The sequence below is a fragment of the Bidens hawaiensis genome, unplaced genomic scaffold (assembly GCF_021521415.1).
Source record: "Bidens hawaiensis isolate Kalapana, Puna unplaced genomic scaffold, B.hawaiensis_p1.1 tig00022885_1, whole genome shotgun sequence".
Lineage (NCBI taxonomy): Eukaryota > Viridiplantae > Streptophyta > Magnoliopsida > Asterales > Asteraceae > Bidens > Bidens hawaiensis.
In genome coordinates, this window is record NW_027493575.1 from 1,021 (window position 1) to 145,199 (window position 144,179).

Consider the following 144,179-nt stretch of genomic DNA (forward strand, 5'->3'; position numbering starts at 1 on the left):
CTAATAATTCACACGTATATTTTTATTAAAATCTAACACTTTCTTTCAACTGCTTTTATTCATAGTCATTTGATCAGCATTCAAAATCCAAACAACATTTGCTATACATAATTTTCAAATAAAAGGTATAAGATACAAATAGCAATAATTTACAGCAAAGAAAATTACATCATTAAAACAAATCACAAAGAAAACTAATTCATAATTAGCACCTCACCAACAGAGATTTTCGTTTATATGATTCCTAAATGTGGGTTGGGTATGAAACTTCAAATAAGCATTAAGCCAAATTCATAAGAAATGTCTCCAAACGAATTAAATACCAATAAAATGACGCAAAATCAGTTCCACGTTACCTGGAACGGAACGGAAAAAAATTAAGCAGATAACCGACCAAAGTTCAGGCCACCACAAAGTACTGCAAGAAACAGAATATAATTTGTTTAGTCATATATTCTTAAAAGCTTAAATATTATATAATACATACCCAATTCTTTTTACTGCAAAGCAATTACAGTTTTGAGTTTCAAAACCGAAACACTCCCCGCACACTACCCTGACCCATAAAAAGTCAAACTTGGCCCAAGTTTCAAAATTGACCACAGGGTTTCTCTGATCCATATTTTCAAAATGACCATTTTGCCCCTGATATCAACAATCTTCCTTTTCAGCTTTTTCTTAACCCATTTCCGCATGAGTAACTCAAAAAAGACGCGATTAAAAGCAAGAAAATGTTAAAAAAAATTATAGAATTTAGGGACATAAAAATCTATTAACATTATGCAACGGCAACATAAATGTTAGTTATAATCTTTAAAGAGATGAAATCCGACAATGGTGAATCTTCAATGCTGTCAAGGATCTCAAGCCTGCTTTAATAACCAGGTCTTCGGTTTGACCTGTTTAAAAACAGGTTGACCCGTTTATCCGTTTTTATTATAGTGTTTTAAAATAAATTTTGATTTTCCCTTTTATTCGTGTGTTTTAAAATAAGGCTACTAACTTAACCAAAATGAAGTTGTGTTAATAGGATTCATTTTATTTTAGGTAAAACAAATAATATCAAAACAGGTTCACCCATCTTTTAGCAGGGCTATGAATCCAGTCAGCCATCTTGTTTTGACCTGAACAGAAAATTGCTCAGTCAGAAAAATCTCTAAGCCTCGGATGAAACCACACCTTGCTAACCTCCTTTAAGCCATTCATTATTCAAGAAAATAAAAAATAGGACTTTTAAAATGAAAGGAAACATACATTTTCATTGAACTGATTTCAACTACGGTCACTTCTTGATGAGCAGGCCCGTCTTTTAACCCAAACTAGTAGGGCTGCATATTCTTTGTTTCAGCACGTACCAATACAGCTCCAGTCTGCAAACATAGACAATTCGTAAAATTATAATCATATTGCAACTATGAGCAAATGAATCCATGTTGTGTATACAATATCATCAAAACAAACGAATAACAAAGAATCATGTTGAAGCAAATACTCAAGCAAGTATCAGTTACAACTTACAAATCTATAACCTACAATACAAGCAACCTCACAATCCATGTGTCTAACTACAAATTAAAAGCCCAAAGTCATGATTACACCTTAAAAAACATAACTATAGATCAATGTTAGTGAATTATCATCATTACTAAACATAATCAAACCTAAAAACATACCTTTAAAGTATGTTGGAACCCTAGACCGACGGTTCTTCACCCTCTCCCAAATCTAACAAGAACCAGCTGAAAAAAGGGTTAAAATACACCCATGAGTCTAAATCCTAAGTTGGCATTTCAACAAACACCTTATATGCACCACATCTTCTACATAATTCAACATATGAAAGGGTGAATAATTTCATGCCCTGCTGAACTTCCCATAAAAATCACAACCAGATTCTTGTTTACGATATCTAAATAAATTATTAGCCTAATTAAAATTAAAACAGGCTTCAATTGACGGATATGGAGAGTATCATCTTATCTTAAATACACAGGGATGTGGACACAGAACCGACAACGGGTAAGACTCTTGACTATCCATTCAATCAATCCATTACCGTTCCCCCTGCCGAATTGATTGAAAATAAATCAAAGAAATTGAAGGTGGTAGATGGTTAAGAGAAAAGTAATAATTGATTGCAAAGTATTAATTGCCACTGAAGACGTTAATTGATTGCAAAGTATTGATTACCATTGAAGGTCAGTAAACAGACAATGAGGAAACTGATAACTGATAATTGATTGCACATAATTATTATTGAACGCCGATGAACACCGATAATGAATGAAGGGAAGACATGGCCGGAAGGTTAGAAAGCATTTAATTTAATATAGAGGCGTCTAACAGGAAAAATGCTAATTACCATTTTGTCCTCCTAATATATATATATAGATAATAATAATTTTTAAATATTTTGTATTTAAGTCCCTAAGGTTTGGGTTGGGTTTAAGATGTTGTTAGAAGTAAGTGTAAAGGGATAAATTGCTCCAGTTTGATAGTTATAACTTTAATTTAACAAACAATTTAAATTCGAGTAAACATGCAACAAAGTGAACGCATAAATGACCAAACAAATAATAATTCATTAAATACAAGGATCCGAAACAATAATTGTAAATAGAAATTTAAATGGGTCGGGTTTTCGGGTCTGAAAATTTACGAAGGTTACAAATACTTCAACAACAAAGCAAGATATAATCTTTTAATTCTCAAATCCGTGAGTGTTTTTCCACCTTTAGCCTTATACATGTGATATTCAACAAGATATGATAGCATTCAAGGGGTTAAGTCTATAAAAAAAATGTGATCCATTCATCCATATAATTAGAAGATTGGTTACTGAGATCTGGATTTATATTTGATATTGTTTTTTGTGGTAGGAGGGACAAGTATTTTACATGGATATTGATATGATTTTTTGAAGGATTTTATATTTTATTTTTGTTAATTACTTTAACAAATGTTCACAAACCGGGTTCGGGTCAAAATGAGTCGATTGTCACACTCCAACTTACGGCGGAATATGCCTTACATCATAGCTCAAAGACACTAAAATAATAATAATAATAATAATAATAATAATAATAATAAGTGTCGATATCTAAATTTATTTATTCACAATAATCGTACACAAATAATTAAAATGAAATAGAAATTAATACAACAATTAAACTTTATAATTTTTAGCCTAAAGTCCAAATCTATGTTCTTCACTTCGATTCACTTTATATAACCTGCTTTATGCGAAAAATAATTTGTCCAAAACACATGTTGAGCGAGTAACTACAGTTTAGCAGTAACAGTAGCAGTAGTAGCAGCAGCAGCAGTAGTAATAGTAAACAATTCCTTGCGTAGGTAAATAGCATCGACTAACAAAAACAAATATATATGTCTTTTCAATCATGCCACTAGATTTCGGACATGTCTACTTGGACTCGCAACCAATAACAAACATAAAATAAAAGTGTCATTTCCCCTCGAACCAAATGGTGTCGAGCTACTCCGGCGGCGTATGATCAGTAAATACATAATTCACATAGCAATTAATCGAGCAATGTTACAGCCACACAAATAATGGAATTGTGTTTGAATATAATAGTATAAGATTAGTTTAATACGCATAATGCCCCCAAAAAATAGAGAAAAAAGGGGATGTGAATACTTACCTTAAAATAAATAAAGGCAATAGAGATGACGGTAATGGTTATGGTGAAGATAGCTTAGTTAGTTCCACGCGGAGTCTCGATGATAAGTCCTAATTATAAGGGTACAACTACAATTAATAATCTAAAGACATAAACGAACAGAACATGACTTGATGGGTTTATAACAGATTTGGGGATCGATAGCGCGTTAAATATAATTTACATTAATTTTATAAAGTTGAGTTAAAAGCATAAACAATTAATTATTTTTAAACAATAAATTGCGAAAATAATATTATTATGTATGATTTCTATGTTAAACGAAAACTTGTTTTGAAAGTTTTTTTTTTTTTTTTTGCGATGACCGGTTCGTTTAGAGGAGTAAAAACCTATTATTTCTTTTAAAAATATATTAGGTTTTTAATCAAAATCATATAAATTTAAAGCAATACACACACACACAAAAAGACGTTAGATGAGAATTTATTTTGAGGGTTTTAATATGTTTGGCCCATTAAACGATTGAAAATGTGACATTCGTCAATTTCGGGTCTTGTTTGTATTCGTTTTTGTATTTGTTTATTATGTAAACCGACCCGATTTGTAAACCGAAGCTTATGTTATAATCAAAATGATGGATTTATGTTACAATATTGTTTCACACTTGTTGGGTCTTGAAAACATCCTATCTTTATTTTTATTTATTTATTTATTTATTATTTATTTATTTATTTATTTTTGTTGTTTTGTGTTTTTGTCTTGATCCATTTTGCATGAAAACTCTTGTGTCTCACACCCATATTTGACCACCAACATTACCATATATATACACCACCTTTCCTCTTCATTTTCCCTTGCTACAACTCCCAAAAAAAAAACTCTCTCAAACATCAAAGATTCAAGGTTATCTTCTTAAGTGTTCTTGAAGGTTTTTAGTCTTTTATCTTAATTAGTTTATGTAGCCTTATTAATACTTGTTTATGGTTGTGCAACATATATAAAATATACACCCCTTGTTTACCTTTGGTAGTTACTTCTCCGATTCCGGTCGGTGAGGTTTCGGACCTCGTTAGGCAAGGCTTCATGGAGGACTTCGTGTCCTTGATATATATACGTCTATATAACTTGTTCATGCATATTAATCTTGCTTATTTTAGTTTGTTGGTCATGTTTACAAGTTCCATGGTTATGGGTTTTTAAAGAGTCTATGCTTCGGTTTAACCGTAAATAGCTCTAAACCGTAAACCGAACTTTGTTACTAGTTTTGTTAAATAATTGTTTAAACATGCTTATTGTTAGATCTAAGTTTCTAAAATCATTTTTACAAATTCTGTGGTTATTGGTTTGTAGAATCTTACCTCGGTCTTAACCCAAAACACGATCCGAACCGAAAACTGAACTTTTGTTTAAAGACTTTATTGTTAACTTTTGGTATTTTTTTTATTTGTACATTATTATACAAGTTCTTTAGTGTTTGGACATGTGGAAACCATCTATGAACTTGTTGTGAGATGGAAACCGAACCAAACCGATTCTTACTCGCTTAAGACACACAATTGTGTTTTTTTAACCATCAAGACTTGTATATTTCTTTAAAAATAGTTACAAATTGATTTTTAAATATTTTCTTAAGTACTTGGAAATGTTGGATCCAACTTGATCTCATAACAAAGTTTGGACCGACAAAACCGAACACTCGCTTAGCGTGCGTTGTTAGTTCTAAAACAATGGAACTACATACTTGGTTAAGTCTTATTAAATTTTATTGAGTTATCTCATAACATTCAATATTTTGGAAAGTTGACTTTGGATTTGACCAATTATCAAGACCCGAACCGACAACCCGAACACTCAATAAAAAAAACCCATTTTAGTATCTTTATTCCAAAGGGATTTGCATTCTTGCATTTATCCACCTTATTACTTAACATAGGTTGAGTAAATATTAAGGTTAGATACTTTAACCCGGTTTCGAGCAAACTTACATTTTTAAAGGGTTATTATTATAAATTCTTAAATAGTTACATTTTAAAACCTTGAACTTTAATTATTTACATTTCTCAACATTTATTTTGTTTAAAGACCTTCAAGACAACCTTTCTAAATTCAAGACTTCTTTTCTTTTTAGGCATCTTGCGTTAAACTCGTCGTTCCGACAAATCTCCAAATTATCATCTTTCAAGTTTACTACTTGAAGGTGAGTACTTCATACCCCGTTTTTCATCTTTTATTTTGGGGGTGACATTTCATACTTATTCAACAAAATGCTTTATATTTGAATCTTAAACCACAAACGTAGTTGTATACTTTACCTAAATAATTGCTCGATTTGGTGTTCTATGCTTATATGCCTATGTGTTGATCGCTTTTGGTTGGTGGAACTATAAAATCCTAGACTATTTGGCATCCCCTTATAGCAAGGTGTCGTTAACGTAATGCAATTAACGATAACTATAAAATCCTAGACTATTTGGCATCCCCTTATAGCTAGGTGTCGCTAATGTGTTTAGCGATATCTATTTATCCAAATTACCACTTGTATTTATCGTTTCGTATGCAAGTTTTGTGGCTATCTTTATTATATACTAATATGATTAAACTTATGAATTGCTCACCAACCTTTGTGTTGACAAACTTTATTTTATGAAATGTTGCAGGTTTGCATCTTGGTTGATTTATGATTGTGAAGAAAACGACATCAAAGACCTTAGGATATTAGTAAAAATGAACAATATCAAATTTGCCATATTTTGTGATATCTTGTTTATGGTTATTTTATGGATAATTGTTATGTGACATTTTCGATGTTGTGAAATGAAATGAGTTTATTAAATATTGTCACTTTAATTAGTGTCATTTGCTTATGGACAATCGTTACACCTCGGCATGTTCCGCCGCCTTTGGTCGGGGTGTGACAGAAAATAATACTAGTTTCAATATATATTATAGTTTAAATAATTTATTAATAAAAAACAAAAGAGATAAATAATGAAAATAACAAAAACCACTCTTAAGGGGCTCGAACTCGCGCCACACATCAGAACTTTAACGGGTATTGCACCAACCAATTGGGCTGGTGTATAACACGTTTAGAGAATAGAACAGTAAATATTTGTGCATTCCTACAATTCAACCCCAATTCTAATTATAAACCCTAAGCAATAAACTCAACGATTTGCCATCTTTTAATCAAAATTGACAGAGGGCTTTTGGTCTACTATGCATTCCGATCAAGAAACCCTATTTTATTACCTGCTTTGGTCACGAGTAGATAGGGATCAAGAACTTAGGGTTTGCGGCCTTGAACCCAACTCAAATTGATATGAAAGAAAAGGGATTTAGTTTTGTGATGTAGAGACGAGTATAAGGTATCGTTTAATTAAATTATAGTAGGGTTTTTATAGTGATTCAAGGTCAATTTATCCGCTGTTCATTAACGAATAAGTTTGGTGTCAATTAACTATTAATTACGTGATTAAGATGATGATTGAGAACGTGATTGACCAATTAACGAGTATATATGACCAATTGCGTGATTCACGGCACGATTTGTGGATCAAAAATCAAGAGAGGTGGGGGGGGGTTACGTCGACGGGAGGGAAGATAAAAAAATTAATTAAATTTTTGAATAATTTGCAACTTGGCCCCTGGTTGTTAATCCAAAAAACATAATTAAGGGGTTAAAATGCACTAGTTTAATAGTTTTAATATTAGTTTAACGAATAATTAAAATTAGCAACACGATAAATCATTGATTTTAATAAATAACAAAGATCCGAATATATAATAAAAATAAGCGGGTCGAGCTTACGGGTTTGATATTTGACGAATGTTAAAGTATACATAACTTTTGGGAATTTCGTCCCGAAATTAGAATACAAGAAAAATTACCATAAGAATAAACCATAATACGATTTATTATTCTTTTTTTTTTTGTAATAAAAGGAACAACACAGAGTTTTGAGTGACCCGAAAAGCGTTACAATTGGGTAATATGATAAGTCCACTTATATATAGGATGCATTTGCAGCGTATCCATCATGATCTTGCCATAGTATATATCATTTGTACCGTTATCATATAGTCCCTCGGTTCTGAGTTGTTCGCACACCAACGTACCCACCATGACTTCCATGCGAGGATTTTAGTAATTACGCGTGCATTCATAATTACCTATTTCGTTTCACAGCTCGTTCCGTTGGGTGGGTTAAAATCATACAAACATGTATAAGAAAATCATTTGAACATCAAGATAAAGAGTGCAACACAAAGGTAACAATAACCAACGAAACAATTGAACGAACTCAAATATCAAAATTCTTAGAATTAGCGTATATCGAGATAAAACGTAAAATGCGCAATAAATTGTTGAGAACTAAAACCAAAAGAAAACCCATAGTAGACGAAGATAATTATCAAAATAGTTAAGTCAAATATTCGAAATATAGGGGTCATGATGAAAGACTAAAATTCGTGTGGACTTATGATAACCATAAGAAACTATCGAAGTCGGTGAAATAATGACGCGAAGTCGTTAGTAAAGTTATTCTCAAGGGTTTAGACGTTACAGGGAGGGTTTAACTTGGAGACGCTCGCTTTGAGATATCGAATAATCGCAAATGAAATATATAATCAATAAATATATAGGGTTCTTATTAGATAGCTATGCCTTAACCAAGCACACAGCCCTGCTCAAAGAAACCGTCATAGGCAGCCTAGATTATGGTTCCTATTAGATAACCGCGTGCATAGCCATGTACATGGTCTCGGTTTCCACTAACGATAACATTTGAGGTCACGCTCATAGGCCGTTATATTGAGCTGAGCATGAGTAAAAAATATAATTCTACAAATAGTATAAGCAATGCGTGCCGTGTTTTGGTGAGAATTATAAATCAAGATAGATATATCAAATGCAAACATGATTTCATTAATAATATTGAAAATTTGATAGTATATTGAGACATTATTTAAACAAAAAGATCAAGGAAAAAAAACATAAAATGCAAGAAAAACGTTGTCTGCGGCACTTGTTTATTGAAATTGGCCAACTTCATGTATATTGGTGTATCGTTTATTGAAATTAGCCCTCGTATTACCTGTCGCAACCTCAAGCTTTAAAAGATGATTTTCAGCATTGATGTATGTGAGGTCCGATTTGTGTAATCGGATGTGTGATGATTGTCACACCCCAACCTAAGGCGGAAATGCCTGGACGTGATCCGATTGCTCACAGCTCGAAGATACTATCATATATAAAATGTGACAATATCTAATTAATTATTTTATTCAAATAATACACACATTATCCAAATATAACAAACAATTTAAAAATATGGATATAAGCTCAAATAATGTTTATCTTGATTATATCCTAAGGTCTTGTCTATGTGTCCTAACTTTAATCTTCAATGCAAGCAACCTGCATTTGCGTATAAAATGGAGTTTGTCAACATAAAGTTGAGTGAGAATATCACCAGTTTTGACACAACAATATAAATAAGCATAACGTGATACGTGCGGTAAATATAATCAAACCATAAACTAAATTTTGCAAGTGATGACTCGAGGACGAGTCGGGATTTAAAATAATGTGTATAAGTTTGAATCATTTAAGTAAATGAACAGTGTTTATAAAATTTTCCAAGAATAAAATAACCAAACATATTAAACGAGTTGACCTCCCATGAGCTTTCCATGGCAATTTGAATGGCCCAACTAAATAAATCAACATAAAGTTTGTGAATTGGCCTCCCATGAACGTTCCATGGCAATTTGTTGTCCCAATTCAAATAACGAATAACAAACAATTGAGTTGGTCAGCCCATGAGCGTGTACATGGCATTTAACTTACCCAACTAATTAAAGAATTATCTAACAATGGAGTTGTTCAGACCATGAGCGTTACATGACATTTAACCGACCCGACTAAATATCGAATCAAAGAATCAATTATAAGTAGTTGGTGTATCTCGAGAACCACCCCGGACGATACGTTCCAACCCAAAAATCAAATCGAAAATGGTTTAAGAAATGGATAGTTGAAGTGCCCATGGATTTTTCACCCAACTAAGCATTTAAAATAATTTAAAAACACAATTTGGAAGTATAACCGTTTAGCCGGTTATGTTTACCACGCAACCTTTTAGCCGATTACGAGTACCACTTAAAGTTAGGGTTGTACAAAATTTGCCACACCCCCATGCTTCAAGGTGAGAGAGCAAAAACAAAACACGGGAATTTTTAAGGAATTTCCCACAATAAAAGACAATCTACGAAAAATAAGAGGATTTAAAAATATTTTGAAATGGAGGCATAACCTCGGAATCCGTGTGTGCGTGCAATAAATAAATAAGATACAATACAATAAAATAATTAATCTAATTAAGCTATAAACAATTAAATAGCACATAAGGCAGTTTAGATAAGCACGTATAGGGTTCCTAACATATGTTTAGGACCATTTCTAACAACCTATCTTATAAGCTTCGGCTCTGATACCAATCTGTCACACCCCAACCTAAGGCGGAAATGCCTGTGCGTGATCCGATTACTCACAGCTCGAATATACTATCATATATAAAATGTAACAATATCTAATTAATTATTTTATTCAAATAATACACACATTATCCAAATATAACAAACAATTTACAAATATGGATATAAGCTCAAATAATGTTTATCTTGATTATATCCTAAAGTCTTGTCTACATGTCCTAACTTCAATCTTCAATACAAGCAACCTGCATATGCGTATAAAATGGAGTTTGTCAACATAAAGTTGAGTGAGAATATCACCAGTTTTGACACAACAATATAAATAAGCATAACGTGATACGTGCGGCAAATATAATCAAACCATAAAGAAGTATGTAGACCGTTGCCAAGCGAATCGGGCGTTGGTCACCAGCAGGAACACCCGCTATATGATTGATTGAATAGTAATCCCAAAATACGATTGATTGAATGGTAATACAAGTAAGCTAGTAGCACGGATGTTTGATTAAATCACTCATAATAACACGTATGCATTTGTTTGAATATATATATACAGTATGAAATACGAATAAGCGAGCTAACGAATAAGCGAGTCGGCCAGTACATGTCAAACGATATAACCAATTCAGAATCAGAGACTTTAGGATATGGTAATATAAGTAAAAACGAACTTTTTTCCACTGGAATCTATCCAAACGGACGTTTAGAATTTAAGTTGTGTTTGTTTTAAGATTTAAGCGAGCTGGTACTGACCAGAATCCAAACAGCGAGTCGGAAGTCGGGTTTTGGTCAGTAGCCTTAAAATGTTGTTACGAGAATAAAAGTCTTCTGGACCGAACGTTGAATCCGACCAGAAGTATGAGAAAATGTTAAGTCAAACTAGTTGACTATTATGCCCTTAAATGGGTTTGAGTCAAATTGACCACCGAGACTCCCTCAATCGGCAAATTTATTGAGGTCTTGTGTTCTACAGATAAAAATCTACAATATTGAAGAAGACAACTTACCCTAACGATGAATGGAACAAGAGATAATCGAGGTCAAAGGGTCTTGAAGCTTGAAAGTTAAACCGGAAGATGAAAGTTCTTGAAGAAATTGAAGAAACCGACAATGGTGAAAGAGAAATTTCATGGATTTTAGTTATGGTGGCTGGTATTGAAATAATAATTTAGGGTTTTATGATATGTCTTGTTTAAATATTAAGGGTTAAGGCTTGTTTATTAGGAAATAACTATTTTAGGAAACCGAATAATCAATTAATGACAGAATTTGGTATAATAACATATAGATTTCGACTTGGACAACAAGAAACGTATTGGGATCTGTAATAACATTTATTGAAGTTTAAGTTTCATTAATTTAATCGAAAATAGGAAAGAATTGGCAAAATTAGTCCCTGTAGTTTCCGAAAATGCGATTTTTAGCCGTTTTAAGCAATTTTAAATGTTTCTAAGGGCTATTTGACATAATTGAAAGTTATGAATTATAAAATAAGTTAAAATAAGTTAAATACCAATAAATACAAGTTTTAAATAGTTCGAAAGATCCGAATTACGTTCCCGAGTCGGTTTAAACAAAGACAAAAAATCCGAGATGTTACAGTCTCCCCTACTTTAGGGAATTTCGTCCCGAAATTAAGGAGAACTAAAACATAAACGTTTTGAAAATAATTAAAGTTTTAAGAAAATTATCATAACATAGAACTTCTAATAATCGAAACAACGCTTCAAATGACAATCCGATAAGGGCATTTATATATAGGATGTACCAGCGACGTATCCACCATGTCCTTATCATCTCATCATTTGTACCGTTACCCAAGCTATCTTAGGTTCTTAATCATGACACACAATTGTACGTATTATGATTCCCATGCGAGGACTTGAATAATTATGTTCCAGACCATGCGATTTTTAGCCGTTTTAAGTGATTTTAAAGGTTTCTAAGGGCTATTTGGCATAATTGAAAGTTATGAAATTATAAAATAAGTTAAACCAAGTTAAATACCAATAAATACAAGTTTTAAATAGTTCAAAAGATCCGAATTACGTTCCCGATTCGGTTTAAACAAATATGAAAAATCCGAGATGTTACAATGATAATTTAAATGACGGTTAAATTTATTTCGTTGAGAAAGACTTTCTTTATGAATAAACTAGATGATGTTTTGTTTAGATTTAAAAAAATTGGACCCCGTAAAGAGCAACTTTAGATATGTTATATTTTAATTATGCATTTCAAATAAAGTTTTACGTACTTTTTTTTGGTTATATATATATATATAGGATTATGTTCACTTCAGAAGTATTTCTTATTGCGAGAAGTGCGAGAAGAGATTCTGACCAATCACATGATTTTTTTTTTATATTCTGATTATTTATATGCAAGGTTATATTAGTAAAATATAAATTGTTTTTTTTTTTGTAACTCATGCTCATTAATGGTTTAATGATTAATGATAAGTTACTAGCAAATGGTAAGTTAAAATTATTATTATTTTTTATTTCATCTAAAATTTGAACTAATAGAATCTATTTAATCTAAAATCATTTTATTCTAAAACATGGTTAATTATATTATTATTATTATCATCATCATCTGAACTCAAAGTGTTTTTTTTTCCTTTGATTTTAATCAGCTAATGTAGTGTAAGCTTATCTAATGTAATGCAGATATAGCTATGTAATGTGGTGTAAACACACTTTAAAACGTTGTGTAGTCATAATTAATGAAGTGTAGACATATCTAATTTAGTGTAGGTAAAACTAATTTAGTGTAGTGTATACATACTTTCAAATGTTGTGTAGGCATAACTAATGTAGTGTAGATATACTTTCAAATGTTGTGTAGTCAAAACTAATGTAGTGTAGTGTAAGTACACTTTCAAATGGTGTGTAGCCAAAGCATATGTAGTGTAGATATGTCTAATGTAGTATAAGCAAAACTAATGTAGTGTAGACATACTTTCAAATGATGTGTTGTCATAACAAACGTAGTTTTAGACATATTTAATTTTGTATGAGCATAACTAAAGTTGTGTAATCACTCAAGACATGGTGTATGTTTTTAAGTACCATGTGTATGTATTAAACCAATATATGAACAAATCAATAGTTCTCAAATGATGAAGATCATGGAAGTCAAAAGTTAGTTATTGAAAGTTTCTAGTTAAGGAAATATTAAGATAAAATTTGAAGTAAAATAGGATATGGTTATTAATGAATAAACGTTTCGTATTAAATGACTAACATTGAAGACCATATTACCCTTTTTATTAAAATTCTTTGAATTTATCTTTCATATTAATTACAAGTTTGCCACTTGTATTATAAACCATTGATTAATATATTGAATGACCAAGATCTAATTCTTGCACTTCTCGCTATAATATCACTTCTCTCATGATTCATGCCCTATATATATATATATATATATATATAAAGGGGTTCAAATAAGAATAAAGAGTTTCTTAGGAATTGTAAAAACTAATAGATATTTGACATTTGGCATTAAAACCTATGGTAAGAGAATAATTCTAGGAAACTATGTCGGTTTTTGGTAATTTTAAATCTCATTGATTAACATGATCCAATGGCTATGATTTATTCCTAATCTTTCTAGAAAACTACTTCTTTTTAGTATAACCGTTCCCTATATATATATATATATATATATATATATATATGGAGAAGTATAGTTTAAAAACCCTCTTGAGTTGAGAAAACCCGCGAAAACCCTATGTAACATCGTTTTTTTTTGTTACATGTAATATATGTTGTTAAATTTAATACAAAACATCGAAAACATAAAAAAAAATGTTTTGCTATTTTTTTTACATTTTTTTAGTAATTTATATATATGTTTTCAGGAGAGAGAAAATGTAAATAAATTTTTACATTTTTATTAACTTTAATTGTGGACCATAAGATTTAATCTTTAATTAAAAACATGTGGTTGAGAATATATATATATATATATATATAAGCTAAGTATAAAATGAAAACCCAATCGAGTTGTGAAAACTCTAGAAACCCATTCTCAACCACATGTTTTTAATTAATGTTTAAATCTTGTGGTTCACAATTAAAATGAATAAAAAATATAAATATAGATATAACTTTTTCTCTCTCCTGAAAACATATATAAAAATTAGTAAAAAAATGTTAAAAAATAGCAAAACATTTTTTTTTGATGTTTCGATGTTTTGTATTAAATGTTACAACATATATTACACGTAACAAAAAAAAACGATGTTACATAGGGTTTTCGCGGGTTTTCACAACTCAGGTGGGTTTTCATTTTAACCTTACCCTATATATATATATAATTCTCTTTTTTTCTATATGACTTGACCTAACCAGAATTGAATGGCCGAATCAAAACAAGAAAAATTATATACAGATTACCTGACCCGAATGACCGAATTAGACGAAAGAATTTATATAGTGATAGTCAACTTAGTATGTACCGATCAAAAAAAATCTGACTCTTAAATAAATGAAAGAAGTCGCTTGGAGGGACAATGGTGGAATAATGCCCCTTGCATTTGACACTCATAAAATACACGTCTCGTCCCTGATTTGCATGTGACACTCATAAAATACACGTCTCGTCCTTGATTTGCATGGTTGATAAATAATGTATGTCCGGGATCATTAGTTTATTGAAGATAATTAAGTTGGATATTGGAAAACGTTATATTTGTTTTAAAAAAAGATTTGGATTCGGAATGACAAAAATAAGAAACAGAATATAACTAGAATTCTGACCCGCACACGTTGCGGCGCAAAGACGTGAAAGCATCAACATTAACGCATTGTATATACATAGCCTTTGTATTAATTAAGGTACAAAGTAGTTCACATTAGTTACAAATTGTGTTTTTACGCCTTTGTACTATCATTGGATCTTCATCCAACTATTTATCCAAATCTCTTCACTGCAATAAAATTAACCTAAAATATAGCTAACATAAAATATTATATTTTCCTTTTATATGAACATTAATTTACCTCTTTGCCCCGCAACTCGATGAAGAAATAACCTTTGTTTGGCCTCGTGAAATTGACAATATACGACAGATCTTGGACAAGGAGTCTTAAAAGTTCCAACAACTATGTGGACATAGGATAAAACATTTGGCCCTATATTTTAAAAAAGAAATTAGAGTTTTAACATGTTTCTAACATTATAAGTATACTCAATGATACATAACATACCGAGATGAAGATAAGACGATAAGCACCTGTGAACTAATTGTAAAGTACCAATTTTGCTTTCAATCCTTATTTGGTTGAATGCTTCACATGCTGAAATTGTTTCAACTCCTATACATAAATTACAACCAAAAGTGAAACAAAATTAATAGTCAACATTTTTGTAAAAAAAAAAAAACATAAAATTATGATCATTAGCTAAACTAAATAGATGAAAAGAAAAAAAAATGATACTTTTGGGCACCTTCATGTTAAATAACTAAGTGGGAAATTATGTTCTTCCCAAGATTAGTAGTAGCAAAAAGAGTGCACACCCGGCCCCTACCCGCTAAAATTTTTAAATCCTAATTCCATACCTCGCCCGTACTCATCGGGTTTCGGGTGTACCCATCCCATTTGTTTTGGGTTTCGGGTATACCCGTTGGGCTCGGGCTATTTTTGTCATCCCTACATTTGAAGTTTTCATAAGAAACATAACTTTCTCAAGAAGCAAAAGATTCTATCAGCAAACTGGTCTGTAATGTCAACCCACAGGCTCGATTCCAAATATGCAGATGAAATAAAGGTGCGTCTTATACTAATTGGATACTCAAAAGTTTTGAGAAATTTGAAGAGGTATTGTTGTTTTATTGTTTCTTACCATCTAATTTGTTCGCAGTATTAATGACAGCCAACACTAACAAAATTACAACATCAGGGTTTTTCGAATCAGATAGAATTAGGCAAATAGGACGATAAAGACGCAAAGACAACCCCTAATGACAAAGTATTACTCCACTAACGCCAATTGTAGCAAATCTAGAACACCAACCAAATTCCCAACCCGGGTTTTCCAAGTAATATTTATTTACCAAAATCAAACATGGTAACAAAAGAAGATAAACCCTAAAATTCAGAAGAAAACACACCTCAGAAGAAGAGAAACTCAGTGCAACATACAAATCCCAAATTTTCTTTCAGCAGCAGAGCATGAAATTGGTGATGGTGATGAGTGTGGGCGACAATTTGAAGAAAAAAGAGCGGGAAAGGAAGTTGTGGATAATTCAAGAACCACGTGTGATAGAAGAATCTAGCAACAAATACAAATCACATACTTGAAGTTACAATTAGAGCAACACAGGGTACAATAGGGTGATGCAATAAAAGTTGCAAATTGTATATATACTAGTAAATTATCTAGACGACGATTAACAAAAGTAATGAACTTTAGATCTTGAAACAATCAACAACCTAAACTCCTTTCCATTGTCAAACTTTACAAAAGATGTATGCTACTTATGTTAGCTGTTTAGTGATATTTGCAACACCTTTATTGTTCGCCTATCCCTGCCAATTTTACAAACGATTGAACTGCCAACTTTACAAAACCTTGAGTTCATTTGTCTGACATTTTAATGTCAATTTTGACCTTTGACTTGAGCTGTGTTGACCAAATGAAATGTCCTCAAAAGTGACCTATTTTGGCTTATTATTGCCTCATATGGTAGCTTTTAGGCTGATGACTTCTTCTACATCATCCCTAATTTCCATGACCTGGAAAAACAATGTATAATCAGTTACTATGTTTGAGAAAATTGTAAATTAATTATAGGTTTATTGTAATACATGTAAAAAAATATAACCCACAATGAGAAAATAGTAAAGGCTCAGAGTAAGAGTGTTGATCAATTTCACACACTAAGTGTAAGGTTAAAACTAAAAAACATATATTACCTCGCCCAACAACTCCGGCTCTGATCCAGTTTGTTCTTTGCGTACTTCAATGCCTTCAAGCCTCATTTGAGATGGTAGAAACGCAACTCATAAGTACAAAAAATAGTTTTAAAATTGTATATAAATAGCAGTATTGCGGTGGGTGGAGACCTCATTGATTCTTGCTATACATGTGAAGCTTTTTCTTTGAGTCTGGCAAATGTAGTTTTTGTTATAGTTCAAGGTATTAATTATTTGAAGGTACAATGAAATATGTTACCGGGTTGTGGTGTGATGTGAGGGTTGTTAGTTCTTTCAACCACTAATGTTAGTTTTAGATAAAAGTGTATCTTGCGTTTGAGGATAGGAGTTCTTGGAGACGTAGAATTAAGGTTAAAGACCTTTAGAATGACGGGCTATTATTATTACTATCCCTTTTGCTATTGCTATTGCTATTGTGGTGGGTGTTGTGGTTGTTAGTATTACTATCGTTCTTACTATTAATTCTACTTTTAGAATTATTATTTTCTACTTATTATTATTTACTAAATTCTACCGTGTGTTGTGTTTTTAGTTTACCTATAGTGAAATGTTGAATTAAACAGACTAATATCATAGTACTATAGTTGATTGTATATATATATATAAATATTATCTGTATATCTATTTACTTTCGAGTTGGGGGTCTCGCCGGAAGCAACCTCTCTATCTTTAGGGATAGAGGTAAGGTGTGCCTACATCCCACCCTCCCCGGACCCTACTTATGATAGCCTAGGCTATTTGTGGTGGGAAATACTGGGTATGTTTGATTTGATTTGATTTGTATCTTGCGTTTGACTTGTTATTTGACACGGAATGAAGAGGCATTAGCAAAAATTCATTGTTATCAACCTATCACGACTACCCAATTGAAGGCTAAGGTATTGATTTGTGTCGGTTCATGCATGTTTTGACCTGTATAATTGGCTGATCCAGTTTTTATAATCAAAATATAAAAAAGTGAAATGTTATATGGTCGACAGGGAATAGCCGGCTAATCATAGCATTCATTTTTAAAATTCTTAAAAGAATGAGGTGTTTTGTTATATTAATTAAAGCAAACACATGTCCCTTTTGGAACGACTTGGTACATGCTGTATTTTTCTAATTAGCACGCTTCATTAAGCATATAACAATTAACCTTTTTACATTTTGATTCGGCCTAGTTTACTATTTTTCGACCCATGCACACCTCTACTGAGAGGGAAGAGGGATGCACTGGTCCTAAAAAATTGCATTATGAGTTATTCAAATTAATAAGTTAAGCCCGTTGGGCCTGGTCCAACACAATAGGTTCAAAATAATAACTTAAGCCCGTTTGTCACGGGTCGTTTTTGGTCATGGAAGCCTGCTAGATGGCCAGGTTCAAGTCAGGATTTGTAGAGAATTGGGTTTGGGCAGTTTCAATATATGTGTAAGTGTACTTTTTCTTTTTTGTGAATCCTTGTTAGATCTAGCCTAGGACCAAACGCTCAGACCCGTTACAGAGCTGAATGTAGCAGTATAGTTAGTCGTATACGTTTTGTGTTTTCAATAGTACTCCCTACAAACAACTTATTCTAAACCACAAACTTCATTTCAATATTAGATCATATATAAAGTTGTCTAATTAACAATATAATTCAACGTTAGCTAAATTTTGAGACATCTAGATATGTTTTAATGGAAAGTCACATACTTAGAATCATTCTTATTTAGGAGCATACCTGCCTATGTATTTCTTGATGTTTGTTGAGGTTGGGCTGACGGTTATTGTTGTCAAATAGTTTGATTGCAGCAGTTTCACACCTGCTGAGGTGTATGTTTTTTTATTTGTTAGTAATAATACTAATAACAACATCAATAATAGCAAACACAAAAATAAGGCACTTAAAGTCCTATCTAGTATTGAATCTAACCAAAAGATGTTTTCCCAATTGCTGATATATACGGACAAAAATTTGCAAACATGACTTTAACTTCTGCAAATAGGCAGCTATAATCAAACATAGGTTCAAAAAAATCAAAAGGTAAAGTGAATCATGATGCCAAACTTAACCGTGTTATTCACCTTCTTCACAATCTGTGTTTTGTGCGACACCACCAACAAACACCACAATTAGCTCAGCAACCTTAAAATTGTGAATGCTTGGGGAACCGTGATAATAAACACAACGTTAGGTTAAAACAAAGATGATTTCCCTGGATTAAAAGAAAATTCCTAAATCATGATACATAAGTCAAATTCAAAATTACCTGGATCAGAGCAAAAGTTTTGACGAAAGCTCTAAGAGCAAATCACAATCGTATGATTAGTATGAGAGTAGGAGGTTTTCAGCAGATCAAACCCCATCCATGGTGTTCGCAAGAGAGAGAGAGAGATCAGGACGTTTTTTTGAACGCCATGAGATCATATCCCCTCCTCCCTTTATGCACGGAATCAAATGGAATTCGTAAGCCCTCACCTCCTATTGAGTTGAACCTAGGATAAAAGCTCTAATTCGTTTTTTTACACCTATAGAAATGGTCCAAATAGGAATAGAAACTACATCTCCACTGGAGGAGTTTTTTATTAAAATGGGTGGGGAGGAAAAACGTTTACCAAAATAGATGATTTTGAAAATATTTACCAAAATGGGTATTTTTCAATTTCTTTCTCTTTAATACTCTCTCTCTTATTAAATCCAACTATTATTTTTCTTCCACCAAAATAGGTCTTCAAATGATTTATTCTTTTATATGGTTGTTGGTTATTCTAATTTAATGCCATGATTTGCATAATCAAATTCAACGTATAATCGGATTACTCTTTATTTGCAGAACCAACATTTTGATTTAATCTTTTTGCGTTGTAATCGGTTTAGTCAGGTGAATTCGATCTGTATCTATTCGATTGGTTTACGCATGTCGGGTTCAGTTATTGTTGTCAGTCGGGTTCTGTAATTCAGACTTCTTTACTCCTTTCGACTACCGATGGGCATTTGACCTGCAATTGAATCTATTGAATCCATATATGTTGGACGAAAAACCTGCAAGCGACTCGATTGAACCTGAGCCCACAATTGAATCAATTGAACCAGCACCTGCAACCGAATCGATGAACATGTGCCTGCAACCGCGATTGAACATGCCCCTGCAATTGCATCAACTAAACATGCGCCTGCAATAGAACTGATTAAACATGCCTCTGAAATCATGTATGAAAAAAAAGGTTGAAATTGAAATCTTTCATGAAAATCTATTGATACCAATCGATTGAAAAACCCAACGTGAAAGCTGTGACTGAAGAACCAATTAATGGAGACTGAAGTGAAGTTGGGATAGAAGATGATTTGAACAAAGTTTGGAATGATGATTTGTTTGAAAGGGCCGAACTTGATTTTCTTAATTTAAATTTAAGGGGGGTGGGGAAGGAATAAATAAAAAACCTATTTTTTTTTTGAACGACCAACTAAGTAACACCGAGTACTTCGTACGCGGTCCCCATTGGCTAAAGGTAGCCCGAGCCAACCATGAGTCCGGACGGACGGAGCCCCTAGCGGTCCACCTATTGAGGGATTCCCCGGATAAAACCCGACCCCCACGCCGGCCAAACGGCACGACAGCAAGGAGCCGGTAAAACCGGGTGAGATCAGGACTCGAACCCTGGCAAGCCAGGGTCATCCTCCCATATAAATTGGTGGTAGTGAGGTTTGATCCCCCTACCTCTCATTTGTAAAGTGAGTGCTCTATCATTGAGCCACATCCAATTTATATAAAAAATCTATTTTGGTAAATATTTTAAAATCCCCTATTTTGATAAATAATTTTTTCTCTCAACCCATTTTGGTAAAAAACTCTCCACTGGAGAGGGCATGCCAACTAATACTTTTAATGCTTTAAAGATACAAATATTGTAATAATATGGTTAGTTATTAAAACCAGTGGCGATCTTAGAAAAAAATTGCAAAGGTTAGAAAGGGGTCGGTGTCAAAATTTCATAGGGGTCAGTAGACATTTATATATATATATATATATATATATATATATATATATGTGTGTGTGTGTGTGTGTGGGTGTGTATATATATGTATATATATATAGGGTAAGGATCCTAAGAGAACCATTGGCAAATTGAGAACTTTGAGAACCATTTTCAACCACTAAAAAAACCTCTAAAAAAATATTTAAAAAATTATAAAACAAAAAAAAATCGAAAATTTTTAAGAAAGTAAAAAAACCAAAATACTTATATTTCATTCCGGTTTCATAAAAAAAAACGAATTATTTTTTCTTTTTAGTTCGTATAATACCTATACACATTTGTATAATTTCATTTAATCTCTAGTTACGTAATATACACATATGTACATTATTATTTACCTTAAATTATACATATGTGTATAGGAAAAAACATGTGTGTACATATTATACATATATGTATAATAAAAAAAACCATTTTTTTCTTTTTAATTCGTATTATACATATACACATTTGTATACTTTCATTTAATCTCTAGTTACGTAATGTACACATATGTACATTATCATTTACATTAAAATATACATATGTGTATAGGAAAAAAATATGTGTATACATATATGTACATATTATACATATATGTATAATTTAGCTAAATCTTATTTTTTTTTAAAAAAACCGGGATGATAAATAAGAACTTTGGTTTTTTACTTTTTTTATTTTTGTGTTTTTTTTTTGTTTTATGATTTTTTTTATTTTTGGGTTTTTTTGTGGTTCAAAATGGTTCTCATAGTTCTCAATTCCCAAAAAGTTCTCACATAATCCTGATTCCTTTATATATATATATATATATATATATATATAATATACACACCTCTAAAAGTTTTTTTTTTTTCGTAGTGTTCGGCCGACCCCTACAACTTTAGTATAGGTCCACCAATAATCAAAACATTTAACAAATGGATACCCATTTTCGATAAGCGTGAAAACATGATTAGTTGTACCTAGCGATGCAAACGAGCCGAGCTGAGGCTAGAGCTCCGTTCGTTTAACTTACTTAAAGCTCAAGCCCAGCTCGTTTCGAGTTCTGTTTTCAAAGCCCGAGCTTGGCTCGTGAGTAGATTTTCAAGATCGAGTTTGGCTCGGGCTCGGCTCGTTTACTATTTATTAATTATTTTTATATAACTATAATTATTTTATATATTTTTTTTCTATTATAATTTTATATATAAAATAATATATATTATTTAGTTATTTTTATTTAGTTTTTTCTTAACATTATATATGTTAACTAATGATTATTAAATATATAAAAATAATATAAATGGCATGCTCGTTTAGGCTCGCTAGTCGGCTCGAGCTTGATAAATGAAGCTCGGGTTCGGACCTGTTTAGGCTTACAACATAGCATGCAGAATGTACAAAGTAATACACTTGGGAAGCCACTTCTTACGACTAACTGAGTGCCCTACAAATACCCTTACACTACTCAGGAGTTTCGACATCCAAACAGCTTCAATCAAACCACATTTTGAGGCTAACTTCGTCAAGAAATGGCAGCAGTTGGAGTCAGTGCTATAGCCAAAGCAAACACCAAGAACAATGCCGAGCCGGTGCGTCCTTTGGCCAACTTTCCTCCTTCTAAATGGGGTGATATGTTCCTGTCATTCTGTCTTGACAACTCGGTAAGATTCTCACCAAAAGAATCCGATAAATAATACTTGACTGAGAGATTGCAATGAAAAACATAATGATGAAACCTCAATAACCGTAGTGATAGATCAATCACTAATAATGAAACTTAAAGATAAATGATCGATACATATATAAAATAATAACTATAACAGATAACAAATTCTGTTAGCACCCACTAACTGCACATTGCATGATGTTTGTTGTTTTTGACAATAACCGTGTTTTCTTTCTTTTGTAGATAATGGAAGAATATGCTAAATCCATGGAAGAGCCAAAAGAACAAGTGAGAAGACTGATCATGGATCCAACAATGGACTCAAATAAGAAACTTAGTTTGATTTACACCATTCACCGTCTCGGTCTGACATATATGTTCTTGAAAGAGATCGAAGGCCAGCTTGATAGACTTTTCAAAGACTCCAACTTGGAAGACTATGCTGAACTTGATCTACACACAATTTCGATTAGCTTTCAAGCTTTCCGACACCTTGGTTACAAACTGCCTTGTGGTTACAAATAATAAGATTTATTTTATTATTTTTTTTGTAATGAAAGGAACAACACAGAGTTTTAAGTGACCCGAAAGCGCTACAATTGGGTAATATGATAAGTCCACTTATATATAGAATGCAGTAGCAGCGTATCCATCATGATCTTGCCATATTATATATCATTTGTACCGTTATCATATAGTCCCTCGGTTCTAAGTTGTTCGCACACCAACGTACCCACCATGACTTCCATGCGAGGATTTTAGTAATTACGCGTGCATTCATAATTACCTATTTCGTCGCACGGCTCGTTCCGTTGGGTTGGTTAAAATCATACAAAAATGTATAAGAAAATCATTTGAACATCAAGATAAAGAGTGCAACACAAAGGTAACAATAGCCGACGAAACATTGAACGAACTCAAATATCAAAATTCTTAGAATTAGCGTATATCGAGATAAAACGTAAAATGCGCAATAAGTTGTTGAGTATTAAAACCAAAAGAAAACCCGTAGTAGACGAAGAAAATTATCAAAATAGTTAAGTCAAATATTCGAAATATAGGGGTCATGATGAAAGAATAAAATTCGTGTGGACTTATGATAACCATAAGAAACTATCGAAGTCAGTGAAATAATGACGCAAAGTCGTTAGTAAAGTTATTCTCAAGGGTTTAGACGTTACAGGGAGGGTTTAAGTCGGAGACGCTCGCTTTGAGATATCGAATAATCGCAAATGAAATATATAATCAATAAATATATAGGGTTCTTATTAGATAGCTATGCCTTAACCAAGCACACAAGGCAGCCTAGATTACGGTTCCTATTAGATAACCGTGTGCATAGCCATGCACATGGTCTCGGTTTCCACTAACGGTTACATTTGAGGTCACACCCATAGGCCGTTAGATTGAGTTGAGCATGAGTAACAAATATAATTCTACAGATAGTATAAGCAATGCGTGCCGTGTTTTGGTGAGAATTATAAATCAAGATAGATATATCAAATGCAAACATGATTTCATTAATAGTATTGAAAATTTGATAGTATATTGAGACATTATTTAAACAGAAAGATCAAGGAAAGAAAACATAAAATGCGAGAAAAATGTTGTCTGCGGCACTTGTTTATTGAAATTGGCCAATTTCATTTATATTGGTGTATCGTTTATTGAAATTAGCCCTTGTATTACCCGTCGCAACCTCAAGCTTTGAAAGATGATTTTCAGCATTGATGTATGTGAGGTCCTATTTGTGTAATCGGATGTGTGATGATAATTTAAATGATGGTTAAATTTATTTCATTGAGAAAGACTTTCTTTATGAATAAACTAGATGATGTTTTGGTTAGATTTAAAAAAATTGAACCCCGTAGAGAGCAACTTTAGATATGTTATATTTTAATTATGCATTTCAAATAAAGTTTTACGTACTTTTTTTGGTTATATATATATATAAAGGGGTTCAAATAAGAATAAAGAGTTTCTTAGGAATTGTAAAAACTAATAAATTTTTGACATTTAGCATTAAAACCTATGGTAAAAGAATAATTCAAGGAAACTTTGTCGGTTATAATGGTAAAAGAGTAATTTTAGGAAATTATGTCGGCTTTGGTTATTTTAAATCCCATTGATTAACATGATCCAATGGCTATGATTTATTACTAGTCTTTCTAGAAAACTACTTCTTTTTAGTATAACCGTCCCCTATATATATATATATATATATATATATATAATTATCTTTTTTTCTATATGACTTGACCCAACCGGAATTGAATGGCCGAATCAGAACAATAAAAATTATATACAGATTACCTGACCTGAATGGCCGAATTAGACAAAAGAATTTATATAGTGATAGTCAACTTAGCACGTACCGACCAAAAAAAATCTGACTCTTAAATAAATGAAAGTTAGAAGTCTCTTGGAGGCAGGGGCGAAGGTTAGAAGGGCCCCCGGTCACTGCCGTTTTCTCTGTTAATAGGGTAAATTTCTTGATTTTTCTCGAAAATTTTTATAGGTTTTAAGCGCGGTCACTGCTAATTTGTTTTTCCAAAAAGCTACCGGTCACCACCAATTTTTTTTAAATATAATACCATATCGTTTGATTTTTTTTTATAAAACCTCGCGGTTTTTATAAACAAAAGTAATAAAAATTATAAAAAAATTAGTTTTTAATAACACTCAATTTTGGAGGGGCTAGTTGTAAATTTTTACATAAAATAACTTAAAAAAAAGAACAAACGGGAATTCTTTCAAAACAATCGCCCTACCTGCTGCTTCCCTTCTACCTTGCCTTCTGAGTTCTGAGTTCGCCACTGCCCACCGCCCCACCGCCCCACCGCCGGTCATCCGCCGCCGCTCATCCCCGCTCATCCACCTCCGCAAGGTAATAGTCTATTGCCTCTACCTTTGTGTTGTTAAATCAAGGATTATAAAATTAGGGTTTGTAATTGTGAATTGGGGATTTGAAGAAATTAGTCAATTAAGCTTGTAATTGGTATTGTATGGTGAAATTTTACTCTAACTTACCTTATTGATTCTTCTTAATTAGGTAAATCATGAAAAAGCAAGACACATTTTTTTCTTTTTTCAAAAAAAAAAAGGAGTACCCCTCCTCTCGACTCTCGTATTATTATCATATTACGGATATTTTAGGTCTTGTTTTTTTTTTAATTGTAAGAACAATCATTTTGAATGAGTTAAAAAAAATAGATATATAGATGTCATATTGTTTGATCCGACCCGACCCGAACCACCAACACGACCCGAACCGAATCGCCGACCCGAAAATTTTTGGGTCCGTGACTTCGGTCACCGCCAGGACAAAGCCCAAGCTTCGCCACTGCAAGAATGGACAACGGTGGAATATGCCCCTTGCATTTGACACTCATAAAATACACGTCTCGTCCCTGATTTGCATGGTTGATAAATAATGTATGTCCAGGATCATTAGTTTATTGAAGATAATTCAGTTGGATATGGAAAACGTTATATTTGTCTTAAAAAAAGATTTGGATTCGGAATGACAAAAATAAGAAACAGAATATAATTTAATCCAAGTTGTTTTTTCTAATAATTTTGTTAGACTACAAATGTTGACTATGAAAAAATAAATGGCATATTTATTTATCAACGAGTGAAGATGAGATACCACGTGTATGCTTAGCTGATTAAAATATAAATCAAAGTATAATAATAATAGTAATAATAATGATAATAATAAAAGTAATGATAAAGCAATAAGTAACAAAACAAAAGAAGAATAAAACTACACGGAAAGAGAAGAAACAATTTTTGTTTTATATATATACTAGCTTTTTGCTCACGTGTTACGCGGGTTATTTTTAAGTGTTTTTTTATTGATTTAGTCCGGTTTGACTTGTTACCTTATACTATGCTTGTTAGTATACATCATGAATTCATAAAATTCTATTAAATCCATAAATCATTGCTGTTATGATGTTATTTTGTTGTTGTACATCATGAATTTATAAAATTGTTCTAAATTCAGAAATCATAAAATTGTAAGTGATAACAATAAATTTTATTGTCGTTTTGTTAGCCTGTTTGCCATTTTTGTATAGAATCAGTATCTTCAAATCCTTTTTGCTCGTGACTCTTGATAATGCGACATACAGCTGTTCGTGGGAGAAGACATCGCTCTTTAAGTATAAACCCACCCTACCTAATGACTGTCCTTGACTTTTGTTTATTGTCATAGCGAAGCAAACTGATAAGGGATATAAGTTGTCTTTTAAACGTGAATGTTATGTTCTTATCAGAAGGTATCGGTTTCCACTAACGGTTACATTTGAGGTCACACCCATAGGCCGCTAGATTGAGTTGAGCATGAGTAACAAATATAATTCTACAGATAGTATAAGCAATGGGTGCCGTGTTTTGGTGAGAATTATAAATCAAGATAGATATATCAAATGCAAACATGATTTCATTAATAGTATTGAAAATTTGATAGTATATTGAGACATTATTTAAACAGAAAGATCAAGGAAAGAAAACATAAAATGCGAGAAAAATGTTGTCTGCGGCACTTGTTTATTGAAATTGGCCAATTTCATTTATATTGGTGTATCGTTTATTGAAATTAGCCCTTGTATTACCCGTCGCAACCTCAAGCTTTGAAAGAAGATTTTCAGCATTGATGTATGTGAGGTCCGATTTGTGTAATCGGATGTGTGATGATAATTTAAATGATGGTTAAATTTATTTCATTGAGAAAGACTTTCTTTATGAATAAACTAGATGATGTTTTGGTTAGATTTAAAAAAATTGAACCCCGTAGAGAGCAACTTTAGATATGTTATATTTTAATTATCCATTTCAAATAAAGTTTTACGTACTTTTTTTGGTTATATATATATATAAAGGGGTTCAAATAAGAATAAAGAGTTTCTTAGGAATTGTAAAAACTAATAAATTTTTGACATTTAGCATTAAAACCTATGGTAAAAGAATAATTCTAGGAAACTTTGTCGGTTATAATGGTAAAAGAGTAATTTTAGGAAATTATGTCGGCTTTGGTTATTTTAAATCTCATTGATTAACATGATCCAATGGCTATGATTTATTACTAGTCTTTCTAGAAAACTACTTCTTTTTAGTATAACCGTCCCCTATATATATATATATATATAATTATCTTTTTTTCTATATGACTTGACCCAACCGGAATTGAATGGCCGAATCAGAACAATAAAAATTATATACAGATTACCTGACCCGAATGGCCGAATTAGACAAAAGAATTTATATAGTGATAGTCAACTTAGCACGTACCGACCAAAAAAAATCTGACTCTTAAATAAATGAAAGTTAGAAGTCTCTTGGAGGCAGGGGCGAAGGTTAGAAGGGCCCCCGGTTACTGCCGTTTTCTCTGTTAATAGGGTAAATTTCTTGATTTTTCTCGAAAATTTTTATAGGTTTTAAGCGCGGTCACTGCCAATTTGTTTTTCCAAAAAGCTACCGGTCACCACCAATTTTTTTTAAATATAATACCATATCGTTTGATTTTTTTTTATAAAACCTCGCGGTTTTTATAAACAAAAGTTATAAAAATTATAAAAAATTTAGTTTTTAATAACACTCAATTTTGGAGGGGCTTGTTGTAAATTTTTACATAACATAATTTAAAAAAAAAGAACAAACGGGAATTCTTTCAAAACAATCGCCCTACCTGCTGCTTCCCTTCTACCTTGCCTTCTGAGTTCTGAGTTCGCCACTGCCCACCGCCCCACCGCCGTCCGCCGGTCATCCACCGCCGCCGCTCATCCCCGCTCATCCACCTCCGCAAGGTAATAGTCTATTGCCTCTACCTTTGTGTTGTTAAATCAAGGATTATAAAATTAGGGTTTGTAATTGTGAATTGGGGATTTGAAGAAATTAGTCAATTAAGCTTGTAATTGTTATTGTATGGTGAAATTTTACTCTAACTTACCTTATTGATTCTTCTTAATTAGGTAAATCATGAAAAAGCAAGACACATTTTTTTCCTTTTTCAAAAAAAAAAAAAGGATGATGAACAAAGGTACTCACCCTCCTCTCGACTCTCGTATTATTATCATATTACGGATATTTTAGGTCTTGTTTTTTTTTTAATTGTAAGAACAATCATTTTGAATGAGTTAAAAAAAATAGATATATAGATGTCATATTGTTTGATCCGACCCGACCCGAACCACCAACACGACCCGAACCAAATCGCCGACCCGAAAATTTTTGGGTCCGTGACTTCGGTCACCGCCATGACAAAACCCAAGCTTCGCCACTGCAAGGATGGACAACGGTGGAATATGCCCCTTGCATTTGACACTCATAAAATACACGTCTCGTCCCTGATTTGCATGGTTGATAAATAATGTATGTCCAGGATCATTAGTTTATTGAAGATAATTCAGTTGGATATGGAAAACGTTATATTTGTCTTAAAAAAAGATTTGGATTCGGAATGACAAAAATAAGAAACAGAATATAATTTAATCCAAGTTGTTTTTTCTAATAATTTTGTTAGACTACAAATGTTGACTATCAAAAAATAAATGGCATATTTATTTATCAACGAGTGAAGATGAGATACCACGTGTATGCTTAGCTGATTAATATATAAATCAAAGTATAATAATAATAGTAATAATAATGATAATAATAAAAGTAATGATAAAGCAATAAGCAACAAAACAAAAGAAGAATAAAACTACACGGAAAGAGAAGAAACAATTTTTGTTTTACATATATACTAGCTTTTTGCTCACGTGTTACGCGGGTTATTTTTAAGTGTTTTTTTTATTGATTTAGTCTGGTTTGACTCGTTACCTTATACTATGCTTGTTAGTATACATCATGAATTCATAAAATTCTATTAAATCCATAAATCATTGCTGTTATGATGTTATTTTGTTGTTGTACATCATGAATTTATAAAATTGTTCTAAATTCAGAAATCATAAAATTGTAAGTGATAACAATAAATTTTATTGTCGTTTTGTTAGCCTGTTTGCCATTTTTGTCTAGAATCAGTATCTTCAAATCCTTTTTGCTCGTGACTCTTGATAATGTGACATACAGCTGTTCGTGGGAGAAGACATCGCTCTTTAAGTATAAACCCACCCTACCTAATGACTGTTCTTGACTTTTGTTTATTGTCATAGCGAAGCAAACTGATAAGGGATATAAGTCGTCTTGTAAACGTGAATGTTATGTTCTTATCAGAAGGTATCAGGGCGTTCTTGGAATAGAGATCCTCTCACCAGTATTAGTCCCTAAAAAAATTTTCACTTCGATTACATGCGTACTCAAAGAAACAACGTGAAGCCTAGTGTTATTGCGTAAGCCCTTTTTTGATTGAAATTTCTTAGAAGCATCACGGGTACGCTGACTTTTAGTATAAGCTTGTGGTTTGGCAGCCCAGATATTTTAAGACCGTTAAGTATTTCAGTAGAGTATAAAGTTGGATCAGCATTTCCATCTGTATAGTCGGACTTAGCTGCAGGTGCTGAGCTTAAGTACTTGACCGGGTCACCTGGAATGAATTCAAGCAGATGATCATTAATCTCATGAATAACCTCATTTGTTGATGCAAGCAACCCCCTCTGTTGAAAGTATGTAGGGTCTTGGCTGCTGTTTAGAATGTCTGGATAGACAAACTGAATTATCTTTATGATAGTGTCGTCACATTGTTCAATAAGTAAATCATCTGATAGCTCTATTTTTGTTGTACCCTCATTAGGTCCACCGACTTTTCTTTCTCCTATGCCTATTGGCCATTTAGAGAATTTTTTGGTCTCTTCTATGTCAGCCGATGGCTGACCAATTGTTAATCTTAGGTTTCTTATTAATCTAAGAACACGACAATGATACCAAATATAGGACGGGCACAGAGAGGCGTTTACTATTTGCTGCCTGCTTCCTTTCCGTATTACCGGCAGAATTTGTCTGAAATCGCCTCCAAAGATAACAACCTTTCCTCCAAATATCGATTTTGACTTTAAGACGTCTTTGCAAGATTTGTTCGGAGCCTAAAATGCGTGTTTATGGGTCATTGGGGCTTCATCCCAAATTATTAGCTTTGTTTTTGCTAATAATTCTACCTCATCCGAACCTCGTTCCATTACGCAAGATGAGTCCTCGTTTAGGCTAATCGGAATATGAAATCTAGAATGTGTTGTTCTACCTCCGGATAACAATAATGGAGTGATTCCGCTTGATGAAGACAATGTTTTCCATAAATATGTTCTCCCTGACCGACCGTGCCATAAACAAAAAAGACACCACCTTTGTTCTGCGGTACGACTTTCATTATTATGTCAAAAATAGTTTTCTGCTCTAAGGCTATCGATCTAAATACTTTTCAAATTTTGTTCTCTCAGTTTGTTGATCGCATGATTGCTCGTCTAGAATAAGGCAATTATTGATAACATATAAGGGCTCTTCATCAGGGAAATGCATTGTCTCATACCTTGTTAAACTTGAGTTGTTTTGTTGTAGGATTATCTGGATTTCGAGTAATGTAAGTTCTTGGTTTGGTCTTCTGTCAGCTGTAAATCTGTAAAAGGTTGTTGGTTGTTTTTAGAGTGTAACGCTTAAAAATAATTAAAACCTAACATATATTGATCAAACAAAAATGATTATCGAGTATAAATCTTTAAGATTTGTGAAATATATTAAATAATAGAGTAAATAATATTATGTACAATATTTGTATTAATATTATCAGAGTCTAAACTTTTTATTAATACTTATTTAAAATAATGTATTGTTTGTTTCAAAATTTAAATTTAATTAATATGTCTCCGAATTAAATACTTATGGATTATGCATGCCAACTAATACTTTTAATGCTTTAAAGATACAAATATTGTAATAATATGGTTAGTTATTAAAACAAGCGGCGGTCTTAGAAAAAATTTGCAAAGGTTAGAAGGGGGTTGTTGTCAAAATTTCACAGGGGTCAGTAGACATTTTAATATATATATATATATATATATATATATAGGGGAGGGAACTAATGATTATTAAATATATAAAAATAATATAAATGGCATGCTCGTTTAGGCTCGCTAGTCGGCTCGAGCTTGATAAATGAAGCTCGGGTTCGGACCTGTTTAGGCTTACAACATAACATGCAGAATGTACAAAGTAATACACTTGGGAAGCCACTTCTTACGACTAACTGAGTGCCCTACAAATACCCTTACACTACTCAGGAGTTTCGACATCCAAACAGCTTCAATCAAACCACATTTTGAGGCCAACTTCGTCAAGAAATGGCAGCAGTTGGAGTCAGTGCTATAGCCAAAGCAAACACCAAGAACAATGCCGAGCCGGTGCGTCCTTTGGCCAACTTTCCTCCTTCTAAATGGGGTGATATGTTCCTGTCATTCTCTCTTGACAACTCGGTAAGATTCTCACCAAAAGAATCCGATAAATAATACTTGACTGAGAGATTGCAATGAAAAACATAATGATGAAACCTCAATAACCGTAGTGATAGATCAATCACTAATAATGAAACTTAAAGATAAATGATCGATACATATATAAAATAATAACTATAACAGATAACAAATTCTGTTAGCACCCACTAACTGCACATTGCATGATGTTTGTTGTTTTTGACAATAACCGTGTTTTCTTTCTTTTGTAGATAATGGAAGAATATGCTAAATCCATGGAAGAGCCAAAAGAACAAGTGAGAAGACTGATCATGGATCCAACAATGGACTCAAATAAGAAACTTAGTTTGATTTACACCATTCACCGTCTCGGTCTGACATATATGTTCTTGAAAGAGATCGAAGGCCAGCTTGATAGACTTTTCAAAGACTCCAACTTGGAAGACTATGCTGAACTTGATCTACACACAATTTCGATTAGCTTTCAAGCTTTCCGACACCTTGGTTACAAACTGCCTTGTGGTATAATTATTGGAATTGCAATAAAAAGAGAAGAAAAAAAAAAGTCCCTGAGCTACTAAACTATTTGTATATGCATGCATTAATTGGTTAGAGTATCTTACAATCTATTATATATTATTAACCGACTATATATAACACTACCCAAAAACAAAACTTAGTCAAATCGCATCCCCTAGTATATTCCTGTTCATGCATTCTTTTATAATTTGTTACCAAATTTGTGACCATGTAGATGTTTTTAACAAGTTCAAGGACGTTGACACGAATACATTCAAGGAATACATTACCAGTGATATGAAGGGTATGTTAGGCTTATATGAAGCTGCACAACTGAGATTAAAAGGAGAGAAGATTCTAGATGATGCTTCGGCGTTCACTGAAACAAAACTGAAAAGTTTAGTAAATACCCTCGAAGGCGATCTTGCACAACAGGTTAAACAGTCGTTGGAAAGACCAGTTCATCATGGGATGCCAATGGTAGAAGCAAGGTTATATTTCTCCAACTATCGAGAAGAATGCTCCACACACAACTCATTACTAAAACTTGCAAAACTTCACTTCAACTATTTGCAGCTACAACAAAAGGAAGAACTTAGGATTGTTTCAAAGTGAGTCACATATCATCATCCTATAAATTAAAATACAAGCAGCATTTTACTGCACCCATGATTAAAGTAAATAAAAAACAAAATGCATACTCTTATAAATAATACTCCCTTCCTTCCCAGGCATAGAGATAAGAATTAATGAAAGATACAACAATTATAAAAGCAAAATATTTATCAAATTTCTTATACTTCGCTTTCAGATGGTGGAAGGATATGAAGTTTCAAGAGACTACTCCTTATATAAGGGATAGGGTACCGGAGATTTATTTTTGGATATTAGGATTGTACTTTGAACCTAGTTACTCATTGGCACGTATCATTGCCACAAAAATTACTCTGTTTCTCGTTGTGCTAGACGACACATATGACGCGTATGCTACCATTGAAGAGCTCCGCCTTCTAACTGATGCAATAAATAGGTAACAAATTATACATAGTATTGCTTTAACCATCATGTACTTCAAAATAAAATTACTATTGCAGTGCTTAATGATATTTAGTTGTATATTAACATTCAATTTACTTTTAGATGGGACATTAGCGCTATAAGCCAACTTCCGGAGTACATTAGACCATTCTACAAAATTCTCCTAAATGAGTATGCTGAACTTGAGAAGCAGCTAGCTACAGAAGGACGTGTGAATAGTGTTATTGCTTCAAAAGAAGCGGTATGATTTACACAACCAATAATATGTTGAGAATTAAAAGAGTTATATAATTAACTTGTATATGGTGCATGAAATATAATCAGAAATAGTGGGCGAGAGATAAACAATGATGGTTACATATATCGTCGGCTTGTGTATAACATTCAAAGCAACACAATGACACATACAATTGAATTATGTGGTTTCCACGGTTCTATATATTGGTTCTGAAATAATTGGGACTTGTTCTCTATATGTATGTGTATGTTTATTGAAAACCTTATCTTAATGTTGATTTTTATTTTTTTTATACACGGACTCCAGATCCAAGACATAGCTAGAGGGTACCTTGAAGAGGCTGAGTGGACAAACAGTGGATATGTTCCATCATTTCCGGAGTATACAAAGAACGGATTAATCACTTCTGCCTACAATGTTATTTCGAAGTCTGCTTTAGTGGGAATGGGTGAGATAGTGAGTGAAGATGCTTTGGCTTGGTATGAAAGCCATCCAAAGATTCTGCAAGCTTCAGAGTTAATTTCAAGATTCCAAGATGATGTTATGACTTACAAGGTACTAACTAAATTCTCTATAAGCCATAAAAGAAAATTTTGAACTAACTACTATGAAGATTATGTGTGTGTGTATATTCGTTCTAACAATATGATTGCTTTCTTTAATTATCTCTAAGTTCGAGCGTGAAAGAGGACAATCAGCCACTGGTGTTGATGCATACATCAAGACCTATGGTGTGTCGGAAAAGCAAGCCATCAAGGAGCTCAAGAAAATGATTGAAAATGCATGGAAAGATATAAACGAGGGTTGTCTCAAGCCAAGAGAAGTTTCAATGGATTTGCTTGCCCCAATTCTTAATCTTGCACGAATGATAGATGTCGTTTATAGATACGACGACGGGTTCACTTTTCCAGGAAAGACCCTCAAAGAGTACATTACTCTCTTGTTTGTCGACTCTTTACCCATGTAATGACAGAAAATGGCAGTTGTGTATCTTTATTACAATTTCCCAATTTTATTGTTGTGTAATAATATATGGTCATATAATTGGCAATGTCTTTGTATGAATATGTATGTGTCAATGTTTTAAAAGCAGGTACGTTTCGGCCTGTTGAACCAGTTATACTGGATTTTGGTAAGGCAACAAGTATTTAAAGCCCGATACTTTTAGCCTGTTTGCTAGAATATCGTACCACTGGTTATTTTAAAAATACATGTTTAAACTGGCAAATAGGGTTTTAAAACCAAGAAATTTTGATACATTTTGTGGCCCGTATTTTTTAAAAATGAGTTTAACCTAGCGGATAAAACTAAAACGAATAAACAAAGTAAACTACGATTCATTAATCAACCAATTTTGTATCCTTCAAATACAAGGTTGGTTTCTTTACATCTTTTGTAATTGATTAATTTTATATACAAAGTACAAACTTTCTATTTGACTCGATCTTTGTTCATGTATGATATTTGCTTCATATGTGATGCTTATTAATACACATTAGCGTTATTTTTTGAGTTGAAGTCGCATTTATTTGAAATTAAAGGGTAAACAATTCAACCCGAAACCTCCTGGTACAACCCGGTTCAACCGGTTGTACCATTTGTAAAGCAAATCCGGTACGAGTAAAATACTGGTTTTTAAAACATTGCTGTATGGTTGTGTTGAATTAAACAATACGTTGCTAGGAATTTGTGTATGGTTTTAGTAAAATCTTATTTTATTTATATTGTCAAAATTGAGCGTCAATGAAACTCCTTGAACCTAGGTAGTCTCACAAGCGGGGTTTACGTACACATGCAAACTATTTTTAAACTTCGAATTTAAACGTTCACACCGGAGAAGTACAAAAGTGGCATAGTTAAAACTTGTTAGATGTTAAAACATAGCAATTAATTAACTAAGGATGTCTCAACTACTTGAATAACCCTCTTTGCATAAAAATCCTTATTCGAATCAACTATAGCATGCTAACATAACGTGCATATAATAGTCAGCTATATGTAGAGTGAGTGCTAGCTTAACACCACCTAACAATTATTATAAACAAATATAATAACAGCTGACATAACCAGGGCCGGCTCTAAGGGAAAGCCAGGTGGTCGATGGACCTGGCCCGACATCCCACTAGGCCCGAGTTTTTTTTTAAAAATTATATATATATTTATGAAAAACAATATGTATATTTAATATTTAAACTTAATTACACAACCATTAGCTTGATTTAGTGGTAAAGGGGTATGAATTTCAAACAAAAGATTATTGTATCTAGCCTCACTTGGGACATTTTAACCTTGCTTTTATACAAAAAGTTTTTTACACAACATAAATCATAACCAGATAAGCCTATTTAAAAATTAAATTATCTAAACCCAACAAAATACCCCTTTTACTTAAGGCCAAAAATCTTTTTCACGTTCGGCCCAAAAATTTTTAACAATTCTCAAAAACAACCCTGACACAAACCACAATGTTACTAAACATATATAAAGGATGACACTCAATCTGTTAACCTTTCTCTCCTGAACATGTGCAATTGCAATTACAACAGTGTTTTTCATTTTATACCTTGAGCATATTTGGGTTTGAAATTTAATTAAGCGTTTTTACATTTTACATATTCAGCATATTTAGGTTTTGGATATCAGTTGAGCGTAATTAGTTTTTAACCTTCAGCGTTTCTCGTATACCTAATGTGTGTTAAGCAATTATTGTACAATAACATTCCCCCCTCTCTCTCTATATATATATATATCGCTTTTATCCCCATGGGTCGCCTTACATTTTTCGTTTCTAGCATTTATATATGTTTTTGGATTTTAATCTAATTTATTGTAAAGAAGTTAATAATTTATTTAGGGTTTTATGATAGAAGGGACTCACAAATAAATGAGATGTTATAACCCGTTTAAAAAGCTATCTAGGTTTGGGTTTGGTGAGATCCATGGCCTGCGTATTTTTTTACCATAAAATTGTTTCTTAATTATAAATAATATATTTAAAAAAAATTGGATATTAATTTTTAGTATGTCCTTATGTTATAAGATTTTCATATCAAATATCTGGTGAGATTAATTTTTAATATAATGAAATGTTATAACCCGTTTAAAGGCTATCTGGATTTGGCAAGACCGTACTTTGAATGCAGGTCAAAATAATCAAACGCATGATCCTCCATTTACAAAGAAATCAATATGTTGCCGGGTTCCATTTAGGAGCCCTAGGCGATGGCACTCGACAGTGGTCATCCCAAACCACTGCAAACGCCGCCGCCCTATCGCCGGCTGTGTCAGTGGTGCCGTAGGATCTGATTCATCTGCCGGGTTTTATTTTGAAACTCTAGGTGGCAGTTGCGGTGGTATGTTGGGATGCTGCGGCGGTTTCAGAATCGAAAGTTTTCGTGGACAAATTAACCCGTGCATGTTTAGATATTCTTGAAATCTAAGATGCAAGAAGCTATAGGTATGAATTCTAAAACTCTAATTTTGATTGATTGAATGGATCAAATAGAGTTACTGAAATTAGTACAAAAAAACGATAGGTATGAATTCTGTTTGTCTGCGACCTAAAGGCACATGTTTTTGATGCATTTAGTACTCACCTGAAAACAATCCCAATTGATTTGTCATCCAAATTCATATAATCGTGTTTGTGCTCAGTGAATGCTTTCTATATCTAAATACTTATTAATGCATTTGTTGGTAATTAGAAACTAGCTTGTTTGTGAACATAATGTGCTTTATGTATTGATACTAGTTTATTAGAATTCTTATTTCTGCATGTGTTGGTTGCTATTATTTAGACGTTTACTTGTTAGCAATAGTTTGTCACTGTTCACAGTTTGGTTTAAAACCGTGAAATCGTCTAAACCACGCAGGGCACGGTTTAATGATCTGCTATTTTTAATGTTCGGTTGGTCGACTGGTCGGTTTTAAAATTTCAACCCGCACCTAACGATTTAGTTTATGGTTATGCCAAAAGTCAGCCGTATAAAACCGAACCGGACTGTAAGGTTTGACAGTTTTATATAAATTTTTTGATGAATATATAATTATTTAATTAATGCAATGGCCCAATGAAATCTTCCTTTCTTAATCTGTGCATATTGTTCATCGAATCTTCATTTTTGTTTTAGCAATTCTTTGTTACTTAGATAAATGTTGCATGTTTCTATCAGTCCACTGAGTATTTTGGTTTATGGGTTTTTAGATTTATTGTTAAGTTACTGTTAATTGTGAATTCATTAAACATCCAACAGTTTGTAAAATAAACGAATCTATAATCATCTTTGAAGTTCTTTGAAGGACCCTTGACTACTTGGGTAGCCTAAGGCAGCTATACGGCCTTTCCAAATCAGCGAACAAGGTCGTTTTGGTGGTAGACGCGTACAAGGCTCTTTGTGATCGAGCCTGGTATCCTATGAACTAGCTTCTGGGTGATTTTTTTCTGGAAAAATTGTCCTTTGTTTATCTTTGTTGACACGTCAACATTCACTTTATTTAACCTAACTTTTACTCTTAGTTATTATGTTTTTATGAGATGAGTTTAAGTTTTATAATTTGTTTACTATTTTATGGCCACAGCAACTCTTGATTTTCCATCATGGTACTTCAACTTATGCAGCTATGATGACTTGGCAGCACACACTCACATGATCAACTACCAACAGGTACTTGAACTTATTGCAAGATAATCAGTACGTTGGATTGTCACAACTCACAACACTAACTTGGTATTCCTAAGAGATTATGCTGCAAGGTTGGACCGAACAATGAATTCAACCAGTTTTTATCTGTTGTGCGGGTATTTAAATTCATCGCTGTCGCTTTTTTGTGATGATTAGGTCGCTTGAGGTCTGCTCTATTTAATTTATTTCGTACACATAACTAGGACTACACACTAGGTAGTTTACATTCTGTTATGTTGTATTAATTTGTTATAATTAGTTTAGTTTTAGTCCACATATTTAAGAGTATTCTCTGTTCCTTCGTGTTTGCTTTTGTTGTTTGATGGACCATGTGGATTATGTGATAACAATGGAATATGCTACATAATGTGGGAACTAGAACCTTCAAAGAACTTCATTGACTGTTTGTTTTCAGGCTCTTACAGTAGGTAATCTCCAAAAATCATTTTTTTTTATATTTAAGTTTTCTATTGAATCGAGAATTGGATTAGTTACTAACAAGTGTCAAATGTACATGAACTCAGGACAATGTTGCTTCATGGTGTTATCATGCTCAAATTCAGTGAGAACAAGGGGAGTATAATCAATCAAAGCCTTAAGCGAACACATTCTACAACAAGAGAAAATATGGTAAATTTAGCATGTCTTCGAATTTATTTATTCCATTGTAATATTACTATATTAGTGTATGAAATAAATGTTTTGTTTTCCCATAGTATAGGCACTACTTTATACATACCCTTTTGGTGTTGGAAGCATAAAAGAGGTTTGAAGAGGCGTGTGTTGTTTTTGGCGACACTCTCGATTAGATGCTTACTGGTCACCTTATTGTGTTTTTATTTTAAACTGTCATGTGTAACATTCTGAGCATTTAAATGTGTAATGCATTGAATACTATGTTCGCGTTGTTTTTGCATTGGATATTAACAATGACCTCGGCGCCAACTTGGCCCGCAGCAACGCGCAGATAGGATTACTAGTTTATATTAACGTGCATCTAGAAGCGTTGTTTGTGGGCTAAGGAAATACGCATCTCTAAAAAATATGCACACAGCTGGCCCAAAAAGTTTTGCTAGAATTCATGACGATATGGTAATGTGTATTTTTTTGCTCGTTATTTGTGTATTTTACTGTCCTATCTAACATGTTTATTTTTCTAGTAGACTTATGCTATCATGAATACAGAGAAATGAAGGCCCAAACAAGGAATCACGTGGTTCAACCAAATTATTTGAGATCACACGTAAAAGGACCGAAGGTCTTGGGTATCGTGATATGTATGCTGACACTGCAGAAATTGTAAGTTCTTTCTAGTTTTTCATTTAATGAATTTTGTATGAAGTATCCCGCATGTGTGAGTAAGGATGAGATTTTTTTCCCTAATACGGGTATTGTACTTGTACTAAACCAACACATAAAGTATGGTATTCAAAGTTAATTTATTAACGGGTAAAAATTTTGAAGTATTAAAGGATTATTTACGGGTCAAAACTGACCCTTTAACATGTTAATTTGGTGCATTTTTTAATCAGTATTAACGTGGTCATCTGTAAGGGGCTAGCTTTCTATTCTTATTTAATTTGAACTACCAATTGGTTATTATGGGTGAAAATAACCCGATAAAGGGGGTTAAGTTTGTGTAGTTTTATATCAAAATTTACCCTGGTAACTAGCAACGGGTCCAACATTCCGTCATTGTCTAATATGAACTTTAGTTGATAAACCTTTTAACTATTATATAGTTATTTAGGGGTCTTGGTAACAGGTTTAGGGGGTGTTTGTTTACCTCTAAATGAAACCATTCAGAGGTTCAGATCTTATTTGGTCAGATGTTGTTGTGTTTGGTTCGTCAACATAAAACCTCTTGATGGTTCAGACAACCTCTGAGCGATTTAGCTTCAAAATCTCACTGGACCATTCAGACGCATATACCCCTTGTACCCTTCTTCACCACAGGTCTCCAATTCCTCTTCACATACACGCTCTTCACCTCCTCACGTCTCCCCTTCCCTTCTTCACTTTGGCACCGTCGACCACCACCGCTGCCGAACCTTAACACCACTTCTATTTCTGCTCCATCGATGCCATGTTTGCTACTATCCAGGTAATATTTCTATTTTTGATTCAATGGATTTCGATTCCATCCTCAATCAAGTCAGATTTAATCGATTTTTGAGTTCTATTTAACCCATTTTTTATTGTTTGGATTGAATCGATTCAGTTTAATCGGGTCAGAATGGGTCGATCTACAGCAGGCTCACTTTGGTATGTGTATAAACGGCTTTTTAGGTTATCTCACATACCATAAATCCATACACTTTTTAATGTTGAATGTGTAAATTTCTTAGTAATGAATGTGTGCATTGAACATATATTTCTCAGGTCGCTTTTGATAAAAATTTCTAGCTATTTTTATGTTTTCAAACCATATTTGGTGTTGTACTGAGACTTGATATGCTTGGGGCTATGGTGCATTGATTGATGGTAAATTAATGCTTATTTGTACATAGAGTTTGTATTCAACAGGATTAGCCTTATGATCATCTTTTCTGGTTATAAAGATGATAAAGCCTTATGATGCGTAAAAAGTGTGTGTATAAATGCCTCAATCAAATAAAACCATGAATTTTAGAGGATTGTTGAATATTTCATTATTAGTTGAAAGAATATGTATATGTATATGTATATGTATGCAAATATATTATTGTTAACAAATAGGTCCTTTTGTGACGTATCTCGAGAAGCGTGAAAAAGCCTATATTAACTCCTTATCATCGTTTCACCCTCATTAATCCATTCGATAAGGTAAGCAATTCACATCCCCCTTTTTACCGTTTTACATTTTGGGGGCGTTATGCGTTAATTATTTTTCACTACAATTCCACTATTGGCGTTATATGATATTACTCAATTAGTTATACGTGTAAATGTGACTATGTGTTTATTTTATGTTTTGGTGGTTGGTATCTCATTCTCACCCTCATCCTCATCCTCATCCTCATCCTCATACGCCATCGGAGTAGCTCGTTATCCATGGGATTCGAGTGAAAAGACAACTTTTATATTATTATTATGTTATTGTTATGCTAGTTGTAGTATTTCATATTTAAGCAAGGAATTGTCATTTTTAATATTATATGTATTCAAAAACCGTGATTACTTGCTCAACTTTATGTTGACAAACTATATATTTTCACGCTTGGCGCAGGTAGCTTTTTGGGATGAAGAAACAAGTTAAGGAATAGTTGACCTTAGGTTGCATGACGAATTAAAGACTTATTCAATTGTTTTTATTTAATTGTAATGTTTATTTCTATGAGACAATGTTGGTGCTTTTGCGTACTTGAATAATATGAAATGAAGAATTTGGATATTGACACGTGTATTTACTTTAGTGTCTTTTGAGCTATGATACAATTTATGTCGCGCCCCGGCATATTCCACCTTGGGTTAGGGTGTGACAGATTGGTATCAAAGCCGAAGGCTATAAGATAGGTGGTTAGACGTAATGGCCTAGTAGCATGATTAGGGTCCCTACACGTGTTCCTATACGTGCACCCAATTTTTAAAATTTTTGTACATAGCTTAATTTATTTAAATTGTTTATCATATACAATTGTACACGAAAGCATACACTTATTCCGAGGCTATGCCTCAAAATCATTTTTTCAAAATTTTAGGACGATTTTAATCGGGAAATTCCTTAAGAATTCCCAAATTTTACTTCCCCTCTCCTTGAGGATGATTCGTGTAACGGATACGTAGTAACTGTAAGGGGGACACACCTGTACACCGATCCCTTGACACCTAGGCTTGCGAGCCTAAGGAAGCGCAATGCGCATACATCTCAATCAGCCGTGAGACCTGGTTGCCTTCCTGGAGGGTGGGGTGTGAGTGTGAAACTTGTTAGGCCAAAGCGTATCACACCAAACGTTCACGAATCTACTACCCTCATTGTATCAATCGTGGTCATGTGACGATCACATCCTTAATTTATAACCGAATTCACGGTGATACGTGGCAAAACTCGGTTTTCCGTATTGTGTTTTAGTTGAATAGTTGGGTGAAGTACACAAATACGGGGTGGTTCCCAAAGTACTTCAACCATCTATCTCAACACCCCTCGCAACTTAATTTTCATCGATTTTATGGCGTCAATACATGAATATTGCAACAACTTTTATTTAGTTTTCGATACTTTCATTTTGTTGGAAGGAACCATGGTGATTCATGAAATCCTAACCAATAAATGAAACCTTATATTTCAATTTATATATTTCAACAACTTTTTTAGTTGGGTTTCAATACTTTCATTTTGTTGGAAGGAACCATGGTGATTCATGAAATCCTAACCAACAAATGAATCCTTATATTTTAATTTTAAGTTATTTTATTATTTTAATATATTTCAACAACTTTTATTTGGTTTTCGATATTTTCATTTTGTTGGAAGGAACCATGGTAATTCATGAAATCCTAACCAACAAATGAAACCTTATATTTCAATTTTAAGTTATGTTATAATTTTATTTATTTTCCTCATAATGTTAACAATGATAAAACTTTGTTTCATAAGTGATGCACTTCTCAACCTCAACCAAAATCCCAACCTCAAACTGTTAAACAAAATTTACAAGTATCAATTTACACAACCCAACATATTTACAATATTTACTCAAGTCTCATAAATTTTACACAATTCCCCCCCCCCCCCCAGCATGTCTTCTCGCCTCATCAACCGTACCCGCTGCGTCGGCAACTCTGGCTGTCGCATGTCGTCTCGCATTACGAAGGAAATCGTGGAGGCCCTCCCAATAGTCATCTCTCAACTCCAAGCCGTGAATGCCGCTAATGTTCCCGCGAACCCTAATGTTTTCTCTATCAAACAATTCACCAACGCTAACCCAACCGATTACTTTGGGACTGAGGGTGCTACAACCCTTCTTCAACGGTTCGAGCACATGAAAAGCGTGTTTCTCCACTGTGCATGTCCGGATGACAAGAAGACCACGTATGCATCAGGTGTTTTCAAATCTAGTGCCTTTACTTGGTGGAATAGCAAAGAGAGACCTTGGGGCTAAGGTTACCATGGCCTTGCCATGGGATGACCTCAAGAAGCTCATGCTAGACCAGTTCTGCCTGAAGTATGAACTTCGAAAATTGGAAGAAGAGTTCTAGAATTTGAAGCAAGAGGGAGGTGATAATACCGCTTACAACGATCGGTTTCACGAATTGAGCATCCTCATCCCACACATGGTCACTCCTTTTGAGTGTGCGATTGACAAGTACATCACGGGTTTGCCGATGTAAATCCAAGATTCTGTCCTAAGTCGTGACCCGAAGGAACTTCATGAGGCCATTACCCTAGCCGGTACCCTCACTGAAAACCACGTTAAGGCCAGGACCTTGACGTTGAAGAGTTCCAAAAGGCCCAATGACAAGCCCGCATCTGAGCCCACCAAAGAATCCGAGCCTGAACCCTCAAAGCCTGAATCATCCAAACACAACCACAACCACAACTCATCTCGTTACCGCAATAACAAACGAAAGCCTAATTCACAAAACTATGTCATAGCCCAATCACAAGCCCAACAAGCCCCTCCAACCAAGAAACCATACACCGGTCCACACTCATATTGCAACACTTGCCAACGTCACCATCCGGCCCAATCCACTTGCCGAGTGTACATCAATTGCCACCGATTCGGCCACCTCACCCAGTATTGCCGAGAGCCTATGAAAACGCAACTCAACTCCCCTATTCCCCAACCCATCACTCAATCATTTCCCCAACCATATGCCCTACCTTATGCACCCACTACACAAGCCTGCTATCATTGCGGTAGCCCAAACCATCTTCGCAACACATGTCTGAAACTCGTTTATCAAATTCAAACCTACCCATGCCCAATCAACCAACCAACTCGAAATATATCAAGCCCAAACTTTCCAACCCCAAGCCGATCAAGCCGACCAAGCCCAACTAATGCAAAGCCAAGCCATCCAAGCTATGCAACCTCAACCAAACCAAGCCGAGCAAACCCAAACGGATCAAGTCAATTAGGGCACGCAAGGACGTGTGTACTACATCAACGCCAATGACTTGCAACTTAGGAATCATGGCACCACTTCACACTAGTCTTTATGCCCAAAGACCTACCTACCCCAAGAAGACAAACGCTGCAAGCAACATTTTTTTTATTCCGTTCGCAGTTATTACTTTTGTTTTTCTTCTCCTCTTTTGAATAATGTCTCTTTGTACTCAAATTTTCAATATTATTAATGAAATCGTGTTTACATTTGGTATATATATCTTCACTTACTCCCCTCACAAAGCACGACACGCATTGCGTATATTTATCTTTAGAATTATAGTTGTTTGCTCATGATCAATCAATTTAACGCCCTATGGCCGGTGATCTCAAACGAAATCGTTAGTGGAAACCGGGACCATGTGCATGGCTATGTACCTGATTATCTAGGCTGCCTATGACCAGTCACTTTCGAACGGGGGCTGTGTACTTGGTTAAGACATAGCTATCTAATAGGAGCTCCATGCATGCATTTTATTTTATTGATTTTATATTGTCATTTACGATTTGTGATTATCTCAATATGAGCGCCACCAATTTAAATCCTCCTCGTAACGGCTAAAACTTCCTCGGGAATATAGCAGGTAACAACTTTGCATCATTATTTCTCTAATTTTGTTAGTTTCTTATGGTTATCATATGTTACACAATTTTTTTTGTTGCCCCTCAGACTCCCAATGTTTTGCAAATTCAACTTAACTATTATGATGATTATTTTATAACAAGAGTTTTTATTTTTTGGTTTTAATACCCGTCAACTTACGTCTTTCAAACATTCTATCTCGATATTCACTAACTCTAAGAATTTTGATATTTAAGCTTGTTCAATCGTTTTGGTGCTACACTAGTTATCTTGATATTTGACTTTAAGGGTCTTCTTTATTTTTTCAATGGTTGTTAACTTTTGTTTAGCCTTTATTCTGAATTTTATCTTGATTTAAAAAAAAAAGATTTTTCTTAAACGTATAGGTATGATTTTAACCCACCCAACGGAACGAAACATGCGGACCATGCGACGAAATAAGTAATTATGAGTGCACGCATAATTACCAAAACCCTCGCATGGAAGTCATGGTTGGTACGTTAGTGTGCGAACAACTTAGAACTGAGGGACTATAGGACAACGATACAAATGATATATAATATGACAAGGTCATGGTGGATACGCCGCTGGTACATCCTATATATAAGTGGACTTGTCATATTACCCATTTGTAGTGTTTTTCGGGTCACTCGAGCATCCGTGTTGTTTCGTTTACTACGGAAATGATTTAGTAAACTGTGTTTATTCTTATTTTTAATTTTATTTTTCGTATATTCTAATTTTGGGATGAAATTTTCAAAAAGTTGTGAATACTGTAACATCCGTTAAATTTCGGATTCTAAAACCCGACACGTTTAAAATTTTAGTTTTCGTTCCATTTTATTAAATCAAATTAATAAATTTATTGATCATTTATTTTATCTCTCGACACCGACTTAGTTTCGGTTATCATTTTTTTATATAAAATATTCTAAGTATCAAAGAATTGCCAAAATCAACCCCTAACTATTATCTTAACCCCTTGTGTACCCAAATCTAAACACCGGGGGCAATCTGCAATTATTTATTCAAAATTATATTAATAAAATATTTTTTTCCTCTTCCCTTACCCGACGCAAGAACAACCCCCCCCCCCCCTCCTTTTTTATGGCATCAAATCAAGACGAAATTTATGAGATTTGATTCTTTTATTCGTTTCTTGTCCATCACGAGATCAAACTATATGGTATGTAGGGTTAATTGACAGCTAATGACACCGATTTCGTTAACCCTTAGAACCGCGGCTTTGTTGACCACCAAAACACTATAAATACTCTATTAAAGTTCAATTAAATGATACCACACCTCCCCCTCATAATCACGACTCATAGTCCTAACTCAATTTTACCATACGAAGTCGTCTTTATCAATTTTAATACCAAGAACAAGCCGCAAACCCTATTACGCCTTTCACCATCAATTCATTAACATACGAGGTATTTTTAATATGCTTACAGTTCATTTTTGCCCAACAATCAAGAACCCTAAATCAATTGTAAGAAACACTAACCAATTTAACGGATTTAAATGCTAGGGTTTTAATTAGGGAAGAACACGATCTGCTCGTTTTGTATATATTTAATATGTTATAGGTGTTTAAACAAACAAGCGCTGGCCTGATGCCAACCTTTGTTTCTTAAAGGCACTGAACCGGCCTGGAGGCGCGGGTTCGAGTCCCTCTAGGCCCGGTTTTTCTTTTTATTTTCTTTTTACCCTTAAAATCATACTTTGTCAATATTATGCGTTTATAACAATAAATAAATATTTTTTTTACAAACCGAACCCTGAGTTATTAGATTCTGGACTTTTTCCGACACCGTTATATTATATACAAATACATAAATTCATATGTATGCATAGATATATTTATATTGTTACATAATTGGAATTTCAATAAACTTGTATTTATATTCGTCACATGAACCGAACTTTGTTCATTGATCAAAACTCATTTTTTGATTAACTTCCCGTTAATAGATTTATATAATACCTATCTTATTTATTTAAATAATAATAATAATGATTATAATAATAATAATTATAATAATAATAATAATAATAATAAACCAAGGTTCAAATAATTTATACCGTTAATAAACCTACATGTGTATAACATATATATTCTCCTCGTATATAATTAAAATAAACCGAATTAGTAAATGTTTGAATAATAAAGTTTATATTTTTTTCCCCGTTATCATAAATCTTGAGTAACATTTATGGTTTTATTTATCAATGCAAAATAATAATAATATTAATACTAATAATAAATGTAATAATAATAATAATAGAAATAGCGTAAATCCATAAAGTCTCCAAATTCCTTTTAAACCGATTAATAATTGTTATATTGTGTTGCATTACTTTTAATTGTTTATACGCTCTAGTTATATTATTTACAAATAGTAAATGTAAATAATTAATAAACAAAATAATCTAGACCCTAAAATGACTTCAAATCCTTCCAACTGATTATCAACCGCAACAATGATGATCAAACTAATAATATCCCATCAAATATCAAATCATTATGTATTATTAATTTTTGTTTGTCTATGAATATTATTGTTAACAAATAGGACTTTATGTGACGTATCTCGAGAAGCATGACAAAGCCTATATTAACTCCTTATCATCGTTTCACCCTCATTAATCCATTCGATAAGATAAGTAATTCACATCCCTCTTTTTACCGTTTTACATGTTGGGGGCGTTATGCGTTAATCATTTTTCACTACAATTCCATTATTTGCGTTATATGATATTACTCAATTAGTTATATGTGTAGATGTGACTATGTGTTTATTTTATGTTTTGGTGGTTGGTATCTCATCCTCATTAGAATGATCATACGCCGTCGGTGTAGCTCGTTATCCATGGGATTCGAGTGAAAAGACAACTTTTATATTATTGTTATGTTATTGTTATGCTAGTTGTAGTATTTCATATTTACGCAAGGAATTGTCATTTTTAATATTATATGTATTCAAAAACCTTGATTACTTGCTCAACTTTATGTTGACAAACTATCTATTTTCACGCATGGCGCAGGTAGCTTTTTGGGATGAAGAAACAAGCTAAGGATTAGTTGACCTTATGTTGCATGACGAATTAAAGACTTATTCATTTGTTTTTATTTAATTGTAATGTTTATTTCTATGAGATAATGTTGGTGTTTTTGCGTACTTGTATAATATAAAATGAATAATTTAGATATTGACACGTGTATTTACTTTAGTGTCTTTTGAGTTATGATACAATTATGTCGCGCTCCGGCATATTCCGCCTTAAGTTGTGGTGTGACAGTTTCTACATTTTAGTTACGAAAACAATACACTAAAACCTTGGTAACATGTCTCGAATGCATTGCAAGTATTATCGAAAGAAAGAGGTGTTGGGATGACCTAAATAAGCACTTCAACGGGAATCCATATGCATATAAGATTGAACTGAACTTATAAAGATGGTTTTATGTGTTAAAAAGGTGAAAATCACGGAATCATATTCTTTAGGTTGAATTATTCCTCTACGGTCTCATGTCAAAAACAATTTGTGCGCGTAACTGTGACTTGCGTGGCTTAAAGAATCGTATCTAATATTACGCGTGTGTATTAACTTTTTCACGTTAAAATTCTTGTATTAAACCTCTATTTAAGGACGGTTCACGATTTCACGTATCATGTTTTGTTCTCATAAGCATTAAAAATCTGAAAGACCAGAAAGAGGTTTAAGTCCTTTTCTTAAACGGGAATTAGTTGGGTTTAAACAATGGCCCAGTTCTCTGTGGGCCAATCACTCACATATGGGATAATTACTAACAGCAACACCGGGCTTGGTTTTAGCCCATTATGGTGGACGGGTGGTTGGTTTTGATGGCCTGTTTAACATCCGCTTCTTGGCCAAGAATCACCAAAAACTAGTTGGTTGTGGACCATATATAGAGAGAGAAATGAGTAGTTAAAATGAGTATTAAAAATAAGAAAATTTGAACAGTGGTGAAGCGGTGGGTGAGGATGTATAAAAATTTTCATAAATAGAGACTAGACTTAGGGGGTGTTTGTTTGCCTCTTAATGAGGCTGTTAAGAGGAGATGTCTGGTTCGCTTAGCTGTGAGGGTGTTTGGTTTGCTTAAATCACTCATTTTAATGATTCTATTTTCCTCTGAATCGCTCAGCTGGAGATTGAAGCTGAACCATTCAGTGGACAATTTTACCCACCCACACCACCATCGCTGCCGGCTTTCATTCTCATTCTCTTCTGGTGACCTAGGCACAACACCACCATACTCGCTCGATTTCAGCTAGATTCCAAGCCTAAATAGATATGATATTTATTTCCTTACTCGATTTCTGCTCTTATGTTTCCCCACCCTCGTCGCGATTTCTGTTTCACGATCTCTAGGGTTCTAATGTCTAGGCCTAAAAGCTAGGGTTTATGGTTCGAACGACTAATTGATGTTCAATTTGGTTGAATCTTGCTTTTATTTTGACAAATAAAATTTACAAAATGAATGTTAATATTGGGCCCTCTTATGAGATTAGCTTTTACTTGCAAAAATCATTCATTGTTCTAATTAAACAAACACAAGTTAAATAAGTTCAAGCAAATTGATACATCGTAATTAGGGGTGTTCACGGTCTGGTTTGAATGGTTTTTACATCAAACCGTAAACCAAACCATTAGTACCGGTTTTTGATTGTCAAAAACTGAAACCAAACCGTTGATAATCTAAATCGATCCAAACCGAACCGTTACTAACGGTTTGGTTGCGGTTTGGTTTCATGGTTTAACTCATTAGGTATTTATAATAAAAACTCACAAAAAATAAAATAAAATAAAATAACAATATCCAAAATGCATTGAACAAGCTTGTTATATAAGCATATTACATTTTTATCCAAAAAAACATTATCCACGAAACCAAACCGATGATCGGTTTGAGTGGTTTCATTGTTTGAAACCGAACCGTGAACACCCCCAACCGTAATATAGAATTTAGAGCTGAAGCTAAAAGTGTATGCCATATCTTTTAGGAGGATATTTACATATGCATACAAGTATGCATGGGCTAACAGCAGCACCTGTTATATGCAATCTGCAACCTTTTTTATGATATGTAATAATATTGCAACTGAAAGTAACTAGTACTGATGATTTCAAGCTGTAAAAGACAGCATATGGCTGTTTGAGCAAGAACAGGCTTTGGGATTCGGTAGTGTTTCCACAAACATTAGGATGACTATCATCAAACTCAAGTCAAGTCATTGTGGGTCCATGCACCAATTGCTCCAACCAAAGAATGCACTCAGGTCCAAAATATTTTCAATTTTGTCTAAATTCAATCTTGAATCTTGATTTTCCCATATGATCATGTTACCATTTGTATTTTTTTATAAAATTTGCAGCTTGTGAAGGAATTAGGGGCTCCATTAGAGTACATTGTCCTGCCTACATTTTCTTATGAGCATAAAATCTTTGTTGGCCCATTTTCTTGAAAGTTCCCACAAGCTCAGTTATATGTGGCACCAAGACAATGGAGCTGGCCTTTGAATTTACCACTCGAATATTTTGGTATTTTTCGAGCGGAAACTTTAGAACACGAAGACCCTATGTTGAGGTGGCATTTTATCATAAGCGGTTAAGAACCGTGCTTGTAACCGACCCTGTAATCTTTGTGCCGAAGTAGCCTCCCGAGTGTATAAGCAATGAATCGTTGTTGGCATCGGCTAAAAATGGATTGGCTGTGAAAATTCTTAGCAAAGGCAAGGATGTCCCTCAAGAACCGGCTGTTGATAACAAGCGTCTGTTCTTTTATTTGTAGGATTCTTGAACATGGAGGGATCTATATTTGTTGAACGAGCTCAAGACCCGTGCTTCACATATCGAGCTTCATTAAGTTTGTGATTTTAGACAAGTCTAAACGAGCTTATTGTTCATATAACTTTGGTAAATATTTACACTTCAAAGTATTATATTGCTTTTAAAAACTGATGTGGTCTGTTATTAATTACAAAAGCATTGCAAATGTCATTGATTTGTTTTGTAAGTGGCATAATGTGCAAAGGGTGAATTGGACGTTGTTAGTATCATTGCTTATTTCAAGTATTTATTTAGGAGTATTGATAAGGTTCTATACTATATTTGTAAGGTGGGGATGGACTTTTAACAATATGCATATGTCGCAAACACAAACAAAAGATTAATATGGATATTTGGATTAGATATGTGAAAGATTTGTGACAGGGATGTGCTATATTGGTGCACACGATTGAAGACCTTGAAGATCCGCTATTTGTTTGTTCATCCTTTAGTTCTTGTTTTGATATTTGGACATGTTTTAGATTTTGTTAGGATGGGATGTTTAGTCTTGGTTGTACTTGGATGGATTGAGCTTGTTGCTAAAAGTTATGGGTGGTTAGGTTTATAGGTTGTAAGTTTTTTTTTTTTTTTTTTTTTTTTTTTTTGGTGTAATTTGGATTTGGTTGGTTGTAATGAAAATTTGTTTTTAAGATGTATTTTTGGTTGGTTGTAATGAAAGTTCGGTCATTCTGTATAGTTATTAAGATCATGACTAAACGAATATATTTCATTCAGCACGAAATAGCTCAGAGGGGTAAAATAGTCATCCTGCGTAGTCATTCAGATGTCAAACCAAACAGAACTTAGTGGTTCAGCACTTACTGGGTCAGAGCCTCTTAATCATTCAGACATCTTAATCATTCAACACTTAATGATTCAGTACTTGCCAAACTGCCTCTTAATACGTATAAAAATTTTCGGACGAAAACATGTAAATTTGTACAACTAAGTGTTTTAGGCCTCCCTACTATGGATGGTCTAATGGGCTTGACTTCCATATTATATTGAGGGTATTATCTGCATACTTAAACTTGCATTATATTAGCTCAAGTCAACCTAAAGCAAGTTTCTTACTCATCTATTGACAAAATTTAATTTTTATTTCACACAGTCTTACAAAAATAATATTACAATAAATATGGGCATCAAATATTCAAACAGTATATGCGGTGATGACGCGAATAAAACAGCGTTAGTAAATAGCATTAATATTCATTTGATATTCAGCGAGTTTTTAATTTATTGCAAGCCCTCCAACTTTAAACCTCATTTGGTCTATTCTGCTTTCAGTTACCCACCCCATCTGCTCCTCAACTCCCCTAAACAAAGAAATAGTAAAACCCCTACGTCACACATTCATCGCCAGCGGGGTTGCCATGAATGATGATCAAATTCCGTTGTTAGACATCCACAAACTAAACGTTTTGTCCCCGTTAGGCCGAGGAGCTAAAGGCGTGGTGTTTTTGGTCCAACACAACGGAGAATTGCTCGCTTTGAAGGCGATTTCAAGAGCTTTGATTAAGAGTAAATCGAAGAAAACCGATAGTGACGACAAACACTACAAGCAAATTATCTTCGAGCAAGACGTATTACGACGGTTTCAGCATCCTTTGCTTCCGAAACTCCGTGGCATATTATCAACCGAAAGTATAGTCGGTTACGCCATTGATTACTGTCCAGGACGTGACCTCAATTACCTCCACAAGAAACAGACTGAGAGAATGTTCTCAGATGATTTCATCAGGTAAAATTCTAGTTTCAATCACACCGACTTTATTTATTTGGAGAAACTTTATTTATTTGGAGAAGGTTAACATAAAAATGAAATTAACGTGCTAATTTTGAGAATTAGGTATAGTAATTATATACACAGATAAAGTAATTATGTATAATTATTCTACTTGTATATATATTTACTCTACTTGATTCTAACAATTAACACGTTAATTTCATTTATACGATCCAACCTTATTTATTTGGTAATAAATCATTATTATAAACATCAACAACAAATTCATGCACAATTTTAGGTTTTATGCTGCGGAATTAATACTCGCATTGGAGTACCTTCACAAATTAGGCATCGTCTACCGCGATCTAAAGCCTGAAAACATTATGATCCAAGATAACGGACACTTAATGCTGGTTGATTTCGATCTTTCAACCGAACTCTCACCAAAGGTTTCATCGTTATCTCCGTCACCGTCACCGTTACCTTTACCAAAAGCTGATCCGTCAAAAAACCGGAAATACAAATTCTCAAACCTGCTGCAATCCTGCTAACTCGGCCAAGGACTCGGTACATCCAGCCGAGTCAGTGAACTCAGAACCGAGTTCCGACAGATCAAACTCGTTCGTCGGAACGGAAGAGTGCGTGGCACCGGAGATGATACAAGGCACCGGCCATGACTTTGCAGTAGACTGTTGGTGCTTAGGTGTCGTTTTGCACGAAATGTTGTACGGAACGACGCCGTTTCGTGGAGCAAACAGGAAAGAAACGTTTTACCGGATATTATCGAAGACGCCGGAGCTCGTCGGAGAACCGTCGGCGTTGAGGGATTTGATTCGGAAGTTATTGGAAAAGGATCCGAAACAGAGAATAACGGTGACGGAAATCAAAGGTCAAGATTTTTTCTAAGGCGTTGACTGGGAAAAAGTCATGGATATCTCGAGGCCACCGTTTATACCTGGACGGTTCGATGAGGAGTGCACGGGTGGGAATAAAAAAATTGATGTAGAGGATTATGTCCGTAAGGTGTTTGAGGTGGGTGATGACGTTGGCGGTGAGGTCATGGAGAAGGTAAATGAACATGGGAAGAATTTTTTGGTTTTTTGAGTTTTTTAGTTTTATGATTATTGGATATTAGGTCACTTATAATAATGTTAATTAGAATGTGTAGAAAATGATTGATGATTAAGTTAGACCATTGGTTTATTTAATAATTAATTTCGTGATTAAAGTTTTTAAAAATTAAAATGTCAAGATTTGTGTGCCGTTTTTATTCATTATAGTTTTATTAACCCTATTTACACATAATAAATATTTACAACTATGTTATATCCTTCGTGTGTTTTATCCTCTGTATTTTTTAGTTGTTTTCATTTTTCGTTTCTAATATTTATATATTTCTTATTTTAATTTTATTTATTGTAAGACGGTTAATAATATACTTACGGCTTGATGATGAAAGGGTTTCATAAATAAATAAGATGTTATAACCCGTTTAAAAGTTATCTGAGTTGGTGATACACATGACCCGCTTATTTTTTTTTACTAGAAAATTGTTTCTTAATTATAAATAATATCTTTGTTTCAAAAAAATTGGATGTAATTTTTAGTATATCCCTATTTTATAGGATTTTCATATCAAATATTTCGTGAGATTAATTTTTAAAATAATGAGATATTATAACTCATTTAAGGGTTATCTTGGTTTAGTGAGACTCATACCTATGAATTCGGGTCAAATGCATGAGAAGCCTCTATTTACAAATAAAACAATCTGGTAGTTTAAGAGGATGTAGGAAGCAACCAATGAGTTTTTAAAAGTTTCGTTTATATATATTTAAGATTAAAATTTGGTAATTTATTTGTTAGTGGTATTGATAAATAATTACAAGAATTATATTAAGTCTTTTTAGTAGAAAGTTTCCCCAAAGAAAATTGTGTTATCACAAGAAGTCTTTATTATTCTTGTTGAATAAAAGGAAGTGTGAAATTAAAGGATGATGACTAGAAATACACTTGTAACACTTGTGCATACATATAGAAAATCTTCACATTGGGCATAAATTATTAATTTATTTACATTGCACGAGTTTGTAGCTGTAATTTAATTGTATAATTTGTTTTATGTCAAATCAAAGTTTCATTTTGTATAAACGATATAATTGAAGCGTTTGTATAATAAACAAATAAAAATACTTATCGATTACAATACTTTATTGTACAATTACAGCTGATATACATTAACATGCAACATATATAATTGGTTTGGCTAAGATTCATGTTCTATAGGTTCTCTAAAACAAATTCGTGTCCCCTGTATAAATTCGTTTGTTTCACACATACAACAAGTAGAAACTTTTTGTCGACTTATTCGTTCAATATTTCAAAAACAACACTATTACCTTTCAATTCAACATCACTGCCATCTTCTAAATTATTTTTATAACCAAATTATTTTCCAAAAGTTTTCAAGGTTCTTTTATATAAACCTTTTTCACTTAAAAAGAGATTAAGGTAGTTTAAAAGTTTACTTTATAAAAGTTTGTTTTCTTAAAGCTTTATTAATTTGTTCTGTAAATAGAAAAATAATAAAATAAAAACATTTTATAGGCGTATATTTTGAAAATGATATAAAGCTGCATAAAAAAATTGGTAGGCCTCGGACGGTCGGACCAGTGTCCCCACAAACAAAAGAAACCCAAGAATACTCATGGACGAGGTCCTATTGCATAAGTCAGTCCACAATCATAATATCTTATTCTTCAATCCGAACCTCGAATTTATATATTACCGTATAATAAAAATATAAATAACAAGTTTCCTTCTGAATGACATAAATGATATGGGGTTTTTGAAGTTTTGGGCCTTTTGGCTGCCAAATTCAGCAAGACAATTTAGCATGTACACATTAAATAGTGATATTTAAGTTTAAGAAAAGACATGCATTTAACATATTAAAATTTTCCATTAAAATGTCTGGCTGCCACAAAGCCCCTTTTGCTTTCATGCCAGCTCTTCATTTGGGCGCTGGGGCCACCTCACTCGATCTCTCATGCATCATGTTTGAGCTAGCTGTTAACCAAATTTATCATAAAAAAACCAATTGGTCCAATGGTAACTCTATGCTATTCTTCATGCACAAGTCACATATTTTACCAAAATAAACTTTCGGATGATGGGTTTCCCTTAAAATTGGCGGCGGACCGAGTCACCAGCGCAGTTTGTACGAACGTGAGTGACCTTTTATCAATAGATGTATTAGGTGACCAGGCTTTATTGTTCATTCAAAAAGAATTTTTGATCATTCGAGATATTTACATAATTTTATTTTATTTTATCACAACCTTTTATTAATAGATGTACTAGGTGACCAGACTTTATCCTTATTTTAACCATTCTCTAAATATATAAACATCTATTTATATTTGCAAGTTTCTATAATTCCTGTTCATGTGATAATATACAGGTTTTCAAAAAAAAAAAAAAAACAAATTGGACCAAAATCAAAACCATTAACTCCTCTCAGAAAGCAAAAAAGTATACGATGGCGGATGGTCATGACATGAATAACCAACATTTAAAGAGTTGAACATTATTTAAATCAAACTCCAGCCATAAATTAAAAATCATTAACTCGCCTCACGAAAGTAAAGAAACCTAGAAAGTTGAAAGTGACTCCTTTCAATATTCATTTGACACGTTGATTATTATTATTATTATTATTATTATTATTATTATGTTGATGGTTAACCACTAAGGCTGAGGGGTGTGGGGGGCGCGAGAGGGGGCGTGAGTGGGGGGGCCAGCCAATAATATTGTGACGTGTGGCAGAGAGAGAAACTTGATAAGATGGGTGTTGGTAGTGGTGATAGCGCCCCGGGCCATGGTGTGGAGGGGCGCGAGAGGGGGCGCGAGCGGTTTATTTTTTTATTTTTTTATAAATGTATTAAAAAAACGTATTATTAAAAAAACAAGAAATTATTTAAAAAAACACACATTAATTAAAAAAACACATTAATATATAAAAAAAAATTAAAGTACTAAAGAAAAACATTATTCTTATTATTCGGCTTCGTTTTTTTCGATCAACCTCTTCCGGATACGTTCCTTTTGTTTTTCCATCAGCATTTGGTCGACCGGATTTAGGTGGCTGAAGTCTCTTGCAAGGAAGTCCAAATCTCTCATTCTTTTTTTTTCCTTTTTGTCAATAGAGACCACCTCCATGGTTTTGTTGAATTTATTGAGGGATTCAACAAGATCGTTGATGTTTACGGCTTCCCCCTCAGCCGGTTTTTTCCCCCTGGCGTCCCTTCCCAATGGCCGCCTCCTCGGCGGTGAAGACGTTTCCTCCCCCGCAACGTTTAGGTCGAATCCAACCCGGCAATCCGACCCGGCGGAAGTGCTGTACGCTCCAGACGAACTAGTTTTAGTCCGTTTCGGCCCTACTTCCGCATCAACGTCCGGCGCCACCAGCTCAACCCACTTAGAACACCTTCTCAACCTCTCCCACACCTTTACATCGTCCCACGTCTTCACCGTCCCATACCTCCGCAGGCACTCCTGCCTCCACTCTTCGACAGTGAAATTATAAACCGCCAAATCGTCACTGCCACTTGGTCTCATACGACCGGCGTTCCTGTTGAACAGATTAGTAAACAAGCCGACAAATTTTCTGATTTCGGTCCACCGACCCGAAATCATATCGGCGGTCCGCTCTGTACTCCCAACGAGCGAATAGAACGTCTCCCTAACCTTTGTCCAAAAGACCTTGCTCTTTTGGTAGTCCGCTGCAAAATGCATAAATAAATTTGTAAGTCATTTAACTTTTTTATTAAAAATCATTTTTAAAAACGTTAAAACAATTACCGCAACGCCGATCCTCAGAAGTGACTATCCAAGCCCGACACAGGGCTTCCTTCTCATCCGATGACCACGGAGTGATTTTCCGTTTCGTCCTTCCGGTCGAAGCCGAACCCGACCCGTCCGTTGCAATTTGTTTTTTCCGGTGGACGCGTCTTCTTTGTCCCGCAGCTTCACCTTCTGGTTCTTGTGTCTCCGGAACTACAAAGTTAGGAGACGGTTGTATGTTGGATGGTTGAAAGCCGGATGGTTGTTGCGACCCCGAATAAAACATCGCTTGGTCCGGTGCCGACCATAAATCCTCGTAACTGTAATCTGAATCTAGGTTTGGGTACCAATTTCCAGCCATGTTTTTAAAAAAAGGTTTGGAAGATGGGGTGATTTTGGGTTTTGGGTGTGGTATGTGATATTGGTATGTGATATTGGTATGTGATATTGGTGTCGGTCTGGGTTTGATATAGGTTGAATATAGTGAAAAAATCGGGTGTTGGTTTGGTTTGATATTGGTTGTAATGTATGTTATTATATAGAGTAAATAATTTTTTTTTTTTTAATAAAAAACGAGCCCAACGGCTCTTTTCACGCATTCCCAGACCTCTTTCACGCTCCCCCAGCCGCTACCCCACCCGCGCCTGCCTCTTTTTCCGCGCTCGCGCCCCTTTCGCGCCCCTCTCGCGCCTCGGTGGTGTGGTCCTCGCGCCCCGGGGCGCGAGCGTCTCGCCTCTTGCGCCCTTTCTCGCGCTCCGCACCCCTCAGCCTAATGACAAGAACAAAACCGAATCATTAAGTCATCTCATGAAAGCAAAGAAATAAGTGATGGTTATGTGACAAGACTAACCGATATTTAAAGAGTTGAATATTAATTCAATCAAAATCCAACCACAAACAAAAATCATTCTCGTCTTTAAAAGAAAAGGATCCTAGAAAGTGACCCTTTCAATATTGGTGTACATTTTTTTTTAAAACCTGTAGATTATCACATGAACAGGAATTATAGAAACTTACAAATATAAATAGATGTTTATATATTTAGAGAATTCATACGTTTTTCAAACGCACACTACGGCGGGTCTAACCTAGTCAACGCATGCAAGAATGTTGGTCGACAACAATACTATAATTAAAAAAGAGCAGTAGATTTGTGTTTGTTACAATATAGAGTACCACAAACAAAAGAGAAGTAGTTGTCATTCTAGCCATATTTTATCTAAAAATTGTGTAGCTTGGATAATATATTTGTCTAGTTGTCCTAATAGCCCCGTATTTGTGCCAAAACAACCTGCTTCATGGGTTCTTCTATTTTTTTTACCACATTTGGTTACAGTCTTTTGTTGGTAGCAACTTTCAACTCTGTTGAAAAAAAGTATAATTAGTTGTTCTTGTATAGTTTCTTACAAAGTGTACACATAGATGACTAATGAAAAGGAGTATATAACAGAAGTAATACTATTATATTTGCACAAATTTTGTCAACTGCCTTCTATTATATGCTAGTAACACCCTAAAAGCAAAAAAAGAAAAAAAAAAACTAAAGCCTCGTGATGGATAAATTAATTACCTTTATATGAACTGTTGCAAGTAGAGCCAAAGATTCAACTCCAAAAGAAACTGATAAAAACACACACAAAAAGAGACATAATTAGTTTGAATAAAAATGAATCGAAGGTGTATTACACAGCACTAGGAAGGAAAAAAAGGGCTATATTAACCAAAAGTCTAAAATGTCAACAACAATGTTATGAGGCCATGGCATATTACCTTTTCGTGACTGCAAAATGATCCATTACCAGCTACTGTGGTTTCATACAGTTTGTGTGATGCATGCCTTGCCATTAGCATGCATCTCCAACATAAGTATAATCACTCCCCATAACTTCTCATTTAGTTCGCAATTAATTCCCTCATTTTCCACTACAATAATCATATTATTATCAAAATAACATTAGAATCCTAGATTAAACGGCCATGATTAGAACGGTATTTAAGTATTCATATTATGTTTGACACAGCAAGCTACTTTTAATAACTCTCGATGAATATTATTAAACCACACATGACACATAAATAAAAGCATATTATCTGTGACAACACATCAAACACCTTAAGAGGCAAAGTCAATAACTAAATTATGGAAGTGAAAAAAGAACTACAAACACATGTTAATTACACAATGAGATATTATTAAAAGCATAACGAAATAACATCAATAAGAAGTAATAGGACATTCGGATAGCAATGGTTCAGCCGTTTTGAATCTAGTATCTATTGCAGCCTTGGACACATTATCATGTGTTGACTCGGTGCATAATGGGTCGATTTGACTCAATAATAATTGTGATGAACACAAAGGAATCGTTGTAGTTGGTGATTTGCATGGATGTTAGAGAGCTCACAAAATGCAAGAAGAGAGTTTTCAATGCTAATTATATATAAGTTTATAAAATGAATAGAATATAATTAAAAAAGAAACCTTTGTGAATCCATACACGATACAGTAGTCGAAATAGAAACCAATAATGAAACTGTGTTTCTAGTAAAATGTGTTCTTAGTTTTTAATTCTTAGTTTTTAAAAAGATGATTACCTTTGATGATTTTAGGACATGAAGTTGGTTGCTGCTGACTTAGCCTATGCATTACTTGGGAAGGTTAAATCTGCATATATGAACATAAATTGACACATAAAGAAGTAAACTATCATGATTTCAAAAAGCCCAAATGGCATCAGAATTTGAAAGCAAGAAAAGAAAATTAACACAAAAAGGTCCTCAATTAAGATGAAGCTTCTGGATTAGGGGTGCTTCTTAATTGGGATCTGAACCATCATTCGTGGATGCTAATAAAATTTTCAATAGAACGAAGCAAAGTAAATAATTGCTTAAGGATCTTTAGCCCCCAATTGAAAAACCCTAATTCTCCGATCCAAAGAACATCAATGATTTAGATGAAGATTTTGACATTTCAGTACTAAATCTAACTCACTCGCCGATCAATTAATCAATCGTCAACTTAATTAAAACCTAACTGATTGACGTATTGTACAAAATACACTGAATGAATATAGGGTAATCACAAATTCTGAAGAAAATCCTCATTGTGCGTGAGTTTCGAAACGGGAGATTGAAACAAACTTACTGTGAGTAGAACGATGAATCAGCGTCAATAAACCTCCCAGTCGAATCAGAGACATCCCGTTAATTTGAAAGGAGCTGTGGCAAAAGCAATCAAAAAAGTGAAGCGGGAGGCGAGGAGTTGTTGTCGGATTGCTTTAGGGTTCTATCAATTTTGGAGATGGCAGATGGGGGATGCAAAGAAGAAAGATGGAGCTGTGGTGGAGGAAAAAGAAAGAAAGAAGAAAGGCGATCTCTGTAACCGTCTATGTTGGAATTCCCAGCTCCTTGCAACGTGTGATAAAATTAATGGTTGCCCTGATGAACAGTATAGTTTGTGAGACGACTACAACTGCAATATAGTATCATAAGTTTCAGTTTCAACTATTAGCAAACTGCAAGTTCTATAAAACAATGCTAGCCTTTATCTTATATACTAACTATTATTTCAAGTATTATAGAAAAATTAATGGCAGATATAATATTGCTTAACATCAAAGAAACCATAAACTCGCATTAGATATTGAAACCACCTAAATTTCAACCCAAAACATGAATTTGCTTCGCTTAATTTTTTTAGGTCAAACGATCAAAAACTGAAGCGGATTTGGTTGTTAATGTATAACCACCAAAAAGAGCACTTATATTCTGGCATTAACAACAAAGAGTTTAAGCCGGAACAGGAATAGATAATTATCATGTATGTAAGTACTTACAGGGGTGTGATGCTGATGAACACGCCTATATCCTGCAATTGTTGAGATGTTTTCCCATTTGCTGAGCTACAGAAACCAAAATGGGACTTTATGTTCTATTAAGATAACACATGCAAATTTGAAGCACTTAAACATCTAAAAGCAAAACCAAAGAGGTATAACTTCATACCTATTGATAAACTAACAACAACATTCAACAAACAGTAGGTTAGGGTTTAGGGTTGCTCGGTAGTTGAGAAATAGAACAGAGCTCCAAAAACAAAACATCCTTAAAAATCCTAAACAGATTCAACCAGCTAGCTATAAATGAAAACTAACTTGGGTGTTCATAGCTTTCTTATTAAAAAGATGAATCAAGAAGCCAATTAGAATCAGATTGCAAAATCAGAAGTCAGAACATAACGATTACAAAAAGATTGATAAAGAACAATATAGCGAATGATTAGGCAATCGTACGCAGTAGGTGTTGGAACTATGCATGTTTCCGTAACCCACCACTTCGTCCCTGAATCTCTCGCCGGAACCCTAAATTGATGGAACCGTATCTTAGCAAAGTCGATGATGAATCAGTATGTTCGAATCACTATTTTACTGGGTAGAACCGATTAGTTGGAATCACTTCTTCAAGCCTTAGATTGATGATGATAATGAGGGGCAGTGAGTAGAAGAAATAGACAGGACACATTGAGAATACCACATGTAAAGCAACACCACTCCCTCACAAAGAAGATCTGCTTTTCAATATATAAATCGTTTAGACATATTTAACAGCTGTTTGATCAAGTAAACACATATGCAGTCATATAGATATAGATAATGCAGTGAAGACATTAAGATCAAGTAATCCCAATCAAATCGATTTCAACACTGCAGGGTACTAATTAAGCAACTTACATGTCTAATAATCATAAGAAACATTCAAAGGAAAGAGGGCACCTATAATTGAGGGTCATTCAGCCCTTTGATCGAGTAGTGTTTCAGCTCAAATCCAATGAATCCAGGTGCAATAGGGCTAGAAAAAACCCCAATTAAAAAACTTGAATAGCGAGCGACCAAAAACAAAATTACAAATGCATCAAAAGAGAAATTAGGGTTTGTCAAAGACTTACTGGTCACTATTAGCGGATGTTTGATGAGCGAGCGAACACGGCAGCCGGCACTGGTAATGGGACGCATACCATAAAAAGTAACAATTCTCATCAAATGATACGTGTAAAGGAAGACAACCACACAAAAGTATGTTGCTCTCGGTTGTACGCTTGCTTTGGAAACTTGTAATTACCCTTTAACTGTCATCTTCAAAAACGAAAGACTTTGAACCCGCGTGCAAAGAGGTGATTGGTTCACTTCATTGAACAACAGTACATTTTGTGAGTAAACCGTCATTTGGTTTTTAAATATATACATATATAATATAATATATAATTTATGTACAAAACAAACCAAGTCATCACAATTATTTATAGGTCAAAATGATTTACATAAAAATATAACTAAACTAATAAAATATTAAAAAATCTATTGTGATACCTCAAGAACGAATTAATAACGGAAACACAAACGAGCATACAATATTGAGGGTAAACCTCACGTTTTATTATACTCAAGAAACTAGCACAAAACTTGAATACAATAATCCCTCTCACAATTCCATAACCCTAACATGGCTATGTATTTATAGAGAGACCCTAACTTGGCCAACAAGTAAAGCCCAATTGTAACCCCATAAACCCATTACATCATTAATGAATTCCATAGGCCCAATCGGTCTAACCCGGTCACCTACACATAACGGGCTTAATAAGATGGAAATGACCAACAATCACCCCCTAATTTCCTACTCGAAACTAGGAGATCTTCAACACCGAGCAATCTTCTCATCTCGTCAAACTTGATTCTCGCAAGTGCTTTCGTAAGAATGTCAGCTCGTTGTTCCTTGCCATTAATGTGCTCCACCGCTAACTCATTCCGCTCCACACACTCCCGTATATAGTGAAATTGGGACTTTATGTGCTTGCTCCGGCTATGAAAAACAGGATTTTTAACTAAGGCAATTGCCGATGTGTTATCAATCATTAACACCACTTTTTGCAATTTCCTTCCGGTCAATTCTGCCAGCAGTTCACCTAACCATTCGGCTTGTCCCGCAGCAGAACTTGCCGCCATGTACTCTGCCTCACATGATGAAAGTGCTATGGTGCATTGCTTTTGTGAGCACCAAGAAATCGGGGCTCCCCCATAATAAAACACATGACCGGTAGTACTTCTTCCATCATCTTCATCAATGTTATGGTTGCTATCACTGTACCCAGTCAACTCCTTTGATCCACCTTATTTATACCTGATCCCCCATCCAACAGTTCCTTGAATAAACTGAAGAATTTATTTAATTACTACCAAGTGAGACTTCTTTGGAGTTTGCATATATCAACTAACCATGCCAACCGAAAACGCCAAATCATGTCGAGTGTTTAACAAGTAACGAAGACACCCAACCAACTTTCGGTACCCCGTTGCATCTGCATCAACATCATCCTCAGCTTTAGACAATTTAACATTAGGATCCATGGGTACACTTTTAGGATAGCAATCCTCCATCCTGGCTTCTTTCAATAACCATCGAGCATAAGCACTTTGAAGGATTTGAATCTCATTCTCCAACTGTGAGACTTCGATTCCGAGATAGTAAGTGAGCATTCCCAAATCAGACATTTCAAACTTCTTGGACATCGCAAGTTTGAACTGATTAATGTGATCGTTGTTCGAACCCGTAACAACCAAATCATCGACATACACGTCGACAATAATAATATCGGTTCCAATCAATCTCCGATACACCGCTTGTTCTTTCGAGCACCTCACAAATTTCAAACCCGTTAAATACCATCAAGCTTGGTATTCCATGCCCTCGGTGCTTGTCTCAAACCGTATAAAGCCTTGGTTAGCTTGTAGACCTTACTTTCCTCTCCGGGTTTAACAAACCCATCTGGTTGAGAAACAAAGACCTCTTCTTGTAGCTTCCCATGTAAAAATGTTGACTTTACATGTCACACCCCAACCTAAGGTGGAAATGCTGGGGCGTGATCTGATTGCTCACAGCTCGAAGATACTATCATAAATATAAATGACAATATCTAATTAATTATTTACAAATATTACACACATTATCCAAATATACAAAACAATTCAAATACACAAATATGAGTTCATATAACGATTATCTTGATTATATCCTAAGGTCTTGTCTACGGTTCCAACTTCAATCTTCAGGCAACCTGCATATGCGTAGAAATGGAGTTTTTGTCAACAAATATGTTGAGTGAGATGATCACCAATTTGACACAACATTATATATATATATAGTTGATAAATGATAAATGCGCAAACCAACCATGTGATAATAATCAATCGAATCATAACAATCATGCATTTAACCAAATCGTGTGTGCCAATGAAATCGTTGCCAAGCGAATCGAGCATTGATTACAATGACTAAGGTTGTCGTTTTACCTTTGCCAAGCGAATCGGGCTCCGGTTACTAAGACGAGCGTATGATCATACTAATAAGAACCCTCTACAAGGGGATATGATGGACCTCTCCGAACGTTATCAAGAAATCAATTAAACATGTAGCAAATAGCATTTAGCATTCAACTGATATTCACACAATGATTATATTTGCGATTTTGTGTATATATATAGATAGAAAATATGAATAAGTACGCATATGTCCCCAAAACGTTTGAAAACAGTAGATAAAAAGGGGAATGATCAAACTCACCTCATCGATTAAGCCAAACGGAAAAGAATATGACAAGAACGATAATCACACTCCTCGAGAATTATCGACGAGAATCCTAATTAAATTATGATATAAGTGAATTATAAATGATATAATATGTATAATGGATTTAGGATTCGATATGATTTGAGTTACAATTATGATTTGGTATGTTACGGATTGAATGATTGATCTCTACGGATTATTGTTATTATTTAACTATAAAAATCATTATTTGTCATAAAAATCGTGTTTAGAAATAATTAGTTTTGAATAAATATAAGTTGAGATCTATTATAATAATAATCGTTTAAATATATAATTATCGTAAGATCTATATTTTAAAATCTTTAACGAAACCAGATGATAAAAATATATTTAATGCGTTTTAACGTGTTAAATACGTTTACTATGATTTTGTTTAAATTAAATAATACATACATACACACACACAAACATATATATAAAATATATATCTAATAATTATGAGTGAATTTATAAGGACGTTTTTACAACGAGAACATCAATTTTAGTGTCAGATTTTAACAAAATAATAATGATTTATTATTATTAATAAGATATATATATATACACGAAATCTTGTAACGAGATTATTTGACACGAAACGTTTAACCTTACGGTGCCGGTTTAAATAAAATATTGTTTATTTAATATTTAGTATTATTTATAATATATTATTAATACTTAAAATAAGTTAAAAACAATTTAAAACATCAAGGAACCAAAAATACAAAAAAAAAACCTCTGCTGCTGGCCGGACTCGAACCTGGGTGGCTGGCCGGCACAGAAGCTGTGAACACACACACACCAGCCCAATTGATCAGAACCCAATTTGAACATAAACCCTAGATCATGCAATTGACCTATCCGTTCACCATTCGTTTAATTAAGGTTAAGGTTAACGTGAATCATAACAAAACGAATTAAACCATATAACTAATTACCTAAATCGTTGTTTAAAACCCCGTCAATCACGAGTCAACAGGTCGGCGGCCAAGGACAAAGAATAAGGTATTAACAGCTGATGATAATCCAATTAACCTGAGGGGTTCGATAGGCGCTGTCATAAGGGACGTGCAGACACGATGAATTGGATTAAGATCAAGTCTAGATTATATACCCAAGTATTAGGTTAAGACGGTTAGGGTTTATAATTAAATTCGGATCCACATTTGATTTTGTTTCTTAATTGATTACGAAGGTTAAGCCGAAGATAGCAAGGTGTATCAAAAACACAATCCAATTCCAGATTTAAAACGATAATTATGGTTCAAGAAAAGTAAACACATATATGATCATATGGGTACGGGTTAAGGTCTGGGTAAACGGGTTATAACCATTTTATACAGAAGTTGCATTTTAGTCCTTATAGATTGGAGATGGGATCAAGGGGATTAAAATTTATGTTTGGGCTAAAAATGTTCGTTTTTGAAAGTTAAATACATTATAAATAAATATAATAAATAAATATTAATTGTATAAATTTTTTTCTCGATAAACGTGATATTTTTCATTGCTAAGATTCCCCGAACGTAAAACGGGTCAGATTATGGATATAAGTTCGTACGTGGAAAACCCGAGTTGTTACATTACATCCAAATGATGTAATTGCCATCCTTCAGTAGCTGCAATGGCAATGAGCATACGTACGGTTTCAAGTCTCGCCACCGGAGCAAATACCTCGTCAAAATCGACTCCGGGCTGTTGCACATAACCCTTTGCCACGAGTCTTGCTTTATATTTATTAATCGAACCATCCGCATTTCTTTTCACCTTGAAAACCCACTTCAATCCGATAGGTTTAGCCCCTCTCGGTAACTTGGTCAACTTCCATGCATCGTTTCCTTTAATGGATTCGAGTCCGTTTACATAGCTTATACCCACTCCGGTTTGGATTTTGTTTCACCAAAATTCCTTGGTTCACCTTCTTCTAACAAAAGAAGTTCAATGTCCTCCACTTCCGAACATAGGACATAATCATTGAACTTAACCGGTGCGATCGGAACACGTGTAGATCTTCGTAAGTTAATTTCCGGTTCGTCAAGTGCTGCTGTCGCTAAACCAGTTGCTGCTGGTGTCGCTAAAGAGGTTGCTGAGTTGTTGGAATTAGCGATCAGAGTATCAGAATTTGTCGCTAAAGGTGCTGATAGGCTGTCTGAATTAGCGACAGAAGCTGTCGCTGATTCTGTTTCTGACTCTGGTGACGAAGCTGAATTTTCGTCACTAATGATGTTGCTTCCCATAGGCTCGGTTACAACTTGCCCAACTCCGGTATTAATAACCCCGTTCCAATCAACCCAAAATAAACCTGGTGCTAGCTCCGTTTCTTCATTGGTTTGACCTGAATTAGACCAAACCCACTTCTTCTCGTCAAAAACCACATCACGAGCTATCACAACTTTCTGGGTCTTCGGATCAAACAACCGGTAAGCTTTGGACCCCGTCTTGACTCCGATATGCACTAAACTCCTCAAAACGGTCATCGAGCGTTTTTTTCAAGTGAGTGCCCACTATCTTTGCATACGCCACACAACCAAATACTTTAAGATGAGCAGCATTCAGTTTCTTTTGTTTTAGCATCTCGTATGGCGTTTTCTCCTTTAGGGCACGAGTAGGAATCCGATTCTTGATGTACGTTGCATGTCGGATTGCCTCACCCCATAAGTAATTCGGAACACCCATTGCTTTTAACATACTTCGTGTCATCTCCAATAAGGTTCGGTTCCGTCTTTCAACCACCCCGTTTTGTTGAGGTGTGTATGGTGCCGTTAGATGTCTTCGAATGTCTTCCATGTCAGAAAACTGGTTGACCTCATGTAAGGTAAACTCACCACCTCGGTTGGTACGAAACGTCTTGATCCTTTTCCCGACATCACTTTCAACCAATTCCTTAAACTTCTTGAAAGCTTCAAACGCCTCATCTTTAGCCTTCAACAAATACGTCCAAACAAATCGTGAGTAATCATTGATTAAAACAAACACGTACCTGTTACCCGCTATTGTTGGAGGGGTAATCGGCCCACACAGATCACCATGCACAAGTTCTAGGGCTTGAGTCGCCCTAAACGTCGCCGAATTAGGAAAGGATTGCCTCATTTGCTTCCCGACCAAACAAGATTCACATAACTTGTTTTCATGGGTAACGCCACGCATTCCTTCAACCATCTCCCTCATAGCCATTAGCTTTATCGACTCAAAGTTCAAGTGGCCAAGCCTAGCATGCCACAACCAACTTGTTTCTTCAATTCGGCTAAGTAAACAAACCGGTTTACCAATCTTTAATTGTATCCGGTATAGCCGATTAGGGGAACGAGTCACCTTCATCAATAACCTACCTTGCCCATCATGCATCGTAAGGTAGTTATCTTTTATATGAATATCACACCCATGTTCCGAGGCTTGACTGAGACTAATAATATTGCTTCGAAGACTCGGTATAAAATAAACATCCGTAAGCAAACGATGTTCACCACTTTTAGTCTCAAATAAAATCGACCCCTTACCATTTATATCAACATAAGAGTCATCACCAAACTTAACCTTTCCCGTGACACGATTGTTAAGTTCAGAAAAAAAAGACTTGTTAGCCGTCATGTGGTTATTTGCACCATTGTCTAGGTACCAATCATCACCATCTTTGGACTCGTAGTTTTCGGGTATAACCTTCTTTTCATTCAAGAACACCGTTTCTTGAACACTCTTAATCATAAACAGAGCAGGACCCCTTGTCTCGGATTCTTCGACTAACTTTTCTTCGCGTTGAACTTTCTGTTTTTGGTTGGGACACTTATGGACAAAGTGTTCAAACTCATCACATCAATAACATTGAACCTTTGAGAGGTCCCGGGTTTTGCCCTTATGTTCACGGTTTTCCCGGTTCATGGCGTTTTCTTGATGATCGCGGTTTTGACCCGACACGCAACCACCTCGTCCTCGGCTTCCTCCACGTCCACGACCTCCACGAGTGGACTCACGATCATTGTACCGACTACTTGAGGATTCAGACTTTTGAAACAAAAGCTTACCTTGCGTTTCGGGATGCATGTCTTCTTCTCGAATCCTCTCCTCGTATGCTTTTAAACGTCCCACCACGTCTTCAAACCCAACAGTTTTGAGATCCAAAGTTTGTTCAAGAGAGGCAACAATTTGAATAAACTTTCTTCAGGGTAGACTTGAAAGGAACTTCTTGGCCATCTTAGTTTCCTCGATCATCTCTCCTAAACTCGCCGCCTTCGACGCCGTACACGAGAGTTTTGCCACAAAATCATCAATGGTCTTCGTCTCTTTCATCCTCATACCATCAAACTCATTCATGAGAGTTTGCAATCTTGCCTCCTTAACCCGATCAGCCCCCATATTACGCGTCTTAATCGCGTTCCAAATCTCCTTGGCCGACTCAAGATTACCCACTTGCATGATTGTTACTTCCGGGATCGACTGATAAATCAACGCAATTGCGTGTTGTTTTTATCATCATCGGTTGCACCCGGATCAATGGTATCCCAATCCTTATGCACGTTCAAGAGTACCTTCATTCGAATAGCCCATACCGTGTAATTGGTAGAGGTAAGCATGGGACTTTGGAACGCATTCGGGTTCCCGCTCGTCTTCATTGTTTCTTTATCACCCATCGATGTTCGTTAAACCCTTGTTTACGTTGGTGAATATAATTATTTTGCTTGCACAAAAATTAGTGAAATAATTAATTTGAGTTTAAAAGCTTAAAACCCTTTATCTTCTGATGAAATCTGCCCTTCAAATCAATATCAACTCAAGAAAATAAATTCAACACCTACTCCAACGAAGTGCCTTTTAATTGGATTACGGTTTCGACTTCCGATGTACGAACTTACTCCGCAGCTTGAATGGCCTTTTTATGGGATCTTTTTTCCGTTTTTTTTCAAGAACCGATCACTTATCCTTACAGCGCCTTCTTCACACGATCGCCATCTTCCGATCTCGGCCTTCTTGAACCTTGCTCTGATGCCAATTCAAGAATGAATTGATAACGGAAACACAAACGAGCACACAATATTTAGGGTAAACCTCACGTTTTATTATACTCAAGAAACTAGCACAAACTTGAATACAATAATCACTCTCACAATTTCATAACCCTAACATGGCTATGTATTTATAGGGAGACCCTAACTTGGCCAACAAATAAAGCTCAAATATAAAAGCCCAATTGTAACCCCATAAACACATTACATCATTAATGAATTTCATAGGCTCAATAGGTCTAACCCAGTCACCTACACGTGACGGGCTTAATAAGATGGAAATTACCAACAACACCAAACTTCTAAATTATACTAATCAGATAATTAAATAATCTGATACCATATATTACATATTTGAGAAAATTCTATTTTATCATACCAACCTTTTTTTATTAATTTTTAAAAAGTTCGGTTTTCTAACCATACTGAAATGGCCTTAGAAATGACAATCCCACCGAACATTTCGTACCAGTATAACTAGTTAACCTTATACTTTTATAAAAATGCAATTTCAATTCAAAAACAATCCTAAATTACATTATTCCATAATAAAAATCCAAGTTTGCAACAAAGTTTTATGAAAGAAAGAAAGAAAAGTCTATAATAGATTTATAGCATTGGAGTGTTGAATGCGTCAAGTTCACAATCGCTTAAATAAGAAATTCACTAAAATCGACAAACTCATCAATAAGAGAATAACTATTTTCGTTTTCTACAATATAACATAAGAAGTCTAATTTACCAATAAACATTTAATTAATATGTATAACAAGAGCATTCTTAGCCTGTTTCCTAAAAATATGTGAAAAGATTTGTAAATTATATGATATGGTTATGAGTGGTTGTGAGTTAAAGAGAGAGAAAATGTTATATTGGAAAGTTAAATTTGAGGTTTTTCTGTTCATACCGTATAATTTTTTAATATTTTCTAAAAGTGGTTTTGAGTGGAAGAATGAGAAAAGATAATGATAAAGGCATAAAAAGTATTATTTAATTAAACATGAGAGAGAAAAAATAATAATTTTTAATGTAATTATATGATATATATTGATATATGGTAGGGAATGGACTGGGAACGCTCTAACCTTTTGTTTGAGAAGCCGGCTCATGCTCTTCCACACCAAACATGTTGTCTGCATCATCATTATGAAGTTCTCCCTTAAACTCTTCTTCAACCACCCAAATTCTGTATTATTGAAACTCAAATTTAAAAAATTTTCTAAACTGGTTTAACGCTGTGAACCGGTAAAACTGAATTACCGGCGGTTCAGAACAAATGTCGTCTCCTAGTTTTACCAACCTTGATCTATTTAAAACATTATTTTATAATAATGCTTTGTTGTAATATATTGTTTTAGGTGATTTATTTTCAACAATATAGATATGCATCGTTTTGGTCGTTATCACACGTCAAGATGTCCGACATATATACAAACACGGTTCATAATGTCATTAGTTGATTTAACACTTGCTTTATTTTGTGGTAAGTTAGTAAAATAATTTCTTTGAAGCACATTAATGAATAGGGCCACTCTAGAGTACTGCGAGCCGGATGATTGGCCGAGACACGTAACTTTCCAGGGCCTTATAAGTCCCTTCGACAAGCAAACCTTTCTTCATATGGATATTCAAAGTCCGATCCTTTTTTTAGAGTTTGACCCCTCTTATTATCCGTAAAGTAGGGATGAGATCGGGATGGTACCGGTACCGATCCCGAAATTCAGAAATAGTTGGTACCGGTACCGGTATTTCGTGAAAAGTTCGGGAAATACCATACCGGTACCGGTACCATACCGATACCGAAAACTCAAAACTTGGTACCGATTCGGTACCAACGGTACCAAATCGGTACGGAATTCGGTACCAGTACCAATTGGTATCTGTACCGAAAACGCTCATCCCTAATTCGTAAAGTAGCTAAAGTGTTGAGAGAAGGAAAAAAGAGTATATTTGATATTTCATTCGACTTACGTTAGTCTCCCGAAGAGCAACGGCGGACGACAGATTAAAAAACCGGTTTGGGATCGGTTTTAGGCAAACCGAACCGGTTTGGGTTTAAAACCGGTTTCACCTAAACCGGTTCCCAAACCGTTAGTTTCAGGACCGGGTCCCCTTAAGATCTACCAAACTTGTTTTAAAACCGAACCGGTGTGAGAAAAACCGGTTTAAAACCGGCTAAAACTGGTTAAACCGGTTTATAAACCGAACCGACGTGACCAGGTCAGCCTATCTTGTGTCTAAACCGGTTTATAAACCGAACCGGTTTGAGTCAAACCGGTTTTCACCAGCCGTTGACCAAACCGGTTCAGTTTTTAAACCGGTTCGGTTTGGGTTTAAAACCGGTTTTGTACACCTCTAGTTAATACTTACTACTACATGTTTTTGATGGGTCACAGACCGGTTCAAATGCACAGCCCACATTATAATCCTAGAATAGAAGCCCCAACTATTGATATACCCTCACCAAAAGCCTTAATCGAACCGAAGAACACTTTTGCGTCAGAAGTTTTGTTGAAAGCATCCATTGCCACATAACATCCCTCATTGTCGTGATCTTGGATTACTAAAAATGTTTGCTTGTTCAAGCTCCAGCCTTTGACTTTTATGGTCAACTTTAGCAGGAAATATCCGGTGAGTAGATAATTATCAAAAACTAGAAGCTCTCGTCTCACATATAAATTCTCCAAAAGTGCACCAATTTTGTTTTGAACCGCAATACCATATTAATTGCTAGCCGGGTTGGAAACCAACTACAAAGTTCGTTAGCAAAAGAGTACTTTATACGTTTCGTAATATAGGTGACAGCAACATGATCGTGGTAATAAGAGCATCCACAGCACTAGTTTGTAATCTTGTCCAGATCCGATTCGGAGACTACATGAACAGAAAGATAAGTCTGGCAATCACAAACAAGCTGCAAGGGGAGAAAGGAGAGAGTAGAGGAGAGAAAGAGAGACAGGAAAGCTAAGGTTATGTTTCGGCATTGTCCACCATTGAAGATGCTCTTATCCACCATTGAAGAGCCTCTGACTATAGGCATGTTAACCATATTACAACTTGCAGTTATATGTTATTTAAGTTAAAGCTATGAATTCAAATATACACACACAACATTCCCTAATAAACTAGTATTTTCCTTTAAATCAAGATACCAAATCAAACCAAAAACCAACTTAAACCGCTGAACTTTACTATATTGCATTAAATCAAGACAAATAAAAAATACAAAAAGTCAGTAGCAACAGACATAATGAATTGATGCAACAGTGCCTGCATAAAAATAAATATACTAATAACATTCAGGTCCACAAAATTGATCAAGTCTTGGTAACAAAACCACATGAGCAGAAAATCAAGATTTGAGTTCTTGCAAATTAAAACTAACATTAACCGAAAGAAAATGCAATCCATAGCACATAAAGATAAAATCACTCGTCTTCCTGGCTGCGCAACCTAGCCGTACTGTTGGTGACAACAACATCCAACTGTGCAGCACGCTCAACAATCTCCTTCCTTTTACGGGTAGAAACATTGTGTGCAATTTCAGCACAATATGTCCTGAAAACATATCCAATATCAACAACAGCTACAAAAATAAAAACAATTATTTAAAAAACTGAATTAAAAAGAATATCATACCGATTGTGCATCATAAGGACTTCAAGCTCTTTGGCGTTGTGAACAACAAACTTCTTGAAACCATTTGGAAGATAGTGGCGGGTCTTCTTGTCTGATCCGTACCCAATGTTGGGCATAAGAGTTACTCCTTTGAACTTTCTCCTTACACGAGAGTCAATACCCTACGCCAGTTTTCCTATAACAACAAACATGAAAGCCAATCAGTTAGACCAACATGAAAACAGTCAATGTAAATGCTGCGTAGGCATAAAAAAGATAACAATATAGTAATATACCTTAACGCATATCTTCCAGTCACTTTGGGGCCTCTTGAACTTCTTGACACGCTTCTTGATGATCTTCTTATCAAGTTTAGGAACTGCCATTGCTTACCTGAGAACTATCCAACATGGTTACAAATATTTCATGACATTTAAAAGTAATTAAACAAATAGCAAGCTAACTTAGCCAAATTTGTATTTAATTTAAACACATTTGTTGAAGATAACAAAAATCTACAAAAATGAACAACAAATTTATAAAAATTTGGTAAAACTAATACCGATATAATAAACAAAAAATTTTAAACTAATCAATCAGATATTGTAGCAACTAAGAAAAGGCAATCATATATCTATATTCAATAAGAACAACTGTTGCGAAAACAAAAGCACAATATACAATGATCAGTTCATTCTGCACAAATATTGAGCAAAATCTTCGCATAGAAAAAACAAATCATGACAGACTTTGCTTTAGTTTCAAAATTGATGCTCTAATTGGATTTAGACCAATGATCACCCAGTCTCTGTTGCTACAAAATTGACTTATTAATTTACACAAGTGTCATAAGTTTATGATTTTTTTAAAATTTTGTTATTTTGATCAAATTTGTTTAGATTTAAAACAATTTTTTTCAAAATGTAATTGACCAATTTCAATTTAACCTAGACGAATAAAATACCACAACTTATATCATTCTTATATCACTAAAATTAAAGAATACTATCGATGATAACCAAACACATGCCAAGTTAAAATGATAAAAATTTGTCAAATATAAAACAAAATCATCTTAAAATAAGTAACAATGACAACTGTAAGACTGACGATTCAGCTCAAAACTAAAACCTAATAAATTAAAACACACTGATCAAGTTAGATTCAAAACAACAAATTACATAGTTGAAGACTGAAATCACAAAATTTGCAAAAATACGAATGGATTCAGCTTATAAAAAGGTAATAACAATAAGTGATGGGTTTAGCTTAAAATTAAAGGCTAATTTAAAGACGCTGATGAAGCTAGATTTAAAAGCATCAAAACAAACTAAAGGCTAGAGGACGAAGAGATCATGGAACCTGCTAACTGAGACGATCCAAGGCGGCGTTTGTTGGCAATCAACCAGTGATGTAAAGCCACAAGGAGCAATGGACCAACTCTAGGGTTTACGTATACTTTGATCTTTGCTGGGCCGGTATATTCAGTGGCCCATATCTAATTTCTAAGGCTTTAAGCCCGTGTTGCATGTTAACCCACCTAAGTAGATGTGTGCAAACCGGGTATTTTGTAGGAACCGGTTTCGGGCATCGTCAACAAAAGTCAAAACCAGTTAGGTAGGAACCGGTTCCGGGTATTTGACCAGGTTTTCTGGGTTTTTCGGTTTCGGGTAGGGTCAAGTCGAGAGGGTAAAGGTGGAACCGGTTCTCGCGGATTCCGGTCGGCTGGTTTCAGGTATAGGTCCGGGGAGAAACACAATACCAGGTCATACACACAGGTCGGTACCGGTAGAAACCGGTTCGGGGTCTGATGCACCGCGTCGGGTCCGTAACCAGGTATTTTGTGCACCTCTACACCTAAGGTGTTGTTTGTTTTTTAAGACAAAAACTGTCTGCAATCTAATTTCATCTGATTTCATGTCTGCAACTGAAGATGTGGTCTGAAAGTCTGCAATCTGAAAATATAATACTGTTTGTTTTATGAACTGGGTATCGTCTGCATAAGCTGAAAATTAGTTACCTATCATACATATCACAGTAGATAGAAGTCATTTAGCGTTTGTAGACTAGTAAAATAGTTGGTGGCGGAGGCGGTGGACGGTGGTGGTGGTGGTGGTGAACGGTGATGGTGGTGGGTGGTGGTGGTGGACGGTGGGTGGTAGTGGTGATGGACGGTGATGGTGGTGGGTAGTCGATGGTGTTGGTGGCTGATGGTAGGTGGTGGTGGTGGCGGCGGACGGTGGGTCGTGGTAGTGGACGATGGTTGTGGCCGACGGGTGGGTGGCGGACGGTGGGTGGTGGTAGTGGACGATGGTTGTGGCCGACGGGTGGGTGGTGGTGGTGGTGATGGATGGTGGTGGTGGGTGGTGAATGGTGTTGGTGACGGATGGTAGGTGGTGGTGGCGGACGATGGGTGGTGGTAGTGGACGATGGTTGTGGCCGATGGGTGGGTGGTGGTGGTGATGGACGGTGGTGGTAGGCGGTGGTGGTGGTGGCGGTGGCGGTGGTGGCGGACGGTGGGTAGTGGTGGACGGTGGTGGTGGCGGCGGCGCATGATGGGTGGTGGTGTTGGATATTGGGTGTTGGTAGGATGTTAAGAAGTGTGAAGATGTATGAAGAAGTTAAACAATAGCTTCTTTCTTAAGACCATAAAAGCAGTTTGCAGATCTTATTTAATAAAAAACAAACAGTCTTCAGAAGCTAATGTCTGCACGCCTACAAACATAAGCCTCCTGCAGATGTTTTAAACAAAAACAAACACCACCTAAGTGCCCAAATCAAAAATACGTAAGTAATGATGTTGTGAATTTAATTCAGTAAGATAACTTATCTAGCAAAGATTATTTTAGTGTTCACTCTCATTCAAATGAAGAGAATGGGCCACAATAATAGGTGGTATCATGATATTTAAAATAATAATAATTTATTTAAAATAATAATAATTTGTTTTAGTTTGGTCATTCATTACTATATATTTCAATATTTTCTTTGTTTTTAATATTTTGAAGTGTTTATTAAAACTAGACCACTGTCACTGTCACTGTCACATAGGGGTTTGACACATAGGGTTCTATATTCAAACCCGCACACAATAAGCGATGATGGTGGCAGTCGTCAACCAAGAGTGACGACAATAGGTGAGAGGTGGGATTGATAATAGAGAAACAGAGAGTGCGACACTTGGTGAAAGCATGCAAGGAAAGAGACCACCAAATTGAAGATGATGATAAAACGTGCCTAAGATGTTAAACATATGGTCCAATAAAAACTCTAGAAATAGATAAGTGATATTACCATTCTTCTACTATATTTTATCTCCGTATTACGGGGGTTGTTTTACATTACTCGTTTTTAATATTTATATATGTATATTTGGATTTTTATTTTTTTATTGTAAAAAAGTTAATAATTAATATACTTGAGATTTGATGATAAAATAGTTTCACAAATAAATGAGATGTTATAATCCGGTTTAAAAGCTATTTGGGTTTGGTGATACCCATTACCCGTTTATTTTCTTTATTATAAAATTGCATCTTAATTATAAATAATATATTTTTTTTAAATAAAATAGTATAATAATTTTTAGTATATCCCTATTTTATAGAATTTCATATCAAATATTTGATGAGATTAATTTTTAATATAATGAGTTGTTATAACCCGTTTAAGGGTTATCTGAGTTTGGTGAGACCTACACCCGTGAATTTGGGTCAAATGCATGATTACGGGGGTTGTTTTACATTATTCGTTTTTAATATTTATATATGTATATTTGGATTTTAATTTTATTTATCGTAAGAAAGTTAATGATTAATATACTTGAGATTTGATGATAAAATGGTTTCACAAATAAATGATATGTTATAATCCGGTTTATAAACTATCTGGGTTTGGTGATACCCATTACCCGCTTATTTTATTTATTATAAAATTGTTTCTTAATTATAAATAATATCTTTTTTTTAAATAAAATAGGATATTAATTTTTAGTATATCCTTACTTTATAGGATTTTCATATCAAATATTTTATGAGATTAATTTTTAATATAATGAGATGTTATAACCCGTGTAAGAGCTATCTGGGTTTGGTGAGACATTTACCCATGAATTCAGGTCAAATGCGTGAGAAACTTTCATTTACAAATAAAGCAATATGATGGCTTGAGATAATGGTTGTTTTACATTTTTTAAGAGCTATCTGGGTTTGGTGAGACCTTTACCAGTGAATTCGGGTCAAATGCGTGAGAAACCTTCATATACAAATAAAGCAATCTGATGGCTTGAGAGAATGGTTGTTTTACATTTTTCGTTTTTTAATATTTATTTTTTGGATTTTAATTTTTTTTATTGTAAGAAAGTTAATAATATACTTAGGGTTTGATGATGAAGGAGTTTTATAAATAAATGATATGTTATAACCCGTTTAAAAGCTATCTGGATTTGGTGTCCCATGACCCGTTTATGTTTTTTACTATAAAATTATTTATTAATTATAAATAATATCTTTTTTCTTTTTAAATTTGATATTAAATTTTAGTATTTCCCTATTTTATAGGATTTTCATATCAAATAATTGGTAAGATTAATTTTTAATTTAATGAGATGCTATAACCCGTTTAAGAGCTATCTGGTTTTGGTAAGACCCATACCCATGAATTTGAGCTAAATCAATGAGAGGCTTCCATTTAAAAATCAAACAATCTGGTGGCTTCCATAAAACGGGGGAGCGACCACATCGCGACACGTAGGATTTTACGGTTTTCGTTTATATATATTATAGATAGATTAATCTCATAAAATATTTGATATGAAAATCCTATAAGATAGGAATATACTAAAAATTAATATCCTATTTTATTTTAAAAAAAAAAAGATATCATTTATAATTAAGAAACAATTTTATAATAAAGAAAATAAACGGGTAATGGGTATCACCAAACCCAGATAGCTTTTAAACCAGATTATAACATATCATTTATTTGCGAAATCATTTTATCATCAAACCTCAAGTATATTAATTATTAATTTTCTTATAATAAATAAAATTAAAATCCAAATATATATATATTAAAAACGAATAATGTAAAGCAACCCCCGTAATACGGGGGATAGAATCTAGTTAATTATAAATAATATCCTTTTTTTTTAAATTGGATATTAAATTTTAGTATATCCCTATTTTATATGATTTTCATATATAATTGGTAAGATTAATTTTTAATTTAATGAGACATTATAACCCGTTTAAGAGATATCTGGTTTTGGTAATACTCATACCCATGAATTTGGATTAAATCAATGAGAGGCATCCATTTAAAAATCAAACAATCAAATGGCTTCCATAAAAGGGAGAACGACCACGTCGCGACACGTAGGGTTTTAGGTGTTTCGTTTATATATATTATAGATTTAACATATATAATTTAATTTATTAATAGCCTCATTATCTATGTTAATTTGGGGGCGATTGCAAAACTAGTTATAATCTTGTGATATATTCTATAGTCAAGTCAAGACAGGAGAAAAAATCAACACTATAGTGATTAGTGAAATGATGCATGACATTATAGATTTTCATTGAAACGTTTGCCTAACTTTCAATTTGTGAATTGTGAATTAGATTTTCATTTTATATCATAAAAAAGCCTATTGCTTGTTGATGAATTCGTGTAAACATTAATCGGCATTGTGATTACCCGTAAATTCTGTGTATGGTGCTCTCTTTAATGCATATAAAGTTTATATAAATCTAAGGATCAATCTCTTAATCATATAAGCATGATTAATATATTGACCAACCTAAGCTCATGGTATTTTTATTGACAAAGGTGATCCAAACACATGAGTGCTACGTACAATCTGGCAATCATTCGGGTCAATGGTGTTGTGTAACGATATTAACTTATTATATATTAAAGTTGAAACTTGGCGCTGCAATAAAATGATTGGTTCATATGGTAACGCGTGAGTGGGCAGAGTAATTTTTTTTTCTGTTCTTTTGTATTGCTTTAAATTTGATAACTAAATGGTTATTCGTATTGACTTACCGCCGCCACGCCTAGGACCGACAACGTTACCAACGAACGGGTTTTGCCGGCTTTTTTGTTTTACACAAAACGACTGATTCCGTAAGACCCTGATTGGGCCTTGATAACTAAACGGTTATTCGTATCGACTTACCGCCGCCCATGACCGACAACGTTACCACGATCGGGTTTTGCCGACCTTTTTGTTTTACACAAATCGGCCGATTCCATACGACCCTGATTGGGCCAAGTGGTGGCACCACATCCGTCCAGCCATTTTGTCCTCTTTTTTTATTGTTTTTGTTTTGCTTTGATTACCGTACCTAACGGACGTGACGGAAACCGACCAAATTCATGTAGACTCACTGTCATAACGCCCGGGGCTGACAATGATCAGGCTTTATCGACTCACCGCGCAACATCTAGTACCGATAACGCTCGGGTTTTACCCGCGCCCGGGTTTTATTGAACATCATTTTAGTTACGGTACCATAACAAATGCAGACGATATCGACAAAATTCGCATTGATCCACCACCGGAACTCTTGGATTTTTACCATCGCCCCAACGCCCGAATACGAGTCGACTCGCCACTGCAACGATCGGGTTTTACCAATGTCCAAGTTTACCGACCGAATAAATATTGTTTTAAACATGTTAACAAAAAATTTATAATATGTTATACGAGTGTTGTAGAGTCACTGCCTCAGCATTTGGGACCGACCAACGTCACCCCATTGACCCACCTCAAATTTTATTTTTATTTTCTGTTTTCATGACCCCATGTGGAAAATAGTGAGGCGTACCGATTGATGTTGAAAGGTTAATAAAAAATAATTATAAATCTCGGGTCATTGCTACCTTCACTAGTTAGGGTAAGTAAGGTCGTCTCCATAATGAATCCTTTGAATATGACGTTTTAATTGTTATTTTAGGTAGACAATCGATGTTAAGCGTTTTTTTTAAGAAGTTGATTGTAAAAACTAATTGCAAAAACAATTAATTGATTGTGATTAAATTCAAATTAAAAGAAAGCAACTAATTTTGGAAATCCAATTTAATGTTTCACCCAAACCTGTTAACTAGTTGGAACCCACATAGACATGATCTTGTAAACGATTTAGTTAAAGGAAAATTAAAGACATGCTTGCAACACACACAACTCATAGAATCTAAGTATCCAATTATGTATGCCAAACCCCACGTAGTTACCAAAACGTTCACGATACAAGCAAACCGAAAATCAAATGGTAAAAAACAAATGCTTGCAATACACACAATTCGTTTAAATTAATCAAACCACAACTATTTTTCAATCACTATAAACAATCCAATCAAATAACCTCATTCACACAAAATAGACATGTGACGGGTTTAAAATCGGGTATACTCGGTGTTTTTAATAAATTAATGGGTATATCCGAAACCCAACAAATTTTGGCCCGGGCCGTCACACAAATCAACCTCGAGGAGAGAAGTGTAAATGAAAACGTGAGAATTTTTAAGGAATTTCTCAAAAATAAATAACAACTAGAGTTTTGAAACTAAATTTTGAGGATAAGCATAGCCTCAAGAGTATTATGTGTGTGTGTGTGCGTGTTTGTACATTAATTATATAAAAATAAATAAATAATTAATTAAGCAAGATACGAACAATCAAATATAAATAATTAGTACAAACACATAAGCACGTATGAGACCCTAAGCATGCTACTAGGTCATCACGTCTAATGACATATCTTATGGCCTTCGGCTCTGATACCAATCTATCATACCCCAACATACGCCGGAATATGTCGGGGCACGACTGATCGCAAAGTAGCTCACAAGACATTAATAAATATGGTGGCAATAACTAATTATTTAATTTCAAATAACCAAAGTACATCACAATATCCAAAAGAACTAAAACAATATTTAAACAAAACATTAAGATAAATTGTTTATTTCATTGACATCCTAAAGTCCAAAAACTACTTGCGTTATCTTCAATAATCCAATATATGCACCTGTAACATGTAAAAAAATAGATATCTTTGATCAACACAAGGTTGGTGAGCAAAACACAGTTCTGATATATATAATCATAATATACAATTCATATACGGTTGCGGAATTACAACAATTAATTTAAACAATAACAGATAAAAATGCACTCATTATGACACTAAGTCAAGCTATTGTGAGGGCGTAAGATCTTACTAATGTGGGTGAGGATGAGGCCACCAACAATAGAACAATAACACTTGTTTATATAGCATGTAACAACTAATCGAACAATACACGTAAACGCATATATTAGAATTGTGGTTGTGGAGAAATAATGATATTAAGGTTTGTGGTACACATGTTGTCCCCAAAACATTAAAAATAAAACGGGGTGTGAATTACTTAACTTAGATAGTCGAGGAGCAAGAGGAAATAAATAATAGAAGAGCTATGATGTTCGGGTATTTTGTATATATATTAGTGTGTTAATTATGTAGTTTTGTTTAGTATATTGTTAGAACTTTGGTACTTCATACATGCTTTTGTATTTCAGGTCATTGATCGTTAAAGATGCTAAATTGGAGACTTGTACGAGCATGGAATGATATCTCGGGATGACCGGAGCATAACTTGAAGTCTTAGGAAGTGTTAGAAGGATTCGGGAAGAGTTTGGATGAGGAACCTAAAGCCGATGCTAAAACTGAACAACATGGGTTCCCAAAAAGCGACCAGGAAGTAAAACGAGCATATCCTAGGCTAGAAAATGAGTTACGGGAACCATAATATATGAATTTTGGGTTTCTCGATGAGAGGAATCCAAATATGAGGTTATCTTCTATCGCGTAGCGCGATAGAATGGTCATATGATCATCGCTCTACGCGATGGTCAGCACATACGGGAAAGTTAGGGTTTTTAGGTTATATTCGTTTTGACGACCCTAGAGGCGATTATTCACCTTCCAGGCGATTTTCAGAGCAGCAAGGAGAGCCACCATCACTTCCAATCATCTCAAGGCATCATACATGTCCTATTACATCATAACCGAAGCTCGAGAGATGCCGAGACGCGGCTAGTTCCTTCGAGTCATGCCCGGGATGTAGAGTATTGTATCTTTCAGTTTTTCTCATGTATTAAGAACGAATTATTTGTAACCATCTTTGATTAATCTATGAGCATTGATGTCTAGTATTATTGTGCACTCAGTCAATATAAGTTTATTTCGATCAGAACGATTATTGTGCCAGTTGCTATGATAATTGCTTATAGGATTGTTTTGACTAGTTGAATATGATGAAGCATACGCTTTTCCTTAGTTGAGTCACACTGGCAGGGACCGTTTGATAACCAGTGCCGTGTGTTAGTGAGCGTGGATGCCTAAGGTTTATCTAGTTAGTCAATCTGTGTTGATCATTGATCGTTAATCTGTTAAGTTGCATGAGATAGCTGTTTGTTTACTTGCTTGAATCCCTGGGTGTGACTTGTCTTTGTTAATTGCTTGAAAGTTGTTTACTTGTTTAATCAATATTAAAACTAAATTGTTTGCTAGTGTGATTAGCACTTTAATTGAATTACTTAATAATGTTAGGAATCGTTTACACTTTACACTGACCACATACTCCTCGTGGTTCGACACCCTACTTACCCTAACTAGTTTAAGGTGATTAGGACACTGATTTATATTGTTTTTGACTAGATAGAGACAGTCTACCATCAAAATGGCGCCGTTGCCGAGGAGTTAGTGCGCTTAGTGTTTTTGTGTTAATTGATTTCGTTGTTTAATTTAGTTTAATTTAATTGTTATTTTTATTTTTAGCGTAGTTTACTTTATTTTCCCATTTTACGAAGGGTGTGTTCGTTGTTCAGGCAACAGGTTTATGCACACCCGCCATTCAGGAAGAAATTCTCCGCTGATTTACGAGCCAGAAATCGAACGGTTAGCTCGGCAGAACAGAGCGCAGATCAGACAGTCAGACATGGAAGGCCGGAATCAAAACCAAAACCCACCACCCAAGATCAATGTTTTCCAACCCGAGCCTAACCCACCAAATAACCAAAATCCACCAAATAATGACCTACCGCCACCAATAAACACCAATCAACAACCCTAGAATTCAGCCCGACAATCCAGAAACCGAAATCGAACAGACCCGGGCCATCAGCCCCGAACAATACCCTCATCACCGGCAGCCGATTATTCAAGATTTTTACCATGTCAGTATTCATACTGAAGACGAAGAAGAGGGAGATTAGGAGGAATTTGAGCCGTAAATTGAAAATGCGGGTTTGCGTGTTGAAGAGGTTGAGGAACCGGTTACGGTGAGAGGTAACAGGTGGAGGAACAGGAATCTTGATCGAGGTGGTATAGGAAGATATCAGGAGGATTAGAGACAGCCGATTCAGGTTAATCGGGGAGGTTTTGAGGAACCGAGGGCTAGACAATGGAATTACAGGCCTCCGGTTCAGAGTGTTAACAGTCGGTTCAGACCGGCTATTTTAGATGGTGCATCCCCGATTGTCCCACAGGTGCTTGTTCAGGGACATCCGACATTTAAATCCCGTCCGTCCTACATCAACATAGTTCCCCATTTTCACGGACTGGGATCAGAAGACCCGTATTCACACTTGTCAGATTTTTCAGCTATTTGGGGGTGTATTGGTGATGGTACTTATGATCAGGATGAGGTTCGGTTGCGGTTGTTCCAGTTTTCATTAAAAGACAAGGCAAAACACTGGTTCAACTCGCTACCGACGCACAGTATTGAGAGCTGGGCCGAGATGCAACAGGTTTTCCTTAACGAGTATTATTCGCAGTCGAAGACTAACGAAGCCCGGATGGAGATTTGACATTTTTTACAGTCACCGGGTGAGTTATTTCATGAGGCATTTATTCGTTATAAGGAGATGATCAGGAAATGCCCGCACCACCAGATTGAGTTGTGGGAGTTAGTGAAGAGTTTTGTTGACGGGTTGACTTACGAGGATAGAAAGTATTTGAAATCGTCATGTAATGGGATGTTGTTGAACCAACCAGAAGAGGATGACTGGGATTTCCTTGAGTTTATGTGTGAGGATTCCAAGTCAGAAGCAGTAGCTAAACGAAGACGAAAAATTGAGACTACCAGGTCAGTTAAATCAGCCTCGAGCGAGTCAGACAGAATTGCAGAGTTGGAATGAGAAATCGCGGGTTATCGAAATGAGAAGAAGAAAGAGGTTGGTAAAGTCGAGGTGAAATTCCCGGTTTGTTCAGATTGTGGCGAGTTGGGGCATAAGGTTGAAAATTGCCCCGGGTTTGTTGATGACGAGTATACCGACGAGGAGGAAGTCAGTTACGCGTACGGGGAATCCAAGGGCCAAGGGTTTAATTCGAACACTTGTCATCCAGGCTTGAGGAATCACCCGAATTTCAAATACGGGAACGCGTCGAACCAGTCGAACCCGAACTTTCAGGGGTCCAGTCAGAACCGACAGCAGAACAGCTACCGACAGGGTGGTTCGAACAGTCAGTATAACAGTCGGGGATATAACAATGATGGTTACCGAGGTAACAGTTCGTCAGGTAATCAGAATCAGGATCAGCAGAGGAGTAGTTCAGGAAATTCAGATGAGTCAATACATTCAAAGTTAGATGCGTTGTTGAAGGTCGTAACTGATAATCAGAAGGAAACGCAGAAACAGTTCGAGTTGAAGGATAAGTCTTCAGAAGCAATGTCGAAACAGATTGGTCAAATCGCAGCAGATGTGGTGAGATTTCGGAAAAACGCGGGACAGTTACCGAGCGATACTACAGTAAACCCGCAACATTCCTGTTCAAGCTTAAGAAAGGAAATAATGTGCACATCAACGCGGTAAGTCTTTTACCTCATTTTGAAATTACTTGTGTTGAAGTTGATTCACCGCCGTAGTTTTTTGAGGCAGTGATGAATGATGTTAGTGATGAAAATGATGGTGTTGGTCAATCCAAAATGAATTGAAACTAAAAACAGATGAATTGTCTTTTTGTGAAAATTGCACTAGTGAAAAATGTTTAAATGGTCAGTTGACTAACATGATAGATGAGGAAGTGGAGGATAATACCACCTCAAGTAAACTCCAAGACCCGGGAGTGTCATTTTTATCAATTCAAATTGGGGAATTTAAAACTGATCGGGCACTTCTAAATCTTGGAGCATGTGTTAGTATCATGCCCGGTAGTTTATTTGATCAGTATGAATTTGGCCCGTTAGAAAGTGTAAACACCACCGTGGTGTTGGCGGATCAAACTCATACACTCCCTCGGGGCATGGTTAGTAATGTAATGGTTCATGTGGATGAATTTAGCTACCCAGTTGACTTCCTTATACTTGATTACGTTAAAGGGAATATTACACAATCTGAAGTCATATTGGGTAGGCCATTTCTCGCCACAGCACATGCGGTAATTGATTGTACTAAGGGAGTTTTGGGAATTAAGTGTGGGAACCGTGATAAACGGTTACCATTGTTTGTGTCACACCCCGAGCAATGAAGGCGGAAACATAGAGGCGCGACATGATTATTCATTGCACAACGACACTATAAAGTGACAATGTTTAAACAACTCATTTAAATCCATATCATCATAAATAACACAACAATTGTTCTTATGAAATGCCAAATAGATAGATAAACAAATAATTTGTTCTTTAATTTTCTAATATCCTAAAGCCAAGATGATAAGTTTCTTCAAGCAATCTAATCAAGCTAACATCAAACCTGTAACATTGCATAAAATAGAGTTTGTCAACACAAAGGTTGGTGAGCAATTTTCATAGTTTTGGACAATAAGTATATAGTATGAAATCCACAACTAGTATATGAAAACAATAAATAATAGCAACAATTTAGATAATAAAACCGTCAATAAGAATACATTGACGAACCGTCAATAAGAATACAACGACGACAATAATGAAATCGTCAATAAGAGTACATTGACGACACCTTTCTATATGGGGATACCATATATACTCGAAATTAACGTATGATCATACTTTGATGAGGCTACCCGCCTTAGCATTCAAGAATTTGCACATAATCATGTAAAGCATATAACACCAAATCGAACATTTATTTAAGTAAACATATACAATAAGTATTGTGGTTTAAGACTCAAGTATAAATCATTTGAATTTGAATAAGTATGTAATGCCACCCCCAAAACGAAAGATGGAAAACGGGGATGAAAAACTACTCACATTAACAAGTAACTTGAAAGATAGTGTCGTGAATAATCGGAGAGATTGGTTTAACGAGCAAGACCTATATTAAACGGGTCTTGTGTTAGTAGGTAGTCTTGGAAGGGTTTAAAATAAAATACATGACAAATAAAGTAAATAAATAAAGTTTAGGGCTTAAAATGTAAATATTTGAGAAATTAAAGAAACGAGTTTTGTAAAAATAAGTTTACTCGAAACCGGGTCTCGGTATTCTATTCATTAGTTTCTTTTTTACTCAACCTATGTTAAGTAATAATGTGGGTTAAAATGCAATATTGCAAAACCCTTGGTTATAAGAACACCAAAACGAGGTTTAAACGAGTGTTCGGGTTTGTCGGTTCGAGACTTGATAATTGACCAAGCTCAAAGTTAACTTCCCAAAATAATAAATGTTATGAGATAAATCAATAAAATCAAAATAGACTTAACCAAGTATGTAGTTCTATTGTGAAGAACCTTAACGTTCGTTAAGCGAGTATACGACTTTATCGGTCTGAACTTGTTATAAGATCAAGTTGGTTACCGACATGCCAAGTATGTTTAGAAATTAACTAAAATTGTTTTAAAATATAATCTTGAAGAAAATATGAGTTTTGGTGGCTAAAAACACACTTGTGTGTCTTAAGCGAGTGAACTCGGTTTAGTTTGGTTTTTGGTTCGGTCCTTGTCTCGAGATAAGACCGAGGATGGTTACCACATACCCAATTACCATGAAACTTGTAAAATAACTTATAAATAATAATACTCAAGGTTTACATTCAAAAATTTAACAATAAAGCTTTTAAACGAAATTCGGTTTTTGGTTTGGTTCTCAATTCGGGATGAAACGAAGCTAGTCACCACATACCCAATACCATGGAACTTGACAAATATGAACAATAAACTAAAATATGCCAAAGTTAAGCAAGTATAACAAGTTATATGGTTAGATTTGTTAAATATATAAACAAGGACAACAAAGTCCTCCTTATAACCTTGCCTTACTAGCCCGACATTTCAATCGGCCGAGACCAGAGAAATGAAAGACCGAAGGTAAACAAGGAGTGTATATTATATATATGTTGAATATGTTGTAACATCAAGCTTTAAGTATCGAGAAGTTAGTTAAAATGAAAGATTAGCTTAGTTTGACCTTGAGAGTCAAACTATGAAGAACAACCTTAGAATTCAAGAAGTTGAGAGAGAAATGATGAAATGAGCAAGCACAAATGAAGAAGATGGGTGTGTATATATAGGTTAAGTTGAATGGGTTTTTCATAAAGGGTGTTGCATGAAAATGGGTTGGTCATAGACCCAAGAAAGTACAAACTACAAATGGGTCCTTCAAGTCTCCATTTTGGTAGTTTTTGTCCCTTGAGTTCGTTTTGAGCGTTTTCGGGGCATTTTTTAAGAACCAAAAAGGGTGTTTTTTTTAGATCCGACAACTATAAAACAAATATATAACATAAAATTCATCATTTTGATAATATCGAAAGGTTCGGGATACAAAACGGGTCGGGTTTACATTAAGAATACAAGTATAAAATAATCCGAAATTGACAAATGTCATAGTATCCCCTACTTTAGGAAATTTCGTCCCGAAATTAAGATGATGTGAACAAATGTGGATATTTCTCCCTCATCGAGTCTTTTCGTTCCCATGTAAACTCTGCGCCACGCCGTGATTCCCATCGAACTTTAACTAACTTGATGCGACTTCGCTTGGTTTTCTTTTCGTTGCGGTCCATGATTTCAACGGGTCGTTCAACCATGATCATTGATTCATTGACATGTACTTCGTCGAGAGGTATATGGAGATTACCTTCGGCTAAGCACTTCTTGAGATTTGAAACATGAAAGGTCGGATGAACACCGGTAAGTTCTTCCGGTAGTTCGAGTCGGTAGGATACTTTTCCGACTCACTCAAGAATCTTGAATGGGCCTACGAAACGGGGAGCTAGTTTTCCTTTCTTTCCAAAACGAACAACTCTTTCCAACGGGATACCTTGAGAAGGACGAGATCGTCGACATTGAATTCGATCGGTTTTCGCTGTTTGTCGGCGTAGCTCTTTTGTCGACTTCTAGCGGCAAGTAGGTTCTTGCGGATTTGGTCGATACGGTCGGTGGCTTATTGAACCATTTCGGGTCCGGTAATTTGAGCTTCACCGATGTCGTTCCAACTAATCGGGGAGCGACATTTGCGACCGTAAAGAGCTTCGAAAGGAGGCATACCGATGCTAGAATGGAAATTGTTATTGTAAGAGAATTCAATGTAAGGAATGTGAGAATCCCAATTCCCACCGAAATCGAGTACACACGCTCGAAGAATATCTTCAAGTGTTTGAATCGTACGTTCAGATTGTCCATCCGTTTGAGGATGATAAGCGGTGCTAAGATCAAGACGAGTTCCCAAGGTTTCTTGAAGTGATCGCCAAAAATGAGACGTGAATCGAGCATCGCGATCGGAGATGATAGTCAAAGGTAAACCGTGGTGACACACGATTTCGCGAACGTAGATTTGGGCAAGTTGCTCAATGGAGTATTTTTCTCGAATTGGAATAAAGTGAGCGGTCTTGGTTAATTGGTCAATAATCACCCAAATGCTATCGTTGCCTTTTTTAGTAGTGGGTAGTTTCATTATAAAGTCCACAGCAATGTCTTCCCATTTCCATATGGGAATCGGTGGTTGCTCGAGTAACCCAAAGGGTTTTTGATGTTCGGCTTTGACTTTAGAGCAAGTAAGACATTTCGAAATGTACGTTGCTACGTCTTTCTTCATACCCGGCTACCAAAAGGTAGAACGAAGATCGAAATACATTTTATCCGTGCCGAGATGAACAGAATATCGTGACTTGTGAGCCTCGTCGAGTATGCAAGTACGAATGTCATCGCGATCGGGAACCCATAAACGATTGAGATAATACAATAAGCCATCGGGTTTTGTTTCGAGTTAAAGCTCGGCTCCACATGACATTTCGTCGTACATGTTGCCTTCATCAATAGAGGTACGTTGGGCTTGATAGATTTTGGCTTGGAGATCGGTTTGAACGATGACACTAAGAAGCATGAAGGATTTGACATTAACCTTTCGACTAAGGGCATCGGCCATGACATTCGCTTTACCGGGATGGTAGCGAATCTCGCAATCGTAGTCACTAAGTAACTCAGCCCATCTTCGTTGTCTCAAGTTGACATATTTTTGGTCAAAAATGTGTTGAAGGCTTTTGTGATCGGTAAAAACCACACATTTCGTTCCGTAAAGGTAATGTCTCCAAATTTTGAGTGTGAAGATGACGGCACCAAGTTCAAGATCGTGAGTCTTGTAGTTCTTCTCGTTGACCTTGAGTTGCCTTGAAGCATACGCGATAACTTGACCTCGTTGCATGAGAACGCAACCGAGACCTTGATGAGAAGTATCGCAAAATACTACAAAGTCGTCGTTTCCATCGGGAAGGGTTAGAACGGGAGCATTGCAAAGCATGTGTTTAAGAGTATTAAAGGCTTCTTCTTGTTTGGATCCCCATTCATAAGGCTTTCCTTTGTGAGTTAGGGAAGTGAGGGGTAAAGAGATCTTGGAAAAATTTTGGATGAAACGCCGATAATATCTGGCCAAACCGAGGAAAGATCGAATTTCCATGGGTGTAGTCAGAGCCTTCCAATCTTTAACGGCTTCGATTTTTGCGGGATCAACATGAATACTCTTGTCGTTGACGATGTGTCCCAAAAATTGAACTTCCTCTAGCCAAAATTCACATTTTGAGAATTTGGCGTAAAGTCGTTCGTTTCTTAAAACTTCGAGAATGGAACGCAAGTGATACTAATGTTCGGCCTTGGTTTTGGAAAAGATGAGGATGTCATCAATAAAGACAATGACGAATTTATCTAGAAACGGTTTGCAAACGCGGTTCATGAGATCCATAAATACCGCGGGTGCGTTGGTTAAACCGAAAGGCATGACTAGAAATTCGAAATGTCCATATCGAGTACGGAATGCGGTTTTTGGGATGTCTTCTTCGCGAATACGCAATTGGTGATATCCCGATTAAAGATCGATTTTTGAGAAACACGTTGCGCCTTGAAGTTGATCGAAGAGGTCGTCGATTCGTGGCAAAGGATAATGATTTTTAATAGTAAGTTTGTTAAGCTCACAATAATCGATGCACATACGAAGCGAACCATCTTTCTTTTTCACGAAAAGGACAGGAGCACCCCAAGGAGAAGAGCTTGGACGAATAAAGCCTTTGTCGGAAAGTTCTTCGAGTTGGTTTGATAACTCTTGCATTTCCGACGGGGCTAAACGATAAGGAGCTTTGGCTACGGGCATTGCTCCAGGCACAAGATCAATTCATAATTCTACCAGGTGAATGGGTGGAAGACCGGTGACGTCTTCGGGAAAGACATCAAGGAAGTCACAGACGATGGAGATGTCTTGGATTTTTCTTTCCTTAAGGTATTTAACTACCACTTGAGCTAGGAACGGAACATACGTTTGGCGCAAATATTTTTGAGATTGAGAGTATGACATAAGGTTGAGCCTTTTAGGAGTAGTCTTGCCGTGGACCTTGAGTGTTTTACCATTTACAAGCGGGATTCGAATGATTTTATCGTAACAAATGACTTCAGCATGGTGCAAAGATAACCAATCCATGCCTACTATGACATCGAAACTTCCCATTTGCATCGGGATAAGATCAATCGAAAATTTTCGATTACAAAGAGTGAGAATACAATCACGAATGACCGAGTTGATTTTGATGGAATTTCCGTTGGCGACTTTGACGGAAAAAGGTCTAGAGAGTTTTGTGCGAGGTACGACAAGTATAGACTCAAATTTAATGAAATAAAACTCCTATCGGCACCAGTGTAAAATACAATTGTAGCCAAGTGTTCGTTCACTAGAAACATATCGTTCACAACGTCGTTTGCGACTTGAGCTTGATTGGCGTTTATCATGAAAGCACACGCTTGGTTACCGGGATTTCCTTGTGGTGCTTGGGGTGGAGGAGGAGGTGTTTGGATGGCTTGAATTGGTTGGATGAGAGGTTCATTTAGTTGTGGGATTTGAGGTTGGTAGGTTTGGACTTGGTATGCTTGGGTTTTGTAATAAGGCACGGTTACGGCTTGGGCTTGGTTTGCGTAAACGAGTCGGAGACAATTGTTGCGGAAATGGTCTCCACAATTATAGCAAGCTCGGGGTTGTTTTGGGTTTTGCGGGATTTGCGGGTTGTTTCTTGGTGGAGCGGGATGTCCACGAGGTGTGTTTCGACATGTGGTATTGAAGTGACCATAACGGTTGCAAATGGTGCAATGGCGACAAGTCATGTTTGAGGGATGGTGAAATTGACATTTGTTGCATAATGGATGAGGACCAGTGTAGGGTTTTCGGTTTGGAGGAGCTTGAGATTATTGTTGGGTTTGTTGTGGGTGGGTGACGACATAGTTTCGGTGATTGGGCTTGACTTTCTTCTTGGCTTGGTGGGATGAGTTGGAGTAATTTATGGCTTGAGGAGGTGGATCAACTTTGATTTGAGGGGTTGGTTCGGGTTTACTCTTGTCACACTTTTTCTTGATCGAAAGTGTACCCGCCTTGACATGGTTTTCGGTGAGGGCTCCGGCTAGCGTAATAGCGTCTTCAAGGTTTGCAGGTTTACTACTCATTACCTAGTCACGGATTAGCATGGGCAAACCCCCGATGTATTTGTCAATTTTGCGTTCGAGCGGGGTGACCAAGTGAGGAACAAGAGTGCTCAACTCGTGAAAACTGAGTGAGTAGGCGGCGTTATCACCACTTTCTTGCTTAAGTTCCCAAAACTCGGCTTTGAGCTTTTGAAGCTCGTGTTTTGGGCAGAACTTCTTCATCATAAGTTCTTTAAGCTTGGTCCATGGGAGAGCCATGGCGATTTCCGCCCCTTGGAGATGCATAACACTAGCCCACCATGTAAGAGCGGTTTCCTCAAACATGCTCGAAGCGAAATTAGTTTTATCGGTCTAAACTTGTTATAAGATCAAGTTGGTTACCGACATGCCAAGTATGTTTAGAAATTAACTAAAATTGTTTTAAAATATAATCTTGAAGAAAATATGAGTTTTGGTGGCTAAAAACACACTTGTGTGTCTTAAGCGAGTGAACTCGGTTTAGTTTGGTTTTTGGTTCAGTCCTTGACTCGGGATAAGACCGAGGATGGTTACCACATACCCAATTACCATGGAACTTGTAAAATAACTTATAAATAATAATACTCAAGTTTTACATTCAAAAAGTTAACAATAAAGCTTTTAAACGAAAGTTCAGTTTTTGGTTCGGTTCTCAATTCGGGATGAAACCGAGGCTAGTCACCACATACCCAATACCATGGAACTTGACAAATATGAACAATAAACTAAAATATGCCAAAGTTAAGCAAGTATAACAAGTTATATGGTTAGATTTGTTAAATATATAAACAAGGACTACAAAGTCCTCCGTGTAACCTTGCCTTACTAGCCCGACATTTCAATCGGCCGAGACTGGACAAATGAAAGACCGAAGGTAAACAAGGAGTGTATATTATATATATGTTGTATATGTTGTAACATCAAGCTTTATGTATCGAGAAGTTAGTTAAAATGAAAGATTAGCTTAGTTTGACTTTGAGAGTCAAACTATGAAGAACAACCTTAGAATTCAAGATTTGAGAGAGAAATGAGGAAATGAGCAAGCACAAATGAAGAAGATGGGTGTGTATATATAGGTTAAGTTGAATGGGTCTTTCATAAAGGGTGTTGCATGAAAATGGGTTGGTTATAGACCTAATAAAGCACAAACTACAAATGGATCCTTCAAGTCTCCATTTTGGTAGTTTTTGTCCCTTGAGTTCGTTTTGAGCGTTTTCGGGGCATTTTTAAGAACCAAAAAGGGTGTTTTTTTTAGATCCGACAACTATAAAACAAATATGTAATATAAAATTCATCATTTTGCTAATATCAAAAGGTTCGGGATACAAAACAGGTCGGGTTTACATTAAGAATACAAGTATAAAATAACCCGAAATTGACAAATGTCACAGTTTGAAAATGCTACTAACCCTTTTATTGACAAGTGTGAATCCTTGAGCAAGGATCACACACAAGAGAAATGTTTTGTGATTGACAGGAATGAGCTAAAAGGTAGCATGGAGGTGAAAGGACAGAATGAGATATTGCATGGAGTTAGAGATGGTGAGTGATATCAGGCTAAATATATATAAATCCCTTGTATATTTAATATAATATTTTATTAGTTTTCGTTTGGTTTTTATTAGAATTTGTATATTACTAATTTATTTGAATATTTTAGGTTCCGGGTTTCAACCATGTCAAAAAGAGGGCGAAAACAAGCAAAATGGGAAAAGGCCCGTCGCGCGGCACTTTGGGCTCAGTTTTCTAGAATCTTCTACAAATATTAAGACTTTGGGCTCAGTTTTCTAGAATATTCTACAAAAATTAAGTTTATGGGCTTAGATTTACAGAATCTTCTACTAATTTTAAGTTTATAGGCCTTAAAAGTCTATATAAACACCCATAAACTTAACCCTAATCATAACCTGAAAGCCATAAACAAAATTTGGAGCTCAAGAGGTGATCTTTTGGAGGTTTTGAAGGCTTGGAATCATACGGTGGCGTGCTTATCATCCAAGAACGAAGACCACGGATTTTATCGCCTTTAATATTTCGTTTCTTTTGTTTTCCACCATGAATTCCTTTATTATTGTTTTGTTTTATTTTATGATGTTAGGCTAAAAATTATAGACTGCCTAGGCTTATGATGAACCTATCTTGACGTTGTGTTTTGATTTGGGATTTATTTATCGTTATGATTTTTATGATTTAGTAAAAGGTTTAATCATATTAAATTGATGCATATGGATATTTAGGATTGTTTGATTAATTGTTATTATTCCATAGTTGCCTAGATTATTGTTTGTCATTATGATAGGTTGCTATTAGGTCATCTACTTTGTGTTTTTGACTATTTTATGATTGATATGCATTAAGATCATAGGAATAATAATTATTAATTAATTAAACCTAAGTGTGCTGCTAACCTAAATCTGTAAGGTGCTAGGTTATTGATAGATCTTTATTATTTGATCTTGCTAGATTTAGTTCTTCGTAAGGAGTCCGTCTAGGCTTGATTATTTAATTATTGTCTATTGAATCAATTCGATATATTAAACTACCTTTGATTTCCGCGCTGTAAGGTAGGATTTCGTATAAAGGAACTAAATTGTAAACAATTGGGTGACCGTAAGCGAACTTGATTTTTAATACTGGTGTGCGTTAAAACTTGTTAGAAATCCATAGGCTTTCTCTTGAGAAGGGTCAGGGGTCCTATTTGGTTTTTCTTTTAAGTGTCTATTTTACGATACCAGTCCATAACTAAATATTTTCCCGAGTCAATTCATTACCAAAATTTAGGGGAGTCTAGCCTAGGTAGTTTTCTCATCATCATCTTATTTTCATAACAAACTTTGTTTTCGTTTAATTTATTTGTTTTCTTAATTAGTTTTAATTATAGTATTAATTTAGTATTTTAAATAAAAACCCCCTTAAACAAATATAAATAATAAGTCGTGTTTTGTAGTTGAGTCTAATTAGCTAGTAAACGTAATTTAAAGAGTCTCGTGGGTTCGATATCCGGACTTACTTAGCTGTACTAGAGTCTACTGGTTCACTTGCCGGTTAGTAGTTTAGTTAAGTTTAAGAGTCTAGAATTTATTACTTAATGTCTAGATTAGCGTGTTTTTATATAACTACTTTTAGCATATCAGTGAGGAAGTAACAACAAGATAGGGAAAGATGAAGAAAATGAAAGAGGTAAAGAAACCACCTGAATGTGATGCGAAATGGAGGTTGGCAAGGTTTGGGCCGGATTATGGCGTGCCAAAAAGTTGGAAGCAACCTCTTGAGGAGGACCGTGCAAGTAATGAAATAGTTGCATGGGAACGGGTCAGCCGCCCACTTTTAATGACAAAAAAATTGTCAAAAGGGTGGTAATTGTACTTTTTGTATATTTTTAGTTTGCATTTTTTTTATATTACTAATTCTATTTCAAGCGTACCGTCATAGCAAAAGCTAAGTGTGGGGATACCGCAAGGAAAAAGTTGGGATTTTGATGTGTGCGGTAAAGTCATGTCAGAAAACAAGGTTTCAGTTGAACTACCCAAAGTGCTTTCATGTTCTTTTTTGTTGTGTTTAATCCAGGTACGTGTATATTTTGTTGTATTGGAACTTTGTGGATGTAGTTCACTATAAACCCTCACAAGACCCCACTCGTCCACCCGGGCTACCGGGGGGTTTAAAGGGCTTGTTGCATACGATAAATGCAACCGTGATTCCTACGAAAGTGAGTTAGGTCTTTTAACATTTTAACTCGTTTAACAAAATTTATTATGAAACTTAACTAATTCGGCTCGGTAATAATTTTTAATAAAATGAACTAACACTTCATTTTTTTGCAAAATTCTTAAAAGACCTATGTCTTACACATGGTGAGGAGCTTGCTTCTACACGTTTTGAGATTTTGCATATTCAGTTTTAGTCTTTGGAGAAGACGAGTTTTCACGAGGGTTTGCGAGCCATTTTTTAGTATTGCCTTATCAGTCATAGCAGGTGATTTCAGTTTCATAATCTATTTTGTTATTTTAGTTTACGTGTTGAGAGTGTAATTGTAGATTTTTGTGTTAGAACTATTACATTAGTGTTAGAACTATTACATTAGAACCCGATTTTTAAACTGTTAAACATTCAATTTCAACCTTGTCTCTTAAATGTTCGTTAATTGTTTTAAAATTTTAACATTGAAGACAATGTCAACCTCAAGTGTGAGGATGGGGGAAATTGAAATTTTTTAGCCTGATAGTACCTCGAAGAGTATTCAGAAACCTAAATTATTAACTATCACTTATTGCTATTAATGCCAAGTTAGAGGTTTTTGGTCATGGTTGGTTTTTTAGCTTCTCGATAGTTTTCCCGACAAATGTTTTTAACATGAGAAGTTGAAAATGGAATCGTTTAGGCGGGGATAACGAGTCAAGGGGATGGGTATACATGTTTCATATCGGCAGCCTTTATTTCCAGACATATTGTGAGATTAGCCCCTATACTCAATACACATATTATATAATAGATATAAAACATGTCTTGTCATTTATTAAGAGAAACCAGTATGTTTTACAGAATTAGAACTTGCTTGTCATATGCTTTTCGAGATCTTAATGCCACCACCTGTATGGAGATTAGGACTTTAGAAAACCCGTTCCGTACATATTTTCCTCACTAAATAAATTCGTTACCCAACATTATTCCCTAGGAGCCCGTTTGGACCATATTCCTTTTTCGTTTGTTAAACTGAACATTACACACCATTTCAGCCTTGACCTTTATTTTATTTTTACCCGTGTGATGAAATCCAGTTCGTTATCGAGTCATGTATATATCGAGTTGTAAAGTTGTCAAGTTCTGAGTTGTGATTATCAGTTATTGATGTCTAAAAAAAATCGAAAAAAAAATCAGCAAAAAGACAAAAAGAAGTTATCAGTTCAGTATTTCAGTTGTTATTAGCAATTGAGTATGTAAATAGCAGTTGATTGTGTATTTAGTTCGTTTGTATTCGTGAGTTTGTATATTGGTTTCTTTAACTGGGTTTCATCCACCCGAGTCACTAAATAAGTCCAATTCGTGTCCGAACTTAAGCCTCAGCAAAACCTTAGTCCAAGTCTTTATGCAACCGGTGGTTAATGGGTGGAGATAAGACTGACCTGCAAGCGTATTATGTTGTAACTCATATTAGGCATATTGAGGGCAGAGACATATACTGGCACATATTTTGTCAGTCCAGATATTAAACCGAGAGGAGTGTTGATAGTGTGAGGGGTGTGAACATGTAAGCCCTAACCGGAAACAAAGTACATTTGTCTGGGCGATTCTAGGGTTTTATTGTAACATTAACTTTATTTGTGGGTTTTCAATCCAGAAAGTGTCAGTCTGGGAAACTGTGGATGACCTTAAACCTTGCTAGTATTAATGGTGATAATTGATATACCTATGATGGAAGTTGATGTTTGCTTGAGGGCAAACAAAAGATAAGTGTGGGGATGTGATGTTCGGGTATTTTGTATATATATTAATGTGTTAATTATGTAGTTTTGTTTAGTATATTGTTAGAACTTTGGTACTTCATACATGCTTTTGTATTTAGACTGAGTGGTTGAACTACTATCGTATGAGAAGCTTTATTTCCGAAATTGGTTCATAACCAAAAGTCTTTCAATTATACATATATGGCACCGAGAATGAATTTTTCAATAGAAAGATATATTCTCGGGTACGTTTTTGCTACGAACATTTTTTTATTAAGTTCATTTAAAAAAATAATTTTGTGATATAAATAATATCAATTTATGTACACATTGTATAGATACAAGTATAGATGTAATACATTTTTTTTTCATATACGCTATGCAATTATTTGTTTTACTTATAATTTTTTAATTTGAATTATCTCGTGTGTAACACGGGCTCTAAAACTAGTTTTTTTATAAAACTAAAATATGGAAGACAACAAGTATTCATGTAGTCATGAATACGTGTATGCATATATGAATTTGTTATTAAGTCATCCTAAAAGTATAAGGGAAATTGACTAATTTACTAAAATTTTGAACCATTACGCTACACTTGGCCTCACATTTGGAAAAGCGTCCGTTGACCTCGATGACCTATTGATTGAAAAAACACAAGTGTTGCTCCATCAACATCAACACCAACAGACACAACTTCTGTACCCATAAGACCAACAAACTGTGTTTCACTCCACCACGCAAAAGACCTATCAATCAATCCTTAACTTTGTTAATTAAAATGCCAAAACCGTCTTTCTTATTCGATTTTTGTGAACTCCAAACTTTACATGTTAAAAACTAACTCATTCATAATAAATCATTTTAATCTCACATCTTTATTATATAGTTAGAAACAACAAAAATAATGTTTAAGAAACAGTAAAATAATCAATCTAAATCACTTCTCATGCTGATATTCTACAAAGGAAAATTAGATTTTATTAATTACACACTTTTTAGGTTGTCCGATAATTATCCCAACTCAAGAAAATGTTATCCATCTGCACCTTATTTGTTTTCATTGTTCCCAGCTAAAAATGATTAGCTTTGTCAAGGTATTTTTTCAAATTTCAGTATGATGTTGTATGGCTTTTGATATGAACAAGAATACGAGTTGATTGATACAAATCCATTTTTCCTTCTTCGTAAATCATTTTTTTTCTTGAACGGCCAACAAACAGAGAATTGCCTAGGTACTTCGCACAGAATGATTGAAATTATTTATAGTTTTATCATAAAGAGAAACCCGTTTCAAAATTCAATTTGTTTATTGTATAAAGTTGCGAACTATCACTCTCTCTTATTAAAATCCAAAAATCGTCCATGTCCTTTTAGACTGTCTATGTAAGCAGTAAATTGTTATGTAAGTTACCAGAAAATGCATCCAAGATTCCATGGTACCTTTTCTTTCTTTTGATTTATATGTACTTTTAAAAATGTTAAAATGTAGGTAGTTCTACGTTCTACAAGCTCATGATATATGTCCATATAAGATGTAAATTTATGAAATTAATCCATATAAGAAATAGGAGTTTCAAAATTTGGTTTTAATAGTTACAAGTTTTATTTTTCACTTGTTACATCATACATGAGCATATACCGCCAACATATTAATAAGATCACATCATAAAAACTAAACCACATAGTGTAAATCATCAATTTTCACAAGTTAAAAACAATTTACAGTTCTAAAACTATCTAAATCAGAACACTTTTATAAACACATAACTGCATAAAAATAATTAAAAAAAAGTGTTTTACGTAAATCAATCCCCTTTCTAATAAATCCTATTATTATGTATTCATTACATGCATTATATTTTATAGGTTGAACTGTATAATATACCACTTTACAGAAAAGAGCCTCTCTTTTGGTACGTACAGAGAGGATGTTGTAAACATGAAAGGGACTACATCAGGAAGCAACTTCATTTAGATAGTAGTATAAGTTGTACCTTACAAGTCAGAGCTGCATATGGGATTGGTAATAGCAAAACAGAGGTTTGGTTGTGGTAATGTGTAAGAGGGTTCACGAGATGGTCAGAAGCAAAAGATAGAAGCCTACAAAACTTGGTATCTTTAAAGCACATTGCTCTATACATAAAAGCAAAAGTGTTTCTTTTTACTGATTTTAAGCGCTTTTCTCTATTATTTATCAAAATTTAATACAAGATTTACGTTAACATATATTTTTTTATAAAAGTATCTCTAATAATTATATATACATAAACTTTATTAGCAATTTATTTCTTGTTAAATAACATTTTTTTTCCTGTTTTAAACTAGTAATATAAATTATTATACAACAATATCTTTTGAGTCACTCTCCATCAACCTTTCCCTTTCACGACCCCCTTTTTTCCCACTCTTTTCCCCTTGACCTAAAACTACTTTTAGAATCTGATTCTGCCATCATTTTCCATCACGATTTATCTTTCTCATAAAATCTTTTTACAATAAACTTTAATAATAATATAAATTAGTTATCTTATTATTATTTGGCTGAGAATGTTATTTGGATTTACTTTTAAGACATTTTTTACATCAAAACGAAAACAGGTAAAAGTTACGCTGCTAGTTTTTTTTGAATAGTAAAACTAAATAATTTTAAAAACTATACTCATAGATCTTAGAAGTTAGAATCATAACATGACTTATGCTTAGCCTGTTGAGCACGAGTAAGTATCTTCATAGCCTTATGCGCAATGAAACAAAGTATCAAACGCAAAAGTTATAAACACGTGTCGGTTACGAATACAACATGATTTTTTGTGTTTGGCCACGTTACAGTAATCAACTTTTAGCGCAGCCTAACAAAACTTAAATATGGGTATTAACCAATCAAATAAACATTTTGGCAGTAAAAATCTCATTTGTGAACCTTCAAGCACCGATATAGCGATAAGTCGATAAGTGTTTCATGTTTGAATTCAGTTTTTACTGGTTTTCTATCAAACGCAATCTGCGTTTTGCATGCTACATAAACTTTTCGATAATAGATTATCATAGTCAAAATTATCTATTTACTCATCAATAAATACTTAAATAGCCTTTTATTTAGTCTACTTCCTTTCACCAATTTAAATAAAACATACTAAAAACCTTTTAAAGTGACAAATTTACGCAACAAATATAGCGTACATATTCTCTCTCCCTTAATCGTTTTTAAATATCTTCAATTCAATTGTCCGTTTCTTTTACATACATAAACATAAACATAATCCAAACCAAACTGGGTCCTTGCCTTTTATTAATAAGATCTCTCCCACTCAGTCTTCCCAGATTCTGGAAGTAGAAGAACAAACCAACCAACAAACAATGGGCAGAACAACCCGGTGGCTCAAGGGCGTTTTCGGTATTAAAAAATCCAAAGATTCCGGTGACCGGAATAACAACAACAACTTGTCATGCATCGGCCGGTCACGTAGAGACCCCACCATTTCTCCGCCGATAAAACCAATGTACTCAACTCCGTCCGAGGAAGAACAGAGCCGCCATGCAATTGCTGTTGCTGCCGCCACCGCCGCCGCCGCGGATGCTGCAGTTGCCGCCGCGCAAGCGGCTGTTGCTATCGTTAAGTTGACTAGTCAAGGCGGGTTTGTCGGCGGCGGTGGTCGGGAATTTACAGCCGCCGTCAAAATTCAATCGTTGTTTCGTGGTTACTTGGTATTATTATTAATACTTGGTTTTTTTGTATTTATTTAATTTTTTGATGTTAAATTACGGAATTGGGTAATGACTAATGAGTGATAATTAAACAGTCACGAAAAGCATTGAGGGCATTAAAGGGATTAGTGAAACTTCAAGCATTAGTACGAGGATACATGGTGAGGAAACAAGCAGCTGCTACATTGCGCAGCATGGAGGCTATGGTGAGAGCGCAATCTAGCATTTGTGCGCCCAGATTTCATGCTATTAGCAATCTTCAAAATTCAAAAGTATGCAACCTACTGAGCCACTCCATCTTAAAAAAATATTATTATTATTATTATTTTATTTTTCTGGGTATTTTTTAAATATATATATATTTATATTTATATTTATATTTTTATTTGTAATAAAGTTGATTGATACATGCAATTAAATTTAAAATTCAATTATTGTACCTTATATGGGGTAAAAAGTCAATTTGCTTTTAATTTTTGAATCCAAAAAAATTGAAATGAAGAATTTTAATATAAAAACCAGGTTCTAGTGAGGATACTTGTCTAAGTTATTATTATTGTTGAAAATTATTTTTTTAACGTAAATTGTTTACTTTTATATATAATGATTCATATTTTCATAATTTTGTATTACCTAAATACAAATGTGTATATTTTCTACTTAAAATAACTATCAAAGTAATTTGTTTATACTGTTTTTTTTTTATTATTTTATTTTATAACACATGCGTATTTGTAAGTTCTATGTGTAATGTGTAAATAATATTTATTTTATATTTTAGGAGATACGGATAAACATTACATTCTATGATTCTAACCATTATCTTCTTGATTTATTTTGTTTTGCATGTTCTCGTAAAAAACGTGTTCTATCTGAATACTTCCATGAGTTTTATAAACATGTATCTGATCGTTAACTACAACACTTATTATGGTGTTTTAGGAGGGTTTCGATGAGGCAAGGAGTGAATACACAACATCTATTCACAGTAGAAGGCTGTCATCTTCTTTTGAAACTCCCACAATTGAAGAAAGCCCAAAAATTGTGGAAATTGACACAGGAAGGCCCAGATCAAGATGGGCACCAGGTTATATCAATAACCCGAGTGCCCAACATTCGTCACCTCAGCGACACCAATCCCCAGCTCGTTTACCCCTACCCAGCTCGCAAAGCCATGAGTTTGAGTGGGCCCAACATCTCGGGCTTAGTCGGTATAGGCCCGTCTCTCCATCCAAGAGCGTGTGCACAGACGGGTCGTCAAGTAACCGAAGCTACATGGCTAACACCAAATCATTCAATGCTAAGTTAAGGTCCCAAAGTGCACCAAAGCAAAGGCCCGACTTTGGATTCGGGCACAAGAAGAAGATGTCACTTAATGAAATGATGGAGCCAAGAAATAGCATAAGTTATGGGGTGAAAATGCATAGGTCGACCTCACAAGCTCAAGAGCCGACTAGTTTCAAGAGTGCGGTTTCGGGTAGGCTTGCCAGGTATTCAGATATTCGATAGTGACCAAAGCTCTTTCGACAAACGTTTAGCTTGATATTTGAGTTCATCTGATAGCGGAATTGTGCATAACATTTGAAGGGAAGATCAAATATGATTTTAGGATTTTGGATTTACTGATTCATATGTTAGTAGGTTATTGTTGAACCACATAACAAATATTATTTACTAATAGTATTATGCTTTATTATTAAATGCTGCTTTGTTATTATTATTTTATTCAAAGTACTTGTTATATTATTATTATTATTATTATTATTATTATTAAAAAAAGTTTAACAACCAAACTTCATCAATATTGAAGACATTTGAAATACATGGTGTCATTTTAAATTGTAAATTGAACAATTGACTAATATATCGAGTCCTCCTTGTACGTCTTCATCTGGTACAATACATGTGCAAAAGTTTGTGAGGCGTTTAATCAAGGGTTCTGCCAGGGACACCCCATACCACCATCTTATACGCCACGTATAGGACTATACGCAGCGTATTAGAGTATGATTTGACGTCCTAGCCTGGCTCTGTCATAGGGTTGTCGGATCGTACGGGCTATACGCCGCGTATAGGGCTATACGCGGCGTATTGGCTTTTGTATATTATTGGAGCCCGGCTCCCTCCCCTCCTCCATCATTTATTTTTTCCTTTATTTTTTTTTCTTAACCCTCACCCTCTTCATTCAACCAACACCAACAACCATATATGTTTCCGAAGTCGGACGAGGAAATGCCGGACGGCTAACGGTCAGTCGGAGTTAAACCATGTATGTTTCCGGAGTCGGACGAGGTGATGCCGGACGGCGCTAACGATCAGTCGGAGTTAAACCAGGTTTCGTTTTATCTTTATTTTTTACATGTTAGGACATAGTTGTAGATGTTAAGACAGAGATTTGATGAATGGTTTACTTTAGAAATTTGTCTAGGCACCGACCGTTTGACGGTAACCCTAGTTTGTCGGGCCTCCTAAACTTAAAATAGATTTCCCGTATTGTTACCGTTAGCGCTAAAATTTTTGTTATATTATTACTATTAAAATAATAATATTATTATTAAGATATTGTTGTTATGAAAATATTATTGTTAGTAAAATAAAATACTATTATTGTATTTATTAAAATAGTATTATTATTATTAAAATAATACTATTTAAATATAAATTATTATATTATTATTATTAAAATATTATTAAAATAATTATAGTAAAATACTATTAAAATATTAATTATTATATTATTATTATTTTTGTTCTAAACATATAATTATTAGTATTAAAGCATTAATTTTTCTATTATTATTAGTACTAAAATATTATTATTATTAGGTACCTGATGTACGCCAGAGAGTCAGATGTCGGGGTTAGGCGGCGACGCAAGACTTTCAGAGGTAAGTTTGTATAGCGTAATGTATAATATAATATAATATAATATAATATAATATAATATAATAATATTATCAAAAACTTGATGTGCCTAAAAGTGGTATAAAAATAATGCAATAAATCAATCTAGCACAACGAGTAATAAAAACCTAGAATACCCTAAACCAAACCACTAGCAACAGGCAAGTGAACCTATCGGGTGTAGAATAGCCATGGAAAGTCCGGGAATATCGAACCCTAGAGACACTAATTAAATTAACGAAACTAGATTCTATAAGCTAATATTAATAATTAATAAAATGATTATTTTTGGATTTTATTTATTTATTTTATTTTTAAACTAATAATTAATTAAGCTAAAGTGAACTAATAAATTAAACTTAAAATTCTAAGACTTGGATGAAAACCACTAATGAGAAAGACGTTACCTAGGTTTGAAATCCTATTTGTTAATCTTGGATGCTTATCGGCTATGGAAATTGTGATGGAACCGGGATCTAAAGGTACGACGCCCTAGACATCCTAGTGGATCCCTGATCATTCTCTGGGTGTCACCTAAAAGGAATACCTAAGGGGCGTATGATGCAAACCGGTTGGTTGGATTACCTCTCAGTCTCTCCAACAATATTAAAGTACTCTAATGACTAGATCACCTCTCAGTCTCACTAATCACAATACATCCGGGAGTGTAAGGGACGTAAGGAGTAACCTAAAGATGCTTAAAAAGACTTAGGATAGCAAAAATCAAAAGACAATAAGGGGGAAATCCACTCTCGTGTAATTTATACCCAAACCGCCTAATGAATAAGACAAACCCAACAATCTATTACCTCTCAGTCTCAAGATAGGTAGAACACTTAAAATCTCTAAACCCTCAAATAATAGTTCCTATGGATTATGTCGACTATAAACCATAAACTAGTTACGAATACACAGTAGGTAACCTAATATGCGTCTACACATGAAAGGCTTTCACAAAGACACATATGGAACTATTAAATAAAAGTAATTTAATATTAAGCATGCATATTCATCTTAAAAACATCAAAAAGTCTATTACAATAATATTAGTCCAACACCAATAACCCAATACCGGCAAGCAAACCAACAGTCAACAAATATTCATTCAAAGCCTAGGCAACTAAAAAGGGTTTAGCCAATAACCATGTTCAAAACAATAATAAAATAAATAAGTTCAATACCCAAGTTCATAATAAGATTTAAAAACAAGAGAACCGTATTTGAATGAGCAGGTATAAACCCGAACACCTTTAAAAGAAATTGACTTGTGGCTGCTTTCAAAACCCAAACAAATATAATAATATGAACGATGTCTGCTGCTGTGTACTTTGTTCCAAGTCTCACGAAAATAACACAAATTCTTCAATGGACTTCCGAATCCCAAAGCTCCTCCCGAAATGAATAATAATATGTATTTGTCGACTGTCCTCTATAATGAATATATATGTGCAGTGTTGCCGTGTCCTATTTCTTCTGCTCCACGAAAGAATCTCTCTTTTTTTATTAGGGTTCTCCACTCATGAACATATATCTTAGAAAGTGAATTAATTTCATATTTTCACAATAGCCCCTTCATGTTTCCTTTCATATTTATTTAGCTCCCAAAGTACTTTCCATTAATAGTTTCGTATGACCACTTTAATATGCGCACTGAGCAACGGCGTTTACGAGAATTTGGGGCGTTACAACACCAAGCTTCAATTATGTATCTTTAATGCTCCATAACCTGAAATTCAAAAGCATGCTTAAAGTACCCACTTTCTTACTAGTAAACTAAAACAGCTAAATACAAAAATTATGCATGACTTATTCATTCGTTGGTTTCAAGTTTATTAAAAAAATTGTTTCATTTTAGCTCATAGTCTCTAGAAACCATTAAACTCGCATGTTAACCAAATATTAATAATATTCAATAAAAACTTGGCTCAAAAGCACTTAAAAGTAGGGAATATTCATATAATAATATGTATATTTTAGACCACATCAAATATCCCCACACTTAAATCTTTTTCGTCCCTGAAAAAGCTATTTACAATGGAATCATAATCGGAAAACTGATTTTCAAAACATTAAGGTTATTTAAATTATTAATACATAAACGCATAAACCGTGATTGCCGATATTGTTGTCCACTTAAACCCAGCCACCAACCTATCAGGCCCCCCATCATATTCAGTGATTAAGTTCCAGTTAATATTCAGTCTAAGGGTCTCACACCAAAAATCACAAAGCCACCTAATTTGTTTCAGGCATGTTAAAGCAAAGAGAAAACCATAAAGATTTTATTTTACCAGTGCACCCTAAAAACTTGTAACTATTAAAATTTAACTTCATAAATAAATACTGAATTATTTTGAGCAATTTTATATTTCAACATAACTTAGACCTCACCCATGGATGTTCTCACCGTGGTTGCTAGCTCAGTGAGAAGCATGTAAGCTGTTGGTCATTACTCATGAACGTTCTTTTAATCCTCACCCAGAGGCCTATCAGTCAAGCTACCAACTCGAAAGAAAACACATAGGTTGTTGGATTTTATTTATTATTTTTATCGATCCTCATCCATAGATGTCATCTCCAAGTCACTATCCCAGAGGGAGACAAATTAAATTATTGGATTTTTTTTTCAGCTTTATATATTTATATGCTCAATACTTATGTAGATGAAATCAAATTTTAAGATTTACAAGGTTTTAACATACACTGGTGCTTTTCAATACCTTAAACGTTTCAGTTTTTCTGTTTTCCTAAGATGAAAACCCACAAAACTTAATGATTTAATTATAGGTATATTTATAATAATCAAGGGAAACCTTTCAAGGCTAGTTAGGCCTACCGATACATCCAAATAAAGTGCGCTTTCTATTTTTTTATTTCGTATATATTAGTAGTTTTGAACAACCAATCCCCAATTTTTCTATCATTTTCCATTTTGTTGCAAAATATTTAATTCAAGGGACAAATTTTTTTTTATTACTTTTTATTTTATTTATTTATTTATTTATATATTATTATTATTATTATTATTATTATTATTATTATTATTTTAAACTACCTAAAAAAAACGTCAGTTTCCCATCCCCACACTTAAATTTCACATTGTCCTCAATATGAGACGGGAAAAAGACCAAAATAAAGCCGAAATAAAATAAAATAAAATAAAGCAAAGTATAAAGAAAATGGAACAGACTCCCCTGGTAATAAGGCAGTGATCTTCGTAAGTCAAGTTCCGATAAAACGACCGTATAGCATTTCATTCGCGGCCGCAGCCTTTGGGTCCCCTCCACAATCAAATAAGCTCAGAACACCCTCGCCTGAATGGAGATTGAGTACGAACGATAGCATCCAAACCTGCAAAACAAAACTCAAAGCACCCAAAGCAGATATCAAACAGACTCTAAAACTTAAAAATCGACTCAAAATAAAAAAATAACAGAAAACAAATACAAACATATACAAACTCTACACTCGGCATTACCCGAAGTCTTATCCCTATCAAGCAGTCAACCTAGGGATATCGAGGAGATACATGTCCTCCTCAACCGAATCAATTGGCCCACCAATATAATGCTTCAACCTATGGCCGTTCACCTTCCACGAGCTCCCATCAACATCCTGAAGTTCAATCGCACCATGTGGGAACACCTCCTTGACCGTATACGGTCCTACCCATCTCGATCTAAGTTTACCTGGAAATAACTTCAGACGGGAATTATAAACCAACACTCGATCCCCACACTTAAACTCTTTCACCTTCTTCAACTTCCGATCGTGCAACGCCATCGTACGCTCTTTATAACTCCAAGATCTCGCATACGCCTCATCTCTCAGCTCCTCAACCTCATGAATTTGGAGATACCGGTTTTTCGCAGCTTGGGTCAGGTCAAGATTAACGGATCTCAACGCCCAATACGCTCTATTCTCTAACTCAACCGGTAGATGACACGCTTTCCCGTAAACCATCCTAAAGGGTGTGGTCCCAATAGGCGTTTTAAAAGCTGTGCGGAAAGCCCAAAGCGCATCATCCAACTTATCGGACCAGTCCTTGCGGTTCTTGCCGACAGTTTTCTCTAGAATTCGCTTAACGCTTCGGTTTGCGTTCTCCACTTGCCCGCTCGTCTGTGGGTGATAGGCGGTGGACAAATGATGGGTGACCCCATACCGTGTCAATGTCTTCTCCATCTAGGCATTGCAAAAGTGCGTGCCCCTATCACTAATCAAGGCCTTGGGAGTACCAAACCGACTGAACAACCTCTTCAAGAATCCCATAACAACTCAGGCGTCATTAGTGGGAAAGGCTTGAGCCTCAACCCACTTGGAAACGTAATCGATAGCCACGAGAATGTATCGGTTTCCTCGAGAAGAGGGGAACGGACCCATGAAATCAATGCCCCAAACATCGAAAACCTGAATAGGGTTTTGGGGCATCTCATTACGGGATGAGATGTTACCAGTGCGCTGACATGCGTCACACTGTCTGACAAACTCGTGTGAGTCTTTGAAAATCGATGGCCAATAAAAGCCAGAATCTAGAACTTTCCTAGCGGTGGAAGACGGACCATGGTGGCCTCCAGTCAAACCCTCATGAAAATGTCTAAGAATCTCACGGCCCTCTTCCCTACTCACACACCTCCTCAACACTCGATCGGCGCCTACACGAAACAAATACGGTGAATCCCATATGTAATGGCTGGCATCTCCGAAAAACTTCCTCCTCTGCTGATAACTCATGCCCTTGACCACCACTCCTTCGGCCAGATAATTCGCAATGTCGGAGAACCATGGCAGACCCTCCTCTTCAGCACTCACGTACAAAACTGGCTCGCTCTCATATCTCACTCTCACCATCATCAACGACTCGTGGGGAAACCTATCCCCGATGGTGTCCTCTCTAATCTCCTCTCTCTTCGGATCCTCCAATCGTGACAAGTGATCCACAGCAACATTCTCCGCTCCCTTTTTATCTCTAATCTCAATATCGAACTCGGAAAGCAAGAAAATCCATCGTATCAAACGAGTCTTGGCATCTTTCTTGGCAAACAGGTATCGCAATGCCGCATGATCAGTATAAACGATGGTTTTGGACAGCACAAGATAAGAACGGAATTTGTCGAACGCGAATACCACTGCTAGAAGCTCCTTCTCAGTAGTCGTGTAATTCTCTTGAGCATCATTGAGGGTCTTGCTCGCGTAATATATAGGATGGAAGTGCTTGTCCTTCCGCTGACCTAGAAATGCACCGACTGCAAAATCACTTGCGTCGCACATGAGCTCGAAGGGTAAGCTCCAGTCGGGTGCTACTAAGATAGGGGCGTTAACCAGCTGCCCCTTGAGAAACTCAAATGCCTTTAGACAATCAGCATCAAAGTCGAATGTGATGTCCTTCTCTAGAAGGCGAGTCATGGGCCGGGTGATCTTAGAAAAATATTTGATGAACCTACGATAAAACCCGCATGCCCGAAAAAACTACGAACGGATTTCACACTAGTCGGTGGAGGAAGTCTACTGATGGTGTCGATCTTAGCTCTATCTACCTCAATACCGTCTCGCGAAATCTTGTGCCCAAGCACAATGCCTTCAGTCACCGTGAAGTGGCACTTCTCCCAATTCAGCATCAACTTCGTCTCTATACACCGCTTCATCATACTCTCAAGATTAGTAAGACATTGATCAAAAGAGTCCCCATATACCGAAAAATCGTCCATGAAGACCTCCATGGAACTCTCGATCATGTCCTGGAATATCACTACCATGCAACGCTGGAAAGTAGCTGGAGCATTACATAACCCGAAAGGCATACGTTTGTACGCGAAGGTACCGTATGGGCATCTAAAGGTGGTCTTTTCCTGATCCTCACCCGGGCTAATATCTCAGTTGGGTGCTCGTTAAGCTGGAGCAAAGACCGAATTTCCACTTATCTATCCAAAGTATGGGCTCACGTTCTCGCTGCCGTTAACGGATACCGCGGATCTGAGAGGCTCAAACTCATCAAACTAGTGTCTCAATCTGCTGCTGGTTATGTAGGCGCAATGAATTCTTATACCGCACATCTACTATATATGTATACGTATATATATATGCCGATAATTCTTTAATATACGCAACATGACCAACTTAGAATACCCACAACTAAAAATAAAACTAATAACAAGCCTAAGCTTAAGCTTAGTGACGACTGATATGTGTTTGAGTGAACACAACTACGGTTGCCGGTGGTGGCCGAAGGTCAAGACCGTTGGAGTTTGAAGATATCGAAGAGGCGGATTTGAGATGCCAATACCGAGAGCATCCAAGAAAGGGTTTTTGGCACTGCCAGTTTTTCCCAAGGTAATCACCGTAATTGATTCAAGATGTCCATAACGATATCAGCCAATAAATTGAAGGGTCGTTTTGCAATGTCAATTTTCCCATAGAAGCCCTGCTACCGAACACGCTTTGCCGAATTGTGAATAATAATATATTATTCATAAATAAAATAATATTAATAATAATAATTATAAATAACAAAAAAAAAAGAAAAGAAAAAAAAAACATAACAAGACAAGCTGGTTGTTTTTTCTAGAAAAGCTTCTCTATACACCGCGTATAGGCCTATACGCGGCGTATTAGTTTGATTCCAACCTGCCCTGCAACATCTGGGCAATGTTGTCAACTCATATCTTATACGCCTCGTATAGGCCTATACGCAGCGTATTGCTTTTGCTGAATTATTGGAGCCCGGCTCCCCTCCCTTCCCTCCTTTCCTTTCTTTATTATAAATGAAGACGTTGTATCTCTCAACGTTCAACAAAAAAACAACACAACATTTGTACTATATATACCCAGAATGTCTTGATTTAACCATTTATTTTCAAAGGAGGAGCCCGGTTACGCCGCTAACGATCAGCCTGGCACGTCGTGGTTACCCGACTTGAACCAGGTTTCGTTATATATTTATTTAGTATAAATTTGGTAGTTTTTTTTTTACTAACATATGCTGCATTACGTTTTGTTAGGAATATGTCGGGTATGATACCCAGCCCCAACAACTTTACTGTCAGCCCGAACAGTTTTATGGTAACACTGGCTCGCCGAGCTTGCCAAACTTGAACCAGGTTTCGTTATATAGTCTTATTGTAAATATATGGTTATGTTATTATTATTATTTTAATATTCTTATTTATTATTAAAATACTATATTTTATTTTTTTATAGGTATTATTATTATTATTTATTATTATCACTAGCACTGTTGTTTGAATTTCTAATTTATGTATGGTAGGAGTACTTCGTGTCGGATTACGGTAGTCAGCTGTCGTACCCGTCATCTGTCGCCTGGTCGGATTATGGAGGTCAGCCAATGTCATCATACCAGCCACCGGTAGCAAATGATCCATTTTATGGAACCGAGTCTTCATCGCACCACGGGCGAAATGATCAAGCCGGGCCAACCCCAAATAACGAAGATGGGTACGATAACGACTATATACGCGAGGTGAAGGTTTCGTATAAAACAGATGTTGTAAGACACCGTGTATTTTGTTTAAGTTAATATTGTTTGTTTGTATGTTATTTAATAAACGGCTTAAGAATTAGCGTAAAATGTTTCAGATTTTTTAGAGCCGCGAGGAGCTAGAGATATGGGTAAAAATTAGAGGACGGGAGCATGGGTTTGTTGTTGTGGTCCAGCGGTCAAGGAAAAACGCCATAGACCTTGCATGCAATCGTGGAGGTGAACCCAAAATAAAGGCGACGGTGAGACGTACCGGCAGCATCAAAAAATGCTGTCCGTTTAAGATCCTGGGCATGTACGACTCGAGGGGTGCATGTTGGAGGGTTCAAGTGGTAAACTAGACTCACAACCACGATCCCGTTGAATTCGAGGAGGGGTGTGCGTCTTTTAGAAAAATGAACACCGACCAGCTGGATATGGTTGAGAGTTTACACAGGGCCGGCATGAAGCCGCAAGAAATCGAAGCAGCCCCCCGCGAAAAGTTTCCCGGTGTGCAACCTGTAATAAAAGATATATACAACCACACCGCCAAGATTATAAGGGATGGGCTACTAGGCGACACCCCAATGAAGGTAGTTCAAAACACTTGTAGTTTTAATGTGTACTTGTCGTGCTTTTAATATTACCAAAGTTTTATTTCATCCAATGCAGGAGCTGGAAAACTTTCTCGCAGGCAACGGTTTCACGTTCTATACCCGGGAGAGTGATACCGACGATAAGACGGAGGAAATTTTCTTCTGTCATAATAAGTCGCATAAGATGTGGCGTGCGTTCCCCGAGGTGCTGATGATTGACACGACGTACAACACCAACATGTACGACTGGCCGTTGGTTCAGTTTATCGGTGTGACCTCGACATCACAGTCGTTTTATATCGCCGCCGCGTTTGTGATCAGGGAACGGCAGAGGAACTTCAGCTGGGCTCTGGAGAAAATTAAACAAATGCTCGACGACTGCATGGAGCCACGCGTGATCCTGACTGACGCGGACCAGGCCCTCATGAACGCATGCGACGCGGTCTTCCCTAATCCCACCAAAAATTTATGCACGTGGCACATATCCTAGAATATAGGGAGAAAATTTAAGGGCCTATATAACACGGAAATGGGGACGGACTTTGCTTACTGGTGAAAGGTTCTGTATCAGTCGCCGACGGTGCAGGAGTACGACCACCGTCGCCTCAACATGGAGCGTCATTTGATACGGGACGATAGAGCCGGTGAGTCCTTCGTATCACCTGACAGTTTTTAATAGCCTAAACATACGTCTTAATAACGTTTCCTTTTATTTTTCAGAGGTCTGGCAATACATTCGCAAGAGCTGGCTGGATCCATACAAACACAAGTTTGTAGCCTGCTGGATCGACGAACGCCGAAACTACGGCGAAACTACGAAGAACCGAGTTGAGAGCCAGCACGCAAATCTGAAAATGTACCTCAATGGAAGCAACAACTCGCTCGACACAATTGCCAGGCAAATCCTTAAAATGGTCAACTCGCAGATGAAAGAAATCGGTAAATCTTTTGAAGCCTCCCGTTCGAAGGTCATGGAAGGACATCGACAGCACGTCTGGTTGAAGAAGCTAATAAACAGGGTGTTGATTCACGCTTTGGGTCTACTTGTGAACGAGTATGGGTTGATACACAAGATGCATGACGGCGGCGCTTCATGCGACCACCATTTGTATTCGTCTTCGGGGCTGCCATGTGCTTGTCGGATTGAGGGATACATAGTTAACGACACGTGTATCCCAATAGAGGATGTTGGCCCGTTTTGGAGGAGGCTTAATTTTGATCCAGCCTGTCCGCCGAACGAAGAGTCAGACTATGCAACATGTCTACGGGACATCACAGATACGCTATCGTCCATAGATGACCCTAATCAAAAGAAAAGTTTTTTCGCCAAGCTCTTGTCTACTATTCCAAGGAGATCTAAAAAGAAGGAGCCAGAAAAAATAGAGAATCCTCGGGGGCATCCCAAAAAACCAAATCCCCCGAGGCACAGCGCATACACCCCCACTCCAGATCTCCCCAGACACAGCTCCTACAACCCATCCTGGTCATAGGGGCCCAGCCAAGAAACCCCCACCCCATTCTCACTGACTCGTTCGTTGTCCCAGTCAGCGTCGCGGTTTAAAACTCCTCGTGGATGACCTAAGACATCGAAACCTACGGGAGCTCACCTCGGGTTTCCTTTGATGGTTTCGCCAGCGCAAGTACCGGCGATAGAAACGTTTAGAAGCGTCATTCCTAGCTGGGCCAAGCTGTTCGTCGTAGACATCAAAAACGTACCCCCAGACGGTAACTGCGGTTTACGATCAATCGCAGTGGGTTTGGGGATACATGAGAAAGTTTGGCTGGATAATAGGCGGGCGATGCAGAACGAGCTGGAAATGAACGAAGGGTGGTGGAGGGAGATGTTCAACAAAGAGGATGACAGATTGTACGGCTGGGTTCATTCCAGCATTCCATACTACAACACGGTCGGCCACCGAGTCGTTGGTTCAGCTTACCCGGTCACGGGCATGTGGCTGCTCAGACATACGCTTGTGTGTTAGTCAACCTAGCTGGCAATCAGACCGAATCTTACTTCCCATTGAGAATCGGTACTGACTTGGTTCCGGATCCACAGGTTATAGGCATCGCTAACTGGGGAGGTGATCACTGGATATATATCAACCTGGTAGGGGATTTCCCAATGCCTACGCTAAACCTTAATCAGGAAAGAAGCGCCGTACCGGCAGCGCTCGAATGGAAAACACGGTTCGGACAGCGTTTGAAAGAGTACGAAGACATACACTAGGGTTGGCGAAAGGAATCCTCTAACGTAGATCTAGACAGCTTATAGAAGACTTTGTATCAATGGACAAAAAGTCTATAATAATAATAGTAAAAATATTAAATAATAAATAATAAATAATAATAATTTTAATAATAATAAATAACAATAACTAAATAACAATAATTAATTAACAAATTAATATTAATAATTAAATAATAAAAAATAAAAATAATAAAAATATTAATAATAATAATAAATAATAAATAATAATAACTAAATAACAAATTATTATTAATATTAATAACTAATAAATAATAAATACTAATAAATAATGAAAATTAAATTAAAAAAATAGGCCTATACGCGGCGTATTGGCCCCCTTATATCAGTCGCCAGCAGCTCAACAGCCACATAATTTCAAATTTCAAACTCCCGCCCGATCAACCAAGCATCTGAGCATCCACACACGAGCCTATATCGGACAAACACCGACTGGAATACCAAACAAGCCAACGAGATTTCACCCGACACTGACATGACATGGAGGTAATTTTTTAATATTATGTTGATGATGATGATTATGTTAACGTGATGATGATGATGATGTATTGTTGATGATGTGATGATGATGATCCTGTTGTTTGGATGGATAAAATCGTCGGCTGGAGTACGGCCGTAAAATGGCCGGAGTCAGGCCGTCGGTTTACAGGGACTATCAGACGCGGCGTATATCCCTATACGCGGCGTCTGATATAATTTTTTTTATTTTCTGTTTTATTATAAATATTATTATTAATATTTATTATTAGTATTTATTATCATTATTATTATTATTAATATTATTATTGTTGTTATTGTTATAATAATTATGATTATAGTTTGTGGACGATGAGATTGAGGCCGAGCTCGAGCAGGTGGGGCGGGCCCAGGGCTATGTCCGTGGCCGGGGCCAGGGCAGAGGCGGGGCCGCGGACCCCCCGAGGGCAACGACGTGTTGCTCACCTACACTCATGTGCAGTTTGATGAGGATTCTCCCGCCCACACACGATACATTCGCCTACGCCAGATGCACTCGTTTCCCAGCACGATTATATCCTGGTCGTTTTTGGAGTCTTGTGACGCGCACCAGCGGGCGGCTGAGTACATTGGACAGGATACGCCCTGGAGCCGATGCTTCGGTATGCCACTATTAGCCCACCGGAAGCTGACACTGGAGGTTTACTGCATGATACGCGTTAAGTAAGTTTACTCCATATTATATTATATTATATTATTATAGGCCCCGCGCGCCTGGTATGTCAGAGATTCAGATGAGGGTGCCAAGCGCCGATACGACACGGTCGGAGGTTTACTTCCGTATGTTCGGGCATGACGTCCATCTCTCGATGGAGGAGTTCGCGGTTGCTCTGGGCTTATACATCGCGCAGTAGGTACGCAGCCCGATATCACGGAGAGCATTCACCAGATGCCGAAGGACGAGCTACGGGTATGGTGGCGGGCCATCAACTATCACGACTTCGTGGATAGGACCTTGGACACCAGTTCCAAGGTCTCGGCTATTAGGGACCCGCTGCACAGGTACGTTCTTAAAATGTATATTATATTATATTATATTATATTATATTATATTATATTATATTATATTATATTATATTATATTATATTATATTATATTATATTATATTATATTATTGTTGTTAATAAATTATATTATCTTATATTACACAGGTACCTTCAAAGGCTGATTGCGATGTCCATCGCGGATCGCCATCAAGGCGCGGAGCACTGAAACCTGCGCGACCTCTTTTTTTTTAGGTGTCTGCTGACTCACAGGCACTACAACCTCGCTAGGGGGTTTGCAGACTATTTTGTCGGCTACCAGTTCAGGCAAGGACGAGGGTCCTTGATGGGTGGCGGGTACGTCACCCAGCTTGCGATATCTCTAGGCCATGGAGCCCTGGTGGACGGCCTGCGTATCACTCCGACCCCTCCCAGCCCGCTGGACCGCCTCCGTTGCGGCGGCATGCACATTGTGTGTTCGTTCCCGGGCCCAACGGCCCGCAGGACCGACTGGTGGCCGGGGCGGGGGCACGTGCGCCTTACGTCCCGGTGCCTTTAGTCGAGCCTCCCCCGCTCGCGGCACCAGAGGTGGAGCTTGTCCATGAGCCTGTCGACGCGGGGGAGGGGGCCGGCGGGGATTTGGACAACGGTGGTGCCGGACGTAAGGATCCGGGCGCATCTCAGGTACGTTTTAATATATTAACGTTTTATCATTTCTTTTAATTCGACTTCGTATTAAACGTATTTCTGTGGTTTTGTTGTTAAGGGCCAACGTAGCACGTTCCACGCACATATCGCGCGGTGCGTCTGAGTCCCGCCACCGACGCTAGGTTGGAGGCCCTAGAGTTGGAGATGAGGCGGATGTCGCGCTAGATTGACTGGCGGATGAGCCAGATGTCACGCTAGATCGACTGGCTTGTTGCCAGTCGGGTAGCGGAGCTGTCTAGACAGCAGTGCACCGTGCCATCGCCACCGCCACCACCCCCCAGTTTTGACCACGAGGCGAGCACGTCTGGCGTGAGACGCGGACGGGGCGACAACGTGGATACCCCGGACGGTTCGGGGCTGAGGCGCACGGGAGAGGACGACGCCGACGTTGGCAACGCGTTCGGGGGGCTCGTGGGCCACGACGACGACATGGGCATGGAAATGGGGGACTTCACGTAGATTTTATGTTCTAATTGTCGTATTTTCTTTTAGTTGCACAGATTTAACAATGATTTTTAGTATATATATGTGTTAACTATTTTTCACTGAAAGGATATTAAATAATAAATAATTAATTAATTAATATATAATGATAATAATAATAATAACAAAATAACAAAGAAAAAAATAAATAAAAACATAATAAGACAAAATTGGTTGGATTTTCTAGAAACACCAACTCATACGCCGCGTATAGATCTATACGCGACGTATAGACTGGTGTTTTAGCAATTGGGCGTTGTGTCTAGAAAATCCGTTAATCAATTCAAAATGAGAATTAGTTGGTGCTAATTCTGTGAAGTCTGATCAACTGGTCATCCACCACTCATTGCTTTCTGTTCCAATTATTCACCTGCTTTTGTCACGGATAACACGCAATGCAGTACATAGGCTTAATGATTTTATTTTTTTTTTATTTTCTATATATTCAAATAGTTTTGACAATAACCAAAAAGTTTTTGACACATCATTTCATGTTTTTTTTTGCAAAACAATTTTTTTCGATTCAACACCAATTCCACCTTTTACTTTAGGCAAAATTCTCAAAATAGCCTTTTTTTAGAGAGATAAATCTCTATATAACCTTTTTTTCTGAGAATTTTCTAGAATTTAAACTTAAAAGATACATTGGAAAAAGATAATTACTATGAGGGAGTAGACCAAAGATTTTAAAAAAGGTAGGGAGCAGACTAAATTAGGGAAAATATTAAATGTAAAGTCCAAATTATTTTGAAATATTGAAGGAAAAGTTCAAATTTTTTCTAAACTTTTCTTCCCAAAATACAGTCTCCCAAGACTATTTTTTTATGTTTCCTACCTGGTCCGTACATATTTTCAAATTCTAGGAAAAAAAGACTTTAAAATTCGTCTTGAGAGACGCATTTTGGAGTCATTTGTTCTTAGGAGACGAGATTCTTGTGTTTCCTTCCTTGTACGTCCAGATTTTATAATTCTTCATCTTCTTCATATGTTTATCTATCAAATCATTCTATCATCTTTTTAAATATGTCCGATCAAATCATCATATCATCCGATCAATTTATAAATGTCCCTCGAAAACGATTTATACCTTATTTGAAATCGGGCACCGACGCATGAAGCAAAGAAGCCAACGATTCCCACTGATTCAGACTCAATGAGTCACCCACAAACACAACCTTTTTCCCTCTTCATTTATTTAACAAATCCGCCCCATTGAACCTGCATCCATCCATCATCATTCAATTAAAATTATTACAAAAAAAAACTTACTATGTTTAAAGTATTTCAAGAAGAAACATTAAATTTAAAATTAGTTGGACCGAATGATTAAAAAATTAACTTATTGTTAACTTTGTTACCTTGGCTAAGTTTTTTTAGCTGAGGTTTGTGGTTATATATTTTATCTTTGGCTGATAAAAAAATATAAAAGAAATTATCAATTATGAAAATGTCATATTTTTATGCACCTATGTTTTCTTTCATACACCCATATATTTTTTATTGGTGTCGTGCTTGAAAGCATTTAATGAATCAGTGCTACTCAAATAGCAAATATGGTATAAATCGTTTTCGGGAGACATTCATAAATTGATCGGATGATATGATGATTTGATCGAACATATTTTAAAAAGATGATCGGATGATTTGATAGATATATATATATATATATGAAGAAGATGAAGAATTATACAATTTCGTGTCCTATGAACAAATGACTCCAAAATGTGTCTCTCAAAACGAATTTTAAAAATCTCTTTTTCCTAGAATTTGAAAATATGTACGGGCCAGGTAGGAAACATAAAAAAACAGTCTTGGGAGACTGTATTTTGAGAAGAAAAGTTTAGAATAAATTTTAACTTTTCCTTCAATATTTCAAAATAATTTGGACTTTACCTTCAATATTTTCCCTAATTTGGTCTGCTCTCTACCTTTATTTAAATCTTTGGCCTACTCCCTCATAGTAATTATCTTTTCCCAATTTGTCTCTCAAGTTCAAATTCTAGAAAATTCTCAGGAAAAAAGGGCTATTTTGGATCTTCTCTTTCTAAAAGGGCTATTTTTGAAATTTTCCCTTTACTTTATCTTAACTTGTGATGATTTGAACCCATCACTTTATATTTGTGAAAATAGACCTCATATTACTAGATCAATAGGTCATGGGTAATATGATTTCATATTAAAAGTTTAATAAAAGTTGCCAACAATTTAAGTTTGTCAGAGCATTAAAGCATTCTCATTTCACCCTTTATTTTCAAACCAAAAATTATATTAGAACTCATTTTATTTTCTCTCTCAATTTCAATTAAATAATACTTTTTATACCTTTTATCATTATCTTTTCTCTTTCCTTCAATCACAACCACTTTCAAAATATATTAAAAAATTATAAGAGATGAACAGTAACTTTTCAAATATACAGAAAAATCACTATTTTTTCTAAAATATAAAAACTCTTCACTCACAACACCCTGAATCACTCTCTAAATTATAAAAACACCCCCACTTAATATAAGGTTGGATGAGAATGCTCTTACCAACTCATTCTCTACCATATATCAATATATATTATACTAGTTTGAGACCCGTGTATTACACGGGGAATTAATAAAAATTATAATATTTAAACATTAAGCAAAATACAATCAATAACGCATAACAGAATTATCATATATTATTAATACAATTACAACTTACATTAAAATTACAGGAATTACAAAACAAACATTACGTAACTATTTTACAAATAAGAAAAAATTTTCTTGTACACTACATTTGTGGTTGTATTGGTCAGATTATCTTGTTTATCAAGAATCAGAATCTTTAGCCCACACCTACTTGTAACTCTTAACAAGGCGACATATGGCTATCCATGTGAGAACACATGTTCTTTCAAGTACAAACCAACCTTAGATAATGATTGACCTTGGCTTTTGTTTATGGCCATCGCAAAACATACTGCGAGGGGAAACTGTCGTCTTTGAAACTTATATGCTATTTTGTTGTCTGTTGGAGTCAGTGGTGATCTATGGATCAAAACTCTGTGTCCAATGTTAGTTTCAGAAATAATTTTTGCTTCAACTACACGAGTACTTAAAGGTATAATTTGTAGTCAAGTACCGTTACATAAGCCTTCTTTCTGGTTAAGATTTCTAAGGAGCATAACAGGAACACCGGTTTGAACTCGATGTTACAAAAACCGGTTTGTAGTTATAAACCATCGGGTTAGGACCGGTTTGGTGTTTTTTTTAGCTAAAACTGGTTTGAATCCGATATTTTGAAACCGGTTGGACAAAAACAGGTTTCATCTGGTTTAAAACCCATTTGTAGCTCAAAACTAATTTATAGCTTACATATCATATCCATTTATAGCTCATTAACCATTTCATGTAATGCCCCATTAAAAAATCAATTTATTGTAAAGGAAAATATGATTGTAATTATAATAATGATATTACCAATTGCTTATGTTACAATGAGAAAGATATTTTGGAACCGGTTAGTCAAAAACAGGTTTAATCCTGTTTAAAACCTGTCTATCTATATACATCAGCTTCAAAACTAATTTATAACTCACATATCATATCCATTTATAGCTTATTAACCATTCCATGTAATGCACTGTTGAAACTTGAAAATCAATTTATTGTGAAGGAAAATAGGAAATATCAATTGTAATTCAATATGTGGTAATTAGTTCCAGCCGTAACGGCAGTATCAATATATAGATACCAACACTGATCGGACAATGTCAATTAACGTAAGTGTTGGTTGACATACGTGAAGACCCAAATCTATTGGTAGCATATGGTAAGTAAAAGATTCTTGGTAATGCTTTGGTTGACAGTTTCTCAAGGTTATAAAAAAGATGATGATATATACAATATGTCAAAATTTCTTTATAAAATATAGGCCTTTAAAGTGTGAAGAACCGGACGTTCAACGAACTGCTCGGGTTTAAACCGAAAACCGGTTTGTGCACCTTATGTAACAACTATGTCAACTACTATTTTAAAAAGGAAGCGGTAAATAGCAAATGTTGTTTATTAATTTGTTGTTGTTGTATAATAAAGGAAAATAGCTTAAAATGAAAAGTGACATGCCTTTGCACTAAATGCGTCAACGGATACACCAACAGTAATGGAGTCAGATTCTTGATGCTATTGAATGAATTAAACAAACAAATTTAAGTAAGACTAAACAAATCAAAATATCAATTGATTTGCAATCAGAAATAATTCTTCATTAAAAGTGTTGATTGGCCATGAAAAGTTTAAAATATCAATTGAAAAAGTGTTGGTTCACCATTCCTTTAGGCAATTAGCAAACCAAAGATAGGATAATAATAAGCTATTGACAAAAATAAAAGATCATTCATTTTGAAAATTAAAGTTGAAATCCAAGCATTAGTGAAAAATAATTGAATAAAAAAAATTCCAAAATGTTAAATCACCATAGAAAAAAATTCCAAGCAGAACAAATCTAGATTTTAATTAAAACAGATAAACTTTATTTTAAAATATCAACATTTTTAGTCGTTAGTATTGTTTTGACTTTTGAACAGTTATTAAGTCAAATTCGATACTTACAAGTTACAACCTTAAAAGTTAATACAATATAATTGCGAATATATTAAATACATAATTAAATTAGATTGATTTATCTAGTGGATATGGGTTAGAAAAAGGGGGAGTCATGAGAGCATGATAAGTGGCAAAATATAGTACTCTTTTATTAGAGTAATAAGATAAGATAATTATACTAAAAAGCATTGTTTTTTTTCTCTACTTTTTAATTAAATAAGATTTTTTTATACATTTATCATTATATTTTCTTCTTCCTCCACTCACAACCGCTTTTAGAAAATTCTAAAAATTAAACGGTATGAACATTGAAACTCCAGATTTAACTTTTTAATATAACATTTTCTCTCTCCTCTACTCACAACCGCTTCTAATCATAGCATATAATTTACAAATCTTTCTCACATATTTTCAGGAAACCAGCTGAGGATGCTCTTATTATGTTTTATCATAATTCTACTTTTAAAATTTCTGATATTCTGATTTTATCATTATTCTACTGTGATTTCAATACCGGTACCATGGTAACGGTATCGAATTTGCTTATCCCTACTGAAAATAGGATGTGTTTGGTTTGCGAAATTTCTTAAAGATAAGAAATTTGAATTATGGCCAAAAAAGTAGGGAAGTTAATATAGTCAAATAAATATGTAAACAAAGTGAGTCAAAAGGATTTGAAATTTGCAAAAACTAGATAGAATCTTCGAAACTTTTGCTCAGGGCTAGAATAAGCATACAGCAGGGAAAGAAAACAAGGACAGCAAAATAGTTCTTGGACCAAGTCGGACAAAACACCAATAATAGTAGGAATGAAAAAAAAAACAAAAAAAAAAATCCCGAGTTCGACGGGATTCATCCAGAACGAGTATGAGATGGGAAAAAAAATCCGCATGTATGAGATCAAGTGATACCCAACCCAATTACCTGATATCAAATATCCATTTACTCAAGCTATATACTAATATACCTATTTTTTTTTAGATTTAATCTTAACATTTGTTTACTAATGTTTCATTCTAGTTGTTTTAAAGCCGATTCAAGATGGTTAATATCTCAATAGATAGACCCTTTGAACGGATTAGACTCCAAAGAAATAATATACCAACTAATCAGTTAGCTACTTAATTAGCAAACATGGAAACGTGTAAACATGAGAAAATGAAAATTGGAAATACAATCCTATATTAATGCAGAATGTAATTCTTATTTATTGTCGATATGCCAAAGGGTGACTTGGTGTTGACCGGCTCATGGATGGTCCGTATCAGTTTCAGTAAGTACAAATGAACTTTTTTAGAGGCTGTTTGGCAAGTGCTAATTCATTAAGTGCTGAATTATTAAGTGGTCTAAATGATTAAGAGGCACAGATTAAGTGTTGAAGTTTTTTAGAGGCTGTTTGGCAAGTACTGATCCATTAAGTGTTGAATTATTAAGTGGTCTAAATGATTAAGAGGCTCTGAGCCAGGAAGTCAGTGGTGGATCTAGACATAAATCTTTGGGGTAACGTTCAAAATTTTTTTACTGTATTTCATACAATGTAAACGAAACAAAAATAGAAGCACAATACATGAGGAGCAAATTTCTCTTATACGGTTTTTTAAAGTTTGAAATTGAGTCATTACACCTTGTTTTTTTTATACTTTATCTAACGTTTCTTTTTTGCTGCACAAATTAAACCATTGCTCAAACACTTATCACACATTCGCTTACGCAAACCTGTATTGATAAGTTTCATTTTAGAAAAACATATTTCAATGGTTGCGGTTGCAACCGGTAAAACCAACACTAGCTTCAATATTTGATAAACAAAAGAAAGCGTGACGTGCTTTCCAGTTTTCACAATTACACGAGCAAGATCACACATTCACCCAAATTTGAAAATGTATCATCTTCCTTTAAAGTGTGATAAAATGTCATACGATCACTCGAAAGACACCATATTTTTTCATTACTAAAATCATTCGGATACATTTCCGAAAGTGCCACTATCTTAGATATATCAAACTTGGAAAACGAATCTCAAGATTTGAACCAGACATATTTTTTAACAAACTAGTTAAGACCTCACTAAATCAATTTCCAAATCTTGATTTTTCATATCCAAAACTATTTGAAAATTTTCAACCTCAAAATGATGATTATGTTTGTTTCTGTTTGATATTTTTCATTCAAGCAAAAGGAAAAAAAAAAGTTATGGTTTCTATTTGCTTTATGTTATAAACTTTATTTGGGCTTTATTTGACTTGAACTTTTAAAATATAATATTCCGTTAAGCTTGTTTATGCTTGAGTCTGTTTCTGTTTAATGTTTCTCGTTCAAATAAAAGAAAAAAAAAAGATTTGCTGTTTTTATTTGCTTTGGGCTACAAATTTGTTTGGGCTTTATTTAATTTGAACTTTTAAATTGGTTGGCCTTTAAACAAATAGGGTAACGTAAAAAAATTTTCAGGGTTAGCGAAACACGAAAACCGACCCGAAAAGAAAAAAATTTCACTGCCAACGAAAAGTTGAGGGGTAGCATCTGCTACCCATGCTTATGAAGTGCATCCGCCAGTGGCTACAAATTTATTTGGGCTTTATTTAATTTGAACTTTTAAATTGATTGGCTTTTAAACAAATAGGGTAACGTAAATTTTTTTTCAGGGGTAGCGAATTACAAAAACCGACCCAAAAAGAAAAAAATTACATTGCCAACTAAAAGTTGAGGGGTAGCATCCGCTAACCCTGCTTATGAAGTGCATCCGCCACTGCAGGAAGTGCTGAACCAGTAAGTGTTGTTTGGTTGGACCTCTGAATAACTGTGCAGAATGACCATTTTACCCCTCTGAACTATTTCGTGCTGAATGAAATAGACTGTGAAGAACAAATGAACAAAGAACGTAGGCAGATTTAAACCTTCGATCACAAGATTAAAAGCTAATGGAAATTTGTTTAGAATTAATCCCCAATCACAAACAAGGGTAAAGTTAAAATACTAAGGGAGACAAAAATGAGAAGTGTAAGAAGGATTTGTGACAACACAAAAAAACTCTTAAAATAAAGTAAAAATAATAATAAAAAACTAACAAGTCAAAATATAAATAAAAAACAAAAAATTTTAAAAAACTAAAATGCTTCCCACGTCATTCCCGTTAAAAAAAACCGACGAAAATACACAGTGACGAAAATGAACAAGAGGCATAATTGTAACTAAAAAAACACAATAGATCGCAAAATATAACGCATTGCCGAACAAAATATAACACAATGTTGAGTAAAATAACACAATATCAAGAAAAAAAGACACAATCAATTATGAAAATAAGCACAAAACAAAATGAAAAACAAAAAGACGCAATGATGTTTTTCACTCAACATTGTGTGTGTGTGTGTGTTTTTGAGAACGAGAAAGACGGTCATATGATCACTCGAAAGACACCATATTTTTTCACTCAACATTGTGTGTGTGTGTGTTTTTGAATTGATATGCCATTAACGGTTATAATCCAGAATGAATTTAATTACACCAACTTGAAGCAGATTTTGAAATTGAGACCGAATATGTTCTTTTGACACCACCTAAAAAAATAAATACATAAATCAAAAAGTTAGCAAATAAAAAATTATAAACGATTAATAATGTTAGCAACATAAGAATTGGAAATTAACAACCTATGATTCATTTTCTGATGATTGAAAAATGCTCAAGCATGTAGATAACCAGTTGATCTTACCTTCTTCATTAGAGTTCTTACTGACCATTTATATTCATGTTCACTTAAAACAAAAAATATCTTTTGATTTGGACGAACATTCAAACCTTTCATTAGCTCAGGAAAACCATTTGCAAAACACAGACTTTGTTCATATCTTTGTAATTGAATTTTTCGATGACCCTTTGTGATGCTCTATTTGGATGGTTTGAGGCAAATTTCAAAACTGGCAGAATTTTACAATAAATTCTTATGAAAGTGCCTAATAAAAATATTGTATGTTATAATCAACATTTATAAAGCCCAAAATTCTTTAATAACCTATAATTGGAATACATGGTTTGATTGCATACCATAAAAGGGAGTTTCGAATCTTCAATAACAATGTAGAAAGATATTGTCACTTTCAAGAAATATTTCAACTCAAAAATCTGTCGATAAACAAAAGAGTTTTGTTAGTATGTTATGCATAACACAAAATTAGTTGGGGTTTTACAAGAAACTCTTTAATAAATATTCATGCAGAAACAAAACTAGTTCTTAATGATATACAAAAAACCAAATAATTTACATAAAAATATTAAGAGAGAAAGACGAAGTAAATAACACCAGGAAGAAGAATCTATATAAGAAATATACATAACCAGCATACGGATTATTATTAGAATTATAATGGCATATAAAATACCAAATAAGTTACCTCTAGATTAGAAAATAATAAAGAAGAAGGTAATGACGACAGGAAGAAGAAATAAAAGGGAGGATTAAGGTTTTATAAAATAGGCAATTCTGATTATATACGTTCTAACCTAGTTTAAGTAGTATTTGAATAGTTTTAGGGTCCGTAATTAACAAAAAAATTTCGGGTTACGGGTTAAATCATTTTAAACGGGCGTGCGTTTTGTTGGATTTAACAAAGATAGTTGATTAATAAGGAAATGGTCAACATAGTCCTAGAATGATGACATGTGAAAAATACGAAGAGAATTAATAAAGTAGTAAGATAATTTTATATAAAAAAAGTTTCTTTAAACATAAAAATATCAAATACACAAATATACACATAAATATAAATATACTAGATGATACATAATCAATGGTGAAATTCTCCCTTATTCCATCTATAAAATCGATAATCAAGTTTATGCTCACAAAATCAATTTCAATTCCACAAAATCATATTCTATGCAAGTTGAGTCAACCTATAAACCAGATTGACACAAATTGCACTATACTCTAATAAATAATTAATGAATGACAACGTCACAGAAATTCCTTTAACCAGTGTTTGGTATGCAGCAATGACAGTGAGAATAAAATGATTCATTATGTGGGAATGAAAAAAATGGTGTTTGGTTGCTCAATGGAATTGAATCATCCATTACATATGGAATCCCATTCCATCAAAACCATTCTTTTCCACCCCCTTCTTTTTTTTCATTTAATTCATTCTTCACCCTATTTTCTCAACAACGCCACCACCAAACAACCACCACCACTACCATTGGCACCACCACCAACTCCGCCGACACCACCATCGTCGCCGCCGCCATTTTCATCGCTGGAGCTACCACCGTCGCCATTGTAGGGTTTTTTTTTTTGGGCCGGGGGAGGGGGTTAAAAAGTATTTTGAGACATGAATGTTTTTATTATTTCTATTTCATTTCTATAATTTTTTTGGATAACAAACAATAAAAATTAATAATTGATTTCATTCCTATAGGTTAACCAAACAAGACAAAGGAATGGTAATGATCCATTTCATTCCCTTGTTCATTCCATTCCTTCTCCCATTCCATTTCCCATTTTATTTCATTACCTCCAACCAAACATACCCTTAGTCTTAAGCCCAAGAAAACGACAGACTAAGAGACGTAAACTGATCTTGCCCATAAACCGCAGGGGCTCAACATGCGATATTTTCGAAATGGGGCTGCAAATTGCTCTCACCCAATTAATACAAGGACGCAAATTGTACTTACTCTAAAATAAAAAAAAAGGGGAAAAACTAACTTCACATTCGAACATAATGGTATCTTGGTGGTGAGATAAAACTTAATGACCATAAGGCCTGGGTTCGAATCTCACAAGAGGAGGTTTATTAAATTTCCTCATGAATTGGTGGCTTGGTGGTGGATATGAATATATGATCGCGTGGTACCACTGGTGACACGATTATACTCTAGTGGTCTTTGAGTGATCCAAATTAGTCGTAAAAAAAAAGAAAGAAAAATTCGAACATAGATTTCTAGAAGGAATAGAGTATAGGCTTATGAAAAACCACAAACATCATTGCTTCTCCGATTTTCTTTGCCTCGAGCTCCCTACCATTTTACATAAAACTCCTGTAATAAAGATGGTATTTTTTGTACACAGTATTGCGCATTTGGGTTGGCTGGTAAGTTGTAACCATCTTTTTTGTTCTTCATATTATTGTAGTAATAATCATGATATTAAAATCTTAAATATATATAATTGAAACATCCCTACATTCTCTCTAACCTACCAAATTACTTTATTTGTAAATGGATCTCATCAAATTCAGATAGCTCTTAAACGGGTTATAGATCTCATTATATTAAAAATTAATCTCACTAAATATTTGATATAAAAATCTTATAAAATAGGGATATACTAAAAATTAATATCCGGTTATTTAAAAGATTTATAATTAAGAAACAATTCTAGAGTAAAAAAAAATAAACGAGTCATGGGTCTCACCAAACCCAAATAGTTTTTAAACCGGGTTATATCTCATTTATTTGTGAAATCCTTTTATTATCAAATCCTAAGTACAATAAATAAAATTAAAATTCAAAAATATGTATAAATATTATAAATGAATAATGTAAAATAACCCCATAATAATAAAGGGGACAAAAGCTAGTAAATTATATTGAAGACCCTTTGTGCTATTAATATACCTTTGACTCTTTGAGTGAGACTTGTGTAACTAATCATGTATTATCAAGTACCTTAGGAATCTTCTTTGCCAGTAACTCAGATATTGGTTTAAAAAATAAACACATGAAACACAACAAAAATCCTTTAGGGGGTGTTTGGTAGAGGGAATTGAGGGGTGAGAAATGGAATTGGAAAGAATTTTCTTGTTTGTTTATGAAAGAAAGAGGTGAGAAATGGAAATAAACCATTTCCATTTCTCTGATTTTGTTTCTCTACAAAAAGCGGAGAATTGATTTCTAGGGTTTCATTTATCCCATTTTCCTCCTTTTCATTTCTCCTATTTTCCTCCTTCAGCAAGGATAGCACCGCAACCCAATTGCCTCCTGTTAATCGTTATCTCGACAGTCACTCACCAATCGGTTGCAACATTCACCTATTCCTTCAATAACCTTATCTAAGCTACGAATTAAAGGTTAGTAGTTCCGACCTTATCTAAAGCTTAACCATGGAGATGATTGGAATGAAGGAGCCAAGGTATACGGGATTTTTTTACCATTTTTGGTCCGTGTAGCTTTAGATCTAGGGTTTCATCTGCTAAGATCCATAATGATGGATTCGTAAGTCGCTTGAAACTTTAACCTATTTTTTTCTTAGATCCACCTTCGATTGCCTCCTGGGAGTTTTCTTTGCGCATGCTTGAGGGCTTAGGTAACAAACAAATTCATCTATTTTTAATATAAATTGTTGAGTAATTACATTCATTTTTTTCTTGGAATGTTTAATGATATATAATATTATTCTGTCATGCTATTTGTTTAAATTTCCATTGATTGATTTTTATTTTTATGCTATAGTCATACAGATTGTAGAGTTTATTTCTTTATTTTCTGCCTTTTATTTTTCGTTTAAATTATTTGGTGGGATTGTTTTAGCATAATGCATAATTATATATATATATATATATATATTAAAAACTAACATTTAGTTGGAAACTATAATCCAGGTTTGGATGTAACAGTATTGGCATTTGATGATTTAGGTTTAGGTCTTCTTGTACGACTGATTCAGATAGCATTGATGAAACTATAATCCAGGTTTTAGATCATTGTGATTTAAGCCTGGAAGAGAAGATATTAGAGAAATGATATATGTGCACTTCCAAGCAAACACAGTTTACAAACGTATCCTGTAGGCATAATTACACAGTTTAAAAAAATGGAAGATGACATAGTCATGTATAATTTACACACTTTAAATAAGTGAAAGATGATATAGATCTTTCAATCTCAGTTACCTAATAGTTATTGAATTATGGGATCTTAAACTATGTTTTTTGTATTTGACATGTGATTTCTTTGTTATGTGCTGCAGAGTACTCTCCCTTTCTTGGAATTGAGAAGGGAGCAGTTCTTCAAGAAGCCCGGGTCTTCAATGATTCTCAGCTAGATTCAAGGAGGTGTTCACAGGTGATTGTTTTGTTCATCTCATATGATTCTTGCTATTAGGATTTTTTGATTCATACAAATGTGATTTATCCTTCTGTTGTCAGGTTATTACAAAGCTGCTTTATCTTCTAAATCAAGGGGAAACCTTCACAAAGGTCAGGTCTCATTCTCAAGCCTGTTTAAACTTGAAAGTCTAAACAGACCACATCAAATTGTATATAGATTTATGGATAGGTTCATGTTGAGATAGTTATATCATGTCACATAAGGAACAAATATGGGATGGGTTTTCATCTCTAGTTTGTGTCTTAAATCGTATTTGGAACCTTCCACTTTTAGTATAGACAAGCTTAAATCGTATTTCATCTCTTCACGTTGCGACACAAATGTTTCTATCTTTGGATTTCTCTCTCTCTCTCTCTCTCTCACTTTTTTGGTTCTTGTAATATGGGCACCAAAACATGTTTCTAAACCCTGCAATAATTTACTTTTGGTTGTGTTTTTTTTTGCATCTAAACTAAATGAAACAGAACACTTCCAATATACAAATTTTATAATTTAACTAAACAAGTAGTGTTATTACTAGATATCTTAGACTCTTAGTTCCTACGTATTTCTGTGGAATTGTGGATAATCATGTGTTTAAAGTTTATGGAAGTGTTACATGCCACATGGCTAATTACAGATGAGTTTGTTATACTTAGCATATATGTCATATTTTGACTTTCTGTTAATATTTTTCAATGTAGGTTGAAGCCACAGAAGTCTTCTTTTCCGTGACAAAACTTTTCCAGTTTAAAGACGTCGGTTTAAGAAGAATGGTTTATTTGATTATAAAGGAGCTCTCACCCTCTTCTGATGAGGTTATTATAGGATTATTGTAATCCTTTCTTTGCCCACTTAATCTTGATATATTAATGTTTGAATGACATGTTATTCTTGTTCACAAAAAGGTTATAATGGTCACAAGCTCACTCATGAAGGATATGAATAGCAAAACTGATGTGTATCGAGCAAATGCAATCCGTGTTTTATGCCGTATTACAGATGCAACACTTCTTACTCAAATTGAGAGGTACTTAAAGCAAGCTGTTGTTGACAAGAATCCTGTGGTTGCCAGTGCAGCTTTAGTCAGTGGTATCCCTATACTCCAGGTATAACTAAGAATTTGGGAGATTGTGTTATGTGCAGTGTTCTATATTTATCTTCAAAGATATTTTTTTAACAGTCCTTACTTATTTTGCCTTTTCTTTTATTTGAAATTTTAGACAAACCCTGAGATTGTAAAAAGATGGAGTAATGAAGTACAAGAAACAGTTCAATCAAGGGCTGCACTTGTACAGTTTCATGCACTTGCTCTACTCCACCAGGTATGAAAACATTTGCCTTATGTTGATTGGATACCTGTCATTCCCTTTCTCGCTATACCATGTTTTTAAACTTATATAATTAGCAATTCCTTGTTAAAAAATAAAAACTAAACCTGCTTTAACTTTCAACACCTGTTCTGTTTGTATAAGAAACTTTATATATTTGCAGATAAGACAACATGATAGCTTTACCAGGTATCACTACGAAAAAACGGTTCAAAGCAGCTCATTTGATTGGTAAAGATGTGGATCTAGGACGTTCTTTTCTTGCGTTGACAATAGAAGAGAAAATTGAGATGGTCGAGTTGTATACCGATGGTTCAATGGGATAGTTGTGTATGGTTAAAGTATGTTTTGTATGTGAATTGGTTTTAACTATGGTTGATGTTTTTTGCTTAAAAACTATGTTTTGTATGTGAATTGGTTTGATCAATGCATATTTTGGTTGGAATTTATGCATCTTTTTATATGTTTTTTATTTTTTAATAAATATTTGTTATGAAAAAAATACTTGTGCTAATGATAAAGTTGATATAATTCTCTGTTTATTTTCTATGTACCAACAAGAGAAATGATTCTCATCTATATTTCTCTACTGAAATCTCTGTACTACCAAACAGAACAGTCAATTCTCATTCTCCAGACCAATTCTCTTTCTCTGCAATTCCATTTCTCTATTCCATTTCTCTACAATTCCATTATCTGTACCAAACACCCCCTTAGTTCAATTGGCCCCTTAGACTAGCCCTATGGGGGCTTTAGCTTTAATGGGGGCGTTATAGGCGAGGAACACCGTCCAGGGATTGTATAAGGAGGGTTAAGAGGGTGAGCCTGTATCAAGATTCGTCTGTATGGGAAGGTATGGTGGGGCCATGGGATGCTTCTCTCTCTCTCTCTCTCACACACACACACACATACATATATATATATATATGTATATATAATGAGACAGTAAGAGGGCTTTTATCGTTGAGGGCTATAAACCGTTTCTTACGTGGTGGTGACATAGAGGGGCAGTAAAACCCCTCCACAACACATGACCTTAACGTTGTTTGCTTCTCGTTAAGACTTATGTGGTATAGAATTCCATTGATCACAAATCTTGCACCAGGGAATATCCGGTTCATCGTCCTTGGGTCTTTTCTTCCACATCAAAGATGAAACCTAGGACCATTTGTTCCTTTCGTGTCCTTATGCTAAAGAGGTGTGGAGTTGATTATTGTGTGACTAGCGATCTATCTTGTGTTCACCTTCTCATCTCCTAGAATGCATTGGCAGTGGTTTTTTAAAAAAGGTAAAAAGTTATTGTTTGCAATTAGTTTCTCAACATTCTGGTTTGTGTGACTAGCTCCTAATGCCTTACTGTTTAATAAGGTAAAATCCCCGATTTCTAAAATACTGGAAGGTGACAAGTGTCACGGACCAAATATTTGAAGCTCGAAATGCTTAGTTTGTGTTGAAACGTTTGGGTTTGTTGTCTCGTTCCAGACTTCATTGGGCACGGCCTCAGCGGAAAGAAAGGCGTACATGCCTAGTCGTGCTTGCACGACGAACGCATCGCTGGTTGCGAGCTGTTGCCACTCGCTTGATGAGTCAAAGGCAGGACGAAACCAGCACACCCTGGTCATGAGCGGACCGATTGGCTAGCCTTCGGACGCCACACGGAGTCTAAAGGATAACTCCGTGACACAAGGCACTGTTAATTTCACAAATTCTTAATCATCGATCACAACACTTTGAGCTAAAACACACGACGCCTCTCCACAGGACAATGTTTCTTGTAATTTTAAGAATTGAGTCTTGTTAGTTTGGTATTTTAGGAAAGAACTTGAATTCTTTATTAAATAAGAACTAAAAACTCAACTTTTAGTGTCAGTGGAGGTTATTTGATATTAGCCACTTATTTTAAAATAAAACATAAGTTCTTAATTATGGGTTCTAACTTTTAAGTAGTATGTAGTATAAAATGAATATCATATTATCTACGAAACCTTACCTGGTTGATTTGTAGTAATGGTTTATCCAAGATTATCACAGCCAGTGTACACGGTATCATTAAACTTGTTAAGGCTGATAAAATGATAAATTTTCTCAGGGTTGTGCACAATTCGATTTGGGTCGTTGTGAGATAAAATGTACAGACTTATAGTGTTCTGCCCCCTTGTTGCCCACGCGAGGAGCTTAGCGCCCAAACCACACCACCACAAGACACGGCCTGAGGAGAGCACAGAATCATTTCTTATTTATAAATGTACTTATCAAATTACGTATAACAATACATATAAAATTCTGATAGCATATGTATTTATTAATTTTTCAAATATAAAGTTTAAACGAAAGCACACACCACAACTTATGCTCTTTACGTATATACTCGTATGCTTATTCGTCTTGGAGAACCACATTGATTCTCCTCTTACAAAATTTTCATTTTGGATTTCGTAGGCATGCAAACAAATGAATGTGAATCGTTTCACATAATGTCGTTTATTCAATACACAAACAAACATGGATTTTTTTTTTGTTCTTTTAGTTAAACAATCAAACGTGAACACATGTATCGTTCATTCGTTAATGTCCGTGATCGTTTATTCATTTAATTTCGTTAATGTTTGTTCATTTAAGTTCAATCACGATCGTTACTTTAAATTTGTTAACGTTTGCCAAAGTATTCCACGTGCTTCTTACATGGGCATGGGCATAAAGGTGTTCAAAACCGTTTTTTTTCCAGACTGAACCGGTTTGGTCAAACCATAATCCAAACCGGTTTGATCAAACAGTTTTGGCTAAGAATTCGGTTTAGGAGCTTGAAAGGTAGAACTGGTCCAAGTCGGTTCGGTTTGGTTTAGAACAAGTTTAAACCGGTTATTCCTCATAGCGGTTTGATTTTAAAACCGGTTTGGTAGATCATAAGGGGAACCGGTACCGGAACCGGCGGTTTGGGTCGGTTTGAAAACCGATTTTATTGTCAAACCAGTTCGGTTCAGTTTGTATAGAACTGGTCCCAAACCGGTTTTTTACACCTCTACATGGGCATGGTCCATGCGCACTAGGCGTGGTGTTCCACGACATAACATCGTGTCAAGTAATCCAACGAGCTCAACCACGCACTCACACCTATCCGTCTAGTTACATTGTCTATATTCTTAAATAACATACATACACAAATATGCTTTTTATTCTCCAACCATAACTCTTGCATCACAATGCTTGTTGTCAATTGACCTTTCATAAGCGGACACATTTAATGAAATAAAGCTCCCATAAACATCATTGCTAAATATTTAGTGGCTTGAGTCATGGTCTTTGCAAAAAGAAATTATAGATCATACAATTCAATAAACTTTAAAACGTTCTAAATATTATTGAAAATAACGTTAAAATTTATATATGATTTCACTAAATTGTTTGGTAGCTGGTAGGATTTGGTATCTCAATTTGCCAGATAGATAGTGGTTGTGCCTCCCATGTATGCTATATAAAAAGGAAAAGAAACAAAATACTTTATTTCCCTGAAGTTTTTTCTAATGTTCTTTTGTCGCATAGCGATCAAGTATTTTATTTATTTAATATAGAAAACAGAAAAAAAAAAAGTTAAGACTAGACGACAAAACGATATGCTTCAAAGTATCTTTATATGTATGAATCCATATATATTTGATATGCGAAAACGTTTGTGTAAGAAGATAGTAAACTAAGTAGTGGTAAACAATGTGTTTTGCACATTACGAATCGAATAGGACGTTAAACATCATGTAACGCAGATGAATATGTATCGATCCAAGTCGTCGATTAATGAATAATTAATCGATCCAAGTCGTCGGTACTGAATCGGTACCAAGGTTTTGAGTTTTTGGTACTGGTACGGTACGGTACCGGTATTTCCTGAATTTTACCTTAAATACCGGTACCGTCCCGGTATCGTACCGGTACCGTACCAGAATCGAACCGAACATTCAGTACCGGTACCAAAAATTTGCGATTTTCGGGATCGGGATTTTCAGTACCGGTACGGTACTGAGCTCATCCCTATCTTCTACCAGGCTCAATATCATCATGTGATTACCCGTTAGATTTAGGCACGTCCATGAATATAAGTATACTGTTATTTTGTTAGATAGAGAGAGAGAGATATGGAGAGAGATTTCATTGTCTCTCACAAGAATTTTAAGCCAAGGTCATTTAGTGGAGTGGCACTACTAGTTTCGGTAGTTTAGGGTACGTTCGAAGTGGCCAGATCTCAATGGTTGAATCTTAGGATAACGGAGAGCAATGGTCAAGGGCGAAGCTTAGTGAGGGCATGAGGTGGCTCGACCCCCTGTTTTTTTCGCAGTAGTATATAATTACTCGTTTTCGATCGAAAATTTGTATATGTAGGGTAAATTTAACCTTCTTCGACAATTGAGCCCGCCCCCTCGTTTATGATTTTTCCTATACATTTTGAGTCCCCCCTCTGACGAACTCGTCCAAGCTTCGCCACTTCACATGGTTCTGAGTATGGTGCATTGTCCCGTCCACCCACATAGAATTGCTCGTTCTTAAATATATCGCATCATTATCTACATAAAGAGATTTTTTTCCTTCACATTTTGTGATGAAGTAGAGCTATGCAAGGTTGTGGTGCTTATATTAATTTTCGCTCATAAATATTTGGAAACACAAATTAATGCATTAGTACAAATTAGTGCCCTTGCAATCAATTAAAATTCTTATTATTGTTATCATGTATTATGGTTATAATATGCTTAAAGTCTAAAAAAAAGTAAAGAAGAGGTTGCTTGTGTATGAAACAAAACATGATAGCATGTCTAGTGAAGAAAGAACAGATGGGCATTGGTTGCCCTCGTACTCATATATGTTTTTGTTACCCATATTTGACAGCACAAACATAAACCGTGGGGACCTTACCATGTCTATTTCCTAATTTGCCAGATCAGCCATACGCCACAAGCCTGACTTTGAATTTCTTTAATTTCGAAATAACTTTTTTTAACGGCTAACGAATCCTCTAAATGGTTACTGACTAAATTTATTATATCGGGACACACTCGTTTTTTGATCAGTGGAAAACCCTCACCTAAGGTCAATGCCCGTGAACACTTGCCCGAAAACATGACAGCACGGGAAAATAAAACCCGTTCAGTTCAAGGATTCAAGTACTAGGGGCAGATGTAGGTAGCATCCGCTACCCCTCAACTTTTCATCAGTAGTGTAAATTTTTTCTTTTTGTCGGTTTTCATATTTTGCTACCCCTGAAAAATATTACGCCACCTCTATATGTTTAAAGACCAACCAATTTAAATGTTCAAATTAAATAAAGCTTAAACAAATTTATAGCTCAAAGTAAATAAAAACCATTAACCGTTTTTTTTTCTTTTGTTTGAATGTGAAACATTAAATAGAAACATACTCAAACAGAAACAGGCTAAATGGAATCATCATCTTTTAAAAGTTCAAATCAAATAAAGCTCAAACAAAGTTTACAGCTCAAATCAAATAGAAACCATTAACCTTTTTTTTGTTTGAACTAGAAACATCAAACATAAACAAACTCAATAGAATAATCATTTTAAGGTTGAAATTTTTAATACTGTTTTGGAAATACAAATTCAAGAACTTGAAAATAGATTTAGTGAGGCCTTAACTAGTTTGTTAGCAAATATGTCTGGTTTAAATCCTGAGATTCGTTTTCCAAGTTTGACATATCTAAGATAGTGACATTTTTAGAAATGTATCCGGATGATTTTAGTAATGAAGAAAGAGAGTGCATTTTGGGTGATCGTACGACCTTTTATCACACTTTAAAGGAAGATGATAAATTTTGTGTAACCTTGCTCGTGTAATGGTGGAAACCGGAAAGCACACCACTTTTCCTTTGGTTTATCGAGTATTAAAGCTAAAGTTGGTTTTACTGATTGCAACCGCAACCGTTGAAATATGCCTTTCTAAAATAAAGCTTATCAATGCGGGTTTGTGCAAGCGAATGGGTGATGAGTATTTGTACAATGCTTTAATTTATGTAGTCGAAAGATAAGCGTTTGATAAAAAAAAAGAACAGGGTATAATGACTTGATTTCAAGCTTTTATAAATCGAATAGGAGAAATCTGCACCCCATGTGTTGAAATATATTTATTATCGTGCTTCTATTTTTGTTTCGTTTACATTGTATGAAATACGGTAAAAAAAAATTTTTGAACGTTACCCCTGAGATTTATGTGTAGATCCGCCACTACCAATTAATGAATGCCACCTACTCTCCTAGTATTCAATCATCACCCGGTGCAGCATAGACTAAGATAGGACAAGAATCAAACCTAAACCTATATAAAACACCAAGTCTCTTCTTTGCCACTCCACTACCAACTCATTAGTTTACCGTGATGGCCTTAGAGTGTCACACCCCGACTTAGGGCATAGGCGTGACACCCGTAGTTGGTACCTGTTTTGAAAATATATCAAAGCGGCGAGTTATTAGCGGAAGTCTTTGATTATAATAAAATATTAATTTATTTTGAAAATCTCTTGGAAAATAAATATCCAAGTATTAATGATTTACAAACCTTTGTTTATTATTGTTTACTATATTTTATTTATTTAAAACTGAGCCATCTCCATCTGCGAGCATCTAACTCCACGAATCACTCTTATGCCTTGCTATCTGTACTATACTTGCTTTCCTGTAATGAGGGGGAAATACGTCAGCGATATGTTGGTGAATCGTTGACTCTGAAAACATTTGACTAACAAGATAGTTTTGGAACAAACTAAGCAGAAATGTCTCTTATTTCTGGGAACTTGTGCCACTGCCATACACACACAATTATGGTTCTCCAAGAACTAATGCCCATTGGAGAACTTTCGTTATGACTGTTTAACCTGCGGCCACGTAGCCTTGATTGTAAGACTAGACAGTTATGTTTGGATCACGTAATCCCTTAAAATTTAGAGATCACGTAATCCCATATTTGACTGACTGTTTAGGATAAACAACCCGTTTATCTTAATGACTGATAGAAAAAGGTTTAACGTATTCACCTGTGATTGTGATTGTCTTTTCTAAATGATGTGGTTATTTCGTTTGAAAACCCTTGTGAATGAATGATGATTGATCTATAAGAAAATAGGTTTATATAAATACCCAGATCGTCTCTTGATCCAACTACAGACCTTTAATATGGTTTTGATAGCTTTAAACCTTGACTGACCATTTGTTTGAATAAAATATTTAGACCCGTAGTCTTTGCATTGGTTTACAAATCATATGCTGAGTTTATTCTTCATGGCGAAACGCTATTGATAGGTTTCTTCTTCAAGAAGAAACATTGAATGACTATAACCCTCGTATGTAAAATCTTACGTTTCTTAGTTGTGAAGAAAACTATATCTTTTGTATGTAAAAGCTTATGTTTTTTAATCATGAAGAAACATTATTTTAACTATAACCTTTGCATGTATAAAGCTTTTGAAAACATAATTATGATCAAGGTTCTGGGCTATACCCCTAACTATAGTCTAAGCCATACAATAATATAATAATAAAATAATATTTAGGCAGAACCCCTACCTTACGCGGGTATTTGGAGTTTCAATGACTATGCTTGTACGGCCAGAACTTCTACTTTCTATCGCGTATTGAGGCTCAAACCGTCGGAACTTCGGGGCTTGGAACGCACTACGAGGTCGGCACGCTTCTCGAGTCTCAGTGTGTGTAAAAGTGTGTGGGTTTGGTGTGAGAATGGAATACCGTATCCCTCCCCTTTTATAGCTGATTTTTGGAACCATCGCGTAGCACGGTGGTCTGTTGTTCGGTTTATTTGTACATATTTTAGTTTTCTAACTTAGTCGTTTTATTCGTTTAGTTTAGGAACTTTGGTACTTCATACGTGTTTATTGTGTTTCAGGTCACAGGTACTTAACGCGCTTAAATTGGAGATTTGTACGAGCATGGAATGATATCTTGGGAAGACCGGAGCAAAAATTGAAGTATTAGGAAGTATGATTCAGGAAGAGTTTGGATGAGAAACCTAAAGCCGATGCTAAAACTGAACAAGATGGTTCACAAAAAGCGACCAGTAAGTAAAACGAGCATATCCTAGGCTAGAAAATGAGTTACGGGACCCATAATATATGAATTTTGGGTTTCTCAACGACCCTAATCGTTGAGAAATCATTGAGAGCAGCAAGGGGAGAACCATCACTTCCAATCATCTCAAGGCATCCTATATGTTCTATTACATCATAACCGAATCCCGAGAGATGCCGAGACGCGGCTAGATCCTTCGAGTCATGCCCGGGATGTAGAGTATTGTATTTAACAGTTTTTCTCATGTATTAAGAACGAATTATTTGTAACCATATTTGATTAATCTATGAGTATTGATGTCTAGTATTATTGTGCACTCAGTCAGTTTAGATTTATTTCGATCAGAAAGATTAGTGTGCAAGTTGCTATGATAATTGCTTATATGATTGTTTTGACTAGTTGAATATAATGAAGCATACGTTTGCCCTTAGTTGAGTCACACTGGCAGGGACCGTTTGATAACAAGTGTCGTGTGTTAGCGAGCGTGGATGCCTAAGGTTTCTCTAGTTAGTTAATCTGTGTTGATCATTGATAGTTAATATGTTAAGTTGCATGAGATAGTTGTTTATTTACTTGCTTGAATCCTGGGTGTGATTTGTCTTTGTTAATTGCTTGAAAGTTATTTACTGGTTTGATCAATATTAAAACTAAATCATTTGCTAGTGTAATCAGCACTGTTAATCGAATTACTTGATAATGTTAGGAATCAGTTTCACTGCACACTGACTACATACTCCTCATGGTTCGACACCCTACTTACCCTAGCTTGCTTAGGTGATTAGGAATACTAATTTTAATACTTTTGACTAGATAGCGACAGTCTAGCATCATGGTCCCTTTTATTGGGGCATCGCTTAGCACGATGTCAGGGTTGACGCGTGGCATGCTGACTCGGCCCTAGCGTCTGCCACGGGTCCCCCCGTCATGACACTTGTCTTGTGACTCATACAACCCCATCGCGTAGCGCGATGTTGTTGTTCCTGGGTTCACGCGTAGCGCGATGAGTACTAGAATCAGATTTTTCACTTTTGGTCATTCGTTTTCGATAACTTGCCACTTTTTGGTCATCCTTTCATTTTCCAAAAATATTAAAGCGCCCTTATGCGGCTCGCGGCGATGCGAGCGTGCGAAGTGCAAAGTGCGCCATCAAAATGCCATATTACGCCCATCGCCCGAGTCCGAGTCCATGTCCGAGTCCGTTGATGTTCGGGTATTTTGTATATATATTAGTGTGTTAATTATGTAGTTTTGTTCAGTATATTGTTAGAACTTTGGTACTTCATACGTGCTTTTGTATTTCAGGTCATTGATCATTAAATATGCTAAATTGGAGACTTGTACGAGCATGGAATGATATATCGGGAACACCAGAGCATAAGTTGATGTCTTGGAAAGTGTTAGAAGGATTCGGGAAGAGTTTAGATGAGAAGCTAAAGCCGATGCTAAAACTGAACAAGATAGGTTGACGAAAAGCGACCAAGAAGTAAAACAAGCATATTCTGGGCTAGAAAATGAGTTACGGAACCCATAATATATGAATTTTGGGTTTCTCGACGAGAGGAATCCAAAAATGAGGTCATCTTCCATCTCATAGCGCGATGGTATGGGTATATGGCCATCGCGCTACGCGACGGGCCTATAAAACGGGGAAAAAATGGGTTTTTGACCTATATCTTCTATTTTACAACCCTAATCAAAGGGGACGACTTCCAGCCATTTTGGGACGACAAGGGGCGATTCCGGGAGCCCCGGATCACCTCCGATCACCTCGGGATTCGTAGTTCATCATCCTGAATCAATAGCTGAAGACTAATCGAAGATCATGAGCGGCTGAATCTTCTCGAATCATACCCGGGATGTAGAGTATTGTATTTTTCAGTTTTCTTATGTCTTTTAGAACGAATGATTTGATTAATCTATGAGTATTGATATTTAGTATTGCTGTGCATTCAGTCGGTTTAGGTTTTTGTCGATCAGAACGATTAGTTTGTCGGTTGCTATAATAATTGCTTATAGGGTTGTGCTGACTAGTTAATTGCAAGAAAGCGTACAATTGCCCTTAGTTGAGTCACACTGGCAGGGACCGTTTGATAACCAGTGCCGTGTGTTAGCGATTGTTGATGCCTAAGGTTTAGCTCGTTAAACAATCTTTAGTTGACCAATGATAATTAATCTGTTAGGTTGCATGAGAATACTGTTAATTGCTTACTTGGATTCCCGGGTGTGATTTGTTTTGTTTGATTAATATTTGCTTAAGTTAGTCGTTTATTATTAAACCAATCCAATTGCTAGTGTGATCAGCACTTTTGACAAATCTTCATAATTGTTTCTTTATAATTGTTTCATAAATATAGTTAAATAAACGAATAAACGTATGACATTGACCACATGCTCCTTTGGATTCGATACCTGTGACACTCATGACAAAACCGAGTACACCTTAGTATTCATATAGCGAATAAGCGATTAACCGCTTATTGCGTAACGAACAAACGATTAATCGAACGGGTCTGGTTATGACCCCGGTATCCCGAGGGGCCATCTATACGAGATATATGTCTATTATAAGCCAACATACTGATATTAAGGCCTTAGTATGATAGCAAACTAGTTAAACGAAAACATGCTCGTTTAACTACCCGCTATGGACTTAAACGCGAAAGATAGTTACAAACCAAGCATTGTATCATCCGTTAAGCCGAAAAAGACTTACCAAACACTTATTTGAAATGTTTTAAGTGATCCGTGAAAATATTTTCGATTTTTACAAACGTATGGTATGTTTTTATAAATTTACACAAAAATAGATGAAAAACACTCGTTTTCGCACTGTTTGTCGTACTCGTTATATTTTTGCGCCAAAAACCAAACCCGAAATAAATTTAGACTCGGCATTTCACGTTCGGGCACGTAAATCGAGAAAAGTGGGCCAAATTGGCCCAAAAGGGGGCCCAACAAGCCCAGCCCGCCAAAGAAGACTTTTTCCCCTTTAAACCCTTTTCATATTTAAACAAGTCCAAGATAGTTTTGAAGCCATTTTCTTGTGAAGAAATCTGTAGAACAACCTGGTCCTCTCAAAACCCAGCAAGAACAAGGTAAAAAGCTTCATATTTTGGCTAAGTTTAACTCGTTTAAACTCGATTAATACCATATAAACATAGCTTGATTGCCAAAAATCATTCCTAACCATGTAAAAACCCTAAAAATGGTCCATAAACATGTTTTGATCATACACATGTTGAGGAACCTGGTTTGATAGTTTTTTTGGCCATAAACACGGATTAAAGGGTTGAAACGACATTTTTACGGTTCAAAAGTTCGTTTTTGTGCACTAGCCGAAACCCTAAGTTAAAGGGCTGTTTTATTGATGAAACCTGCTTGGTTTGTGATATAGGACCTGTACCTAGCCTACATAGGAGCCCAAGAGCTTGAAAAGTTGATTAGAAAGGCGGAAACGAACCAAAACCGCTAAGGTAATGCCGAAACATTCGCTTACGGGCTGTTTAGGTTAAGGTTGTGATGTGCATATTATTAGACCTTGAAATTTTTCAGGAACATCAGGGACCATGTCATTGAGTCCCTGTTCAAATTTGGTAATTTTTCGACCATCCGAGAATATTTGGCGAATTTATTACCGAATTGGGATGTTTATTTGGGAAAAATAGCTAAAATACTTCAAAAATTATGAAATTTTTCTGAAAACTCAGATTTAATGTATTTTGATCACATATGAATTTTGAGATCATTTGGAGAAGTCTAAGGTTATTTTGTACATATGCGTTCATAGCGAATTTTTATAGCCGAATTTGGGCCGAAAAGAATATTGAACAAGCTTTTTACATTCTGGAATTGATACAGGTTGTTTTGGGATATGATTTGAGTATTCAGGAAATTTTGTGGAATTTTTGGAAATTGTTTGGGATAAACAGACAATTTTCAGGCGAAATATAGCTGATAAAATGAATTTTTTAAATTATTAAATCATTAAATAATTCCAGAAATATTTTTATAAAAATCTACAAATTTTAATTGATAAGTAGCTAAATTTTCATAATTTAATGATTAACGGTTAATTAATTATGCTAATTTAAAGATTAAACAAATTCAGTTTTTATAATAACCGGCAATTTCGCGACTAACGAACCTGCGGGAATATCA

General features: G+C 35.2%; 3 protein-coding genes, 1 long non-coding RNA gene and 2 pseudogenes across 6 annotated transcripts; 4 read left to right on the forward strand and 2 right to left on the reverse strand.

Moving 5' to 3' along the window:
- Positions 1–30,032: 30,032 nt before the first annotated feature.
- Positions 30,033–30,848, reverse strand: LOC143566415 (uncharacterized). The gene is made up of 2 exons (XM_077053133.1): positions 30,828–30,848; positions 30,033–30,755 (listed from the first exon to the last, which is right to left on the reverse strand). The coding sequence occupies exons 1-2, from the start codon at positions 30,846–30,848 to the stop codon at positions 30,033–30,035; spliced, it is 744 nt and encodes a 247-aa protein (XP_076909248.1).
- Positions 30,849–32,003: 1,155 nt separating this feature from the next.
- On the forward strand, positions 32,004–34,897 carry LOC143566409 (germacrene A synthase 1-like). Its single transcript, XM_077053131.1, has 7 exons — positions 32,004–32,135; positions 32,384–32,654; positions 32,887–33,262; positions 33,463–33,681; positions 33,792–33,930; positions 34,234–34,482; positions 34,601–34,897. The coding sequence occupies exons 1-7, from the start codon at positions 32,004–32,006 to the stop codon at positions 34,892–34,894; spliced, it is 1,680 nt and encodes a 559-aa protein (XP_076909246.1). The 3' UTR covers positions 34,895–34,897.
- A 17,622-nt stretch (positions 34,898–52,519) lies between these two features.
- LOC143566410 (serine/threonine-protein kinase OXI1-like) lies at positions 52,520–53,979 on the forward strand (annotated as a pseudogene). The gene is made up of 2 exons (XR_013141226.1): positions 52,520–52,887; positions 53,174–53,979. The product of XR_013141226.1 is annotated as a serine/threonine-protein kinase OXI1-like (transcript).
- A 19,637-nt stretch (positions 53,980–73,616) lies between these two features.
- On the reverse strand, positions 73,617–74,389 carry LOC143566411 (large ribosomal subunit protein eL32z-like; annotated as a pseudogene). Its single transcript, XR_013141227.1, has 3 exons — positions 74,276–74,389; positions 74,001–74,175; positions 73,617–73,919 (listed from the first exon to the last, which is right to left on the reverse strand). The product of XR_013141227.1 is annotated as a large ribosomal subunit protein eL32z-like (transcript).
- Positions 74,390–101,668: 27,279 nt separating this feature from the next.
- LOC143566413 (protein IQ-domain 26-like) lies at positions 101,669–103,681 on the forward strand. The gene is made up of 3 exons (XM_077053132.1): positions 101,669–102,019; positions 102,115–102,291; positions 102,965–103,681. Exons 1-3 carry the CDS (start codon positions 101,672–101,674, stop codon positions 103,526–103,528), a joined length of 1,089 nt encoding a protein of 362 aa, XP_076909247.1. The 5' UTR covers positions 101,669–101,671; the 3' UTR covers positions 103,529–103,681.
- A 26,712-nt stretch (positions 103,682–130,393) lies between these two features.
- Positions 130,394–131,698, forward strand: LOC143566414 (uncharacterized). The gene is made up of 4 exons (XR_013141228.1): positions 130,394–130,588; positions 130,672–130,722; positions 131,317–131,430; positions 131,521–131,698. It is a non-coding gene; the product is annotated as an uncharacterized LOC143566414 (long non-coding RNA).
- Positions 131,699–144,179: the final 12,481 nt, after the last annotated feature.

What these genes read in the sequence shown, in the direction of transcription:
- LOC143566415 (XM_077053133.1), bottom strand. Translation starts at nt 30,848, where the DNA reads ATGGAACGAGGTTCGGATGAG. An exon ending in TGGAACGAGGTTCGGATGAG is followed by an intron (nt 30,756 to 30,827) that starts GTAGAATTATTA and finishes CACGCATTTTAG; the next exon opens with GCTCCGAACAAATCTTGCAA.
- LOC143566409 (XM_077053131.1), top strand. Translation starts at nt 32,004, where the DNA reads ATGGCAGCAGTTGGAGTCAGTGCTATAGCCAAAGCAAACACCAAGAAC. An exon ending in CATTCTCTCTTGACAACTCG is followed by an intron (nt 32,136 to 32,383) that starts GTAAGATTCTCA and finishes TTTCTTTTGTAG; the next exon opens with ATAATGGAAGAATATGCTAA. An exon ending in CTAACTGATGCAATAAATAG is followed by an intron (nt 33,682 to 33,791) that starts GTAACAAATTAT and finishes ATTTACTTTTAG; the next exon opens with ATGGGACATTAGCGCTATAA.
- LOC143566413 (XM_077053132.1), top strand. Translation starts at nt 101,672, where the DNA reads ATGGGCAGAACAACCCGGTGGCTCAAGGGCGTTTTCGGTATTAAAAAA. An exon ending in CGTTGTTTCGTGGTTACTTG is followed by an intron (nt 102,020 to 102,114) that starts GTATTATTATTA and finishes ATAATTAAACAG; the next exon opens with TCACGAAAAGCATTGAGGGC. An exon ending in GCAATCTTCAAAATTCAAAA is followed by an intron (nt 102,292 to 102,964) that starts GTATGCAACCTA and finishes GTGTTTTAGGAG; the next exon opens with GGTTTCGATGAGGCAAGGAG.